Here is a 104,254-nt window from a genome sequence, read left to right as displayed (position 1 = left end):
ACCCCAGATACGTAATTGATAAACTTTAAAAAAAGAGTCCAATTGGACTCTAAAAAGTTTGAGAATCACTGATTTAGAAGCCTAATCTAGGGCTTCTAGGCTAGCGGTTCTCAAACTTTTTCGGCGTGCGGCCCCTTTTGTGTATGCCCACCCTTCCCCCAAAGAAAATGTATAACATAAAACATTGTAAAACGTAACATTATTATTAAACAAAACATATAAAATTATACAACATATTGCTGTTGGATAGTAGCCTTTTGTTTTTGAAGTTTAATTACACAGAATTTTTAATACATTCATGTATTTTATAAAATGGCATAAAACTGGGGCCCCCTGTCACCCTCTCTCGGCCCCTCTGGTGGCTACGTCCCCCAGTTTGGGAAACACTGTTCTACATCGAAAAATGCCAATGAGTTATATAAATTTAAAGTTGCACATCACCTTTTCCCCCAATCCAAAAAAGTACATATTTATTTACAGCGCGATGCCCTAAATTTTGACCTTATTTTTTGTTGTGTGAATATGTTATAAAAGGAAAGGGTCCCCCATTTATGCTTTGGTTCTCAAACCTCCGACCTCCAAATGGTCAGATGGCTATAGTTCCGGCCAAAGGAATGTTTCAGAACACCTTTTTTAGGCTGTGGTATGTATAATGAATATTGCCATGCTGCTAATAGGGCAGAAGTCTTCGATGACGATAGTGAGGGCTAATGGGAGCTGACAGCAGAGAGCTGCCTGATGTCCTCAGTGGCCAAAAACAGTCAGCTCACATTTACACTGATGACAGCTGATTAGAGGAACACCAACCATTGACTGACAGGGAAACTAAGAGGAAGAGAGAAACAGACATAGATGCTGCTTTTATTTTTTTATAAAGATAAAAAGGCCTTAAAGAAATAGGCTAGCTTACCAAAAATAAGTTTTGTCATTATTTAGTCATCTCATGTCATTTCACAACCATATGCCTTTTTACATTAAACACAGAAGGTGATTTTGAAAAAGTTACCCTGGATACTCTTCAATATAAGAGTGAGCTGGGGGTGTCAAACAAAAACACTTCAAGCATCACATATCCAGATAGTAGTCTAGCCCCTTAAAGTTCCAACCGTGGGAGGAACATTGCATTATTTGACAGAAAACTTCGTGACATACAACTCAAAATCAAAAAGCTAAACGTCACATAACTTTGGAATGCTGAGATTCTTGTGATTCGAACGATGTAGACCGTTTTAAGATACAATCAACACAGCAGGTACAATTAGCTTGTGTGATGTGGATGAAACAAATTCTAACTTACTTGGGCTACCATAAACTACTATTAATACAGCTACTGTAAATTGCAGTTACCATAGACTAACCCTAATACATATCCTAACCCTTACAGAATCCTATGCATTCCAGACAGCAGGCGACTCCAGACCAGATCCACGCCAAAGCCAGCAGTTCTGGTGTGGATCTGGCCTGGAGTTGTCTGCTGTCTTGGTTAATAATAATAATAGAAAAAAAGAGTACCATGAAGCATAAAAAAACATTGCTTGCTCAAATAAGGGCATCAAAAAGTCCTTAAAAGCTAAATTTTGTCACTTCTGGGGAAGTTGAATTAAATATGTAGACACACACATACACACTAATCAATGTTTAGAAAGTCTTTATCAGCCACAGTACGTAGGCAGGAAATCACGCATGACACAGATATACACATGCAAACAGCATACACATTGGAATAGATAAACCCATATGGCAAAAAAAAAAAATATATATATATATATATATATATATATATATATATATATATATATATATATATATATATATATATATATATATATATATTTAATTATTCATTTATTATTAGATAATTTTTGAAAAATATTTTGGAATATGTTTACAAAAATATATATTTTTATATTTTAAAAATAATTGCATTTTAAAGCATTAAAAATATATTTTGCCCTCCATGTACAGTATTTCAATTCAAGGAAATATATTCATGTCGCATTGGAAGAAAAACTTAATATTACGAACCTGTAAACATAACAAAAAGGTTTAAAAAGATGAAAATTAAATACATTTCCAACTTCACAAATATACTTTATAAAATTAACTTGTATTTAGCATATATTTAAAATATATTTTGGCAAAGAATAATTTTTTTCCAAATGGGATGTAAAATTAGAAGTGTATTTGCTTGCCCTTGAAATACGTATATAGGTTAAACTAAATATATTTCCAAATTCAAAAATATATTCAATTGAGCATTACTTTCTACAAAATGTATTTAGCATATATGTAAAATATATTTTTGCCCAGAGAATTTTTATTTTTTATTTTTTTGCAGTATGAATAGCGGATGACAGCAGATCTCCAAAGCAGCTACAAAACTAATATAAAATTAGGTATTAAGATGGATGAAACATACCACATCATTATACGTTTCTTTTATAATCGCATATTGTCTCAGTTCATGCTCAGAAAAGCTTTCGGAAAGTATGTAATAATAGTTTACATGAGGTATTTGATTATACAGAAGAGAGAAGTTAATGTGTGTGAATAGGAAGGTTATGCAAGCATGAAGATTCAGATGTGTGAAATGACGCTAATGCACCTCATGCATCAGCTAATGCCAAATTAAAGGTGTAAATTAAAGTTCTAGCTGTAAAATAAAAAGAGCTTCTGCTGTCAGATTGTTTTGCAACACATCATTTGAACTAAAGTCTAAGTAAAGCCTTTGGTGTTCAGATATAAGATGATTATTGATTAAAGAACAAGATCCTCTTTTAGGTCATTCCTGTAAAGCACTTAAAAAAAGTAATATGATTGTGTTAAAACAATTTTAACTTGAGAACACTTTCACACTTTTTTCACTTTCAGAACAAAGATGTTAGAAAGGAAAAGATAAGAAATACTTGACACATTTATAAGAAAATGTGGAAGTTTTTGGTTTTGGAATCACCTGGAAACCAAACTAAAAAGGCAATATGTATCAAAGTGGTGAGATCAACATTTACAGCATTTAAAACTAATTTTTGTAAAAAAGAAAAACTTTTAATATGATTTTCATCTTTTGAAAATTTTATTCAACTGCATAGAAATGTATGAGGGGGAGGTGGGCATTTTTGATTGACATCTATCTGTCTATCTAAACCTGACCTGCACACCTATTTTAATGAGCTCCATACCATATGATGGTTATCACAAATAAAGACCATATGCATGTGTCCACTGATCTGCAGTCCTCTTGAAGTAATTGTGTGCATGTGTTTGTGAGTTTAAATATCTGTGGAAATGCAGTTACTGAAGACAGACAAGCATCTGTCTAAACATTTTACGGACATGTTTTTATACAGTATATCTGCATTAAGCACTATTTGTGAGAATTGTTATATATGTGGGCCTGATCCGTAAAAAATGTGCAGTTGAGTGTGTGTATGTGTGTGTCACCTCATCAGTCAAAAGCTCATCAGTCAACCTCATTATTACCCCATCTGTCTGATTGAAAATTAGCATGTCAATTTTAATATGCTTTCTCGCCCCCAGTAGCGTCTTACCTATATGTTTTATGCTAATGTTGTCATGTGACCGTGTGCTAGCTGTTTTATTAAACATTATTTTAAAATGCAAACTCATTTAAAATCAAAAAGGATCATCGTAACTAAATATTAATAATGCAACGTTGTTAACCTTCACCCTTGTACCGCTGAGAGTAATGAGTATAAGGTCAGATAAGGTTACAATTCTGAAACTTTTTGGCTTGTGTAGCAGAAATGTTGCTCAGGTATGGAGGTTTTAATTGTCTCATGTTTGGAAAAGGTCTTATGGTCAGATATTTGGACTGTTTCATAAAGGACAACGCACATGTGTGCATACTGGTATTTATTTAGTATTCAGAAATATATACTGTATAAGATATGTTTTGATATTTAAAGCAAACAGGATCAAGGCTTTAAGGTGACATATTATGAAAATCTGACTTTTTCCATGTTTAAGTGCTATAATTGGGTCCCAGTGCTTCTATCAACTTAGAAAATGCGCAAAAGATCAACCCAGTAACTTAGTTTTGGTAAATTCTCTGCAAGCATGTGAAAAAATAGCTCATTGAAATCTGGCTCCCCTTGTGATGTCAGAAGGGGATAATACCGCCTCCTAATCTGCACTATCCAACCACAGCACTCCCATTTAGTGCAGAGATCAGTTCATTTGCATTTAAAAGGACTCACTCCAAAAACAGCACATTTTTGCTGTGGCAATTTTAACGTGCTATAATTAATGATCTATATGGATCTATACTTTATATACGTACTCTGGGAACACCAAAGATTTATTTTACATCTTTAAAAAGTATTGGAAAATGTCCCCTTCAATAGTAAATTACATGATTTTTTTAAAACTTTTATAGCCTGCCGTGCATGACAAATTGCAGCTATAATCACTATTTCTTTGACACAGGAGTTTTTCATTTTATAACTCTATAACTGTTGAAATCGAAGCTTGATTTTTGTTACTTAAGTAGGTTAAAGATGTGGAACACATTGCAACCAATCACAAGCATTCCTGAAGGATTATTAAAAGGGCAAGTGTGACATCACTGTAAGATCAGAGCCACATGTTGTGTTTTTTGGTGTTTAATCCGAACCGCAGTGAGATCCACACACACACACACACACACATGCACCAGATGAGAGCTCCACTCATACTGAGAGCTGACATCTGGGAAGGAGAAAACATGTGCAATGAAAACATGCGTTCTGTAAGAAATTCCTGAAACAGATGCGTGAACATTGTCATGTCAGCCATCATGTTAAACAGGACGGCTATCAAACAAGGCTGCTATTCGACTCTACCAACATTTATCATGTTTCTTTCATCTTATAATGTTTTATTCATGCATTTGGCAGATGTTTTTATCCAAAGTGACTTTATTAAAGCACATAATTCTTCTTTATTAATTTGTGTGTTTCTTGCACTGTAAAAAAAGTTAAAACAACTTGGTTTTCCAGGTCAATTCAACTTATTATTTTAAGCTTTGGATTGTGAAAAGTTGACAAAGCTTATAAAATCAAATTGAAACTGTTTACCTTAAAGTTAAAATAACATAAAAATATATGTTGATTTGACAAAAATGGATTGAGCCCATGGCTTTTGCGTTGCTAATGCAATGCTGTACAAAGCTGCAGGTACAGCTTTATCTTAGTTTTATAAATTTTTATATTAATGCTTGTGCTTTAAAGGATTAGTCCATTTTCTTAAAAAAATCCAGATAATTTATTCACCACCATGTCATCCAAAATGTTGATGTCTTTCTTTGTTCAGTCGAGAAGAAATTATGTTTTTTGAGGAAAACATTCCAGGATTTTTCTCATTTTAATGGACTTTAATGGACCCCAACACTTAACAGTTTTAATGCAGTTTAAAATTGCAATTTCAACGCAGCTTCAAAGGACCCTAAACGATCCCAAATGAGGCATAAGGGTCTTATCTAGCAAAACGATAAAAAATATATACTTTTAATACACAACTTCTCTTCTTCCTCCGGCTGTGTGATGAGCCACCACAACCTCACGTAATTGCGTAATGACGCAAAAGGTCACGTGTTACAAATATGAAACGCACATTTGCGGGGAATTTTAAACAATAAACTGACACAAAGACATTAATTAGCATCATTCAACATACAACTACGTCAGAACGGCCCTCTTTCTCCACATGGGGCATAGTTTCGATACATCATTCGTGACCTCTTGACGAGATGACGTATTACAGGACCCGAGGAAGACAAGAAGTTGTGGTTTAAAAGTGCATATTTTTTATTTTTCTTGCCAAAAATGACAGTCGTTTCGCTAGATAAGACCCTTATGCCTTGTTTGGGATCGTTTAGAGTCCTTTGACACTGCAATTTTAAACTGCATTTAAACTGTTAAGTGTTGGGGTCCATTAAAGTCCATTAAAATGAGAAAAAACCTGAAATGTTTTCCTCAAAAAACATAATTTCTTCTCGACTGAACAACAAAGAAAGACATCAACATTTTAGATGACATGGTGGTGAGTAAATTATCTGGATTTTTAAGAAAATGGACTAATCCTTTAAATTAGGTCTTATTTAAATGTGTGTCTCAGCTTTTTTTGTGATTTATGCAATGAACAAACAAGAGGTGCTTGAGTGCCTATTTTTCTTTTGTTCATTAACATTATGTACATATCAACATATTTTTTTATGTTACGTTAGCTAAGAAATTAAGGTAAACAATTTCAACTTGATTTTTTAAGTTATGTCAACTTATCACAAGTCAAAACTTATAAAAAAATAGTAGGTTGAATTGACTAGCATAACCAAGTTGCTTAGACTTTTTTTACAGTGTATGTTTGCATACATGTCACCACTTTAAACATTTAAATTCATTTATTTACCAGATGCTTTTATCCAAATGAAAAACATTTATACAAATGAAAAACTTTATTTTATTACAAATCAGAAAAAGAAAGCAGGATATTTTACGCCCTAACGTGTATAGATCACTGCTTCATATGGGTTGAATAAGTTATAACTATATAATGGCATAATTGGATCAATTGGTCAAAGCTATTTCAGAAGTACACAGAGACACAAAACCACTTTATATCATTGCATTTGTGATATATGAAGCCTTAAATCCACCACATGAAGGCGGATTAAGTGTTGGTAATCCAGAGGGATTTAAACATGATCAGATGTGGCCTGGTAATTCAAGGATCTGTGTGTGAAAGTCAATGTTACTTATGTAAATATCAGATTCCAGCAAGAGTAACATAAATGTCAGCATTTTTGAACTTTAACTACAAATTTTTTTTTAGCTTTTGCTATAATGTCCTGCAACCTGAAATCTGTTTGAGTCGAATAAAATTCGTAGACGTGTTGTAGATAATCTGCTCTTAGGCGTTAGGCGAAGCAGCTTTATAAAATGGACATTTTAAAATAGGTAGGATGTATACACTCGCAAAGACCTCTATCATGCATGCAAACTGCAATAAAATCTCTGATCTGCATTGACCCACATCAACGCTTTCTGATTTTTTACTTGTTATTCTCATTTGACTGATGTAAGGGAATTGGTATTTTTCATAATTCCTAAAAGTACAGGTGCTTCATGATGTTACACAAAATGTTCGATTATCAAAACATTTGAAAGATAAGGTCCCCCTATTTAATAATACAGCACAATTTTATAATTTATAGCAAATTATTTCACGGACCCCTTGACTATGGATTGCGGACAACCAGGTGTCCACTTTGAGAACCTCTGCTTTAAAGAACACTTCACTGAATGGTTCTTTGAGGAACCAATGGTTCTTTTATTGCAATGCTGTGAAGAATACTGTCGGGCCATTTGTTTCCATGCCCTAAAAATGATCCATGCAACCATTTTTTTTAAACCATCACCTACACTCAGAATCCTTCATGCTTTCAACCCATTTCCTCTGGTCACCAAAGCATTAGATTTTGTATATTCAGTACACGGTTCAGAGTTGGAGCATGTCTCCTCAGTTACTCATCCGAATACAGTTTGTCTGTGGTTTTCTGGGCGGCGAGTAGGCGTTTGAGGTGGGATTCGTACAGCCGAGACTGACAGGACGATGGTTACACAACTCTGCAGGCCACGGGATGCGAAGAGAAAGGCTTTTTCTGACAGCGAGCCATTTTGCAAACGAAAACCACTTTTGTTATTCGCGGGACACCTCAGTTTGTAACAGCCGTGATTGGATCCATATGTGACCGCTAAAGGAAAGCTGATGGATTTAGTTATGGGAAAGAGCAACATTTTGCGATGCTCGGTGCAGTGTTACTGTATATACTGTACAAACTGGATTGTAGGCTGTCACAAAACCAGCATGAAAACCATATACAAATTTAATTAAACTACGGCGGCTTTTGACATGAGAAATGAAAATTCTGTCATGCTGTTCCAAACCTGAATCAGTTTGTTTATTTAGTTGAACACAAAAGAAGATTGTTTGTACACAGTTTCCATTCCAAAATATCTTATTTTGTTTTAAACAGACTAAAGAAACTCATACAGGTTTAGTACAACATGAGAGTGAGTAAATGATGACAGAATTTTCATTTTTTACACATTGAACAACACAAGTGCATGACAATCTGTATGTTTTTTATAAGGCGGCTAATTCGTATCGTGTACGTTTTGGTATGATTTGCTTTTGACCCTGTGACTTTGGTTAGGGGCGGGGTTAGGGTATCATCATTGTTGCTTTCTAACAATCATGCACTTTAGTATGGTTCACCTCATACGAAATTATATGAATTAGCCACCTTATAAAATACATTTGGATCAGGTTGGAATAAAAGATGCACCGCGCAAACAAAGGTAAAATAATCCTATAAACTGCACAGATCTGAAGTGTTACTGTGCATTTACACCAGACGCGGAAGAGGCGCGTAAATTGCAGAGTGAACATTTTGTATTTACTTGCTTCATTCGCGCATGAAATTCTAGTCATTCGAGACATTCATTTGTAAATTCGCATCATGGGAGGGGCTTATATAGTTCAAATTATGTAAATTTACCAGATTGTTCGACCTCTCCATTCACTTTCTTCTAATCAAGATCCTTTTAATTCCTGTAAAGGTACGAAGGTGTCTTGTGTAGCAGTGATGATTGTCCTGCATTTTTGTTTTTCTGCTTCCGCTCACTTCCTGTAATCACGTCACTGCTAGCTCCTGATTGGTTAACGCCAGCGCGAATATCCGCTAAAGTTCAGATTATGTGACGCGCCATCTGCGCTGCTCCTTCTGCGCGGAATGCGCCATCTACACGGCGCCATTCGCGCTTAACGTGCCGCATGAATGCCTATTTGCGTCTTTGCATTGACTTAACATATAAATCATTCACGCTTGCCGCCTCTTCCGCGTCTGGTGTGAACACAGCATTAAAGGTTAGGATGCCTCTTCATAAACCTAATACTGTAATAGCTCATTTTTCCATACTTAAAATTGATTGTATAAAGTTTATTGTTAACTATTTTTTACATATGAACTTCATAATGTATCATACAGTAGCATTCACTAAAACTTACAGTACACTGTAAAAAAAATTGTTGCACTTAAAGGTGGTGTGTGTGAATTTTATTCTAAGGTAATAAAAACAATACAGTTTATTATGTAAGGTCTTTATATACCACTGATAATATAGTTATGTATATTATGTTGCATTTCTGTCAAGAGATCCACAATGTTACACAATGCACCTTTAAATGTTTAAGTTTAATTAACTTAAAATTAAATAATTTAGTAAATTTAAGCTTTATTTTTATAATTCATAGCAACTCCTCACTAGTCAAGAAAGTTGAAATTAATTGTAAATGTAAGTTGATTAAATAAAAAAAACAATCCTTGCAACAAGGATTTTTCTTACAGAAAACTATGAACACAGATCTGATATTTTAAATCCACACAGGTACAATTGGGTGCCACTTTCTTAAATATAGCGCAGGACGTATTCAAGAAACATCAGTGACTAACTAGTTAAAATGTAAATTTCGGCTCATACTCCAAATCTGTTTACATGAATATGCAAATGAATGTTCAGTGAACCTCTAGTTTAAAACACTGTTACCAAACTAATTGAAAACAACAGTTAATTCAATTACAATCCAGCAGCCTGTTTGTCACCAGCCCGAGATAAAGGCAGCAGATCCCTTTCTGAGCTTTTGGAGGGGTAAACTAAAAATGCAGAAGTCCTCTGAAGTCCCTCGTCGCTTTGCTGTAGGTATACCTTATGACTTGTAGCTAAACACCACTATCTTTATCCTATTTAAATGCTAATGAACAGCAGGCTGGGATGTTGTAAGCGACGGAGGCTGTGCATATTAAATGTCTTATCTCAAGGCAAAAGGTAGCAGCTAGTGTGCAGTGACTGAGGTGTGAGTGCTTGATCAGTCATTGTATGCACAAGAGATGCACTGACCTGTGTATGTCTATGCAAACATGTGCATATGTGCAAACCTGTCTTGAAGAAAATTAGTCAGACGTAAAACCTACACAAAGAATGTATGTATAATCTTAATCATCACCATACATAACAGTTAAGACAACACAGTGTCAAATTGGTGGCTTTATGATAAGCTTGATTCATGTGTTCCTGTATTCAACTGTATGGGTTTGATCACAGGGAACACAAATATTGATAAAAAAAAAATCCAAAGCTTGAATGCACCAAAACTCACTGCATCTGCCAAATGCATAAATGTTACAAAATATTATTTTGTGGGGAAAACCCTGAAACGAAATGATATGATATTAATCCGAACTCATCATAGTTTATTCCCAACAGTAAATGGAAAGTTGAACATGGACAACTTTCCCATGACCTCAATCTCTCAAGTAACTACAAAGGAATTATGTCATTTCCTCCAATCCCACTTTTCTTTGATATTAAGTGATAAGTGGTTTTCCATTCTCTAATGTCCTACACAGGATCCATCCGTTTCTCCAGACATTTTTACTATTACATAGAGAATACTGTACAGTAAGACCATACCATCCCATCTGATTCTAACGCACATCATAAAAATCCCAAGAAATCTCCCTTGTTTTAAACGAAATTTAATTTGATATAAATTACCAAGCATCTGGTTGCACAATCATGGTATTAAAAGATAATCATAAATTAGATGAATGGTCATACAGTACAGAGCCACAGAAAATAACTTTTATTATTAATAAGTAGAATCTGCACAGCAATAACCAAACATTGCATGCATATTAAGACCACAAGCATATGCTATATAGATCATTATGAACTTGAGTAAATGTATATTTTTTGTAAAATAATGTAATGTGATCTGTTACTAAATCTAATGCGTAACAAACCTTCTTACTGAGTAAATTACAAATAAATCAAGCGTAATCCGTCTACCTGTGCGTATCACCAATGCATCTGCCCAAATGATATGAAATAGATTGATATATACTCACACACATGAACCTGCACTTAGACTGGCTGCTGATGCAGAGATAATGAAATGCTTTACAGAGCTGAGAGTGGTAATTGTCTCGGCTTGGTGTGTGAAAATCAAGGCCATTCTGTGTGTTTGTGTCATTGTTATCCTGGTTCACACCTGTTATCTGTTTCCTTTAGCCGAATGCAACCACACACATCACAGGATCTTAGAGTTCTGTATGCATTTTCTTAGTCCTATCATAAGATAATGTTGTTTGTTACATTTGGTTGTCATTCCCAAAACTTTGGCTTGCAGTGAGTCATTTTGGTTATCAAGACTATAGACTTCTGTCTGTTCCGGGAGTACACAAACACGCAGATTGACTTTGCTATGCTTCGCTAGCAGACAGTCTGGTGTTGAAAGAGAGAAATCTCTGTCTTATCTCCCCATCTTCATCTGTGCCTCTCCAATGGTCTCATCAGAGAGAGAGAGAGAGAGAGAGAGAGAGCGAGAGAGAGAGAGAGAGAGAGAGAGCAAACATTCCTGCATCAAAGAGAAAGTTAGGAGTGATTTATCAGTTATCACAAAAATGTTTAAATAGTTTTAAGTGGAACCCACATTTTATTGTTCTCCTGAGCAATATATGAAAAGCTCAGATGCAAATGCTGCCAAATGCCATGTCTGTCAAAAATGAAATAATGTTATTGACCAAATACACTAAACGTATACATTCATCAAATACTTTTACTTCAAATCAGCTCAATCAACATTAAATAACATCACATTTGCCCTAAATCGTTAGCGATAAACATTGTCTGCTAAGGTATATTTCGCATATTGAAGATGCTATCTGCTTGCACTATTTAATGTGCACTTCCGGTGTACGATACCTCAGAGTTGTCCTAGATGCAACGCGACGTGGTGCTGCGCTTCTCGTCCGGTGTGCGACCCCCTTTAAAGGGTTTTGCAGCAAAGGACAAATTTGTCAAATTCGTTAAATACCACAAACTAAAAATGGCTGGGTTATTTTAAACCCATAATGGGAAAATATTGGACAGAACATGTGCTAGGTTAAAAATGACCCTATACTTGGATAAAAATGACCCAATGTTGTATCAAGTATTGGGGGTAATGCATTACAAGTAACGTGCATTATGTAATAATATTACTTTTAACGAGTAAAGTAACGCATCACCTTTTGAATGTACACATTAATATTTGAGTTACATTTTCAAAAAATTAATGCAAGTTACTTTTTTAGTTTAATTTGTTTGATGTAAAAATGATGTACTGAATTAAACTAAATGTAGTCACATTATGCACCCCATGCATACACGCCTGTGTGGGAACAGTTTGAGTCAGAAACTGGGATGGCAGCTGAGCTCTACATTTTTGTGATGAAATATGCAATTTCTGAATGCAGAACTTTTCAGTCATAAAACACCTGCAAGGCCTGAAAGACATCAAGCCTCAGCCAAGAAAAAGTAACGCAAAAGTAACTTGAAACAAAAAAGTAACGTAAGCATTACTTTTCATGAAAAGTTACTAAGTAACACAATTAGTTACTTTTTTGGGAGTAACTTAATATTGTTATGCATTACTTTTAAAAGTAACTTTCCCCAACACTGGTTGTGTCCACATGGCTTAAAAATTACTCAGACATTTTTAGACTGCAATGAAATGACTAAATTGACATATGTGAAATTAAGGCATTTTAATTACTGACTGTTAACATTTTCTTTGTCATTAAATTGAAATTATTACATCCGTCTTCTCAGTCCAGATCACTTAGATCTAGCGACTCTGATTTATTATATGTTCCTAGAACCAGACCAGTGGCGTGTTTACCCACCACGCAAACCACGCAATTGCGTGGGGTCCCGCGGGCTTTGGGGGCCCCCTACTGGCCACAAGGTGTGCGAAAGTATGTTACGTGCGCGAGTAGGGATGTGCGAGTATGCACGCAGAAAAAAAATTGCACGCATCCTCACGAGGGCACATATATGAGCAAAACTCTACAGGAAAGCACACCTCTGCTTAGCGCGCACAAATGCAGGCACACAAGTGCTGGAATGAGCGCTCGCTCGACTCTCTCTGTGCTCTTGTAACTGCACAACATTCTCTCGATGGTCAAGTTTACTTTAAAGACTTTGGGATTCACACGTGTGATTGGTGGTTTGGTCTGATCAGTGACAACCATCTTTTGTTCCACACTCGTACAGGTATAAACATGATAAAGACACCACGCAGGGGTTTAAATCATGTCAATTAGTTTTTTTTAGTAAGATGTCAGACATCGAAGTTGCAGTATTAGTTACATTGCTTTAAATACATCCTATAAGACATTTGCAAGCAAAAGATATATCTGAGAGGGGCATGAAAATTTTTTAAACCAAGAATTTTTGTCATACCAAACTGTAACAATTTAGTGTTATTTTAAGCAGTGTAAAACAAAATAAACCCTGTTTATATACTTAATTCTATATACTGAATATTATTGTTGTGCAATTCAAATGAAAAACCTTGGGCAATGCTGGGCAATGCTGGAGAATGGGGGGCCCGGTTCTTGGACTTTGCTTAGGGCCCCCAAAATGGTAAACACACCACTGAACCAGACTTAAAAACAGGGGTTATCGCACTTTTGCGGTCATCTGACCAAAGTTATGGAATAGCTTCCAGCCTACACAAGATCCACCCAAACTTTGTGTCAGTTTTCAAATTTTACTTTTTTCCATGGTCTTCAATATCATTTGATTCATATTGATATTAGGCCTCTTTTGTTACAAGCTTTTTTAGATTTTTAATTTATTTATTTTTTATCTTCATTTTAATCTGTTTCTCCAGTTGTTTTTCCTTTTTTACCTTGTAAAGCACTTTGGTCAATTCCCATTGATTTTAAATGTGCTATATAAATAAACTTGTATTATATTATTGTATTGTATAACATAGGCTAAGAGTCTGATAAAATGCCAGTTTATAAGAAAACATGTCAGAGGAACTTAGCTCAGCATATGTTTTAAGTTATATTTAAACTTTTTAACCTCTTGTTGCTTACTGTTTTGTGTATAAAATAATGCTTACATATAATACATCTTTTATGATTTTTGTGTTGATTTTGCAATGAAATACTGAAATACTAAATTACATTCAGAAGGAATTGTTGCTTTTTGGTAGGCTAGTGAAAACAAAAAAAAATAAGATAGCAGCGAAATTGTAAAAGTAATTTTCAGTCAGCAGAGCATTGCAACACAGCCCGTCACTATCCACTGTCCAAATAAATCTTTCACAAACACACATTTTGTCTTTGTAACCTCAAAACTTATCCAATAAAAGAAAACGAATGGGCCGCTCTAATTCACAATTCTTTCAGGGAAGAGTCTTAATTATGGGTTTCTGAATTTGTGGTTTTGATGTTTGTTTGGTAATTCCTCTGTTTATTTGATGAATAGTCCTGACTGTCATTTCTTTGGTCAGGCAAGGCGCTAGCTGTTTGTGCAGACTTGCTTTAATGCTGTGCTGCTTTCCACAAATCATTGCACAAGCTTTCAACTTTTTACTTTGCTGTGTAAAATGCATGGGGTTTGAGAATGCATGGTGACAAAAAATGAACGTAAAAGCCTCACCGCATCTAAACGGATTAGTTTTTTTTTTACCCAAAAAGCCATAACAAATCTCATTTAATTCTTTAAAGGTATTTGCACTATTATTTCATTTTCAACAACAAAATACATTTCATTGTGGGGGAATCTATAGGGTATTTTCCTAGAATAAAAATGAGAGTTACAAAACTAGTGGCTGAAAATGTATTTTATCTTAACACTGGTGCCGTGTCCGCGTATCGCGTGGGCGTGGCCCGCCGTGAGTGAGCGCGCGAGACCAGCTATTCGTTTCCGCGCGATAATCCCGCGCAGTTATTGAAGACAAGCACTGATATAAAAAAACCGTTTTAGTTGTTTTCATTTTTTTTATCCCCGCGTATTTACAATAGGTATGATCGACTTTGTACGGTCCTCTGCATACCGTTAGGCGTATGACATCAAAGTACCTCGAGAGCGATTGGAAAGCTGTGCTCCGCGGTACTTTGATGTCATTTCCTGATACGTCTGCGCAGTGCCTCACGAAGTCGAACCCACCGGCATGCCATAGATAAATGGGAGTTACTTTTAAGGTAAGTCTCCGCCCAGGGGGAGTCACTGCGCTTTATCCACCTGCCAGACTCATTCAGTGACAGACAAGCATCGGACCCGATGAGAGCAACCACGCGTGGACAAAAACACACGGGATACGTTTAAAAACTCCAACGAGCACTTAACTGGCACGGGATCAGAGTCAAAAAGCAGGAGATTACAAGCAACTACTTTGTGGACACTTGCGTGCATTGCCTGGACGCGTTGCTTTTCTTTATGCGTTTGTTGGCGCTGGATTGCAAATGATTTGTTTGGGATACATAGGATAATTTATGACGGACGTGTTATAGGTAAGTTATCCGTTAATTTTATGCAGTTTATTTTGAGATAAATTAACATTTGGCAAATAAGGACATTTATTGAGAGTTTACTCGTCTTTAATCGATCACTTTATCCATCACTGCATAAATCTTGCTTTTCAGAAGATAAGCATATTTTTGCGTATTTTATAGCAGAGTTGTTATTTACAAATATGAAAGAGGGAGTGTGTGTGAGAGAGAGAGAGAACGAATGCATGTACCTATATATTTATATAATGTAGCCTATATCATGAACTTCATTTATCAACAGCAGCTGCAATTCCATTATGGCTCAATTAATACATACATACACATTATATTATATATAATGTACATACGTTTTCGTGTATACATTGCTGGTATGTAAAAAATGGAATGTCAGCTTGAAAGCACGTGTAACAAAAACATTTTAATTTGCACAAACATCTGATCCAAATAAATATGAATAAACAGATATATGAATAACTGTGTTTATGAATAACTGTAAATATCACAGCTGCCTGTCACAGTCGTGGTAAATATATCAGGAACTTTTTCAGCACATTCATATTTGTGCCTCCCTTCATTCCCACGTAGGACTGAATAAATCTCTTGCGGGTCTTTGGATAAAGCAATCATGCAGGGAGCCGGGACTTTGGTGCTGGGGACCCTTCTGGTTTCTGTGTTCTCAGCTGTCTCGGTCCACAGCAATCTTTTGTCTTCACTACCACCCGCCTCTGCTCCACGAGTCTCCCTGTCCTTCAAAGGTAGGGTGCATCTCCTCTGTTTGCTTAATATGTGAGAGAGATGAGATTTAGTGCGGTTCAAATGAACAAACAGAGATATATAAATACCTGGAGATGATATGATGGAGATGGCGTGGGGAGTACGCCTTATTATTTTTGTCCCCCATTGTTCCCGGAAAATCTGATGAATCTTGTGATGTTAACTTGTTGTGCATATTTAATGCACGTCCGTTAGATAATTTTTTTTCCCTAGCATATAGGTGCAATGCTTCTTTAATTGTGTTTGGTTGGCGTTTCTTCAGTTTTGGCTGATAAAGTGCTGAGCAAGCTACTTTCCTTCTTAGGTTACCTGTCTGTTTTACCTTTCTAGTTTCACAGTCTGCTGCCTGAACTAATTTTCCTTTTTATTGGCCGTTATTGTGTTTCTTTAATGGGTTTTTCTAACACTCCTTGAAGTGCAGTGTGCCAAACAGTGAGACCCAAATGCAAGGTTTGCTCATCATTCTGTGACTGTGAGTTTACCCATTCTGAGGGAATTGGTTTTCATGTTGGGTCTGTCGGGGTTTGCGCACGCCTCTTGCTTGGATAAGCAATGCAATTAGTTTTTAGTTCTGAAACAGTATTTCCCTTGGGATTCTCTGAATATTTGTGTTCTTGGTAGTTTCGCATTTTCCGGGACTGTGCATCCCTAATTTCTCCTTTATAGCAAAATGGTTTGAGCTTGGTGGAATAATGCCATGGGCATGGGTTCGATTCCCAAGGATCTATTTTGTTGAAAAAGGCCACTTACTGGGATATTGCTGAATGCAATTAAAAGCTTAATTGTAAACAAACATTAATGTGCCACTGCTTTAATTACATTTCCAGGCTAAAAAAGTCTAAACTGCTGGCTGTACAGCTTAAGTGTACATTTAAAATGCTGATACTGTATATGATTTTGCAATTATTAGTCTGGTTGGTTTCCCAGGACTCCGTGTCCAATGATAATGTGCTCCTGTCAATCACCAAAGACAATGAAACTTTTTTCTGCCAAGATAGACATTGGAGAACATACCTCATGCATGCACAAAACATGAGCTTTGAGCTGTCTGGAGATGATCAAAATACCATAGCGGAACTATTAATGAAAAAATTAAACGTCTGTTTTATGTAAAACATATTGGAAGCACATTAGATGAATTATGGTTAATACATCTGGCTCCTCATTTCTCTGTCCAACAGCTTTTACTTAAAACAGCAGGCATGTTCCTGCCCTGAAACTGAACGTCTTTGGCAAAAAAGTACATTTTGTTAAAGGCTTACATTTAGTTTTCCCACAAACAGCTTCAAGCTTAGCGGGATCCTGTTTTGGTTTTGTACTTGGTCTATGTCATTAGAAAATCATTATGACGGCTAGCCGAAAGCCAAGCTTTGCCCATAATCGTCTGGCTTTATGCCTTGAGGCAAGTCTTTGGGATATACAGGACATCCTGTTATATGTCTCTCTCAGTTACTTAAATATGAGCTACGACTGTTTATGTCATGAGGTCAGAAGGTGTTTGCTGCTGTAAGGGGTTGCATGAATGCTGAAGTGCTCGATAAGATTTATTAGTTGTTTAGAACATGACGGGTCAACTTTGAAAAACTTACAGCAGTTGCCGCAAAATCAAGGTTGCTTTAGCCTCAAGCCTAAATCTGATCGCCTGAGCCACATTTTGAAACCAATGTAGCTCATAATACACCACACCAGTGGTATTGACCAACTATAGGCTCTCTATCGCCATCTCTGTTTGAAGCATCAAATTGCAGGTTACTTTAAATTGCGTGGATTTACAGTACATTAAACATTACTCGTGAAATTGTTATTGTGAGTACTTATTTTATGCGGGCGGAAATTTTGAACACTGATATACTTGCTTAATAACTACATTTAGTTGATTTTAAACCAAATTTACAGCTTTTAATTGTTTATTACTGCAACAAGTTTACCATTGTTTGGTTACTGTAAACAACCAATTTTATTTACACTTAATAATTTGTAAACTTCTTGTAGTCCCAGTGTAATCAATAAAGCTTTCCAAACTGAGGTGGCCACCTGAGACCAAGCGTGCCACACAAGCCCTGAAAAGTGAAGCCAAAACGTCTCGATCGCCCCCAGTGACTGGTCCGAGTATAGGTCATAGACCCCGCCTCCCCCATGTTATTCAATGTGACTTGAGACCAACTAAACAATTTAATTACACTTCAGTTAAGTTTTTTTTAGTTAGTTATGAAATGCTATAAAACACTTGTGTCACGTCATGATTGACAGCTGTGAGATGCGCATTCTGCGAGGACGGGGCCTTGATTTTGCGGCTTTACTTCCTGCTCACTACTAAGCAGGACTGGTCCTGAAATCACTACTGCACAGACTCAATACCCAAGATGTCAGCGCCATATCGGGAAACAGGCGGCTTCACTTTTTACCAATGAAAGAGAGCGAATGGGTGTCGTACATTTTTTTTTACAGTCTATGCCTGAGACACAGTAGAGTATGATGTAGTTTTCTGCGTGGTGTAAATTTTTTTTTTGCTAAAATATTTAAATCGCCCTTTGGTGGCTAGCTGCAGTATACTTCATAAATCCCACCCTCTCCATGTAAACAAATGGACAGTGAGCCAAACTTATAAATCAAATCATACTTCACATACATTATTCCCAACGATGGTTTCTGTTGCATTAGTTATTTCTTATTATATTGATGTACTTTTAAGTGTTCGTTTTTTTCAAATAAGTTTGTGTGACAACTTGATTTGTGTGTTTGTGATTAAATGGAAAAATGGGCGGGGGCTTGATACAGCGGCGTCACCTCACGATCACTACCGCACAGACTCTGGTTCCGAATGACGTCATCGGCCATTGTTGAGATATTTTGACTTAATTTTTTTTTACAATGGAAGTCTATGGAGACCCGTCGTTCATTTTTTTTTACAGTCTATGTTCTCCATAAGTTCTCAGTAAAAACTAATAAATCTTTACTGGTTGGCTCATTTCTACAGTTATTTCTATAGCCATCAGCTATACCACCAGCTCTGCTCCCAATCTTTATGCAAAGATATAATTACTTTAATTTGCGATTATTGTTTCCATAAATATTACAACACTGCACGAGCCTGAAGAAAATATTGAGTTTCCTGCAGCCTTGGTGCCGTGTGTTAAGTAGTGCTGCTTTAGACAATATGTCATTTCATGCTTGGTCTGTGATGATTCGATGTAGCTTAAGGTCCTGTTTAAGAAAAAAAAAGGAAATTAATGCCTTTTAAAAGATCCTCCCTGGGGCAATTCAGGTAAAATGCTACAGTAAGAAACTCATACATTCACACACCCATACGCACATAGCGTGTCTCCTTCTTTCAGATAGATTCTTATTTTCCAGTACAAGCATGTAGGAAGGGCAGGGAATTCTGCCAGACAGAGTCGGTTTCCTTTCCGAGGGAGGACTTGGCTGCCTGTGATTGGTGTCGGTGAGTTAAGAGAGGAGATACTGGTGTCTTCTTGTGCCCTTTCACATTACAGACAGTCCAAGCCAGAAACACATCCCTTGAAGCCAATATAAATCATCTGTGTGAAGCTCAAGGTCTAGTAAACTGTATCAGACATGACATTCATCACTCGCTCATTTTGTATGAAAGATACTTTAAAATGTCCTGAGAAAAAAAGTTCTTTTATCCTTGTCGTACACGGCCGCCTTTTCATTTTAAATCATGCTATAAGGTAGCCCAGAAGACTTTTGGAGTCACATGACAGGCAAAGTTCCTCTCTTTGAGTGCCAGCCCTCACATAATTGATCTGTTTTGGACATGACAATGGATTTATAGGCATGTTTATGCATATCATATCACTGTACTGGTTAGGAAACCAAAAGCTGGTGCATGAAGGAATGCTGTGTGTCTAAAAAAGTGCCACGGGTAGCTATTGTTTGTGCACATTGTTTTAATATAAACTCCATCAGTAGATTCTCCGAAGAATTGCACGCTTGGAAAAATCTTCTCAGACACTTTAAAGCAACAATCTCAAGGTGCATCAAGAGACGTCAAGGTGGAGCGGACAGCAATGCATATTATTATCACAATTATATCAAGCATAGAAAGTGTTATGAAATGCTTCATCCATCCTTGTGGGTTTCATGGTTAAACACGTTTTTTCTTAAACAGCCCATCTGCTGTAGATGATAGTCTGTATGTAGTTTTTTATGGGAGATTGTAAAATCTCATTGACTCTGGTTAGAGAGCTTTCAGATGGCTTTCTTGACTACTACATTTCATGTACTGTAGCAGTAAAAAGTGCATTAGCTTTATTTGAAACGCTTGTTGTTATATGATACTCCAGTTGGCTTCACTGTTGGTCTTGAATGGCACAATCAATTATTTTAAAGGGATTTATGACCCTATCTGTGCAATTTGGGTGAAAGTCTTATAATCTAATGATGAGATTGACGCTCCTAAAATTTTATTTCAATCATTGATTTTACATTGAATTCAGTCTTTTGATAGTAAAGATATCTTTACATTAGATATGATAGTTTTATATAGAAAACGTGTAAATTGCAAAAAAAAGACTTTTCACAAACTGGGTCACATATACCTTGACCAGGACACAATATGTGTGCATGTGTGTGGGTGTCTAAGGTGTAGTCTATTTTTATCTTCAAACAAGCCCTAATAACAGCCTATTTAAGGGTGCCAGGGGCTAAGGTTATGACCCCAAAAAAAACAAGAGCAGGTCCTTTTCAAGGAGGTCCGTCCTCACTGTGTGGGAAAGAGTGAACAGATTCCTTATAAATGCTTGTTACGGTAATCTTCCACACCATTTAAAAGCATTTATCTGTTCTTGCTGTTTATTTCATCATTATTGAGAAACACCTGGATGCAATATATTCCGTGTGGGAAAAAACAGAAGAACTGAGACAAATATATCCAGATAGCCATATAGACTGTATAATACTGAGGTGAGACTATCATTTATTTGGAAATATTTAAAGTATAAAGAATATTATCTTGAAAACGTATCAAGAGTTTACATGCAAAACCCTCTAATTGCATCTATTTAACAAATTTGACCCCTTTTTCCTCAGAACCCTTTAAAAACCTACACTTTCAAAACAAGATACACTTTTTTTGGACAAGACATAGTAAACGGTTGCAAAATCACTTAGGATGCAACAAAAAACGGTGCAAAAGATAAAAGTAAGAATGTAGAAATTGAAACGGATTTTAAAAGAGACTAAAATACAATCAGTTTCGGGTTGCATTCAGGTCCAAGTACTCCCAAGGGACACAAGTTTGAATGTGATTTACAGTTACTTCGCACGCCATCATTCATCCAATTCATCTTCCGTGCACTTAGAGGACTTTGCTAAAACATTGACATGGAGTTTTGCTGAATCTGCCAGCAAACCGGTATTTCTGAATGGCTTGAGGCCAGGATTAAAGGGATAGTTCACCCAAAAATGAAAATTCTGTCATGTTGTTACAAACCTGTATAAATTTCTTTGTTCTGATGAACACGAAGGAAGATATTTTGAGATGTTTGTAACCAAACCATGCGTGGACCCCATTCACTTCCATAGTACGAAAAAAGAATACTGTGGAAGTAAATGGAGTCTACGAACGGTTTGGTGAACTATCCATTTAAGTGGATTCAAAGCGGGAGTATTTGATGAACGTATAATACGTGCCAAGAGCATTTGGTTAATATCATTTAGGGCTGGGCGATATGACCCAAAAAATTATCGAGAAAATGTTTTCCATATCAGTCGATATCGATAATTATCATGATAAATAACAAATCTTTACTCCTGTCAAATTTAAAGGCAAATTTTTGCTCCTGAATGAAAATTGTAAAAAACAGACAGTTAATAATGGTTTTAAACTACTTTTTATTCAGAACATGACAAATACAAATACTAAAATCTTGTTTTAATGCATCTGTATTAAATGTAAATCTATTTGTTATGAAATCAACACATTTCTGACACAAAAGCAGCAGACTACTGTCACTTTAAGACCCAAGACAGACTGCTTTAAGTTTCAATATACTGAGTAACAGCTGTTTATGTTCACTTAAACAAGAAAGAAAACTTAGTTCAGTGATCACGCGTGTGTTATACATATACGAGCTATACACGCTGATAAATGGATGTCAAGAGTGTCACGTTGCTGTGGGAGCGCACATACGCAAACACTGTATTCACTGCAGTGGTGGATCTGCTGCTTTTCCTCAGTTTCCTGAATTTGTGAATGTCCTGTAAATATACTTTTAAAGCTGTGCGGACGCAAGGCGGACGCTGAATGAAAGTAGGCTACAGTATACTGCACCTATTGTGTCTGCTGTGTTTGACGAACCCTGTTGCGCGTCCAACATTACACACAAGAAAATGTTTCCGCGCATTTGGATTCCGTGATTCCGTCCGCGTTATCCGCATCGCGAAAATCATAGGTCTCTACTAATAAATGAATAACTTGCCTCATCTTCCACTCCTTCAAGTCTAACTGACACTGTGATTGTAAACCAAGAGCGCGTGCCGCATCCGGAAGTGCTCGCGCAACATTACGCACAGTGCGTAAACATTATCGATCACTTATCGAACTTCCCTTATCGTTTTATCGGAAAAGTTTATATCGGTAAAATTATCGTTATCAAATTATCGCCCAGCACTAATATCATTATGATTTTATCCCATTTTTGACAGAGGTGGCATTTAGTGGCTTTTGCATCTGAGCTCCTTATATATATACATTTAAACTGAGAATATTTATTTTGAAAGCTATACATCTGAACTTGGATTTTTTTCCAATATAATATTGAGAATATTATCTAAAAAACATCTTCTGAACTAAGAATATTATCTTGAAAACTGCTATTAAAAACATTACTGGGTAAAGCTATTATTATAGTTTCTTTATAAAGCCATTACTTAGTACAGCTGTAGGTGATGTTTGCTGTCTTATGCGTTGTAGTGGCATTGCATTATTTTTCCATACCATTTAATAATTTTCTTTTAGTGCTTTTTTAATGGAAATGTGTTTGGCCTTAAGCGTGATATGTTTTCATATTAATGGAAGAGAGAGAGTGTATAAGTATAGTAGTAACATACAGTAACTTGAATTATTGTGAACTCAATACTTTGCACTTATGAGACAATTAAGTTCATCCTTTATGTTGTCTATACCTGGACTCTAACTGGGTCAATGGTAACACCAGAGAGTTTACTAAGTGCTTCCCTCTAAAACACACACACACACGAATACACACAGATAAAGAATGGAAAATCACGTGTAAGACAGAGACCCTAAGCAATCAATGTTTCTCTGAAAGGTGAACCTTCAACCTGCCAAGATGAGACTGTCTCTCACAATTTCACCTTAGAGACAAACTAACACCTTTACACACCATACAAATCAGTCAGGACAGTTACTTCACAGATGTCTTACCTGTGGTGCTGATGGGCAATTATTTGAAAAAGATTGGGTGTGTGCACCTCTGTATTTCTGGCCCAATCTTCAAGCCTTTGTATCAATTTTCCTTGATTCAACTAAATATTTGTTAGTCTTCTTCATTCAACCACGTTTCTCAAGCCCAGACGAGATCTTGTTTTGTAAGCGAAACCCTAGGGTGGTATCAAAACGGTATTAAAAACCAAAAGAGATCGAGGTCATCTAAAATGCATTATTTTGAGCCGTTCCCATGGGGCTTTCTCTAATGGAGCGCTTGGCAGAGAAATAAACTTAACCTCCTGACCCTACATCAGTTTCAGCTTCATACGAATCACTTAGAAAGGCTGCATGGGAAGTAGACAGGCAAAGTCTTGCTGTTCTTTGTTCTCTGTCCTTTTTAGTTTTTGCCAATGGTGATGTGATCACGTGATGTATTAACTTTATTATGGTATTTTAATTTCAAAATTAATGATATTCTCACTATACTAAAATTTGTGGTTTCATTTGAGAGCAGATTTTTGACTGTGATGCAGCAGATGCTCTCAGCGCGGCTTGTGTCAAAGTGTTGGTGTATCCCAGCATCTCATACTACTGTTCTGGATCTAAACCGTCACATTGAGAGAAGAGCTGAGGTGACAGCAGCAGGGCTAAATATAGAGACCCTGCACTCCGACACCCACCCTTACCTTCTCTTTTCAGTCTTCCTCTTTTCTGTCATTACAAAAAATACCATAGTAATACCATGTTTTTTTTTTTTTTTTTTTGGAAAAGCACCATGCCAATATTGTACTTTTTTGGAATTGGCAGATAGTGATACTACTGTGATCCCATGGTATTGTATTTGAAGTTATGAATATGAAGACAGTGTGATCCATATTCTTGCTTTCTATTCCATCTTTCCATCTATTTTCTTTTGCTACCATCAGTCAATAATTCCAAATATCTTGATTGTCATTCTCTTTTCTTTTCATTCTGTGTGCTCCCGGGGGAGGCGTCTAACATGCCACCCTCCCAAAGGAATGTGCAATCCCTGCCGTGAGGTGAGAAAGAGCGCAGACATTCGTTTTGGGTGAGGTCTGGGTCACAGCTCATCAGATGAGTCACACAGACAAGTGTGTGGGTTGGCGGACGTGTGTGTATGGCAGAAGGATGTTCATTTTAAGAAGCCGCACTGGGTCACACTTCTTATTTATAAAAGATGCCCTGTTGTGCTTGAGATTTTAATGATCAGCTTTATCTGAATGCATCTAACTTGATGTCAGAGATTGTCACATTTTCGGTCCAGGCCATGGGCTTCTGTGGTGTCTGTCAGCTTGTGATTTGCCTTCTCAAGAATGGATTAGAAAGGATAGTTCACCCAAATATGAAAATTCTCTTATAATTTATTCTAGAGTTGAACACAAACCAATCATTTTATATTAAAATGCCATCCTGATGAAGCTCCAAAAAGCACATCCTTCCGTCATTAACTCTTTCCCCGCCATTGAAGAACTTGTCAATTAAGAGAAAACGCTTCCCTGCCAATGAGGAGTATTTCCAGCAATCCATAATACCGCTATCTTGGGCAACCGGAAGTATTGCCCTAGGGCAAACAGCTGTATGTCTGTGTAAGTTTTAAGGATCGTTCTGAATCTGATCTTCATCAAAAATCCTTCAAAAAAATTATATTATTATCTTAGTTTTTTGCTCAAAATTTTGTGTTTTTGAAGAAACCTACCCTTATTTGAGAGAACTAATGAAGGTAGGATGAAACGATTAGTTTTTTTGTTTGTGATTTTGGAAGCAGAGGGTCTATTCTTTTTTTAATTTGATGTTTATATAGTTAAAGAAGAACATTTTCTTGTAGTCATTAAACTTTTGAAAATCATGAAAAATGCTGGCACTGCCTGGCAACTTTAAAAAAAATGCTGGCGGGGAAAGAGTTAATGTAATCCAAATCACTCCATTGGGTTAGTGTATGTCTTTATGTCAAGCAACATGATATGTTTGTGAAGGAAAACAATATTTTGAACGTATTTAATAATCAATATGTTGCATACAGTTTAGTGTGGTAAGTTTAAATATGTTGGCACGCCGTTAACTTGTGGAAAGTTGTTATATGCATGTTTCGTCGCAAGACGAATGTACATCTGGGATGGCTTGAGGGTGAAGTATAGTCCCATTTTTACACATTTGTGAAGGTCCGTGTCCGTACTTGTGACTCAAATTTCTTTATCAGAATAGTGTCAGAAATGTTTGTGCACCAGATTTTTGTAACCACGCATAAGTCGCGCATAAAGGAGATTGTAGTGTGTAGCACAGGAGATGCATTGCATTTTGTCACGATGCGCATGCATCGAACGTGTGTGTACAAGTACGAGTAAAGTAAACAACAGGGTTTCCCGCAGCACTTTTCAGTTCGGGCGGCCCACCTAAGCTGGGATACCCTACCACCTTAACTAGGTCTTACAAAAAAAAAATTCGCTGCACAAAAGGCCATCAAGTGCATCTCAGAGAATAGCGTGGACGCGCTTCACACCGTGAGCGGGCACGTGCCACATGGCTGAAATGATAGAAAGACATGGTCCGTCACTGTCTGGAGGATAACTAGCCTGTTGTTAAAACATTTAATTCATTAATAATCTAGTATGTGTTCATTTTCTGTCATAGTTTCTTCAAAATTTAGTTTTATTTGAGTGTTTTAAATAAAAATATTTTCATCATGACATGTACGCCCCTTTGATTGCCACGCCCCCGGCCCGCCCACCTGCACAACCCTACCACCTTAACTAACACATTTTCTGCGGAAAACCCTGAACGGTGTGTTTGACTGTGCACATATGTTCCCCTACACATAAAAAACAGACTATACTCTGGGCTTAACTATTGCTTTAAAGGGAAACTCCACTTTTTTAAAATATGCTCATTTTCCAGCTCCCCTAGAGCTAAATATTAGATTTTTACCATTTTGGAATCCATTCAGCCAATCTCCGAGTCTCCTGGCGTAATAATCAAGGACTTTGCTGCTGTAACATGGCTGCAGGAGGCGCAATGATATTACGCAGTGCTCGAAAATAGTCCCCTGCTATTGAAAGTAACCAAGGGGACTATTTTTGGGCAGTGCGTAATATATTACTACTCCTGCTGCAGCCATGTTACAGCTGCAAAGTCCTTGATTATTATGCCAGAATGAGAGTATAGTTCCTAGCCATATCTGTCTAGAAAACCTCAACTTTTAATTTTCTGTCGGTCTTAGTACACAATGTAACTACAGAAGAGTCAAGTTTTAAATAGGAAAAATATTAAAACTCTTTGGTTATTTTTTTGTGCGATGCTAATGGTCTAATCAAATTCAATGAATTGTGCTAAGCTATGCTAAAAATGGTACCGCCAGATCCGGAGATCAGCTGAATGGATTCCAAAATGGTAAAAATCAAATGTTTAACTCTAGGGGAGCTGGTAAATTTGCATATTTTCAAAAAAGTGGAGTGTCCCTTTAAGCAATTAGATTAGATTTAGGAGCTTGTGGAGATTTCCTGCTTTTCAGACAATGTCATAAAATGTTTTCAAATGTATTCGAAATTGCCAAGAAAGTCGGTACTTGAAAATACGAAAAGAAGATTTCTATACAAACTCAAATTGTATGCTATGCTATCCACATACACAAGTCTCTGTTTCTTTCTTTAAATAAATACCCACAGCACAGTTTGCTGTTATTGTCAGTAATGTAAAATCATTGTTACGCTCTACAGACATTTCAGCTGTCCTCACTTTTCGTTATCTCCCGTTGTACAACATGTCAAGAACAGCCGTACTAACAGCACTCACAGAACGGTCCTTGCTTGTCTCGCAACACTCATCTGCAGATTGTATGGTTTTAACTGCTTTATCATTACACTTTCTCATCTAACAAATCACAGTTGACTCTTTCCTGACACAATCACTCCCTTCATATTCTATTTTCAATCCATCTCTAGCTCTCATCACTGATACATTGTTAGCGTCAAAGACATCTAAGAGCGTCAAGATTGCAGATGGCTGTCTTGTTTAAAAACAGCCTTAGATCCAAAGGTTATCCGGTTTGGATAAACGCTTTGCACTGTCAGCCGTTTTGATGTGTTTTCTTTCTCGAGTGTAACATGAGGGATTTGGTAAGCTCGTGTGTGGAGAATCAAAACATTTTTCTATTACTGTTGGAGTGCGGCTTTGGGAAAAGGGGAAATCTTTTTCTCACTTTTCACAGTGAGAAAGAGACATGGTTAGTATTCTGCATGAGTGCTAGACAATGATTCCCTGTCTGTAGGCCATGCGTTTGTGTGATGGTTTCTTATGTGCCTGTCCCATGCTGATTGTGTTTTGGACAGAGGGAAATGTGCAAGACAGATTGAAAGTAACCAAGTGTATATATAGGGTCGACTGGGGTTAGTTGTCACACTTTTATTCTCAGGGTAGGTATATTTTTGAAATGTGACTTTTTATTGGCACATACATAAGGAGGACCTCTTGACTATATAAAACAATGACATTTTACACTGGATAAAGATTGTCACATATTGACCTTTGGTGACAACATGCCCCATACATGTGCATGTTATCATACTACTACTCATGTTGGCACAATAAGACCTGCCATTTAAAAAGTTGATGTACAAAATATGAAACTATTTTGGCCAACAACCTTTAAAATGTACTTAAGGCATTTGTCAACATTCCCAATCTGCCATTTATAAAAAGTTTAAAGGCATTTATCTTCTTCAATGTCAGTAAAATGGCATGACATTTTGGTGTCAATCAAGTCTCCTTCTTCTCCTACCTAATTGCTTTGAGTAGGAAGTGAAATATCCCTTTTGACTCGCCCTATTGTGCTCATTCACCACAAACAGAGAAAGAGAAAGACTGTGTGGTCCACCGTGATGCGATTCGGTCAGACATAGCAACATTCAGGTCTGTTGATAATGAGTGAATTCAATAGGCTTGACACCAGCAAGCTTTAGCGAACCCCAGACTTGGACCCTCGTGACCCATTTTGTGCAGTTAGGGGCGTCTGAGGACCAAGCTATAGTTCAGGGCTTGTTATTGAGATGCTTTGACATTGTAAACAGGGACAATGTTAACAGTTGCCGTTTAGGGTATGTTTATGCGATAACATTTTTTTATTTATTTTTTTTACACTCTTCGCATTATTTGACAAATAGTATTGTATGAAGAGGACAGGAAAGTACAGGGTGGAGAGAGGGGAATGGGACCGGCAAAGTACCCCAAGCCGGGACTCGAACTTGGGGCACCCAAAACGCTACATCAGGGCTCCAGACTAACTTTTTTCACTAGTAGCACAGTGGCCCCAACTGAAAATTTTAGGGGTGCAACCAGAAAATGTAGGTGCACACTACTTTCATTGCTACTGTGGTTACACATGCGGATACTGCCTACTAGCGGTCTGCCTGTGTAATTACACGTCGATGTTACGCTGTAGGACTTACACACAACTACTATAATGAGCCCTTTATGCATGATAGGAAAGTAGTTGGCGATGTCTGAACACGTAATACGCATTACGTTGCAGTTTTACAGTTTTCACAAATTTGCAATTTCGCAGTTTGCATGGGCACGATAATGATATGCTACCCTGGACCACAAAACCCATCTTAAGTCGCACGGCTATATTTGTTAAAAAAAGCAAAACATACATTGCTAATACATTAAAAATACAAAAATAAAATAATCGATTTTTCTTTTATGCCAAAAATTGTAGCAAAATTTCGATTAAAATTGACCAGAAACTCGCCTAAACTTCGCTTTAGTTTGGTTTATGTAAAAGCTTTCTTCCTCTATTCAGTCAACAATGTCATTACAGCAGTAAGTAAGTAGAGGGCGCTAAAACAAACCTTTTCATTATTAATATGCTTGGTGAAGACTTTATTTGGACTTTGAACTTTAAATGCGATTTTATCAATACAGTATTTAGACTTTTGCACTCTCAAGTTCTAGATTTTCAATTAGTTGTATATTGGCCAATGGCCATATTTGTCCTATTCTTACAAACCATACATCAATGGAAAGCTTTCAGATTTATAAATCTAACCACGGGTTTTGTGGTCCTGGGTCACACATTGTTTTTAAAATCTTGCAGATTCAAACCTCTGTTTAAAAGTATGCATTTTAAGGCCCCTAAAGTGCTGTTGTTTTATAATTAAATGGACAAAATGAATTAAAAGGTCTCATTTTTTTAGTGAAAATGGTGTTGTGTATACAGCCTCTTAGATGCAAGACACACAGTAATGAAATTTTAAGGGAAGAATTGTCCCTAAAATGAAATTTCTATCCTCATTGCTGTAACCTTATTTTAAATGGTCACCACTCACCAGGTTGGAAAGTTTATGAGTGAATTACAAAGTAATTTTCTGTCTGTTTCTCAAGGTTATTGTATGACTTCAGATGACTATAGTTATATGGATTGTTTATTTAATTTTTTATTTTTTGTTATTTTAGTTGATGATATGTGTGATTTAGACATTGTGTGGCTAAATAAACAATGACCACATTTGTATTTTAGGGTGAACTGAGATTATTGTGATCCACACTGTCAGAGAAAGAACAGAAGGTTGTATTTTATTATTCATCTCATGAAGTATATGTTCATCCACTCGTTTCTTCCCATCAACAAAGACAATGCCTTCCTGTCGTGCATCTGCTGGTTTGGTTGCCATGGTAGCAGTTCTTTGTTACCTGTCGCTGCGTTATGGCAGATTTCACCTGTCATTTTATCGCTGTGCTTTTGTGCATCCAGTTTCAGGAAACCATTCAATTAAGATCTCATCGATCTAATGGAAGTGACTTTATAGTATAGCCATATGAGTGGCAGCAGATATAGCAGTTTCAGTCTGTACTCTTGCTGGACCGCGTAATGACAAGTTATTAGATTCCCTAACACACAAACAAAAACCCACAGAAAGATATTATTCTCCCTCCAGATGTGTTTTGGGTGTGGGAGTTACCGCCTTGAGGTTACTAGACAGGCTTGACCTCAGGAGGGGCGCGAGGTCAAGGGTTCCTCTCCTTTCGTGTTGTTTTAGACTGCCCCCATTTATTACCATCTGTCAGTCAGGCACGGACTCTAATGCCGCGGCAGTACTCAGACAATGACCCGTTTTGACACACCACAGCATCGCGATGGGGTGGAAGCAGAGGGGGAGCTGGCCAATCAGAATGCAGGGATGGAAAGAACAAAATGTGAATTCACAACAGGGGTTACAGGGTGGTAAAAGGAAAAATTTGTCCGTCACCGACTGCCGTGAATTTAAAGGACAGTGAAGGACACAAGGGAACTAAAGCAGGGATAATGTATAAACCAGTAGATGTGAAAGGAAGACAATTGGAAGAGTTAATGCTTATGGTTAAAGTATGTTTGACATCTCAGGGACCTCAATGCTTTATGCATAAAAATAGTAAAAGTAATTTATTTTCCCTATTCCATATTTTTTTGTGCTCCTCTGATCTGAACCCCCAGAAGACTACACAACAAAGTAGTTTTGAAAGGGTACCACCCTTGTGACTACCATGTTATCACTACAGTAAAGCCCTTTTCACACAGAGATTGTGGAAAATACACGAAAAATGCATCTGGGATTTTTGGTTAATTCACGCTGCCAATGATTTTCCGGAATCTGTGCGTGCATTCACACACATACTGTAAAAATCCTGTAAAGACGTGACGTATTTAAAGTTCTGCATTTGGCAGGTTTTTCCACAGCGTCTAAAGTTTGCTCATTATCTCTCGAGAAACCGCACGCGTGCATTTTTTGTTTATAAGATCATAAGGAGAGCGTGATCCTGCTGATCTAAGCTTCAAAGCCAATAGTGAGGAGCTCCCTAATATCTGCTTCAGTCCAGTTTGCCGACACTTCTCGTTGTGAATGTTGCTCTGCGTTTAAATCCCTGTGTCAAAGAAAAGTTTTTGTTGCGATGACACGCGCGTCCTCACTACGGCACCCCCCTTACGGCATTGTTTCTGCCTCTTGTTCAAACAAAATGCTTTCCGTGAATGTTACGGCAATGTTACTAGGTCCTCTTTATGGGAGCGATCCCAAAACATTTACGGGACGCGTTTGTGTTCACAACAAGCCAATTTTAGTGCTGTGTGAATGAGGTTTCAGTATAGCATAAGGGGGCGTGCACACCAAAGTAGGGCTGTAACAATATATCGCGTGTCCCATTAAAAAGACCTGTCTAAAATCGATTCTGAATCGCAAGACTGCGATTTTGTGTTTCATGCGCAGCTTGTGCGTGTACTATGGCGTTTTGGTCAGTAAGAAGTCCTTATCAATCTAAAATCGTTATGAGTCGGAGTCGTTTATAAGGTGCATTTAGAAAAGCAACACTTGTTAAACAAAATCATTCAATTATCATTCTATTATCATGAAAATAGCTGAAACAATCTGAAGAACAGCAATATAAATATTCTTCTAGATAGTGATGGTCGTTTTCGAAGCACTGCTTCATGAGGCTTCGAAACATTTACGAATCTTTTGTTTCGAATCAATGGTTCGGAGCGTATTTCAAACTGTCCCAAGTCACGTGATTTTAGCAAACGAGGCTTCATTATGTCATAACTGTTTTGAAACGTTTGAAAATCTGATGGTTCACCACTAGGGAGAGTTGATCACAAATGACCAGTGTCTAATATGTTTAGGGGAACTCGGGTCAGTTTTATTATGCAAGTTCATCAAAACATTTATTCTTCTGACCAATAACACTACCATTTTGTGTACTTTTTGTTTATAGACAGATTTAATGTTAAAAATGTGCATAATTAAAAGGGTAGTTAGTTTTAATGATTTGTTTGCTCCAAATAAAACTAAAAAAACATAATAAACTTTTAATTATGTCTTTATTAAGTTAAATGATTTTTTTTATACAAAAGAGTGTAAAATGTTTGGACATATCTGCTTTTACACTATTTTGACCAGCAGGGGTAGCCAGCGTGTGTGGTGTTTCGAATTGCTTCGAAAAACTGAATCAATTTTCGAAGCAATTGGTTCAATTGATTCGAAGCTTCGAAAAGCTTAGTTTCTTTCATCACTACTTCTAGACGTTTCCTGGAATAGCATTTGTAATGCTACTTCTTGTGTGGCACAATTGGAGTTTCTGCACGAGAGCGCCCTCTGGCTTTTGGATGTGCCCGGATTTTACCGTAATTCATTCAAATTCTTTTATTGAGAGAACGCGCATTTGCACAATTAATCGTTACAGCCCTACACCAAAGCTTTTACGTCTGCGGCCGGCGCATGTTTTCAATTTATTTATTTACTACTGGAAGCAACTAGCGCTTTTTTCCTAGTTGAAAACCGACATTCAACGTTTTTTCCGCGCTCGGCGCTGAGAGTCAAGAGTTGAAGAGATTCAGCTTTGGGTGAAAAGCTCAGCTCGTCAATGTCAATTCTCACACGGCCGTCCAATCACAGTGGATGAGGGGCGGTACAAGTATCACATCAACCAACCGGCTCACAGCTTAAGTATCACAGCTACCAAAGCTCTCAGCTGAAAAAACAGCTGGCAATCGGTGTCCTCCCAGGTGTTTTCAGCAGCGTTTAAAAGTTTTGGTGTGCACAACCCCCAAGTTATTTGCAGACAAAGCTTCTTTTTGTTATGTATTGGCTTTGGGATAATTTACTTAATGCGAGATTCAAGCCCTTATTTGTACTGTGCTTGTTAAATGTTCATGTAGTTTTCTAAAGTAAATACAAGTTTAAGTGAATTACATTCCTGACAGTTTAATGATAGGGTTGTTGCAGTCATAATCACTGTAAGCAACTGTAATCTACACTTGTTTATTTCAGTGAGTGTGTTTGTGCGTCTCTCAGGTAAGTCACTCCCTCAGATATCTCTGTGGGGGTTTATAAAGAGACTGGATGCAAATGCTATTTACATCGTCTGTATAGTGCGTATGTGCGCGCATGTGTGTGTCTGGAAGTGTGCGAACCTGCTGGTATCTTTTAGTAAAAGTGATAAAGGGAGAGTTTACCCAAAAATGAAAATTCTGTCATAATTTACTCACCCTTATGTTGTTCTAAATTTGTATGAGTTTCTTTATTCTGTTGAAAATGAATGAAGATTTTGATAAATGACGGTAAACACATGGTTGTGGTACCATTGACTTATATAATATTTGTTTTCCCTACTATGGGAGTCAGTTGGTACCGTCAACTGTGTGTTTACCATCATATATTAAAATATCTTCGTGTTCAACAGAAGAAAGAAACTCATACATGAAGTATGAGTAAATGATGACAGTTTTGGGTGAACTATTCCTTTTAAGGATGTCAAAGCTGTAATGTTATTCGCTGTTCTCTATTTTTATTCTTTAAACTGAACGAAGTCATTCCTGAGACTCGCAAAGCCAGACTTCTTACTATCAGTATATCTTTTTTTTTCTGTCAGACTTTCACTTATCTCTACTTTCGTTTCTTTCTTCTGTAGCTTTGCACTTTTTCCCTTTTTTGCATTTTAATCTCTCTCCCTCTTTGCACAAAATCCATAGAGTTAAAATTATCCCAATTTGGGAATTCTCTGTTACCCATGATCTGCTTTGAACTTTTCATACACCTCACCAAATAAGCGCCAATTAAGTGTAACTTGGGATGAAGTCATGTTCCTGTCCCACTTTTGTATGAACATGCAAAAAAATCCAAGTGAAAGTACGACTGACATGTTTATGTTGCTGGAGTGAAGAATTACCAGCTACAATTACGCTGGAAGTTCACGTCTGATAAAGATTCATTGTCCTCGCTATTGCTAAAACAAGATGGGAATACTTTAAAATACTTGCCTTTGGGTCGGATGAAACTGCACGGTATTATTAACCCTTACCTGATCATCGAATCAGAAATCGACTGGAAGTTGCTCAAGCCAAGGGTTCAAATCCAGGAACAAAGCATGCTGTTTGATTCTTAAAAAAGCAATATACATTTTACATACAAATTATACATATTACACGACAAACTCATGTATCGTGATATGTACCGTATTGAAAGATTTTTGCCGTTACACACCCCTACAGACCAGTACAGTAGATTCATTATTAGGAGATTATTATAAAATGAACACATTGAGTACGTTTATATGCACAGAATAAGCGGATAACTATCAAAAATCTGCTTATTATAGAAAAGCGTTTACATGCAAATCAATAAACCGGCTATGCAGACAACTGCGTTTACATGGGACTTGGAGAATTATCAGTTTTCTCGCAGGCAGTGACGTCACCGCCTATAGTACATAGTAGTCGATCAAAAAGCCAACGGCATATCTGTCTTAAGCTGTACAGTTGTATCTCTTCTCAGGTCTTCAGAACCTGTAAATGTAACATGAGCTTCTGTTCTCACAGTTTCTCTGCCAACTGCTTTAGTCCAGTGGGGACTTTTATGCGTTACTTTGCTTACTTCTGCGTGTGACGTTTATCTTTCATACGCGGGGACATGCGCACATGGACAAAACCGTGAGAAAGCGTGTTAAGGTGTTTACATGCCTCGCGAAATCGGCGTAATGAGCAAAAAACTACCTGTGCCGATCGGTTTTTGCTTGCGCCGTTTCCCCGATTTAAAGAAAACTTTTTTACGCGTTTACATGACCCCATGTGTTATCAGTTTATTAAGCATAATCGGCGTAAGACTGTGCATGTAAACGCACTCAATGTTTCAACAGTCAAATAATTCTGTTACGGTTTTTATAATTTAAAGAACAATGTCGTGTAAAGTTGTTATATTACATTCGTTCAACTTTATCACATTAAAGAAAGACAGCAGTTGCATAAACAGTCATATGAGAATCACATCCAAAATGTCTGGAAGAGGAAACTGCAAATCTTTTGGCACAAAGGCAGACAGAAGATTTCATTACTTGTGCCTTAGTGCTTGGACGGGATGTTGAATCTTTTTTCGCAATTTTGAAGCATTTACAGTCTCTTTACTGTGAAGTTAAAAGGTCATAATCATTCCTCTTTCAGACACATTTAGGTTAAAACCCAAAGATTAAGTGTCATCCTTTCATAGCTGAAAAATAAGGCACAGAGGTCACAAATCTTTTCAGCTTTTTACATTAGAGCTCTGCAGCTCGAGTGCTGCGTCCGTCAAGCTGGTCCCACTGGAGACATGAGATTTGCAAAATAGATATGCTAAACCTTTATCCTGGGAAATAAAAGATAGAAAGAAACAGATGTGAAATTGGAGAGAGTGAAAGATGAATATGTGGCTTTTAACACTGTGCACACATCCCACTGTTAAAACCGTCCCACAATTCATCAGTTTGTGAGTCTTCTGTAAGATGAGAACGTATTTACTCGATAACAAGATGGAAATGTAGATGCGGAAAAGGGCGTAATGGGATAAGAGAGAGAGAGAGGGAGAGAGAGAGAGAGCTGGCCAGACGCCAAGAGGAATGTGTTAGGTGTCTGTCTAGAGTCCACCAACATCTGTTTCAGAGATTTTCTAAATGTGATGTCTGCTCTCCCTGCTTGATTTTGTTAAAAAGGAAATTTAAGAAAACGATTTATTGCTCTAATCGCAGCTTATTTGCCGTGAATAATAGCTATACATGCAAACAGTGCATAAGTATTCACACCCCCTTCACTTTACTTAATTTTGTTACGTTGCAGCCTGATACTACAATCATTAAAATTATTTTTTTCTTTTTGATCTATACTAAGTTCCCCATGATGACAAAGTGAAAAAAGAGTTTTAGAAATGTAAAAAATTCAAAAGAAAAACTAAAATATCACATATGTATTTAGACTCTTTTCTGATTTCTGTTACCTGTCTCGGGCATGAGGGTCAGGCGCTCTAGTAAGGAGGCTAAACGGCACAGCATCTGTCGCTAGAGCACCTCTTGAGATTGGGGAGTGAGGTTTACTTGACCCCACAGCTTTAACTCACTTACAGGCCTCCCCCCAAACCTCACTCCCATCCGGGTCACGGCACCACTGTAACCGGTCTTACTTACACCCGCCCCCCAGCAGGACTCAAACCGACGATTGGCCCAGCATGGAAGTCGGGCGCTCTAGAAAGGAGGCTAAAGGCCACGGCCCCTAGTGTCTGTCGCTTGAGATCGTCTTGAGATTGGGGAGTGAAGTTTACTTTACTGCACAGCTTTCACTCACTAACTGGCCTCCGTTACACTCACCCCCATCAGGGTCACGGCACCACCGTGACCAGTCTTACTTACACCCGCCCCCCAGCAGGACTCAAACCGGCGATCAGCCCAGCATGGGAGTCTGGCGCTTTAGCAAGGAGGCTAAAGGCCACGGCCCCTAGTGTCTGTCGCTAGAGATCCTAGATCCTCTTAAGTTAAGTAGAGTTTGCATTCACTAGCTGGCCTCCCTAAAAATACAGCCTTTGCAAATACTGACAATTCTCAAAAAAAGTATTTATTTATTGTCTGTGACTTTATACAAATTCAATGCCAGGTTCTTTACATTAGCATCTTTACAATTAATTTGACCATAATATGCTTCCTAATTGAGTCTTCATGTTCCCATATCGCATTTCCAGAAATTTGATCATTTGATATTTGATAAATACAGCAGATGTTTTTTTACCTCAATGTTGACACGGCCAATGAAAGCATATCTTACTAAATTCAGATCAGTTTATTTCAAAGCCATTTATCACTAGCTTGTTTCATTTGGCTCATGGATTCAATTAGTTACCCGAACAAGAGACAATCTTATTAGATCATTTCATGGCTGGTTTAGAGTTAATTGCCTGTAACATGAATTAAATAATTGGTCTTATTAAAACAAGCATGGTGAACTATTTTTATGGGGACAGACCTAAGAACCGGTACTCTTGCAGATGTCAAACTTCTAATTATTTCCTGTATCTCTAAAGCCTGTTAACTTGCCAATGCACAGGCTTAAATACACTTTGTTCTTTTGCTCTTTTCAAGTTGATCCTCGATCAAGCTAAGAATAGGACTTCTTTAGCCACTCTGAGACACAAGCTTTTCTATTTCTTTCATCTTCGCCTTCTGTTTCTCTTGAATATTGTCAGTGAAGTGCCCGCAGGAAAGTCAGCGTTGGACAGGGTGCGCTTGATGGAACAAAGAATGAGTGAAACTAAATAGTAGTTCATTGCCACCACTCCTCACAAATCACATGATCTTTGCTGTTAGGCTGGCTCAGAGGTTATAGGGTCATTGAACGGGATCGCCCCCTTGTCTGTCAAATGAGAAAGGGGGTTGTAGCAAGAAAGCCAATGCTTGTTTTTAATGGGCGGAGTTACCTTGTCTATCACCATGAACTCCAAAGAAGTTGTAATCCATTGGTTTGACAAACTGTCAATCACTTTATTATAACAGGCGCTATTTAGAGACTGAGAGTGTGCAATGACATTGTGCATTTTAAAATTTTCTAATTCTTAATTGTTTGTTTCTTTCTTGAAAGACTTTTCTTTTAATCATTACTTTTTGCCTTTTACTTTCTTATTTACAATTTTACCTTTTCGGAAATGTGTTCCGTCTGGCTGTCTGTCTCTGTTCTTTTCTCTTGGAATGCTTTCTTAAGTTCCATCCATCCATCCATCTTTTCTTTCGTTCTTTCGTTCTTTCTTTCGTTCGTTCTTTCTTTCTTTCGTTCTTTCTTTCGTTCGTTCGTTCTTTCGTTCGTTCGTTCTTTCTTTCTTTCTTTCTTTCTTTCTTTCTTTCTTTCTTTCTTTCTTTCTTTCTTTCTTTCTTTCTTTCTTTCTTTCTTTCTTTCTTTCTTTCTGTCTGTCTGTCTGTCTGTCTGTCTGTCTGTCTGTCTGTCTGTCTGTCTTTCTTTCTGTCTTTCTGTCTTTCTTTCTGTCTTTCTTTCTGTCTTTCTTTCTGTCTTTCTTTCTTTCTGTCTTTCTGTCTTTCTGTCTTTCTTTCTTTCTTTCTTTCTTTCTTTCTTTCTTTCTGTCTTTCTTTCTTTCTGTCTTTCTTTCTTTCTGTCTTTCTTTCTTTCTTTCTTTCTTTCTTTCTTTCTTTCTTTCTTTCTTTCCTTCTTTCTTTCTTTCCTTCTTTCTTTCTTTCTTTCTTTCTTTCTTTCTTTCTTTCTTTCTTTCTTTCTTTCTTTCTTTCTTTCTTTCTTTCTTTCTTTCTGTCTTTCTGTCTTTCTGTCTTTCTTTCTGTCTTTCTGTCTTTCTGTCTTTCTGTCTTTCTGTCTGTCTGTCTGTCTGTCTGTCTGTCTGTCTGTCTGTCTGTCTGTCTGTCTGTCTGTCTGTCTGTCTGTCTTTCTTTCTTTCTTTCTTTCTTTCAGTCTGTTTGGAAAGATTTTGGAGTTATATCAGCTGCAAGGATAAATTGGGAGAAAAATGATGCTCTGGCAGGGATTAGGACCAAGGTCTTCCAATTCTTCTTAGGGAGGAATTAGATACGAACATGCAAATAAAAAAAATGGATGGAAGAAGTGGATTCACTCACAAGTTTCCTTTAGAGGAAGAGTACTCATAACTAATAATCTTGTTGCATCGATGCTTTGGCATAAACTTTCATGTGTGGAACCACCTGTTGGATTACTAAATTACAAGCAATTTGTATAGATTTCTTTTCTGGAATAAGTTGCATTGGGTTCCTCAAAGTGTGCCTTTTCCTGCCCAAAAAATAAAGGAGGAGAAGGCCTGGTACATCTGCCAAGCAGACTGGCAACGTTCCGTTTAAAGTTTATTCAATGACTTTTGATAGGTCCTTTCAGTTTAGTTTGGAAGAATATTACAAGAATCATCCTGCAAAGAGTGGATTACCTCGGTTTGGATAGTGCTTTGTTTCTTATAGAAGAAACTCTGTTTGAATGGATTATCCTGTTTTTACAAGGGATTTGTTTTTTTTATTTTGGGGACATTTTATTATTGACAGACTTGAGACTTTGGACTCTTTGTTTTTTTTCTGTTGAATGAACCTCTTATAGTAGGAGCTTGTTTGGATATAACAGAAGATGTTTTGGGCCTTGAACAAATGCTGTGTGAATTTTTTTTCAATTGAAGCTTTTAGTTAATGTGGCTAGACCTGGACTTAATAATGTAACAGCAATGGCCATCTTTCTGTGCCAGTGATCAGTCTGTCATACAGATTCAATTTTGGACTTGTGGAGAAAGAGACCTACTTAACCCTTTCCCCAGCAGTGAAAAGTTAACTCGTCAATAAAGAGAAAACGCTTCCTTGCCAATGATGAGTATTTCCGGCAATCGCTCTGAATCTGTTCTCTACCAAAAGTCGTTCACAAATATCTGGAAGGCATTACATTTTTCTGAAAATTGTGAAAAATGTTGGCCCTGGCTGGCAACTTTAAAAAAAAAACGCTGGCGGGGAAAAAGTTTGAAAAGTTAGAGGAATGTAAACTTAGATTGTAGGTGGAAAAGTTATCTACAAATGCTTTGTTAAATTACTAAATAAAACTTCTTTAAATGGGAAGGTGGATGCAGTATGCAGGGGAAAACTTGGGTTGGGTGATAAAGTGAAACCAGTATGGAGGGTCTTAAATAAACCACCTTTGAAGCAATGTTCTGGTGATCTGGAATAGAGGTTTTTACATGGTGTTTTCCAAATCCAAATGTTGTTGATAAGTGTGTTTTCTGTGCGTTAAGATGAGACTATTATTCATTATTTTATGGGGTACATTAGGCTCAACTCTCTTTCTGAGGTATTGAATTAGTTGTTTTTTGGACTTTGGTGAAAAACGGTTTAGTTCATTTCTTTTTTCTTCTTTCTTTCTTTCTTTCTTTCTTTCTTTCTTTCTTTCTTTCTTTCTTTCTTTCTTTCTTTCTTTCTTTCTTTCTTTCTTTCTTTCTTTCTTTCTTTCTTTCTTTCTTTCTTTCTTTCTTTCTTTCTTTCTTTCTTTCTTTCTTTCTTTCTTTCTTTCTTTCTTTTTATCCCATCCATCCACCCACCCATCTATCTACATTTTTTTCTCTTTACATACTAATGCTGATCTTGTCAGTGTCTAGAGGTGATGCCCATTTGCATTGCAATTAAGTCTTACATGTTTGTGCTGCCAAAGGCCACATTCAGTGCCCATGACAAATGGAGTGAAATGCCAGAGCTTGTGCCATTAATAAGGGTATAAATGTAACCACTCTCTGTGTTACGATGCTGTCACTCGAACAGAATTGGAAGCCCGGTGGTCTGATCTCTGTTGACATTTAGCTTTCTTAGAAAATGGGAATATTTTCGGTTTTCTGTAAAGCTTCATGGCATTTTAAAAAGTGGATTGCATGTTGCACAAATTCACTTCTCTGCTTTCAGAGAACTTTAAGATTCTATGATTTGAAATTCCTGCTATTATATTTAAGCAAATACCTCTAATGTTGGTGTCAGATGTTTATAGTTATTAAAGATCTTTCTTCTTTTCTTGTTATGTATTTACATCTTAAATATTGTTGTTCATTTCTCTTGCAGCTGTTTTAAGGTCTTATTAAACAGTCATTTCACAGAAGCTTTCTCACAAGGTCCTAAGTGTCTGTCTTGTAGGTAATATATGCATTTTGATTGACAGCTCCCATAAAAGGGTACTCTTTCCAATTCACATGGTCCCTCTCCCATGAGTCTGAGGTACATGTATGTTAATGTGGTTCACTGTGTGTGCCTGTGAGAAAAAGAGAAGGAGAGAGTGAAACAATGAGAAATTGGAGGGCAAGAAACTGTGTATGTAAACATTCCTGGTTATCTGATATAAATGTGTGAAAGGTTGAACAAGATTTGAGGGTAAGAGTGAAGGGTGAGAATTTAGTTGAAGACAGCATCTTTCTTTCTTTTTTTGAGATAATGTCGTTTTAAAATCAAGACATCTGACTTCATTTCAAAGCTTTCACAATCACTCGAAAAGCACTTGATCAAGGACTACACTGCAATGGCCAAATCAAATCTTCCAGGCTCTCACACTTCACACACACTTCTCATCAGCAGTCGATCAGTGGCCGCTGCTTTTTAATGCTTGTTTCTCGCCTGTCACATGCCATTAAAGAATTTTACTTGGTTACGGGTCACTGTGAGCATTCAGAATGACCTTTCTCTTGTTTCCAAGCAACAGAGGTCAAGTGGATGGGTGCTGCTGACTATCCGGTAGGCTCTCGATTGAAGTTCGGTTTGTGCTAGCGCGTATAACCTTTATGACCTTTGACCCTGATCTACCAAACCAGCATTGCCTTTGTGTGTCACGACTTTTGTATTGTCATGGATATGGATACCAAAACCAGTGCACAATGAGTGAATATTAAATGCACAAAAGGCCCCCGCCTTGTTTAAAGTTTTATTTAAAATAACTTATTATTGAACTTATCATTGATCTATTATATTGAACTAAAACTTAATGTGGGCTTTCAGAAGGTTTGCCTACATGTCTGGTCGAGTGGTTTATAAGGATAAATAATGTCAATTACACTGTAAAAAGTAAAAGTTGGATCAACTTAAAAAAATTGCTTCAGTTGTTAATGCCTAAAATTGTAAAAAGTTTTTTTCAACCTAAAAGGTCTCACTATAAGTTAGAACATTTTTTTAAATGTTTAAATAAATAAAGTAACCTTAAATTTTCACTTAACTCTTTCCACGGCATTGACGGGTTATCTCGTCAATTAAAAGAAAACGCTTTCATGCCAATTACGTTTACCTTACGGTAATCTATATTTCTGCTATTATCCAGAAAAAAAAAAGAAAAAACTGAAGCATCAGCTAATTCAACAACATTTAAAACTCCATGAATGTTTTGATCAACTTTCTGAATCTGATCTCTAACAAAAGAAACCTACCCATATTTGAGAGGCAATTAAAAGAAAACAAATGAAGATACACTCTAAAAATCGCTGGGTTATTTTTGACCCATAATGGGTAAATATTAGACAAAACACGCGGGGTTAAACATTACCATGTGCTGGGTTAAAAAATACCCAATGTTGGGTTGTTGTTTTTATACAACCATGGATTATATTAACCCAACAATTGGGTTAAAACAACCCAGCATTGGGTCAATTTTAACCCAGCACTTAAACATGGAACATGGGTCAAAATTAACCCAGCCATTTTTAGAGTGTAGGATGAAATGTTTTTTCCTCATTTTGTTTGGTTGAAAGCAGAGGGTCTGTACTTTCATTTGATATATTTTATTGTTATACATTTAAAGAAGAAAATTTTCTTCTGAAACTTGTGAAAAGTGCAAAAATGCAGATGGGCAACTTTTTTGTTTGATGGGCAACTTTTTCAAGGCTGCTGGCAGTAAGTTATGTGAAATAATTTAAGTTGAAAAATCTTCAAATTTTAGGTGTTACCAATTGAAGAAATTTTTTAAGTTGATCCAACTTTTACTTTTTACAGTGGATTTGGTTAATATCATTATATCATTTTAGGTGGAAGTGGCATTTAGCGGCATTTGCATCTGAACTCATTGTATGTGTAACCTTTGAGTTATGAATATGCACCCTTTATGTACAAATATGTATTTTTTGGAAGGGTACCACCCCATTTCTGAGAATGTAGGATTCACATGCAATATGCACAAAAAAAATTTATATCCAGATTTTCTGTTGCCTAATTGGTAGAGCATGGCACATGACAATGAGTTCAAGTCAGACTTGAAAAATGTGCTTATAATTAGGGCTGGGCGATAATTCGATAACGATAATTTTACCGATATAAACTTTTTCGATAAAACGATAAGGACAGTTCGATAAGTGATCGATAATGTTTAAGCACTGTGCGTAATGTTGCGCGAGCACTTCCGGATGCGGCACGCGCTCTTGGTTTACAATCACAGTGACAGTCAGACTTGAAGGAGTGGAAGATGAGGCAAGTTATTTATTTATTAGTAGAGACCTATGATTTTCGCGATGCGGATAACGCGGACGGAATCACGGAATCCAAATGCGCGGAAACATTTTCTTGTGTGTAATGTTGGACGCGCAAACAGGGTTCGTCAAACACAGCAGACACAGGTGCGTGCAGTATACTTTACTTTCATTCAGCGTCCGCCTTGCGCACGCACACGTCCGCCCAGCTTTAAAAGTATATTTACAGGACATTCACAAATTCAGGAAACTGAGGAAAAGCAGCAGATCCACCACTGCAGTGAATATAGTGTTTGGGTATGTGCGCTCCCACAGCAACGTGACACTCTTGACATCCATTTATCAGCGTGTATAGCTCGTATATGTATAACACACGCGTGATCACTGAACTAAGTTTTCTTTCTTGTTTAAGTGAACATAAACAGCTGTTACTCAGTATATTGAAACTTAAAGCAGTCTGTCTTGGGTCTTAAAGGGACAGTAGTCTGCTGCTTTTGTGTCAGAAATGTGTTGATTTCATAACAAATAGATTTACATTTAATACAGATGCATTAAAACAAGATTTTAGTTTTTGTATTTGTCATGTTCTGAATAAAAAGTAGTTTAAAACCATTATTAACTGTCTGGTTTTTACAATTTTCATTCAGGAGCAAAAATCTGCCTTTAAATTTGACAGGAGTAAAGATTTGTTATTTATCATGATAATTATCGATATCGACTGATATGGAAAACATTTTCTCGATAATTTTTTGAGTCATATCGCCCAGCCCTACTTATAATAAATATATTATATAATAATATATTTATTATAAGCACAATTATATAATAAAATGTGCTTGCTTTTTAAGGTGTCTAAATGTATGTGAATCAAGGATTATTCATTCAAAAATTTTGTGGAAAGAATGATTTTACCAGATGCATTTAATCGTTTTTTGTGTTGACACTCTCACCTGACCCAGAAAATAAACGGAAGGTAAAAAAAAAATGTAGAGTTAAGGGTGTGAATGAAAAGAAGAAATCTAAAAATCTCTATTATCTCTGTCCTGGTATGTAGACACAGACTCGCTGAATTGGGAATGCGAGCGAGAGGAACCAAAAAGGCGAAAGAAAAATCTGGGCTGATGAAATCTGTTTAATAACTAACATGATGGTGTGACTCGCAGGAGGGGCTGAAAGATCTGGTGTTGAAACTCATTAGGAAGCAACAAAGACGCAAAAACGAGCAAATCTCTGATTCTAATTTGTCATTGGAATGCTTATTGAAAGATCCACCACCGTCAGATTGAATGATAACGTTAAACAGGAAGAGATGCTGTGCTTATCTGTCTGTGTTTGTTGACACCCTCATCCTGGTGATTTTAGATGATAATGTCATAAACACCTCAAGCTCTTCTAACACATCTGTGTGGACTTGGACCTAAACATAGTGATCAGGTTATGTTGCTTGCATAAGAGGAAATTATGTTTTTGGACGGTATTATAAAAATATTCTCTGTTATGACTCAACTTGCCTAACATACAGCAATACGGCATGGCAAATACAGTATACACCGATATTCCTTACCTTCACTCCAAAAAAAAAAATGCTGGGTTATTTTTAACTCTGCGTTGGGTCAAATAGGGACAAACCCAGCCGTTCAGTTATTTATATTTGACCCAACAATGGGTTAAAACGACACAGCATTTTGGGTCAAAACCACCCAGCGTAACTTACATTTTCTCTTTTTGACCTAACACTGGGTTGAAAATAACCCAGTATTTTTTTTATTTTTTTATTGGAGTGTTAGAGAGTTTACTTCACAAAGGTTAAACTTGATTCTTCAAGCATATTAAAAGATATAAATCAAGAATCTAAGGTGTTGTTTTTGGCTCAGTTTAATACACAAAGCGAAATATGAATGATAGCAACAGAATGAGCTGTCACACATAATCAAAATGTAAAATAAATAGACCTAGCACTAGCATAATACGGGCTGTGATCTTGTGCAAACACATTCTGACATCTTTAATAAGCTGGAGCAAGGACTTTTGAGTCATTGCACCAAATGGAGCCACGGCCTGCGAATTATTACCATGCGGCTGCTGTTTGTGAGAAAGGCTAAATAAAAGGTTGAGAAACAATTCACTGTAGGATCACATGGGTCGGGGCAGCAAACTGTGCTGGATTCATCTTTGTGTCTGTGAGCGTGAACTTTGACCCTAACTCTTGCTGAAGCTGTGGGCCAAAGCAAACAGTGGCTCCCATCAGTCCCTAAGGAAATGATCCCGCATCTATCCAATAGCTGTGCTATTTTTGTTCTCCGTTATTCCTGCTACATGTATATTTCTTTATTATTGTATTTACTGCCTTTCTTTATTTGTCCTGCTTATGTGTACAGTACGGGACCCTGTCTTTATAGGCTTAAATCTCATTTGGAGTATCAAAGTTTGATTTCACATGGATTTCATGACCTTATTCAGTCAATATTAAATATATCAAGGTTATATTATTTTTACAAAATGTTCTTTACATTATGTAGGATGAGTTTATGTAGAAAACAGTAAATCGCTTTTCACAGACAGATTCAGATGTATGTAAATGTGTGTGTGAAGTTTGCTCACCCTTATTTGTCCTCAGATTTTTAGTTGAGACATTTTATCTGTGCGATTTGATGAAATCTTTACCTTTAATCGTGCCGTCTTCCCAGAAGACTTGGCTGAGATAAGGAGCGTGCAGTAATCCTCCGTCAGAAATGAGGGCTGTCAAAATCAATGCTTCGGTCTTATACACATGCCAAATGCAACAGGAGAGTTTTCATCTTGTTACACACACAATAGCGCACACACACAGCTCATTGATGGCAGGCCATACAGCTAATGTCTCTTGCTCGCTCTCTCGCTCTCTGGATCTCTCTCTCTCTCCCTGTGGTCTTTATCAAATTCTGTCCACCTTGTCCTTCACCTGTCAATCAAATCCATAGGAGCACCCAAGTGACAGTGCAAGAGATAAGACCTAATCTTCAAGTGATTATTTAGGCTGGACAGGTGAAGGTAAAAATCAATCTGTAAAGCTTTAGTTATATATTTATTTATGACCTGTCGGTGTAGACGAATGATGGAGGTTGTGAAGTAGTAAAACCTTTGCTTCAGTGTCCAAATGTCCTCTAAGTGACTTTGCTGTCCACAGAGACGCAAAAATCACAGAGAAGTTTTAGACTTTGTTTGAACTTTTAAAGGTGACATAGAATGATTGAACGGGGTATTTGTCCTTGTCCTGTGATGTGACATGTAGACAAAAAAAAATTTGTTTGGGTCTGTAATGCCTTAGAAGCTTCCTAAAAACCTCTCTCAGATAGCTCTATTAGGGTGGGGGATTTTAAACAAGTGGTTTTGCACCTATTTGGCTCCCCCTACTGGCTTAACTTGCAATCTCATTACTGATTGGTTGACTTTGCTGCCACTCAAAAAATGTAGCCAATTATTTTAAAGTGGAGGGGCAGGGAGATGCCTGTGATGTCATAATCATCAGTTTTTCAGATTGGGCCGTTTTCTGGCTGACATTTCTAAAAGAGGAATTTCTATGAGACTGAGATGTTTAGCATGTCTAGCACTTTTTGTATGTTCGTGAATGTGGGTAGACTACCATTATTCAACAAAGACAAGGTAAAAATGGTTTTTCATTCTCTGTCCCCTTTAAAGCTGGTAAACGAGTAAAGCTGTTAAACGAGAACAATTACCCAAAAGTCGATATGAATGGATTTAAGATTGGAGCTTTGGTCTTTTGGTTAGTGCGTATTGAGCTGTGATGCTCTTGGAGGTAATGCAGGATTTGAGATTGGTTTGCAACACATCTTTATTTTTATCCCTCAACACCTCCCTATCAATTCATGTAAAAAGGCCAAAGATGATTTCAAAAGACAAATAAAATCAAAGTGACCCTGCCTGTGTAAACCCAGCCAACTTTTTTTGTGATTTACTATTTATGCATAAAATCATCTAACATAACATTTGTGAAAAAATAAAATCTTGATATCTTTAATATTGGCTGATATCAGTTTGAAATCTCATTTTGATGATCATGAGATGATGACTTTAGCCTTATAACTTTAGAAATGGTCTATATGGGGAAAAATATACAGATTTCTAAACTGAATCCATTGCATTGTAGTTTGACAGTAAAATAACTCAGTCAATATAAAAAAAATGCTGCTGTCATGGAAAATACATGTTCACTTCCCACTTCTACTAGACTGCATTATTAGTGTTGGCAAAGATAGACAGAGATGACTGAGGACTTGTTGAAACATGGCGGACGTGCCTTTGTGTTTAATTAGAACCCTGAAATAAAAGAGATGAGGAATTCTAGTTATGTGCCAGGAATGCCCACACAGGTAAATGGGGTTTTATGTTGTCTCCAGCCCCATGCTTTGTATAACTCTCTTTGTATAAGACTTTGGTCGATCTTGTCTTCTGATATATTCACATACTGGTACTTTGCAGAGACGGATGCATCTCTATTACTTGCGCATTCCAGTATGTGGTCTGGTTAGGAGTATTGGTAGTTTTTGTGTGTGTTTCTCAAACAATTCTTCTTGCCAGGATTCAAATAAATGTTTAAATTTGATATGTTTAAGCCAAGTTAAAATTGGATATTGTTTCAAACAATACTGTTATGTACACACATTGGCAATCATTTTTGTTTAAAGGAAAATCTTTGAGAATATTCTTTTCCAACGTTTATGTGTATTACTCGATTCTTTCAAAAAACTAAATTACCAGAATTATTATCATTGCTTTACAAACCACATCCACATGCCTTAATTGTTTTGGTTTAATCAACTCAGATTTACAAGTCATTTCAACTTACTATTATTTATCTTGCCTAGAGATGAGTTGTTATAACTTATAAAATGTAGTTGAAATATGTTAACTTCATTTTATAAGTTGTAGCAACTCATCTCTTGTCAAGATAAGTAATAGATTTACAAGTCATTTTAATTTACTGAGTTGATTGAACTTAAAAAAGGCAGCAAAGACTTTTTTACAGTGTACCCACTTACAAAAGTACGTCAAGGATGTATTTATCCTAATCTATAAGTACACTAAAAAAGCTGGGTTATTTTCAACCCAGCGTTGGGTTCAAAAAGGTATGAACTCAACCTGTTGGGATGAAATTTAACCAAAATGATGCAAAATGCTGCACTGTAAAGTAATAATAAAATGAAAATATATGTTAATTTTACTTTAACTTCAACATGATCTAACGGAAAGTCATGATATATTCACAAAAAAAGGTAATAATTTATTCGTGTCCATGGCACGAAATTCATTTTTTTTGTGCCTTGGACACAAATAACTTTTCAAGTCACTCGCTCCAATTTCTATAAATAGTTTTTTGTGTCCATGGCACGATTTTCTTTTTCGTGTCATTTTATGTATTGTTTTCTCATTTTTTTCTATTTTTAAATCATTGTCTCTTGGGGTTGGGGTTAGATTTGAGGTTTGGGTTAGAATGTACTTTTATGCATTGGTTTCTACATGTTTTTCTTCCACTTTTAAAACTATTCTCGCCTGGAGTTGGGGTTTGGGTTAGGATGTCTAAAAATTGTAACAGAAATAATTCTAACCCCAAACGACAATGGTAAGAAAATAGGAAAAAACAATGAGAAAACAATACATAAAAAGACACCAAAAAAATTTATTGAAATTGCGCAGAGTAACACGAAAAAGACATTTGTGCTCAAGGCACGAAATGGAGCTGAATTTTGTGCCACGGACACAAATAAATTAATAAAAAATTTCTTGACTATAACGCGACTTTCCATGAGATCAGTCTACTTAACTTGGAAAAACAAGTTAAAATTGTTTAACTTAATTTATGTCATGTCAACTTATCACCAGTCAAAACTAAAAAAAAAAGGTTGTATTGACTTAAGTTGAAACAAATGGTTGTATACACATGCTGCATTTTTTTTACAGCGCGAGTTGTTTTAACCAATTGTTGTGTCGAATATAACCATTTTGTGTGTTAATTTAACCCAACAGCTATGTATTTCCCTTTTTGACCCAACGCTGGGTTGAAAATAACCCAGCATTTTTTAGAGTTACATATCTAAATTTATATAGATTCATTAATATTTTTATGATTATAGCACTTTCACACTCTTTTCATTTTGCAGTTGCAAACTTGACATTGTGCTGCTTAGTACTGTATAAGCAGTTGTTCATCTCTTGTCATTGGCTAAATACCAGCCAGCTTTCAAGCTTTGATTTGCTGGTGCTTTTTCAAGTTGGACCAGCACTGTGGAATCTGGCGCTGCTGGATGTAACTTTTGTAGGTCTGTTTGTGGGTTCAGCTGGATTTTCTCAGGGTGAAGCATGGAGAAGAAAGGGTGACCAGCAGGATCTCTGGATCCTTTGTAAATATGTCCCTCAATTCCTTTCAAGCTTGAAAATTCTTGGACTGTCTGTCTGTCTATAGTACAAATCCCTGTCCCAATCCCATTCATTCTCAGAAATAAAGGTACATAAGTTGTCACTGGGGTGGTATCGTTTTAAAAAGTACACGATTGCACATAAATGGTACATATTTGCTCCCTGATAATTGAACTCATGACCTTTATATTTTTTCAGTTGAGCTACAGGAACATTTATTATGACGACCAGATCACTGCTATTCATGTTATCACCACCATTCATAACTTCATAAGAAGATATTTTCTTAATCAAGTCCTTGAGTGCAGATTTGTTTCACAATACAACTGGGGATTGTTACAGTTTGAATTAAATACGAAATTCTGCTTGGCAAACTTTCTTGTATATTTTAATTTGTGTGTAATCCGGACAACTTTGCCAACTTTCTGCAATGCATTACAGTCCCCCCCTTCACTACCCAACGTTCTGCAATTCATTCTCAGGTAGACCTTATCAGTTTTAACCTCGCGGTCTTCAGACAGGAGTCAAGAGTATGTTGTGTTACAGTAACATGAGTAGTGGCATTCCATTCTCCGAAGGCTTCCCTTGACACGCACCATTCCCATGCACGCCGCCTTGCAGGAACGTCCAATGCAGACCTCAATGGTCATTCAAAGACTTCCATGTGAACTCCCTGAACCATAACCTACATAGCACAGACTGTTTATTGAAATATTGTCTTGCAAAGAAGCTTGTGCCATATTTTGGGATATCTGTTTGATTCATTACAGGTAGCATTTTGCTCCAACGTAATTGGTATCGCAGAGCTGAACATTGGCATCAAACTTTATATGGTTTCTTTGGAATTAACACACCGCAATGCATAAAGGTTTCCTATAAACCGCAGACTGAGAAAATGCTCAGTTTCCAACAATGAGTTCGAAGTCTGTTGGGAAAAGAGGAAATAAAGCATGACACTACAGCACTGGTAGCTGTATTTGGTCCAGAGAGCCGAGAAAGCGTAGCGAAATGCACTTTGTAACAATAGGACTGAAACAATATTGATAGCAGAGGACGTAGGAATGAAGCCAGCGCGCTGAACCTCAGGGAAACACTCCACCTTGCTCAATAGAGACTGTCGATGGCTCATGTCCATACAGCTGTCATTGTGTTTAGGAAAAATCGAGACTTCCCAATGTATATGATGGTTGAATTGATTGATCGATTGTTTGCAAATCCTTTGAGTTGTAAAGCTTGCAAAGTTGGAATGTGAGCATGCATGGATGTAAATTCACTATCACTATATTTTATTACCAATAATCAATATCAAGCATGTTACTGGAAATTACCACCATATTTTAATCACAAAAATTATCAGGAAACATCTTGACATCCTGAGGCGACTGCCCATCTGGAATGAGTTTCAGTAGATTGGTGTACCATCTAACACTTTAACAAATCCATATCCTTAAAAGAACTAAAAAAAAATTGTTCTGTTGTTACACCTCTTTCTGTGCCTTTTACTGGTTTCTTATTAAAGTGTGGCATTGCTAATATATGGAGGACCACAAGAGTCATGCAAAATGTAATAAAGAGCTTCAATATTTAATAACAATAAAAATAGCAATTAATAGATTTTAAAATTCATTAATTAATCTATTAATAAATAGACAAAGTTATAGACATGTCTGTTTTCATGGTTCTCCTTATTCTTTTCGCAATTCGATTTGCTTTTCGTTTTAGCCTCTCTATTTAGCTTTTCCGTGACTCTTTGGGTCCTCATTCGAGATCTATAAATCTGCGCATGACGTACAATCAGAGCCAATCAGCGAGCTTGTTACATCCACCCATAGCTAATTTGCATTTCTCATTTGACCATTTGCAAGGACCTAAAGAGTCACGGAAAAGCTAAATAGAGAGGCTAAATCGAAATAGCGAAAAGAATAAGGAGAACCATCGGGAAATGAAAACAAAAATGTAAACCGGATATGCCCTTTTTAAATGCCTAATTTGTAGTTCAATTTATAAATCCAGTTATTTATTTATCTTTTTAAATCGCTTTTTGAAATACAATTTGAAATTCCATTATTTAATTAAGAATTTATAAATGCAATTTAAAATGATGAACTGAGTGTTTTATGTTGTTTTTGTAAATTGTTACATTAATTTGAACTATTTATTAATGGATTAATATTTTATTTCTACGTTATTTTTATAATCTCACTTTTTATTGCCTAATAAAATGTTACATAATGATTTTTTTGTAACTTTCTCTATTTATTTATAGATTAATTAATGAATTTTTAAACAAAGCTATAAATTGCTTTTTTATTGTCCAGGTAGTTATTAAATATTGAAGTTCTTTATTACATTTTGCATGACTCTTGTGTACCTCCATCCTAATATTGATAAATCATTTATGATATATTGCTATATATTTTTTTTTCTTCAAGTTGCATTTCATTAAAGCGTCTGCTAAGTACAACAAAATAATCTCCTTCTTGTTATTCTTTTTCAGAGTTGAAGTCTACTGAAACTGCCCATCATTTTGCTTTCCTGCTCAACTCGACGGACTACAGAATCCTTCGCATGGATGAGGATCATGATCGCATGTATGTGGGCAGCAAAGACTACATTCTATCTCTAGACCTGAATGACATCAACAAAGAGCCCCTCATAGTAAGAGCTTTTGGTTACAATGTTTATTATCGACATGAATGAATAGGGTACAAATATGATCTTCTTTCCTCTTCAACATAAGCACTGCAAAAAATAACTTTCTTAGTATTTTTGTCTTGTTTTCAGTACAAAAATTCTTAAATCAAGATTTCTTATTAAGCAAAATGACCCCAAAAAATAAGTTTAGTTTTTTGACAAAAATATAAAATTTAAGTGAATTTGTGCTTAAAACAAGAAATAAGGTAAGCAAAAATGGGCTCATGCAGAATTGGCAAGCTTATTGGCAAGCAAAAACCTTTGAATAAGGTAAGACATTTTTTCTTGAATTTTTCTTGAATTGTTTAAGAAAAAAATAACTTTAAAAATAATAATAAAAAAAAAACTTATTTCAAAAATTTTTACCCCATTGGCAGATTTATTATGTCATTTTGCTCATCAAGAAAATGCATCTTAATTTAGGATTTCTGGATATTTCTACTTAAAACAAGACAAAAATACTAAGTAAGAAAGTCGTTTTTTTGCAGTGTGTGACCCTGGACCGCAAAACCAGTCATAAGGGTCAATTTTATGAAATATTAATGAATAAATAAGCTTTTCATTGATGTATGTTTGTTAGGAGAATATATGGCCTACTATTTGGCAAATCTTGAATCTAACCCCCCAGTTACATTAGCTACAAGCGACAGAGACAGAGCGACGGGCTACCATTCATTTTCAATGGAAGTGGCCGTTTGCCAGCGACGAGCTCGCCGCTGCGCGAGCAAGGCAGGGCCAAAATAGACAAGCAGGCTATTTTATGCAAATGATGAGCGATGCGACAAAGCGACTGCCAATCGGAGTGAAGGAGCAGCGTGACGTAGGTCTGTGGTTGAGTCTGAGAATATAATTCAAGATGGCGGAAAATGCATATTTATGTATATATCTGATAAGTTTGGCATTTTATCTCATATATTTAGTTACTTTTATCGAAAAATAAATACTTTTAAATCCAAAAACACCGTTCTTGTAACTTAACAATACCTCTAAAGCGACTTTTGATACCGCTTTTAGAAACTAGCCAAGGAACGCCCATCTAGCGAGTGCGTGACGCTCGGTGTTGTTCACTGTTGTAGCTAATGTGACTGTAGGGTAAGGGTGCAAAAATTTAAATATTGAGAAAATAAAGTTGTCTAAATGAAGTCCTAAGCAACACATATTACTAACGATAAATACATTTTTACAGTAAGAGATTTATAAAATATCTTCATGCAACATGATTTGTTACTTAATATACTAATGTTTTTTGGCATTTAAGAAACATTGATAATTTTTGACCCATGCAATGTTTTGCTGGCTATTGCTACAAATATACTCCTTTATTTTTTGTCCAGGGTCACAAATGGTTAATAAGAGAGGTGATAAGCTTCAAAATAAGTTGGATTAAATATTTCAGACATTTGCTGTTTGCAAAAATAGCTCATTTTTATTCCAAGATAATTTTATGTTATGTTTAACTGTAGTTTTCTAAAAGTATTTTAAATGAGAGACAAATATGTGTGGTATTTATTTCTATTTTGTAGGGACATCGCTACCAATTATGAGTAAATCTTGGCAGGAAAAGCACTTGGTCACTGGAGATTTGGCTGACCAACTCTTGTTTATTTATCTCTCTCTCCTCAGATTCACTGGCCCGTCGCTCCTCAGAGAAGAACCGAGTGTGTCCTATCCGGAAAGGACATCAATGTAAGAATACTTAGTTAGGCTTCACCATACATTACAATCAAGTATAGTTTAACAATGTAAATTATAACGATAATCTCTGTTGTGTCATCAGGGCGAGTGCGGTAATTTCATTCGTCTCATCGAACCGTGGAACCGAACTCACCTGTACGTGTGTGGAACGGGAGCCTACAACCCCATCTGTACCTATGTGGACAGAGGGCAGAGGTCACAGGTAAACCATCACTCACAGCTGACCCGTCACCATTTGCGGGTCAAGGTTTCAATCTGTTGGCTACTTTAGTGAAGAGGTATTATGTCATTAAAGTGGAATGTTTCCCCACCCTGGATCCAAGAGTATAATCTGTACCACCTGCATTTCTATAGGCTGTGTTTAGGAGGTAATTGTATTTAAATGTAGTTCTTGTTCCACCTCCCTTTTTTCCCATCACCACCTTCCATCATCAACTATCATGCTGTCTTTAAACAAAATGTTCTTCTCTCGCTCAATCGGTACTGATTTAGAAGCAGAAAAGGTCATTGGTTCGATCCCAGGAAACATACTGATTTTGTTGATTGGATAAAAGCAGTTGCCAGTAGCGGACCCCACTTCAGTTGCTCACTTTAAAGGGGTCCTGCGATTTGCATGTCTGTCTTTGCATTTCATATGCATGTGCTCACAACGGTCCAGCATGTTTTGCATGCATAAAACACAACCTAACTTTAATGTACATGATCAGTTCTTCTCACTTTCATGTATGGATACAGCAAACAGCAGATGTCTTTATAGCATTTCTTAGATAGAGGTTTTTACTGAGGAACGCACCTTGTTTTATAGGCTTTGCTTCAAGATCAGCTGCCTAGCACGGGAGGCCGCACCAGTCGAGCCGCAGACCCTAGCGCATCACCAGAGCCATACGCACCCCAGGTGGGAAATAAAGTTCTGTACAATAGACCAGGAACTCCTTAAAAACTTATTTTACGGGTTGCGCTGGACTAGAAATTCAGTAGCTTCGTGTAGAAAGGTTCAGTAATTGGATTTTCAACAGCTGGTTTTGAGGCGTTGAAAGGAACAGGAAAGGAACTGTTCGCTCTTTCTCAGGTTTGCCTACACTTGTCCGAAGATTGCCGTTGGCGCAGAAATCGAGCAGAACGTATAGAGATTATACCCACACCCTCCATCATGACTTAAAAGTGATAATTCAGCACAAAATTATATTTGCGGTTATTGCATTTATGATGGGCGTGTAAAGTTTTGTAAAGAATCCAAAACAGATATTTTGTTGAGACTTGCTGAATTGCTGATTGCGCTACTCTTACATTAGATATCTTACATCTCATATCTAACAAGATATTGAATAACTATCCTGCTTGGATGTCTACAAAATTCCCCCGCTGTGATTGGCTGTGTATTTTCGCAGGTTTGACTGTAACTGGCATGCAAACGGCATGGAGTCGAGTGGGTTCTTAGCTTAAAGATGTTTTTTTAATACTAGAATGCAATAGCTGTCACTAACACTAGAAGCCATGTGAATTGTTTTAAACTCGCATTAAGAACCTCCTTAATTTTCTTTGGCATCCACCAAGAACATTAGACTTAAAGGAAAACACCAGCTTTTTTCAATATTTTACTATGTTCTTACATCAACTTGGATGAATTAATACATACCTATCTTTTTCAATGCATGCACTTAATATTTGTACAGCGCGCCATGAATGTGTTAGCATTTAGCCTAGCCCCATTCATTCCTTAGGATCCAAGCAGAGATGAATTTAGAAGCCACCAAACACTTCCATGTTTACTTTATTTAAAGACTGTTAAATGAGTAGTTAAACGAGTAAGTATAGTGGCACAAAATAAAACGTGGCGATTTTTTTAAGCAGATAAAAATGAGAACTATATTGTTTGGCGGAAGAGCACTTAATTTGCAGCACTTCTACCTCGGCGCGCAGTAACAACATCACTCCTGACTACTCCCCCTCTTGTTCAAACTTCCGTCAATATTACTGCGCCCGAGGCCGAAGTGCTGCAAACTAAGTGCTCTTCCACCATACAATATAGTTCTAATTTTTTATCCGCTTAAAAAATCGCCACATTTTATTTTGTGCCACCATACTTACTCGTGTAACTACTCATGTAACAGTCTTTAAATAGGAAAAACATGGAAGTGTTTGGTGGCTTATAAATTCATCCCTGTTTGGATCCTAAAGAAAGAATGGGGCTAGGCTAAATGCTAACAGTCACAACGCGCTGTACAAAGATTAAGTGCAAGTATTGAAAAAAGATAGGGATGTATTCATTCGTCTAAGTTGAAGTAAGAACACAGTAAAATATTGAAAAACGGTGGTGTTTTTCATTAAGCAATAATAAAAACCAAACGAGTATGGATTTAGTTTCGTTACCTATACAGTTTTATACCCTCTTACTTCAGTTACATGGCTAGATATTGGTGTTGGCGTTACACAGTATGAAAGGTAAAATTAAGACAAATTAAAAGCTTGTTTTTAAAAAATAGGTACCTGAAGATATTTCAGTTGTACTGTATTACAACCTCAGCATAGTTTTCTCCATATTTCCCAGTAACCCAGTGTGCATTTCAATTCCTGGCTTCACCTCAGTACACTCTTAAATACTGGAAACTTAAAGAGCTGAGAATCAATACCGTTCATCTAATGTATACTTCAGAACGCTCATTAATAAAAACCCTTTGTGTATATGAACGTGTGCGTTCTCGCCATTCCAGGAATACATTTTCCGTCTGGAGCCTGGTAAAGTCGATTCTGGGAAAGGAAAATGCCCCTACGACCCGAAACTAAACAGCGTCTCGGCTCTGATAAGTATGTACTTCTTTTTAAGCATAGTATGATAAGTGTGTATCTTAGTTTTAACAAGAAAATAATGTTGCTTATGTTGTATTCATGCTAAATTGTGGAATTACATACAGTACAATGGAGATTTTTTGTCTTCATCTTTCTTTTGTCTCACAATTAAATGACTTTAATCCATCTCAAGCTTATATTTTAATCTTTCTTTCCCTCGCTCTAATTTTGGCAGATGGCCAGCTGTATGCCGGAGTCTACATCGATTTTATGGGAACGGATTCTGCCATATTTCGCACATTGGGCAAACACACTGCCATGAGGACCGACCAATACAACTCCCGCTGGCTTCATGGTATATAAACGCATAAGAACTGAAGAATTTATTTAGATCATGCTGGAACATCAAGAGGAATCTCTTTGTTTATTGGGAAATTTGCCAGATATGAATATTCAATATTGACCCTTTTAATACAGTAAGGGTTACAAATAGTCCTAAAAAAATACAATATATTTAAAACACTGTAAAAAATAAAATAAAATATTGTAAAAAAAATTTTTTTTAATATTTAAAGTTCTTAACATTAGGAAGAAAACTATTTTTGTTCCTTATTTCAAAATTTTTTAGGGCTGTCAAAAGATTAATTGCGATTAATCACATAAAAAATAAGTTTTTTTGCATAATACATGTGTGTGCACTGTGTGTAATTATTTTGTATATATAAATACACATGCATTTAAGAAACTTTTACATGTATAAATATATTTATTGAGATTTTTTATATATATATATATATATATATATATATATATATATATATATATATATAATGATATAAAAGATATATACATACATAACATTTTTCTTAAATGTATACATGTATGTGTGTATTTATATCTACAAAATAATCACACACAATAAACACACAAATATATTATAAAAATACAAACTTTTATTTTGTATGAGGTTAATCACGATTAATCTTTTGACAGCCCTAATAAATGTATATTTGTGACAAAAATACATTTTTGGGAACGATTTGGTTTTAACTTGACGGTCAAATTGTTATGCTGCCACTATAATTTAGTTTTGTATTAAATACAAAAATGTTAGAAGGCTAATCCAGGACTAGGCCTTATTTATATTAGGTCATTTAAGAAGCTTTTACAAACATACCTTACAAAAAAAAAACACTACTAGTGTGCATCTTGAGACAAAACAATGTCACTGATATATGTTAAAATCAGTCAGGACAAGGTTTTTATAAATTAAAGCAGCTCAAACATGCATTTTATTCTGGGACTAGGATAAGCCCTGTCCAGGAAACCGCCCATTTGACTTTTGAACCCCACTATGTTTTATATATTGATGCTAAAAAATAAAGTATCTTTGGCCCTTAATTTGAACCCAAATTTTCCTCCTCATATTAAATCGGACACTTTTACTCGACTCCCTACTTTAGTTTTATCTTTTCTGTCGCAAGAGTCCACTGTGATAACATCACAGATGCTGTCAGAGACACTCCACATGACTATTGCGTGTTACGAATGAGATGTTAAACTAACAATGAGCGAGTTCGACAAATGGTTCTCATCAGTTGCACTTGCCAAAGCATTTGAAGTGAACGTTATTTAATATGATCCTTTTGCTCTTCTGTGTTCTTTCTTCTGCAATGATTCATCTTTTTCCCTCTTTCTGCTTCTTTTCTTTCCCTCCTGCCTCTTCTCAGATCCAACATTCGTCCATGCCCAGCTCATTCCTGACAGCGCGGAAAAAAATGACGACAAGCTTTATTTCTTCTTCCGTGAGAAAGCATCCGAGATGGGTCAGACTCCCATGGCCCAGTCCAGGATCGGCAGAATTTGTCTGGTGAGAGCGTGAGCAGACGCAGACACAAATAATCCTAGATATTATTATCTCATTCTTCAATTTGGTGTGAGAGTCGTAATCTAATTGCGAAACGATTCTCGATAGATCTTTGTTTGGAGTAGGGGTGCGAGTCTTATTTTCCTTTTTGTCTTTGGCTATTAAAATACTCCTTTGTTTGCACAGCGGTGCAACACAGCCAACTGCATTTACAGTAGTACAGTAATACTTTAGTTTTGCAATATTAATAATAAATTATGTATGCATTTGGATCGATCCAGTATCGCATCAATTTTCCCCCTCACCCCTAATTGCACTTTCTCTTCGGTCATATCTGCACAAAAATGCAACGCAGGGCATAAAACACGCTTGATTGACAGATCCTTAGCTTCATCCTGATCCATCATTGTCCAGTGCCTCCTACATGAGCAGCCGCTTGTTTTTTGGTTATTTTTGCTGTTCTAATGTGAATCAAACAAGCATGTTTGTAATGTGTGGGTAGCTGCTGGCGGCTGGTGGTCACCGGGCATCGCTCTGCCTCATTATTGAAGTTGGCTGCTGTCCATAACAGATGGGGCTGAGCGGTGCTCAAAGCCAATGTTTACAACCCAGTCGCAGCCAGTTAATGCAAACCCACAGAAATAGCGGTAAAGCGGCGTCTTTATTTCACAGATACAGTCTAGGTGTTTGACAGACGTCCGTCAAATCGCTCTTAGCGCTTGTGTGGTGTCTAACAGTGATTTTTTTATGGCTAACGTGACATCACTTCCTCTGCAGAATGATGATGGAGGACACTGCTGTCTGGTGAATAAGTGGAGCACCTTCCTAAAGGCTCGGCTCATCTGCTCCGTGACTGGCTTGGATGGAATTGAAACACATTTCGATGAGCTCCGTAAGTCTGTTTTAGTTAAAGACTTCGGTGGCACTTTATTTTACAGTCCAGATCCACATGTGCATAATGTGTGCTTATTGTGTAACCGTTTAATTTGCTAGGTGCCAGTCCTGAACCTACTGTAACCCTAACCACATTAAGTGCATGGATGTACCAGTATTTTATTGGGTAAATTCACTGTAAATACACTGTGAGTGGACATACTGTAAATAAAGTGCAACCAAGACTTCTTGTTTTATATATTTAGTAAAAAAAACTCATCTATTATCTCATTTATTAAACAGTACACCGTGATATTATACTAAACGAAGGTACTTTAAAGAAACCATGTGTTTTATTTAAACATTTAATAATTTTTTCCATCTAATTCCAACACTTGGGTTGCTTCCATGTATCCTTGATGCCTGGGATGACATCATATAAAAATATAAAAGAAAATCCCAAATAGACTTCTTATATGCAGCAAGATGTATACCAGAGGCACAATTTAATTCTGTATTCGTGCTGAAATAAGAGGCCTCTTATTTCCGGATAGGGCATGATATAGCTCATTTGTCCGAAGGCGCTTGTGTCTGATGGTTCAATGGATATGTCTCTCTGGAGGGTGCAACTTGGAAAAAGTAATTTCCTTCTTTTCCTGTATGTGCAGTGTGTAGCGTTTGTGCGTGAGCACAAAGCGTCACAAGAAATATAGGAAGCAAGACTTAAATAGGGCTTGTGGTCCTAAATAATAAATTAGGTTTTATTGCAAAAGCTAAAGTACGAGAAACTAATACGGTTTCGAAAGAAACAACCTGCTATAAGAGATACAGTATGTGTCGTGGTGCGGTATTGTGCATTTATGTGCAAGTACAGTAGTGACCAAAAGTGGGAAATTTGTACAATATTGCTTTTAATGCCCCCTCGGGTTAAATTAAACCATCAATATATGAGGTGCATGAAAAAGCAAACCATAGCGAAATAGGCAATCTGGGTTTTATTCAAACATGCAAAAAATGCATAGAAATACAAAAGGCTTACAGATAAAAAAGCATACATTGACTACAATGCTGACTGTTATTAAAGGGACACTCCACTTTTTTTGAAAATAGGCTTATTTTCCAGCTCCCCTAGCGTGAAACAATTAGGTTTTACCATTTTGGAATCCATTCAGCCGATCTCCAGATCTGGCGGTACCACTTTTAGCATAGCTTAGCATAATCCATTGAATCTGATTAGACCATTAGCATCGCGCTCAAAAATAACCAAAGAGTTTCAATATTTTTTCTATTTAAAACTTGACTCTTCTGTAGTTACATTGTGTACTGGGAATGACTTCAAATTAAAAGTTGCGATTTTTTTTTTTAAGACGGATATGGCTAGGAACTATACTTTCAATCCAGCGTAATAATCAAGGACTTTGTTGCCGTACCATGTGTGCAGCAGGCACAATAAAATCATGCAGCGCCCGAAAATACTCCCCTTGGTACCTTTCAATACCTGAGGACTATTTTCGGGCACTGCGTAAAATCATTACGCCTGCTGCACACATGGTAGGGCAGCAAAGTCCTTGATTATTACGCCAGAATGAGAGTATAGTTCCTAGCCATATTGGCCTAGACTTAAAATTTTCTGTTGGTCTTAGTAAATGATGTAACTACAGAAGACTCAAGCTTTAAATGGGAAAAATATTGAAACTTTTTGAACACAAGGCTAATGGTCTAATCAGATTCAATGGAATATGCTAAGCGTTGCTAAAAGTGCTACAGCCAGACTGGATTCCAAAACGGTAAAACTCAATTGTTTAACTCTATGGGAGCTGGAAAATGAGCCTATTTTCAAAAAAAAGTGGAGTGTCCCTTTAATATTTTGTGGTAATAAAAAGTCTTTATAAATTTTGCACGTGTTTTGGGTAATTTTTTGCCAAGTCTTCTTCAATTCTTCTCAAAGATGAGCTTCAGTTTATAATCCAAACACACCGATGCAACATTAAAGGAATAGTCCATTTTCTTAAAAGAAAAATCCAGATAATTTACTCACCACCATGTCATCCAAAATGTTGATGTCTTTCTTTGTTCAGTCGAGAAGAAATTATGTTTTTTGAGGAAAACATTGCAGGATTTTTCACATTTTAATATACTTGAATAGAGCCCAACATTTAATACTTAACTCAACACTTAACAGTTTTTTTCAACAGAGTTTCAAAGGACCCTAAACCATCCCAAACGAGGCATAAGGGTCTTATCTAGCAAAACGATTGTCATTTTTATATGCACTTTTAAACCACCACTTCTCGTGTATATCCGGTCGTGATCCGCCAGCCTGGCCCCACGCAATACGTCATGACGTCAAGAGGTCACAGAGGACGAACGCGAAACCCCGCCCCAGTGTTTACAAGTGTGTTGAAAGAGGACCGTTCCTACGTTGTTGTATGTGGAATGATACTAATTAATGTCTTTGTGTCAGTTTATTGTTTACAATGGTCCGCAAATGTGCATTTTATATATGTAACACGTGACCTCCCTACGTCACTACGCATTTACGTTAGGTCACGCTGGACTGGACCTAGACGAAAAGTTGTGGTTTAAAAGAGCATATTTTTTATTTTTTTTGTCAAAAATGACAATCGTTTCGCTAGATAAGACCCTTATGCCTCGTTTGGGATCGTTTAGGGTCCTTTGAAACTCTGTTGAAAAAAACTGTTAAGTGTTAAGTTAAGTATTAAATGTTGGGCTCTATTCAAGTCCATTAAAATGAGAAAAATCCTGCAATGTTTTCCTCAAAAACATAATTTCTTCTCGAATGAACAAAGAAAGACATCAACATTTTGGATGACATGGTGGTGAGTAAATTATCTGGATTTTTCTTTTAAGAAAATTGAATATTCCTTTAATAAAATTTTTTGAATACCTCTTTAATAAAATATTACTAATAGGGAGCAAAGATGTCAATTGTTCAAAGTTGGAGGTCCCTTTTGGCCATTACTGTATATAAAGTAAAGCACAGATTAATGCGTAATTAGCTGTGTTTCCATTACACATTAAATTGCGCATTCCGAATTGAAAATATGGCCAATGGTAACACGTACATTTTGCGAAAAGGTTTTTATGATCGCATGGGGTGTTTTTTAGGCAACTCGGAAAAGGTGTATTTTGCAAAACTGCAAGGGAAACAGTTTATTTGCATTTTCAGGTCACCTGATGCATGTAAGTCACAAAAACCTTCCAGAAACAGCTCAATGCGTGTCTGCTCAGTGGTCTGCTCCCAAGTATAAGAGTATCCATGCCAATAATGTTTGGATCATCTACATCTCTTTTGATATAAAATAATGTACTATTACCTCCAAGAATCACCTATACGTTGTCGCCCCTAAGTATAAGGGGCTTTTCTTGGCATTTATGTTTGGATAATAGTCGTACATCTCCTTCGGTTAAAAATAATGACTAGTGCATGTTATATTAGTAACATCAGTCGACATGATATTTGAAAAATTATTTATCTCTAAAGGAAAACTACGTTTTAGTCGCATATCACCGATTAATGGAAAGCCGTCATTCAATAGTCTTTTGTCGACATTTAGAAAATAACGCAAATCTGCAATGGAAACGCAGCTATTGATGCAAGACACAAATATTTAACAGGCTTACACAAATGGTGTTTGGAGAGTTTGATTGACAGGACAGAATGGGATTGGCTGATAAAGCAGCTGTAACAACCTCTGCCACTCTTCAGAGTCAAATGAATCGAAACGCACGACTGCTATGATTTTATTGCTTTTGCAGCATGCTTAAATCGGGTAAGTGACCGGTCTGTGTGTTCGGTTCATTTCACAGCACATAAAGTGCCCTCAGGACTGTTTTCCCTGCCTCTGCCTCCTTATTCTCTCCGGTTCACCGTTCACCATCACTATGATTCTGTGTTTGAGAAATTAAGTTGTCAGTTGAGTTTTGGACTGGATGTTTGCTCTTTTCCTCAGAGGGGCAGTGAGGTTTTCATGGCTTGGTTTTTTTTTTGTGGCTTGGCCGGAGAGAGATTTCCTCACTGGATCGGGCACGTAGTGCAGGATTTTCCCTCACCGCTTGATTACGTGGTGTTTGAGCTCAATTGTCTGTTTTTGATGGGACATCTGTTTATTCTTTTACCTTTTGCGTTCCTTATTACCTAAAATATATGTGGGAATATAAATGTAAAATAAATTCGCTTTAATGTTACAATGTTTCCATTTAGTAACCCTTCACCAATTCAATTTAACCAGATTCTCCATGTGCCCTTTAAGCAAAGCTACACATTTCAATGGTGAACTGAGTTTTAAAACAACGCACAAGACACCAGATCCTAATAAATGGGCACAACTGATTCTTATGAATTCTTTCGTCATGGTTCACCATTCACCCATGTATCGCTGTCTTCCATCCCAGTTGTGTCCCTCAACTAAAACATTCATTCATTTATAAGATTAACCCATAAAAATCTTTTGGCTCTTTCCAATTCCCTCTATTTGTCCCAATGGCCTTGTCCAGTGTTTCTCGCCTTGGCTAGAGAAAATAACTGGTCCTTTGTGGTTAATTTTGGCTGTATTTTGGAAACCGAAACAAAGACGGAGAGATGGAAAGTGGATGAGATTGTATTCTGCTCTTAATGTGATGTTTTGTGTAATGTCAGCAAACATGAGCATGGGAGAATAACTTGGGGGCTAAAATTGGTGGGGCAACATTTATGGATTTATTTTTTATTCTGTTTACATGGCTGTTTCAGTTTAAGGCTTGTTTGATTTCTGATATCTATCATTCAGTACACTGTAAATAAATTGTCAAATAAACACACATTATTAAGTTACTTTAACTTAACAAATTAAGTTGAAATTGTTTAAGTTATGTCAGGTCAAAACTTGAAATAGTAGATTGAATTGACTTGCCAAGTTCATGCTGTGATTGGAAAATGTGATCTAGGTAATTTTTTAAAGTATCAAGTGTTTTATCTGGTTGCTAAACACAAACAGTACACAACAAGACTATCTGTGGTATCAAGATAACCATTTTAGATTTGCTAATATGTTCCAATGCTTGTGCACTCTTAGCAGTTTCCCAAAAGTATGCACTCGCCCATTACCAGCAATGTACATATTGTACTGCAGCTCATATATCTTCTAAACCAAGAACTTAAGTAAATCAATCTTTCTTTCAGGTGACGTGTACATCCAGAAGACCCAGGACACCAAGAATCCCGTCATCTACGGCGTCTTCTCCGTGTCTGGGTGCGTAAATTCACGACTGTCTCCAAAGCGAGATTCGATCCCCGCATTTCAGACGCCTCTTACTAATCGTGCCGCTTATCAGATTGGCAAGAGAGCCTGAATAGATTTTCTTTCATATTCACACTCCAGTTGCCCGCGGGGCAACACCCCCATTTCTCCGCTTCCAAAGACTGTTTCTACCATACTGAAAAACAAGTGTTTGGCAAGCGTCGCAGGCAGCGCTACGAGTCCTCCAGCAGCACAAAGCAGCTTTTTTGTGAATCTGAGATGTGATATTCTCAAAAGGATTTATCTGCATTATTCCAGAATTATTAGATGCGGTTAGGAGTGTTATTTGTATGCATGGAAATATTAGACAACTGGGCTCAGAGGCAGCTGTCAATGTTTTGATGAAGTTCCCATGCTTATTATACAGTGCAAATACAGTGAATCCCCTCGATTCTTTATTTCATCATCACTGTGTATTTATGTGCGAAAAGAAAGTCAAGGCAACATGAAATGTTGTTTGCAAACCATTGTATATATATGCATATAAATAATGCATTCAGATCTAAAAGCCGCCAAACGCAACCTCTGTCAAAAATGGCGGCCGGTGACTTCTTTTTTCAAAGGCGCGCAATGCGAAGTTCGTCACAACATGTATGTAACCCGTCATGTGTGTGGTTCATAATTTCAAAATGTGTGTTCGGCACGTCGAGAGATCCTGTGTGCATCACATGTCTTGTCAAAACAAGTGTCTGCTGCAGACGCGTCTAAATGATTTATGATAAATGAGACGCTTGCGTTTGCCAGATACTCGCATAATCTCATGCGTAGAGTTTACTGTTAAGGGAGTGTCTTACGTGTATTTCGTGAACGTGAGCGTCTCTTTTATCATAAACGGTTTTGACGCGTGTGCAGCAGGCACTTATTTTGGCAAAACACGTGATGCACATGGTTCACATGAAGCAAAAAACAAATTTTTTGAAAAAACAAGCAACACGCATGAACCGAACACTTATTTTGAATTTGCGCCCCTCAGAAGAGCAGTCACGAGCCGCCACTGATGATCAGCATTACTATTATCATTAAAAAGTTAAATTGTCCGTAATTTCAGGTTTTTGTGCAATGCTGATGATCTGTGCATAATTTGAGAAGGTTTCCAAATGTTTCTTTTGTGCTTTAATCGAAAGTACGGAAATCTGACCACTTGTACAAAATAGTTGACACGGTCAATATAAGCTTAGTTATTTGATTAGGAAAAAGAAAGTTATTCAGATCTTTCTTATTCATCTCATGTAACAAGTCTTTTAAGTTTTAAATTAGATTATGAGTTCCAGATTGTCAGTGTGTTCCCAGGCTTTTGGAGCCCATTGCATCTCTGAATAAAACAGTGAATTTACCAAGAAAAAATGTTGGGCTGGGCTTTATTATAACCATCAGGAATCGTTTGAATCATGAATGGCATTTAATAATGGAATTGATCCTGATGGGAGGAGAGGGATTAAAAAAATTAGAAAAATGTTGACATTGGCACAAATAGAAGGCAATTGGCAAAAAAAGTAAAAAAAAATTAAATGTGACCCTGTCTGTGAAATCCAGGCTAAAGTTTAATTTCAACTATAAATTTCACATTGATTTCAATCTTTGACATGACCGTATGGGTCTCCAACCATTTAAAACAATCTGGAGGGCTACTTTTTAAAAATGTATCTACTCAAAACGTTTTTGTTTTACTTGTTGATTCTATTTTATTTTACTTGTTTATATGTTTTCATTGTTTAAAGTGTTAACATACATTAACGAAGCCAAGCTAATATAAAAATATGCAATAAATATTACAATTGAGAATATAAATAGAATGTGCTTTGGCGGGCACTTCACAGACTCTGTGCGGGAAACCTGGTACCCATGGGCACCATGTTGGAAACCACTGCCTTAGTCAATACTTAAGATATGAATGTTATTAAAGATACAATATGTAGGATAATTTTATATACAAAACAGTAAATCACAAAAAAGACTTGAGTTTTCAAAGACAATTACTTGCGTATTAAACATGTATTAAGAAAATATGGGGCTATTATGTTTGCCCTTAAACTACATGTGCATAATTATGTATGTTAAATATACACCCTCTTTTATCTATAGGTCAGTATTTAAGGGTTCAGCAGTATGTGTGTATTCCATGGCTGATGTTCGCATGGTCTTCAATGGTCCTTTTGCTCATAAAGAAGGGCCAAACTACCAGTGGGTGGCATACCAGGGCAAAATTCCTTACCCCCGGCCAGGAACAGTGAGTAGCATACCTAATTATTAATACCTAACATAAAAATAAAAAAACATAAATGAAAATTCTCATCTTTCTAATAACAGTGTCCAGGAGGAACATTCACACCAAACATGAAGTCTACCAAAGATTACCCAGACGAGGTTATTAACTTCATGCGCACCCATCCGACCATGTTCAATGCAGTTTATCCAGTCCACAAGCGCCCCCTGGTGGTTCGCACCAATGTGGATTATGAATTTACCACCATCACTGTAGACCAAGTGGCTGCAGCAGATGGAAACTATGAAGTCCTTTTCTTAGGAACAGGTGGATTTTCTTAAACAATGCAAATGGTAAATTATTTGAATGATACTTTAAAATGTTAAAAATAAATAATGATTGTTTGCAGATAGAGGAACAGTTCAGAAGGTGATTGTGTTACCCAGAGATGATCTTCAAACTGAAGAGCTGGTTTTGGAGGAGGTGGAGGTCTTCAGAGTAAGACCCTCTTATTTCTTTTTTTTATGTCAGCACATTATGGAGCAGACAGGTCTTATCCTAGTCCCAGACTAAAATGGATCTTTGAGCTGCCTTCATTTAAAAAAACCTTATCTTAACAAATATCAGTGCCATTCTCAATAGTCTCAATATGCACACTAATATTGTTTTTTGTAAGTTTTATTTGTAAAAACGACTTAAATGTCCTAACGTGGCCTAGTCCTGGGTTAATGTAAACCCTGTCTGGGAAACCACCCGTAAATGCTGTATAATGGTAGTGATTATTTTTTATTCATAAACATGTTGTCTTTTATATTACAGGTTCCAACTCCAATAACTACAATGAAAATTTCACCAAAAAGAGTAAGTTAAAAGTTTTCTAGATTATTTCTTTTAGGCATGCAAGACATATTGAAATAATTGAAAGATCACAAATATGCATATCATATCAGTTATGTTTAGTCAAAAAGAATTTAAAATGTGTGCTGGTTATACAATTTTCAAATATATTTTATTATAATTTTTGAAATATAAAGCATTATTATATTGCACATCATATTGTATTGTTTATTAAATTTAATAAAGTGCAGCCCTACTCTAATAGTATGGAGGACCACAAGAGTCATGCAAAATGTAATAAAGAACTTCAATATTTAATAACTACCTGGACAATAAAAATAGCAATTAATAGATTTGTTTAAAAATTCATTAATTAATCTATAAATAAATAGACAAAGTTATAAAAAAAATCATTATGTAAGAGTTTATTAGGCAATAAAAAGTGAGATTATAAAAATAACGTAGAAATGAAATATTAATCCATTAATAAATAGTTCAAATTAATATAACAATTTATAAAAACAACATAAAATACTCAATAAGTTCATCATTTTAAATTGCATTTATAAATTCTTAATTAAATAATGGAATTTCAAAATGTATTTCAAAAAGCGATTTAAAAAGAGAAATAAATTACTGGATTTATAAATTGAATTACAAATACAGGTTTAAATTAGGCATTTAAAAGGGCATTTCCATTTAACTTTTCTGTTTTCATTTCCCGATGGTTCTCCTTATTCTTTTCGCTATATTGTTTTAGCCTCTCTATTTAGCTTTTCCGTGACTCATTGGGTCCTTGCAAATGGTCAAATGAGAAATGCAAATTAGCTATGGCCAGGAGGATGTAACAAGCTCGCTGATTGGCTCTGATTGTACGTCATGCGCAGATTTATAGATCTCAGATGAGGACCCAAAGAGTCACGGAAAAGCTAAATAGAGAGGCTAAAACGAAAAGCAAATCCAATAGCGAAAAGAATAAGGAGAACCAACGGGGAAATGAAAACAGAAAAGTCAAACTGAAATGCCCCTTTAAATGCCTAATTTAAACCTGTATTTGTAATTCAATTTATAAATCCAGTTATTTATTTCTCTTTTTAAATCGCTTTTTGAAATACAATTTGAAATTCCATTATTTAATTAAGAATTTATAAATGCAATTTAAAATGATGAACTTATTGAGTATTTTATGTTGTTTTTATAAATTGTTATATTAATTTGAATTATTTATTAATGGATTAATATTTCATTTCTATGTTATTTTTATAATCTCATTTTTTATTGCCTAATAAAATGTTACATAATGATTTTTTTGTAACTTTGTCTATTTATTTATAGATTAATTAATGAATTTTTAAACAAATCTATTAATTGCTATTTTTATTGTCCAGGTAGTTATTAAAAATTGAAGTTCTTTATTACATTTTGCATGACTCTTGTGGTCCTCCATATAATAGTAACTCGCAAAGATACGGAGGTGCTAGACCATTTAAGGGATGCTTTAAAATGTATACTTCACATGAAATATTATGGGTGTTCCACTTTAAAAACGAAATACAGGAATAGAAACAGGAAATTTTTAAAGTGCCATTCTTTTAAAGAAAATGACCCATGTTTTCTCCCTGTGTGTGTGTGTGTGTAGCAACAACTATATGTGAGTTCAGCGATGGGCGTCACTCATCTTGCCCTGCACAGGTGCGATGTGTATGGAGAAGCCTGTGCTGACTGTTGCTTGGCCAGAGATCCTTATTGTGCCTGGGATGGGAAGTCCTGTTCTCGCTACTCAGCAAACCAAAAAAGGTTAAAGCTCTTTATTGTGTGTATGGTAACGTGACAAGCTTAACAACTGTTACTACACAACTAGTTGTAATTGTAGATTGCATTATATTTAAAGATAGATCAATACATGATGTATGCATCTTACATATAGTCCAAAGTAAATTACAGTGCAATTAAGGTATGCATTTTATCAGTATGGGTGTCCACTGGGATTAAACCTACTGTATGAGCTTTGCACAACACAATGTTAAACAGTTGAGCTACAGGAACACTATATATACATATCAGAATGCACAATATACAAAAGGTACAAAATAGTGTAATATGCGTAATATACACATGTTGCACAAAACTCTTTTGGTAGTATGTGTGTTTGTTTCTAAGTTTACCTATATGTAGCATTACATTTACTGATGACCTGATCATTTTATTCAAAGTTTTTAGAATTAAAAGTCTCAGACTCAAAATAAGTCTGAACCAGTTTCCTGATTTGCTATTGGTGGTTTGCACTCTGTAGGCGGAGCCGGAGGCAAGATGTGAAGTATGGCAATCCTATTAGACAATGCAGAGGCTACAACTCTAATGGTGAGCAACAAAAAAATAACAACAATTACTTGAATTTATGAACATTTTGTATGCTTTTTAGATGTTAACCCCTTAAACTCTGCAGATCCATCGTTGGGTCCAAAAAAATTGAATTAGATTTGTTGTTTTTGCAATGTTATAGTGATCATATATAATTGTTTCTCGGTCTCTTTAATAGAATACATCCAGAAAATACAGGAAATGTGTTTATAGTATTAAAAAAATGTAAACTGATGTGTCAAGTTTTTAGGATATACTCCCCTTACACTTGAGCAATAGCAGGAAACTGCAGGATCCTAAACCTAAATAAACCTAAATAAAATTAAATCCTAATTTCTAATTTTAAAGAGATGAGTCTTTTGATGCTCAAGATATGTTGAGTGCCAAAAGAGGTCGAACTTAACACCGACGATCCTAAAGAAGACATTTAGTCCTGAATTTTTTTTTTTACGTATTTTCTGTTTGTATCTTAATAAAATAGATTGAAAAATAAAGATGTGGATCACAAAGTTTTTTATAAAATAAGACAATCAAATTACTCCAAAGTATTTGAAATTCAGGCATGGCTTATTCTGCAAAAAATGTAATTATACTGCTATTATATTGATATTATTTTGTTTTTATTCCTGTCAGCTAATAAGAATACATTGGAGACGGTGCAGTATGGAGTAGAAGCAAGCACAGCCTTTCTGGAGTGTCAGGCCAGAACTCCCCATGTGTCCATCAAATGGCATTTCCAGAAAGAGAACAGTGATAGGAGAAGAGAGGTATGTGTCACTAAATCTCTCGCTTTTTATGCCCAATTAAAGTTGTATTGTGGGTTTTTAGCAGCTTATATCTGTGAGATTGCAAATTGCAACCTACCTCAATTTCGAAACGCAAAGAGAAGCTACGGTAGCTGCCAAACATGTCGTCGTCTGAGACCATGTATTAATGAAACAGCAGAGTTTGTCTGTTTACTTACATGGCGACTTCCATGTAAGGAGACCTGTGTTCATGTAGATTGTATGTTGTAGTTGTATGTTGAGGTAAAGTTTCACGGGTATATTTGTAGCAATAGCCAACAATTCATTGTATGGGACAAAATTATAGATTTTTTTGCCAATAATATTAAGGATATTAAGTAAAGATCATGTTCCATAAAGATATTTTGAAAATGTCCTGCTGTAAATATATCAGAAATGTATTTATCATTAGTAATATGTTTTGCGTAGGAGTTGGACAACTTTAAAGGTGATTTTCTTAGCATTTAAATTTTTTTGCAAGCTCATATTCAAGATTTTCAAATAGGTGTATTTCGGCCAAATATTGTCCTATTCTAACAAACCATACAGTAGACCAATAGAATAGTTTATTATTCAGCTTTAAGTATTGTATAAATCTCAATCTGCTACTATGTTTAACTCTTAAAACCCTAGCAATGCCTTATCAACCACTCAGAACACTGTTGCACTGCAAAAAGACTTTCTTACTAAGTATTTTTGTCTTTGTTTTCAGTAAAAATATCTAAAAATTCTTAAATTAAGATGTATTTTCTTGATGCGCAAAATGACAAAAAATATAAACTTTAAACAAATTTGTGCTTAAAATAGTTTCAAGCACTAATTTACTTTAAGTTTATATTTTTTGTCTAAAGACTTATTTTTCTAGGTCATTTTGCTCATCGAGAAAATACATTCAAATTTTAAAAAATTAAGTATTTTTGTCTTGTTTTCAGTAAAAATATCTAAGTAAGAAAGTAATTTTTGCAGTGTGGAATCGTGCCATACACTGCAAAAAAAATGATTTTCAAGAAAAACAATTCTTAGTATTTTTTTCTTGTTTTCAGTTTTCACCCAAGAAAATAAGTCTAGTTTTTAGACCAAAAATATTGAAAAAGGGATTTTGTGCAAACACTGCAAAAAATGATTTTCAAGAAAAAAAATCTTAGTATTTTTTTTCTTGTTTTCAGTAAAAATATCTACAAATTCTTCAATTAAAAAGCTTTTTTTCTTGATTAGCAAAATGACCTAAGAAAAAAAGTCTTGTTTTAGACCAAAAAAAATCAAATTTAAGTAAATTAGTGATTAAAACAAGCAAAAAATCTGCCAATGGGGTAAGCAAATTTTTCTTGAATTTTGTATTTAAGAAAAATGTTCAAGATTTTTTTCAAGATTTTGGCAGATTTATTTGTTTGTTTTACCCTGCAAAAAATGAGTTTCAAGAAAAAAATCTTTGTATTTTTGTCTTGTTTACAGTAAAAATATATACATTTAAGTGATTTTGTGCATAAAACAAGCAAAAAAATCTGCCAATGGGGTAAGCAAAAAATCTTGAACATTTTTCTTAAACACTAAATTCAAGAACAATTTGCTTACCCCATTGGCAGATTATTTTGCTTGTTTTATGCACAAAATCACTTAAATTTGATATTTTTTGTATATTTGATATATTCTTAAAACTAGAATTATTTTCTTGGGTCGTTTTGCTCATCAAGAAAAAGCGTCTTAATTTAAGAATTTTTAGATATTTTTAGTGAAAACAAGACAAAAATACTAAGAATTTTTTTTCTTGAAAATCATTTTTTGCATTGTATGCACAAAATTTGATATTTTTGGTCTTAAAACTCGAATTATTTTCTTGGGTCGTTTTGCTCATTAAGAAAAAGCATCTTAATTTAAGAATTTGTAGATACTTTTACTGAAAACAAGACAAAAATACTAAGAATGTTTTTTCTTGAAAATCATTTTTTGCCTTGTATGCACAAAAATTTGATATTTTTGGTCTTAAAACTAGACTTATTTTCTTGGTTCGTTTTGCTCATCAAGAAAAAGCATCTTAATTTAAGAATTTTTAGATATTTTTACTGAAAACAAGACAAAAATACAAAGAATTTTTTTTTCTTGAAAATCATTTTTTGCATTGTATGCACAAAATTTGATATTTTTGGTCTTAAAACTAGAATTATTTTCTTGGGTCGTTTTGCTCATCAAGAAAAAGCATCTTAATTTAAGAATTTTTAGATATTTTTACTGAAAACAAGACAAAAATACAAAGAAATTTTTTTTTCTTGAAAATCATTTTTTGCATTGTATGCACAAAATTTGATATTTTTGGTCTTAAAACTAGAATTATTTTCTTGGGTCGTTTTGCTCATCAAGAAAAAGCATCTTAATTTAAGAATTTTTAGATATTTTTACTGAAAACAAGACAAAAATACAAAGAAATTTTTTTTTCTTGAAAATCATTTTTTGCATTGTATGCACAAAATTTGATATTTTTGGTCTTAAAACTAGAATTATTTTCTTGGGTCGTTTTGCTCATCAAGAAAAAGCATCTTAATTTAAGAATTTTTAGATATTTTTACTGAAAACAAGACAAAAATACTAAGAATTTTTTTCTTGAAAATCCTTTTTTGCCGTGTATGCAAAAAAAAAATGATATTTTTGGTCTAAAAACTAGACTTATTTTCTTTGGTCGTTTTGCTCATTAAGAAAAAGCATATTAATTTAAGAATTTTAGATATTTTTACTGAAAACAAAACATTTTTTCTTCAAAATAATTTTTTGCAGTGTAGCAACTATTACAAATAGTGGTAAGAATGGTGAGCAGTTTAACAAGTTTAACATGTTTTTCGTTTCAGATCCGTTCTGACGGGCGCGTAGTCCGCACAGATCAGGGTCTCCTCCTGCGCTCTCTTCAGCTCTCTGATGGTGGAGTTTACCAGTGCACCGCCACTGAGAAGAACTTCAAACACACACTGGTCAGACTGCAGCTGGTGGTTCTCTCTGCCCGCACCGTCAACAGCATCCAGACTGAAACGACCGCCCCCGCCGCCCCGCCTCTTCAGTCCAGCAGCGCCTGGACACCCAGCGCAGAGCAGTACAAAGATCTGCTGACCATCCTGAGCCAGCCCGAGATGGGTCTCATCAATCAATACTGCCAGGACTATTGGCAGATGGGCGATGACCCCACGGCCCACGCCCACAAGAAAAAAGACATCAAGGAGGTGACGAAAGACCTACGGAAGCCACGAAACAGGAGACACCACCAAGATCAGGACAGCATGGCAGAGACATGAAATGCAAATCGTCCAAAAAGGAAATTTCCCACATACGCAGGAGTTACTTGCCGAAAATATTCAGCGTAAACCATAACCACAATGACTGAGGAGAATAAACAGTATTTATTGTAGGCTGTAAATACTTAGATTCTGTGGATATCTTTGTATGGAAATAGAGCAAAAAACATGTGTATAGACCTTACGTGCAAATATTTTGTTATCATCGTAACTTCCTCTCCGACGTATTTATTACAATGGGTTTTACCATGTCAACACGCCGTGTTTCCATGATATAAGCTTCAATGTATATATCACTAACCGGATAGTTAGTGATCATAATCTCTGGGCATTTGAGGTCCCCGATGGACAGTTTGACTGCACTTGATGTTTTGATACCACACCTATGATGGGACTGCAAGCTCTTGTACATTTGGTGGAGTCACATGAGGACATGCTCCCATTCTGCAGATGTACCGAAACATTTTTACATGCATTTGAATTATCTGTGACCTTGAAAAGGGAAAAAACAAACACTTTAATATCATTCAAAGTTCTTTTAATCTTCTTGATCTTCCATATGTTGCTATGCTAATGTGTGTTAAATATAAGTCGTTTCTGTATGTTCAGATATTTGGTTGGTTATTGATAACAGCTTTCTGTACAGTATGTACACATTGACACATTTTTTTTGTAAACATTTGTAAAATATGTACTATTGCACGCACAAAGTAAAAAAAAGCTACAAATGGGGTTCAAAACCTGGTCATCTCTTTGCAAATGGGATTCGGAGCAACCTGTAATATTAAATAAATACTTTACACTTTATGTGTATCTTCCCAAAAAGAAAACTTTTAGACAAAAACCTGATCTCACGAGAGAATTTGTACTTATTTTATGAGTTGGCAAATTTGTAATTTGTACAAAGTGAATTGTATGAAAACGTATGATAATTAGAAAAAAACAATATTACACTGTAAAAAAAGTCGATTTAAAATATTATTTTAAGTTTTGACTTGTGATAAGTTGCAATTTTTTTTTTTGCAATTTTTACAGTGTACCCCACATCACAGGACAAAGCAAATCGTACAAAACTAATTTAATTGTACGAATTCATCTGAAATAGCCAACTCGTAAAAAACGTACGAATTGCTATTAGATTGTGTTGGGTAGAAAGCACCTCTGTACATTAATAAGTGATTTGGGCCATGCATAAGACATCTATAGTCTAAACGAAACTTTAGGGGGCTCGGTTGAGTTTGCATGAAATGTATTTGTACTGTACAGATATGTAGTCAAATTCTGGATATGTTGCTGTGTCGATGTTTATGGCTGGTCTGTGACATGATCTGAGAGAAAGTCAAAAAGTAAGGATGATTTGTAAAGACAAAGGACTTGAGTGATTGAATGAAGCACAATTAATTGTCTGTTTCGCCTCTGTTGAATCTGTAAACAGAGCGTGTGAAATGATCGTTGTAATTTTTTCTTTTCGTTCGTAAGACATTCATACCTGTGGATTGTCCACTTGTTTTGTCTTTTTTAAGATAATCTAATGTGCGGAAAAAGATCCAGAATTAGATGTTATGAACAGTTAATGTTATAGTAATGTATTTTTTATTTGTTTTCTTTTCCATCATTGTCGTTGACTAATTAAAGTTATATATTTTATAACAAATACAAGATCAGAGCCTCTTTGCAAACATTTTACTTGGTGAATCTTTCTTTTAATGTTCACCCAAACCAGATATTCAGTTTCAATTATTCAGAGAAATTCTGTAAAAAGTATAGATATCGTTCACCTAAAAAAACGAAATCTGTCATTATTTACTCGCATTTATGTTGTTCTAAACATACAAAACTCTTAAAGAGTTTTCTTAACTCGTTCCCCACTAGCGGTTTTAAAAAAAAAGTTGCCAGCATTTTTTGTGATTTATTTATATATATATATATATATATATATAAGATAAGATTTTTGTCCTATCTTCATTTTAGGCTCTTTTTTTACCTCTCAAATATGGGTAGGTTTCTTCAAAAATATAAAATTTTGCGCAAAAAGCTGAGATAATTGTATTTTTGTGAAGGACTTTTGATAGAGATCAGATTCAGAGCGATCCTCAAAACATACATGGAGTTTAAACTGTTTGAGGATTTGCTTCCGGGTTTTATAAGTTGTGTAAGAGTGCCACCTGGTGGATAATAGCAGAAATATAGATTTCCGTAAAAACTAGTTATTGGTAGGGAAGCGTTTTCTCTAAATTGACGAGTTAACTTGTCAATGACGGGGAAAGAGTTAAAAGGGGGAGAGGAAACTCAATATATGCTCCACCCTAACTTCCTGTTTCTTTCACTTTTAAAAATACAAGAATGTACAAAAGTTGTCGCTGTGGCGGTATCTTTTTAAAAAGTACACTTTTGTCCCTAAAAGATGCATATTGGTACCATAGAGCTACATATTAGGACCTTTTTAAAAGGTAGCATCCCAGTGACAACTTTTGTACCTTTTATCTATGATTGTAACCACAGTTGTTGGCACCTATTGACTTCTATATTAGGAAAAACAAATACTATGGAAGTTAGTGGGTGTCAACAACTTTGTGGTCATCATTTATCAAAATATCTATTCTTGCGTTCATCCGAATAAAAAAAGTTTAACACCACATGAGTGTGCGTAAATGATATCAGAATTTTCTTTTTTTTTTGGTGAACTATCCCTTTAAGCGTGAAAGTGAATGGGGACTGAATCAGGCCGTCAATCACTCATACTCTGCTAAACATCATATTTTGTGTCCCATTGAACTTATATACTAGAGATGCACTGATATATCGGCCAATAGTCAGTATCATCGATGAAAGCATTTTTTCAAATATCGGCTATTAGTCTAAAGTTTAGAAACAGCCGATAGTCATGGCTGATATATCCTGTCAATAAAAAAGAAAACACAATGAATATGAGATCTGTGTATAGAAAATGTAAAGAAACATCACTAGTTTAATGTTCAGTATTAATGGTTATTATATGAATGCATAATATTCAGAAAATGTAATAATAATGATAAATACATTGGAATTTAATGGGTACCGTCAACTGCACTGTCAGCTTTGCACCTAAGGATTTCATTTTAGTACCTCAGAGGTACATACTGCGACCAAAGAGAGCTTATTGGTACCTCAAAAATACATATGAGTATTTCAAAGGTACATATTGGTACTAAATGTTTACATATCTGTACCTAATGGTCCATACATTAACCTTCTTAAAGGGTGCAGCCCAACTGACAGCTAGGGTACATATTTCGACTTTTTTCTAACAATGTAGGTCCTTAAGGTACGGTAATCTACCCATAATTGTATTCTGTTTTGTATTCCTGTAAAGGAACCAAACGAAAACTTAGGGTACAGCCCCAGTGACAGAAAAGGTACAGTTTTGTACCTTTATTTCTGACAGTGTGTGTGCTTACCATCATTTATCAAAATATCTTCTTCATCATTTATCACAATACTTCCATAATAGTGTTTTTCCTACTATGGAAGTCAATGGTTATAATCGGCCGTGTGCTTACCATCGTTTCTCAAAATATCTTTATTTTGTGTTCATCAGAAAAAAGAAATTCATACAGGTTCAGAAAAACATGAAGATGAGAAAATGATGACAGAATTTTCATTTTTGGGTGAACTATCCCTTTAATGCAAGTTAATATAACCACCAAACTATCGGTATTGGCATCAGTGTCAGCATATATCAGTAGGCTATCGATAAATTTTTTTTCATATCTGTGAATCTCTATTATTTATGTTTGACAATAAATGGTTGCATTTATTGGTATATTTTGTGAATATTGAAGACAATTGCCCTGAAGAGCGTTGTATGTATAACTATCACCTGTGATGATTGTGCATGGATTCAAATCTGTCCATCCTCAGATTGGGGTCAATGAGCTCGGCGGGGGGAAGACTAAAGCTCTTTAAATGCTGCATAGTGCAGTATACACTACATGGAAAATGTGATCCTGTTGACTAAAGTGTGCAGGTGAGATTAGAATTACTCATAGAGGTCTCGTGTTCAGCATTAAATGAAGCTTTAAAGTGATAGCTCACCCAAAAATGAAAATTCTGTCATAATTGTCATTAGTGTTTTTTTTTTTTTTTTGCTGAACACAAAGTAAAATATTTGTAATTAGCCCAATTGACTTCCATAGTGGGAAATTAAAATGCTATGGAAGTCAATGGTGCTCAGAAACTCAAGTTCACCTTGAAAAAAACTAATGAAGACAAAACCATATGAAATCAATGTATGTCAAGCAGGTATACATTAAGAAAAGTAATTGTTAACATGATAGCAAATAGTAATATTTGTCATATTGTATTATCACACTCATAATATCAACAACAGTCTCAGTGATCTGCCCTTTTGAATGCCTGTGAATACACTTACAAGATTATCACCTTCTGCTGACCACAGCACCTCCTCCTCAAATCTGAGGGTAGATGACCTCTCTCATCCTTGGATGTCTTTTGTCCTTGTTCTTCATTGGCCCCAACAGCCCAGGTGGTCAGAGACTTCCTCAAAATCCCCCTAAGACTTAATTCACTAGGTCATCGAAGCAAAGCGAGAGCCAGTTGATGTGCGAAGCGTATTGCTGAAAGGCACTTGGAGGCCTCTACGCAAGCAAGTGGTCTTCCAGAAGGACTTCTTAGCTCCACACAAGAGTCAGTATGGGGGCCGGCGCGAGCGCCGAGGAGAAGCACTCCAGAGAGCTCGAGAAGAAACTGAAGGAAGATGCCGATAAAGATGCCAGGACTGTCAAACTTCTGCTGCTAGGTAACCAAAGCTGATGGGACTTTGTAGAGACCTGGTGGAGCTGTGGTGATAGATCGAGAGCAAATGATTTAGGTTGGGAAACATTACACTCTATACATTCGGAGATATGTAATGTAATGAATGGCTGTGAAATACCATAGTAAAGACATTGTGACTTTACATGGAGGCCATTAAAAACTTTAAGACGCTTTAAGACATCTCACAGGTCTACATTTGTAGATGTATATGTATTTACATTTTAAGTTGGAAACAACTAAATGTTTCACAATTTAAATCATATCTGAAAAGTATGGAGATGGAGACTAAAACAATTTACTGGATTTTAAAAAAGGCAAAATTAAAGGCTCAATATCTAAACAAATTTTATTTTCAAGCAGTATCCTCAAAAAGTCATTCAATTGTTGGTTCAACTTAAAAAAGTAAATTACCTGGTTGCCGTAAAATTTTGAATTAATTCTACTTCAAACATTCACCGTAAAAACATTAACTCAAAATTAAAATTTTAAGGTTGAACCAACTTTTTTACAGTTATTTGCATGGCAGACAGAAGGTATAAATCTCATGTATGCGTGTAAATGTACATGAAAATAATTTAGTAAAATAATATCAAAATAATCTCTAATGATCATAACTGTACTAAGTGTCTTTGTCCAGCAAGTGATATGGGTCAGGTTTAAGGGACAAAGGGCTTAAAGGGGCTTAAGATAAGTTTAATAAGACTCAAGCCTCTTATTTTAATCCTTCAAAAGATAAACAAATGAGAGGAGACTAAAGTAATGAGGAGAATAATGTGTGACAATTTTTAAAATATTGTATTAAGAAAGTGAAAACGGTTAATCAATTCACTTAGGAAATCAAAGTAATAAAATAAAATGTTGTATGGCTACCGTTTTTAATCGCATATTTAAAGCTGGGCAGTTATGTTGGGGGTTTACAGTATAACGGTTAAATGCAGGCCTTTCTTGTAATTGCCACATTGAAAACTAATGAATGCAAACAGCAATTAAGTCTTATTAGACTTTGGCAGAACAAAGAACTGACCTTTATCCCGTTAGTCAGAAAAGCCAGCTTGCTCATTACTAAACAAATAATGTCTTAGAAATATTTTCAAAAAGTCTCAATAAAAGATAGAATTATATTATTAATATATAATTACATTGTAATTATGAAAGACTTTTCTTTCCAAAGATAAAGCAAAAAAGGCTCACATTACAATCTATTGCAAACTGAGGTAACACTTTATTTTTATTGCAAAGATGACATTGTTTGAGATTTTTTGTTATGGCAACTTGACATTAACCAATACATCATAATTTCTCATGACAAAGGCAACATAACTGACCACTTTTTACCACCGATACAAATTGAATTTGTCATTAAATGGTCATTAAGTGTTAATACTCTGTCATATAGTTTTATAACAGCGTCATGAATATTTTCTTGACCTCAACTACAGTGGTACAAATTGAATTTGTCATTAAAATGTCAACTAGTTTTATAGCAATGTCATGAAATTAGTTCCATTCAATTTTTTTTTATAAAGTTTCCTCCATGTGTTTACCAAATAAAATCAATCATTCAATAATAAAAATAATAATTATTAGAATTGATCAAATACTATTTTTTTGCATTTGGAGACTGATTTACCTCAAATTAAATGAAAACAGTACATTAATGGGTTAAGCCATACAGCGTTTGGTCCATTTTGCTGGAAAAACAGTTCATTACATTAAATGAATTAATTTAATTAATTAAATGTTTTGTTAGTTTTCTCTTTTATGTCAGAAAATTTTAGAACACTCTGTGTGAGGAAGTTTTTTATGTATTGCACATACATAAAGTTATGTATAATCTTATTATGTGTCTGTTGCATTGTTAAGGTATTTAAAATTATATGACATAGTATTAACACTTATTGACATTTAAATGACGTTTGATCATGTAGTTTGATAATTACCGTATTCTGCTATGTCATGTTTATAAGTTATGATGTATTGGTTTATGTCAAGTTGTCATAACAAAGACATCTCAAACAATGTCATCATTGCATTAAAAATGACATAATTGAACATATGACAAATAATGACAGTTGTCATAAAGGTGCATAAAATCTCCTTCATGTTCATGACACATGTCATATTATGATTATGAAGGTGTCACGACTCATGTCAGTCTTATGAACACCCCTTCAAGTAAAGTGTTACCCAAACTGGTTTTAGTTGTGAATTTTTATTACTCTCTGAAATAAAGGTACTTCGGGACGGCCTCCTTTCAAAAAGTAGGCTACTTGTACATAAAGAGGGCATCTAAGTACCTAAAGATACATATTGGTACTTCTAAGATACACAATGGTACATCAAAGGCACATATCTGTAAATAAAATGATACATTTTAGGTACCGCCCCAGTGACACCTTTTGTACTTTTATTTCTGACAGTGTAGATTGAATTTACTGTAAGTTGCTATGGACAAAAGTGTCTTCCAAATGCATAAATGTAAATCCAACCTTACCTGCGTTTCAGGTGCTGGTGAATCTGGAAAGAGCACAATTGTCAAACAGATGAAGTAAGTCCTGAGGAAACAAAAGTATGGCCTTAAAATGAGCTTTAACCTTATTTTGCAGATAAATGCTGATTATTATCTTCTACATCACAGAATTATTCACCAAGATGGTTACTCCCTTGAAGAATCCTTGGAGTTCATTGTTATTATCTACAGCAACACAATGCAGTCCATTTTGGCCATTGTGAGGGCCATGGGCACACTAAATATTTCATATGGAGATGCAGCTGCACAGGTACAGTAACTTGTACATTTTTTCTTTTTCATTATGCGTCACTCACAAAAAGTAAAATTTTGGGTCTTAATCTGCAATTTCCTAAACTTTCCAAACTGGGATTTGCGAACCACCAGGAATTGCAGGGGGTTTGTGAGTTGATAAAAAGTAATTTATTACTTAAAAACACCAAATTACCTGATTACTTTGATTGAAACATAAAAATGTAAATAAGTATTTAAAATAAAACCTTACCAAAGTATATATATTTTTTTAATCTGCATGTCATGGGACTATTACACAACACTAGAATATATCGTAAAACTCATGCAAAATGGACAGACAGATGAAGGTCCAATTAATAATAACCGTGTTAAAATACTACTGATGAAAACTTTAAAACAGATAAAAAAGAAATATTTTTTTGAAGTTAAATATGCAAATGTGCTATTAAACTTGAACTATTCATTTAAAATCTCAGGGGGTACTTTAATTAAATAATTTTTGTCAAGAGGGTTCGGCTGATTAAAAAATGTTTGAGAATCTCTATAAGAACCACGGATGTCAATTATATGAGCCCAGCTGGAATATAGTAATGCCAGTTTAGATCTGCTTATGATGAAGCCGATGGTGTGAGGTGTGGGAATTCCATTAATCGATATCCCACATGAATTCACCCTAACTGTAAAAGTGAAAACCCTTTTTGGGAATTCACACTGGCAGAAACCCCTGGAGACACTTTAAGTACCTGTTTAAGTCAGAAATTCGATTTACATTTCAAAACTTTTTCTTTATGATAGGGTTACTGGATGAATCAATACTTGCTAGAGTTCCTGTACTAAGGGTACATTTCTCAGAGAACTGAAAGGGTGCCTATAGGTTCTTCAAATATGGTTGTTTTTTCAATGTAGTATCCAACCCTTACAAAAATTAAGCATGGTTTTATTACAGTAAAAAAATAACCATGGTTTTGACAACCATGTAGTGGCAGCCGGTGACTTCTCTTCCGAAAGGCGCAAATTTAAAATATGTGTTTGGTGTGTCATGTTTGTGGTTCGTCACATCAAAATATGTGTTCGGTGCATCATGTGAACCTATGTGCATCATGCGTCAGGTCAAAATATGTGCCGCTGCACATGCGTCGAAAGGGTTTATGATAAAAGAGACGCTTACGTTCACAAAATACTCACTTAACAGTATCTGGCAAATGCAAGCATCTCTCTTTGTCTGCAGCAGGCACATTTTTTTACATGACGCTTGATGCACAGAGGTTCACATGATGCAACATACACATATTTTGACATGACGAGCCACACATATGATGGGCTAAATAAAGCAATAAACCCCGAGAAGCAGTGGGTTACCAGTGCATTTTATAACAGCTAAGGGGCGTTGTTAGGCACGACGCGAAGCGGAGTGCCTAAAACCCCCTTAGCTGTTATAAAATGCACTGGTAACCCAACGCTTCAAGGGGTTTATTGCGTTTATAAAACGGTTACTTCATATGCATAACGTTAGCGGGATTTTATAAAATAAAACACAAATAAGTTGTAATTATATTAGTACAAATATTACTCTTCCGCCAAACAAAGTAGTTCCTCAGAATCAAGTGTGACTGAAACAGAGCGCAGTTCCAACCAGCAGAGATGCAGCAAAGACACAATGAAAATATGTTTTAAGACTGTGGTGTTTATTTTATAAATCACCATTTATCTAATTTATACATTAACATTTATATTGTGCTGTTGAAGTGATGATCAAATATGTTTGGAAGCATGCTGAACTCTTTCCCCGTCAGCGTTTTTTTTTTTAAGTTGCCACCCAGTTTTAGTTTAATGCCTTGCAGAAAAATTATCTTCTTAAATAAACATAAAATATCAAATGAAAGAACAGACCATCAGCTTTCAAACAAAAACAAACAAAAAACCTTCATTCATCCTACCTTCATTGTTCTCTTATCACCCCTCAAATTTTTTAGCTAAAAGCGGAGATAATTCCATTTTTGTGAAGAACTTTAGTAAGAGATCAGATTGAGCCATCAAAACTTACACGCTGTGTTTTCAGTGTTGAGTGAATGCGTCAGTGTTTAAGTTGGGTAAGATCGCCACCCAGTGGATAATAGCGGACGTATGAACTTGACTTATAAACTCCTCAGACAACGTTTTCTCTTTATCGACGAGATGACTCAACAATATTTATTGACATTTATCTGGATATCGCCATTAATTGTGCAATTGTAGACTAATTAAAAATATGATTATAGACTGTGGTGTTTATTTTCATAAATCAGTACGCAGCAACAGGGGCGCAGTGATACTAATGTAATATGGTCTGAACCGTGAGGTTACCGGTGTATTTTATCACGGCTTAGAACGCGTTTCAACCAATCAGAATGAAGAACCAGAACTGCCCGTTTTATAATACATGTTTTGATGAGGTTCGCATCGTGCACTCTTTTGTTAAACCGTAGTCAGGGGCGCTGTAAGGGGGGGTAAACAATGACGATTCTCAGGGCCCACGAGTAAGAGGGGGCCCAGAGAAGCCCCCAAAATTGTGGTGCTAAAAAAATATTTAATAGTAAAAATTATTAACTTTAAATTATTCTATTTGCTGGTATCAAAAAGTGATTTTGTGCATAAAACAAGCAAAAAAATCTGCCAATGGGGTAAGCAAAAAATCTTGAAAATTTTTCTTAAACACTACATTCAAGAAAAATTCAAGACAATTTTGCTTACCCCATTGGCAGATTTTTTGCTTGTTTTATGCACAAAATCCCTTAAATGTAATATTTTTGGTCTAAAACTAGACTTATTTTCTTGGGTCGTTTTGCTCATCAAGAAAAAGAATCTTAATTTAAGAATTTTTAGATATTTTTAATGAAAAAAAAAAAGAATTTTTTTCTTGAAAATCATTTTTTGCAATGCATAAGTTTAAATGTTGCGGTTAAAATGACTGCTGGTGGCCGTTCTAGTGTTAAAAGTGCATGATAAGGGAACTCAATTTTCTCCCCATGCTAGGTCAAGAAAACACTGGAAAAAAATACACAGTTTTAGACTCTGCAAAAAATGACTTTCTTACTTAGTATTTTTGTCTTGTTTTCAGTAGAAATATCTAAAAATTCTTAAATTAAGATGCTTTTTCTTGATGAGCAAAATTACCTAAGTAAATGAGTCTAGTTGTAAGACAAATTAATATACAATTGAAGTAAAAATTGTCCTTAAAACAAGCAAACTGATCTGCCAATGGGGTGAGGAAAAATATTGTGAAATAAGATTTCTTTTTTCTTAAACACTTAATTCAAGTAAAATTTTCTCACCCCATTGGTAGTCAAAATACCATAAAAGTGAATGATTTTATGTAAATTAATATAAAAAAGTCTCAGCTGTGTTGGGGGCCCTGTCAAGATTCTTTTCATGGGGCCCAAAATCCTTAGCGGCGCCCCTGACCGTAGTTAAACCATGGTAAGTGTAAGTTAGTGATAGTAATCATCAATCCACCAAAGAAACACGGTTACTACACTTTTACCACAAAAAAATAAATAAATAAGGGAAGGGAGGGAAACCAAAATGTTGCAAATACAACTATTTGTAATAGTAAATATCTTTTCCAGGATGATGCAAGGAAGCTGATGCACTTAGCTGACACCATTGAGGAAGGCACCATGCCCAAAGAGTTAGCTGACATCATTTTAAGGTTGTGGAAGGACTCGGGCATCCAGGCATGCTTTGACAGAGCTTCAGAATACCAGCTCAACGACTCCGCTGGATAGTATGTTCCCTAACTATCAGTTGGTAGAACATCGCTTAATCGCATGATAAACGGAAATTAAGTTAGAGTACCAGTAGAAAGTACTTGATTTGATTCCAACCTTAAGTTATGCCCTAAGGTCTCCATCTTGAAATCTTTTCTAAGCTATCTGAATGACCTGGAAAGGTTGATCAAGCCTGGCTACGTCCCTACTGAGCAGGACGTACTGCGATCAAGAGTCAAGACCACCGGTATCATCGAGACCCAGTTCTCCTTTAAAGACCTCAACTTCAGGTAACTCGGTGATGAGTAACATTTAACCCAGGGTTGGGTCAGTATTGGACAGAACACACTATTGGGTTAAAATGGGTTGTGGCTAGAAGGGATACAGCTAGGGCCAAAATCTCATGAAATCTTACAGGATGAGCCCTGATTTCATCCTAACCCTACCAAAACCTAACCCCAACATTTCTCGGGATTTAGGCTGTAGCAGTATCCTATCTAGCCAAAATCACTGTTTTTCCATCCTGATCCTAACCCCAAACCCAACATCTCGTGAGTATCCCCTCTAGCAAGTACTGTAAAACGATCCAACTTCTGGGTTATTGTTACTCGACCATGTTTGGGATCCACTGCCTTAAATGATAACATAGGGTAGTAATTGTGAAAATGTCAAGAACAATTAAAAGACAAACCTCTCCAAGATGGCATCCTGACACATCCAATAGATACCAGATGCCATAATAAATGAACTTTACGGTCTGCAGGATGTTTGATGTGGGTGGTCAGCGTTCAGAGAGGAAGAAGTGGATCCATTGTTTTGAGGGTGTGACTTGTATCATCTTCATTGCTGCTCTGAGTGCATACGACATGGTGCTGGTGGAAGACGATGAAGTGGTAAGTTGCCATTTGTGGTCCACAAGGACCTGGATTTCTAATGAAGAGTTTAACCCCAGATGTCTTCAATGGGAGTCTAGATCTGAATGTTTGTGTCCTTTCAACTACAGAACCGAATGCATGAGAGTCTCCACCTGTTCAACAGTATCTGTAACCATCGCTACTTCGCCACCACATCCATCGTGCTTTTCCTCAACAAGAAGGATGTTTTCGTGGAGAAAATCAAGAAAGCTCACCTGAGCATGTGCTTCCCGGATTATGATGGTGAATAAAGCACCAGAAAATGTCTCAATTTGGTCTTAACTAATGCGTAAAATGTCATCAGAATAAACAAGACCTGAAATTATCCTGGCTGAGAACAGAAATATCATCTCTTTATTTCTCTTTATCGTATCTGCGGAAATGTTTGATGACACAATAAAACCATGATAACAGTGCAGACTTTCCCTCTCAGGTCCCAACACCTTTGAAGATGCCGGTAACTACATCAAGGTGCAGTTTTTAGATCTGAACCTGAGACGGGACATCAAAGAAATTTACTCCCACATGACCTGCGCCACAGACACAGAGAACGTCAAGTTTGTGTTTGATGCCGTAACGGACATTATCATCAAGGAAAATCTCAAGGACTGCGGTCTCTTTTAAAGAGGTGAGACTATTATTGAGAATTTTAGGGTAATTTTTAAACATTTTTTAAAGTGCAAATGCTGCTATGTTTATTTAGTAAAAATAGCCTTTGCCAATCAGATCGGTTATTTCTATTTACTGTAACAAGACACTGGTATAATATTTCAGCTACACTTTACAATAACTAATGTTAAAAAATACAAACTTAAAGGAAAACACCACCGTTTTTCAATATTTTACTATGTTCTTACCTCAACTTAGACAAATTAATACATACCTCTCTTTTTTCAATGCGTGCACTTACTCTTTGTACAGCGTGTCATGAATGTGTTAGCATTTAGCCTAGCCCCATTCATTCCTTAGGATCCAAACAGGGATGAATTTAGAAGCCACCAAACACTTCCATGTTTTCCCTATTTAAAGACTGTTTGCAGCACTTTGACCTCGGCGCGCAGTAGCATCATCACTCCTGACTACTCTTTAAATCGGGAAAACGTGGCTTCTAAATTCATCGCTGTTTGGATCCTAAGGAATGAATGGGGCCTAGGCTAAATGCTAACACATTCAGGACTCTCTGTACAAAGATTAAAAGTGCATGAATTGAAAAAAAGATAGGTATGTATTAATTAATCTAAGTTGAGGTAAGAACATAGTAAAATTTAAAAAGAAAGGTTGTAAAATGTGTTAATGCACAAATAACTAACATGAACAATTGCATTGGCATTAACTAACATTAACAAAGATTAATAAATGCTGTAAAACTATATTGTTCATAATTCATGTTAGCTAATGCATTTATTATTTTTTAAATGCTGATTAAAATGCTGTTTTTGACAGGAGTGGCTTTTTGATTCTTCAACAACATTCAACAATGACACGCTGTCCCTTGCCCCAAGTAGCCTATTGTCTTCCATGTATACAGGAATTGTCGAACATGCTAACACGGGAACAGAAATGATTATATCTAAGGAAGGAAACCTTGTTGTTGAGACTTGCATTTGATTAAATAGACACCTAACTAAGCCCAATACATATTCTTACACTGTAAAAAAAGTGCAGCATATTTGTCAAATTAACATATATTTTGATGTTACTTTAACTTAAAAAATTAAGTTGAACAAAAAAGTTAAAACTTAAAATAGTACAATGAATTGACTTGCAAAACCAAATTGTTTTAACTGTGTGCTGCATATTTTTACAATTATTAATTTACCTCATTACATTCAAGCAGCATCGCCCACTGTGAGGAACTGAATTTAGTAAAACTGACATGTGTGTCTGGCTCTGATTTTGCTTTTTCACAAGCAATTTATCCTGTAGATTTAAGACTAAGTAAGGAATAATTGACGATGGGCAGTTGAATTAATAAAACATACTTTCAAATTATTCAAAGGACCGAAGTCAATAGGCTTTATGCCCAGCTGCACTACTTCCTGAACTTCAGCCAGATCCTTGTTTCCTGTCTGCCATTATTGGACAAACTGATTAATCCAGGTGTGCCTGACCTCAGTAGTCACAACAACAATAATCAGACACACCTGGATTAATCAGTTTGTCCAATAATGGCAGACAGGAAACAAGGAGCTTGCTGAAGTTCAGGAAGAAGTGCAGCTGGGCATAAAGCCTATTATTCCGCTTATATCACAGACATTTCTCTGATGGTTATTTTAAGGCAATTGACAGGTTAGGTGTGTGTTTTTCGAAAAATAATGCATACCCGTGGAACATTTCTCAACCAATCAGAAGAAAGCATTCAACAGCCCTGTGGTATCGAGCACGATAAGGTTTTGCAAGAGTACAAAATGAATTATAAATTGAAATGTTATAGCAGTTACTCTCCATGCTTTTAAGCTGATTGAGGAAAGTTCCAAGGGTTTGATGTTTGAAAATAATTATTTACAAACTGTCCACAAGGTTGAGTTATATCAGAATGTCAGAAGAGGTGGACGACTTTGATGAAAATACAGCATGCACTTATATGTCTTTGAAACGCTTCGCTCAGAAACACAGCTGGATAGCTGAGAATGATGATGTTTGATTACATTAAATTAAACATCAAACGTCTCCCATTTGAAGGGCACAACTGTATGTAAAACAACCACCATGTACTATATGTGAATCTAAATAAATAAATCTGAATAAAGCTTCTGTCTGTAGAAAGAAATATATCAGTGTATAGTTTTTCTTCTTTCATTGTCCTCACAAAGCAACTTATGATTAGAAATCTTAGGTTTCCTTAATCTATTATATGTTTCCTGATTTTAGGACAATTTTGTACCAGTTAAATTTTAGGGGTACAAAACATTTAACTCTACCTTTAAAGTTTCATAACAGATCCTTAAGGTACAGTAATGTACCCAAAAAATACAACATTTTATTATGTCAAGTACCTGAAAGGTACAAAACATGTAACCCCTCATCAACAAAAAATGTACACAGTCTTAAACCTTTTTCTGACAGTGCAGGGTTTGCATGGGGTATAAATACCATATCTTTAGTAGGCTACAACTACAAAACATATTACTAAAAAACATGATTTGACCATTTTATTTGTCAAATTAACATATTTTTGTGTTAATTTAACTCATAAAACAATTTAATATTATTTAATTTAATTTGTTAAGTTATGTCAACAGGTCAAAACCTAAAATAGTAGGATGAATTGACTTGCAAAACTTTTGTACTTTTTTAGTTCAGTGACATGAATTACACATTACAGTGTATTAAGCCTTAAATGTTTTTGCTATGTTAACTACCCAGACAAAAAATAGAAAATAATTAATATATTATTTTACAATTTGTTTGTGAAAAGTTGCATTCAGGGTTCCCACACCTTAGTTAACTTCCAATTCAAGGACCTTTCAAGGACTTTCCAGGTCCAATACCCTCAAATTCAAGGACTAAAAGGGCACATTTCCAGTGAGAACAAGGTTACATCGTGTCACCTTTTAAGATAAATTGTTAAAGTTCCCTTTCGAGGGAACTCGCGCTGCTTAACTGCAGTGACACTTTGGGGTGTGTCTGAATATGTATATCAAATTTAACCAATGGTGAGGCTTAACTATGAAAGACATGGTGACGCGGGAGCCAGGAAGTATATTGCTATCTGAAATATTGACAAAGATGGCGTTACAGGGACGCAGGAAGTATGGCAAGGGAGACACCGCGTCTCGTTCCCTTCTCAGGCAACAACAGTTACATACGTAACCTGAGACGTTTTCATGTATCAAACACAACTATGCAAAAAGCATTTTTGTATAAATCAACATTAGCATACAGAAGATAAAAGCATTTAAAGCGAACAGTTTAGCACATGTGTTAACAAAAATCTAGAATTTTTATGATATTATCCTACACTACACAGGGAATTATATGGATTTTTTTCCCAGAAAACTTCTTGCATAAAATAGATTCAAGCACTTTCAATGACCTGTATATTTTCAAAAACTTCCCAGGGCCTTGAATTTTTTTTACCCAAATTAACAAATTTTCAAGGATTTCAAGGACCTGTGGGAACCCTGTGCATTTTACCCAGAATGTTTTCTTTAAACCAGAAAAAAATTCAAAGCAATGTTAAACTTTTCAAACAAGATATTCTAACAGTTTTGCGAGTGATTGTTTTAATTTTAATTAGATAAAATGCACACTTTGCACAGTGTCAACTTTTTAAGACCAATGGTTAGATAACAATGAAACGAAGTAGATTTACGCTTTCAATGTAAATCTAATCAACCATACTTCGAATACTTATATCTGATAAAAACAAATCTGCATAAATATACCTAAATACTGAGAATATCCTTTGAATATGTTATAATATGTAAATCAAAGAAACGCATTTATTTAAATCATCTTCTATTGATCACTCATAATCCCTTATTATGGCTTTGTTCAGAACATATTTCCTTCAACAAGGTATAACATTAGAAGAGTAAACATTGTTTAAAAATCAATGCTATATTTGCAAAATCACCTCTGTATAGTGACTGAACAATAATCACATACTAATGACCCTGAGGACTAAACCAAAGTTGTAAAAGGCACATGCTGTTTGTTGTTAAATGTTTGGTCCAAGACGTTGAAGTTTCACTTTTTAAATTCTACATTTTGATTTAATTGAATTGACATTATTGTATGCTTGAGAACTGATGACTATAAGATTGTAGGCTACATAATCAATTTTGAAGAAAAAACATCTGGATAAATGTGAATGCAACCATGCAAATGGAAAATTGCCACCTTGAACAGCAAGGCACAAGATATGACAACTTGAAGACTGGATCATATTGCAGAACAGAAGAAAAGATTGTATTAAATGAGTCCATCTGTTATTTGTTTTCGAGAAAGACGCATTAAGACAAAAAAAGGCTGCATTTGTAGTTTAAAGCTCACGAAAGAGTTTGTTCCTTGAGACGAATTTTAAAACATACATACCATCTCTTGACCCATTATAGCCCTTTATAATACTAAGTTTTCATTACACATGGCACTGTAGAAAACTTGTTGCGAAACAGTGTGTAAACACACTAGATTGCACAATACAAACATGAATCCACCTAGAGGGTCAAAAACAGTATTACAACGGATCAGATCTCAGATCACACTGAATGTTTTCTTGTGTCTTTTCATGAGGAGGACCTTCGCTGGATGGATAAAAACATCCAAACATGGTCCACATCATGTCGTGTCCACAAAAAAAAGAAAAGAATGACTGGTACCGGTGTTCAGTTAATATTCTCACCACTTCCTGTGCAAAAGAAACTTAAGTTTTCAGTTCGCAGACTTGCTGAACCCCACCAGGGGGTTCCTAAAGTGTTGAGGCCTCCAGGGCGCGCACTGACATCAAGACAGCCCCACCATGTGGTCAATCTGCCGCATGTACATGCTCTTTAGCGGAAGACCGAAACGTCGCTCTTCAGAAATCCGTTCACACTATTGAACAAATAAAAATAGAAAACAAAAAGTATTTAACTCTCAGCCAATCACTCTAATGCATTAAAAAAAAAAGGTATGTATTCATTCGTCTAAGTTGAGATAAGAACATAATAAAATATTGAAAAACGGTGGGGTTTTCCTTTAATTAAAAAGTATGTATCAAACAGGTGCTCTTACGTTGCTTGTATTGGCTTTTGGCTCATTTCTGGGCTCTTCACAGGGAACCTGCTCTTCCCAGCTCTTCTGCCTGAATCGCTGATCTATTGGCACTACATGGCCCTCTGTAGTGAAGACGTATTTATAACCAGACTTGTGCAGTGGGTTGTCTTCATCAAAGAGCTGTTGAGGATTGTGAAAATATTAGCATATTATTCTTGATTGTCGCTTTGAAAAAGTACTATAGGTAGCCTATAGACCGTTTCAGCGGTAACAACATAAACAAGCCGCTGTCGCGGTCCGCACGTAACTTCCGGTAAACTCCGCTAATATAAATAACAACAAAGTTCTTTAAACATAGTTTATTTATATAACAAGCAAACAAAACAACACATAGATTACCTAGGAAACCAAAACATTTGTTATTTTCGACGAGGCATTTGTTCAAGAGATCAGTTTAGCAACTAGTCAGACCATTAAAAAAACGAAACCGGAAGTAAGGTTCGGATCCAGACGTGTATCACGTGCGTCCGATGAAACCATCTATAGAAATATACAATGATGAATACAAAATTAAGTGAATACGTATGAGGTTAAATCTTACTAAGCACGTTTGGACACTTTTCATAAGATCTGACTGTGAAACAAATTACTGACCAGGTAAAGGTATTTGCAGGTTTCGCTAAGGAAGAAACTCTCCATGCGATCCTCTTTGGACTTATCCACCACGTGATGGAGCGTAGCATAACCACACCTGAACAGGAGACCAAATTTAGATCTTTGTTTACATTATGATCTGTTTATAATACGAGTAATTCAGTATGCTTAAACCACATACCTGACTTTGGTATTCTTTTCAAGGCTTTCGAGAATGTCCATCCCGACGTGAAGATAAAAAGGGTTCTTGGTAGCCTGCAGCAGAAAAGCGATATTAAAGTATTTCAAGACAATTGGATTTTCCTTAAACCGTAGAATATGTAAGGAACAATTGATGACAGGCTGTTGAATTATTCGAAAAATTAGTGGTGCTGTATTGCCACCTTAGGTGTGCATTATTTTCAAATAGTTCAAAGGACCGGATTCACTTATTCTTATACCATGGTTACCACATACATTGCTCTGGTGGTTATTTTAAGACATTTGACAGGTCAGGTATGCGTTTATCGAAAAATAATGCATACCCGTGGAACATATCTCAACCAATTAGAATAAAAATTCAACAGCCCCATGGTATAAAATGTGATAAATTCACACTAAATAAAACTAAAATAAGTTTGACAACATCATGGGAAGATGCACACGACTGACTATGTCCATGGACCCAATAGTATCTAAAAATTTGGTGATGAGCACAAAGAACTAAAGGAGAATGTAAAAGATTTGTACCTGATAAAGCAGGTACGTTGATTCTACTAGTTCAGGCCTTAAAGGGTAGAAAAGCACATCTGGGGCCTGAAGCTGCCAGTTGTATCGTTCAGGAAGAGCCCCGAAACGCTTCCAGATTGCATAGTAGAAGGCGTGAAGGCAAATGGCGTTTTCAACATCTCCATTCAAAACCTGAGCAAGAGACGAACAAGGTCCCATCAAATTAAAATGGGTGTCAATAAAACTGATCTTAGTAAGTGGCATGATATTGTTGAAACAGCATTCTAATGATGTTTTGAAGGGACATTCCACTTTTTTAAATATACTCATTTTCCAGATCCCCTAGAGTTCAACATTTAATTGGAATCCATTCAGCTGATCTCCGGGTCTGGCGCTGCTGCGCTAATGATATTATGGATGGCTTATGGATAAGAGACCACCTGGGGAAGGCAGGTTGTTGCTGGTAGAGGTGTTAGTGAGACCAGCAGGGGGTGCTCACCCTATGGTCTGTGTGGGTCCTAACACCCCAGTATAGTGACGGGGACACTATACTGTCAAAAAGCACCGTCTTTCGGATGAGACGTTAAACCGAGGTCCTGACTCTCTGTGGTCACTAAAAATCCCAGGATGTCATTCGAAAAAGAGTAGGGGTGTGCCCCGGCATCCTGGCCAAACTTGCCCATTAGCCTAATAATCATCCCCATATCTACTAATTGGCTATTTCACTCGGTCTCCTCTTCACTAAAAAGCTGGTGTATGGTGGGCATTCTGGCACAATATGGCTGCCGTCGCATCATCCAGGTGGATGCTGCACATTGGTGGTGGTTGAGGAGATTCCCCCATTTATATGTAAAGTGCTTTGAGATCAGCTGAATGGATTCCAAAATGCTAAAAATCCCATGTTTAACTCTAGGGGAGCTGGAAAATTAGTATTTAAAAAAAAAATGGGGAATGGCCCTTTAATAAGCTGCAGCCCCCCAGCTTATCAAAATTACCCACCACAAATATATTTTTGCACAGCACGTTTTTTTACTACCTCGCTCTCACATGACAGATCCTGTACACAAACACGTGGCATCAGTTTGCCCTCTCCATTGTGACTCTGAACACTTTTTTAAACTTTGATGGGGAAGGAACCCATATCGTGTGGCATTTATTTGTGCAGAGCCGCACGCTTTGCACGTGGCTCCGCATCCGAAAATGATCAACCTGACCGCATATTAGTTACACATTATTCATCCATCCCCCCGGTGAATGTGCTGCCACAAATAAACTGTAAGTCTGTGGGAAATACTGCTGCCAATGTAGGCATCACTCCTAGTTATAAGTTTTTTGTGTTAACCTAGAAACCAAGGTTATATAAAGACAGTAGAGAGATTCAGACCTGTAGTCCTGGGAAAAACGCCTGCAGGGAGTCAATCCATGTGTTCATGATCTGTCCGTTAAACATGTTCACATTTACATACAGAGGTGGGTCGCCCTCTCCTTCATTGCATGCCTCCCTTCTGTTAAAAGTAAAAAAAACATACACACTTACAATCAAGACGCTAACAAAGCCAAAACAAAAGTTAAGCTACAACTAAGCTATGGCACAGTTCAGCACCCAAAAAGTACCCACATCGGTAAGTTTATTTTAAATGTATTTCCTTGCAATGCACTCATTGGCTGCAAATCATGCGAACATAACCACACATCCCAGAAGACATGGGTTGTCTGCAGGTGTTTAGAAACACAAAACAAGCTAACTTCCTTGGTTTATGAGAGCTTTAACTACAACCGCAATTACATTCACACACACACATTTACAATCACCCTCTTCTCAGGTGGCTCTGAATGCTCTCGTAAGCCGCAGTGAACATCTTGTAGTCTTCATTCTCTCCAAACAAGATGTAAGACTTGAGAAGATACTCATAAAACGAATCCATGCCGGCACCAAGACCACTCTGCTTCCCAACCCACTGGCCAGTTTGAATGTTCACCACATTCCCTATAAGATAAGTAAAACTATCGCTCAGACAAACATAAATCAAGCAAATCTGACAAAACTAAACAATAAAAATGAAAACTTTTATTTTGTTTTAGGAGTACAAACCTCAATTATGGAGGACAAACAGACTTACCCAGCAATCCAGTTTCATTGCTTCTTAAGTCCCACAAGGCTTTAACAGCCCGCCGGGCGACCCATTCAAATGTAGAGTCGCCAACTAGACGGCTCAGTATGCCAAACTCGACAAGCAGCGAGCCCGCTCCTGCAGTACAGGTCTCATTGATGCTGTCAGGTGGGACGCCCTTCTTTAAATTCACCTATAACAAATGAAAGATACACATTAAAATCATTGCAGTTATGTCACAAACAAATCATTCGAAATGAGCCACCATCTCAAGTAATATATGAGGAGGCCTCACCCTGGGGTAGGGGATGCCTGTGCTAGTGTTCTCAAATGCAGGCAGCAGTCGCACAGCCAGGTCATGTGCAAGATGAAGAAGTTCATTGTCATAGTCCTTCAGTTCAATGTCACCAAACGGCTGACGAGGGTCAGTGAGCAGAATGTGGGATGAGATTAAACTGCCAAGGATTCTGTAGAGAAAACAGAGACAATACATTTAAAGTCATGTAAATAATAAAATATGATGGATAGAGTTGATACCCTCTGATATTAAACAAGCAAAACCATGCCCTGGACCACAAAACCCTTCATTATGGAGGACCACAAGAGTCATGCAAAATGTAATAAAGAACTTCAATATTTAATAACTACCTGGACAATAAAAATAGCAATTAATAGATTTGTTTAAAAATGCATTAATTAATCTATAAATAAATAGACAAAGTTACAAAAAAATCATTATGTAACATTTTATTAGGCAATAAAAAGTGAGATTATAAAAATAACGTAGAAATGAAATATTAATCCATTAATAAATACAATATAAAACACTCAATAAGTTCATCATTTTAAATTGCATTTATAAATTCCTAATTAAATAATGGATTTTCAAAATGTATTTCAAAAAGAAATTTAAAAAGAGAAATAAATAACTGGATTTATAAATTGAACTACAAATACAGGTTTAAATTAGGCATTTAAAAGGGCATTTCCGTTTAACATTTCTGTTTTCATTTTCCCGATGGTTCTCCTTATTTTTTTCGCTATTCGATTTGCTTTTCGTTTTAGCCTCTCTATTTAGCTTTTCCGTGACTCTTTGGGTCCTCATCCGAGATCTATAAATCTGCGCATGATGTACAATCAGAGCCAATCAGTGAGCTTGTTACATCCACCTGGCCATAGCTAATTTTCATTTCTCATTTGACCATTTGCAAGGACCCAAAAAGTCACGGAAAAGCTAAATAGAGATTTATAAATCCGGTTATTTATTTCTTTTTTAAATTTCTTTTTGAAATACATTTTGAAATTCCATTATTTAATTAGGAATTTATAAATGCAATTTAAAATGATGAACTTGTTGAGTGTTTTATGTTGTTTTTGTAAATTTTTATATTACTTTGAACTATTTATTAATGGATTAATATTTAATTTCCACGTTATTTTTATAATCTCACTTTTTATTGCCTATTAAATGTTACATAAAGATTTTTTGTAACTTTGTCTATTTATTTATAGATTAAATAATGCATTTTTAAACAAATCTATTAATTGCTATTTTTATTGTCCAGGTAGTTATTAAATATTGAAGTTCTTTATTACATTTTGCGTGACTCTTGTGGTCCTCCATACTTCATAGGGGTCAGATTCTAGGATAGGATATTATTTGGCCAAGATACAGGCATTAGAAAATCTGGAATCCGAGGGTGCAAAAAATCAAATATTGAGAAAATCACATTTAATGGGGACATTTCACCAGACTTTTTTAAGATGTCAAATAAATCTTTGGTGTCCCCAGAGTACGTATGTGAAGTTTTAGCTCAAAATTCCATATAGGTAATTTATTATAGCATGGTAAATTGACACTTTGTAGGTATGGGCAAAAATAAACGTAAAACTGCCAGACAAGCTGCTGTGTGAACGCAAACATGTCCTGTAAATCTTCTGGAATAGTTGCCAGAAAGAGGACCTAGTAAGATACACGGAAAACCCTCTGTGTGAACAAGAAGCCGAAACAATGCCGTAATATGTGTGTCGTAGTGAGGATGCGCGCGTCATCACAACAAAAGTTATGGTTCAGCTCTTTAAAACGAGAGAATTACATGTATATCAATATTCATGACGAGAAATGTCAGCAAACGAGATTGAAGCGGTTATCAGGAAATAATAAATGAGACGCATAAACAATGACGCGCGTTCCGTAGTGAGGACGCGTGTGTCGGGGCATGAAGTCAGTTCAACTCTTTAAAATTAGGGATTTAACGTTACATGGAGATGAACATTCAAGACAAGAAATGTCAGCAAACTGGACTGAAGCAGATATCAGGTAAGTTAGCTACCGTGCTGAAGCAGAGATTATTCAGCAGCATAAAAGAATATCGCTGAGATCATTCACCAGCATAGAACGGCGCGTCACAAAAATGGAGGTTTTTGGGAAGAGAAATAATAAATAATATGCAAACTTCAGACGCTATGTAGAAGATAGGGCAGGACTTTAAACAGATCACGTGTCTTTCCGGGACCTTGCATGCCAGCAAATCATTGGCAGTGTGAAAGAAAAAAATTAAAAAAATCAAACGATCCCAAAAGTCCAGGATGCATTTTCTGTGTATTTTCCGGAATGTCTGGGCGAAAAGGGCTTAAATGGCAGTGCCGTGGTTGGATGGTGCAGATTAAGTGGCGGTATTATTCCCTTCTGACATCACAAGGGGAGACAAATTTTATTGACCTATTTTTTCACATGCTTGCAGAGAATGGTTTACCAAAACTAAGTGGGTTGACCTTTTTCACATTTTCTAGGTTGATACAAGCCCAATTATAGCCCTTAAATATGGAAAAAAACTAATATTCATAATATGTCCCTTTTAAAGTTGTCCAAATTAAGTCCCTAGCAACTGCATCCACTCAAAAATTTTAAAGGAAATTTACAAATATCTTCATGGAACATGATCTTCACTTAAACATGCCGACATTTTTTTTTTAGGACTTCAGTTTATTCAGCTTATTAATTCATTTACTTCCAGTCTTTGTGCTAAGCTAGGCTAGCGGTGGGTGCGTCAGACAGAGTTACGGGACGCACGGAGATGAAAAGGGTATGTGTGGACTTATCTAACTCTGGGGATACAGTGAATAAGCTAAAGTTCCAAAAAGTCAGCGTGTTTCTTTAATATCCTAATGATTTTTGACATAAAAGATATAATAATTTTGACCCATACATTGTATTGTGGGCTATTGCTACAAATATACCCTCGCGACTGGAGTCCAGACTCGCATTTTAAAATCTTCACAGTCGGGGTGTTGACATACTATGAATTGTCATTCTAATTGATTCGAATTAAAGAGAATGAACTGTACCTAATGTTGGCCTCGAAGACTTGTACGGTGGAGTCCTTGTCAAAGGAGACCGTATCAATAACCAGCTTGACTGCTCGGTGGAATTCGGTCACATTTCCAAGAACCTGTTTGGAAAACAATTGGTTAACAAAAGCCCCATAAATGCATTCATTTTTCTGAAATGGACTACTGAATTATGCTATTAATAGAAGTCCTGAGATTAAAAATGTCGACACTTATATTTACTTTTACGCAGATGCTTATATCTGAAGCACACATTTTTTTTATCAGTATGTAGCGTGTTATCCGAGTTCAAACCCATGACCTTATGCGCTGCTAACAAAATGCTCTACCACTGAGCTATACAGGAGTCAATTCAAGTCAAATTTAAATCGGTGTTGTCCATGTCCAACTTTGTGGAGATTAATAAAAGACATTTTCGCACCACGTTAACACAATGGCCAACTTACCAACAGTGTATCAAGAGCATCAATGAGAGTCAGAGAGTAGTTTCCAAGGACATCGTTGATGTTGATATTTGACCTAGCAGAAATACAAAAATGTCCTCAGGTTAGTGATTTGCATGCTGATATTACAGCCAATATCATGTATCATCCCACGGGATACTAAAGCCAAAATCTGTGGTGTTGAGCACTAAAGATCTCTTATCCACAGACCTTGGAAAAAAAACAAATGGTTTCCATGCATGCCAGCTTTTATCATAGGAGTTATGTAAAAACATGATTTGCCACATTCTTTAGTTGTAAACCAGTAATGTCATCCACTTTCACAGAATTTAACCAGTGTGTACCCAATATAAGCCTATGAATAAAGAAAGTCTGGAGGATTATATATTCATATTGACCAAAAATGCACTGTATTGTGAAAAACACAGGTTTTATCTTATGAGGTAACGTTACTGTGTGTGTACATGACAACCAACTTGTGAGGATATTTTACCGGTAAATAAAAATACTTTTTTTTATCTTTTATCGTGCACTTGTTTCTGTAAAAGTCAGGGAATAGAAAACATCAACAGACTGATATAAAATCTATAAAACTGACATGTATGTGTTTAACATACAGGTAAGCAGATAAGTAAAGTCAATAACTTACGGGTTAAGCACGTCAGGCCCTCGACCTTCACAAGCTATAGGGTTGAGTTCATCCTCAGGAAATGCAAACTTCATGTAGTTATCATATCCAAAATAAAACATATCCCTCGCCATCCCCCTCATCTTGACTTTGAGCGCGTCAGGGAACGAGCTGTACTTTTTATCGTACTCATCTCTGGCATCCCGAAGAAAACTAAGATAAAATTTCTTTGGTGAATCGCCGCTTATCTTGGAGCAGGTCTTCGGTTGCGGGTTTCTGTCCTCGTACATGTGTTGCGACCAGGCGGTGGGTTTGGTCGTGGCTTGGTCTGCATTCTGGAGAAGTTCAATTTTATGCAAGCTGAACGTGAATTTTATGGGGAAGTCGAAGCCCCAGCTGGGACCCAGTCCGAATATTAGCCACAGGGCGCAACTCACAACCAACCTCAAAACGAGAAGGCCCACGACTATTGACCTCCATTGCATCTTTGCGTGCCGTCGGCCTTAAAAGTCATAATTCACTTCAACGTTTCGACTTATCGAAGCGCAAAACCCGACAGTTTACCTTCTGTTTTCGCTTGTTGCACACACTTCCTAACCATAAACCAACCCCTCCCTGATCCTCAACGCTGGTTGGCTGACTGGAGTAAACGTCAGGACGGGGAAGACGAATGATTAATGTGTGTCGTCACTCAAACAGGTGACGCCCATGGCAGGCGCAGTTTCTGAGCCAATGAGAAAACCACAAGTGTGATGAGCCTTATAAATTTGCATGCAATAGTGTACATTAGTCTTATCTTTAAAGTTTACTTTAGTAGTGCTACTACTACTAATAATAATAATAAAAAAATATTAAAAATGTATTTAAAAAATGAAAACAAGTTGTTATTATAATTTTAACAGTATCAGATTTTGATACAAGCACAGCAGTGGTTCTCAAACTTTTTTAGTGTGCATGGTGCACCCCTACATGGACCCCAAAGAAAATATGTGACAAAACATTGTCAAATAAAAAATTTGAATTTGAACAAAACAAAACCTATTAAGTTAAAACAATGTAGTGCTGTTGGTTTAATTGCAAAGAATTTATGACAAATTAATTTATTTAAAATAATATCATAGAACCACTGAAGTAGAGTCAAACACTTGACAACTGTTTGTATTAAATGATTTCAAATATCTTTTGCCAGTTTTCATTAATGAATAGATGAATAGATTATAAAACCACAAAAAACTTTAGTTGTGCGTTTCAAAATTATATATAGCAATAGAAATTAATAGGAGAAATAAAGAGGTTCATGGTGCATTACCACTTAGCTGTGTTGAATGTATGCTGTCACAAGAAAACAATAGCCTGGTTTCACAGAAAAGGCTTAGCTAAAGCCAGGACTAGGCCTTAGTTAATAAGATGTATAAGCATCCGTTATAATCATACCTTAGAAAAAGACATTACTGGAGTGTATCTTAATACAAATCAATGGCGCAGGCATTCTGATCTGTCAGTGCAAGTTATTTTCAGTTGAGACAGCTTAAACAGGTGTCTTAGTCTAGGACTAGTCTTAAAGAAAAACACCACCGTTTTTCAATATTTTACTATGTTCTTACCTCAACTTAGACGAATTAATACATACCTATCTTTATTCAATGCATGCACTTAATCTTTGAACAGCGTGTCGTGAATGTGTTAGCATTTAGCCTAGCCCCGTTCATTCCTTAGGATCCAAACATGGTGAATTTAGTAGCCGCCAAACACTTCCATGCTTTCCATATTTAAAGACTGTTACATGAGTAGTTACACGAGTAAGTATGATGGCACAAAATAAAACCTGGCGATTTAAAAAAAAAAACTGTATTGTATGGCGGACATGGGCGTCGGAACCATTATACGTGGGTGGGACAGGACCCACCCACTTTTTAAGACCAATGATAATGGACCCACCCACTTTTTCTGTACTTTAGCGCATTTGTCTGTTCACTTATCAATGCGCAGTTAGTCAAAATCCATTCCACTAAAGCAGGAATCCCCAACCTTTGCTTTTTACACCGCGGACCGTTTCAGCTTTTTAAAAAAAGTCGCGGAGGGAGGTGCTGCTGAGTTGCTGTTCAAACAAAGTGCTGAAAAACCTCCTTTGCGAAATGAATAACGTTTAAAACGGAGGTAAAGGTCAAACATCCATGCATTAGGAAAATTAATAACTGCTTTATTTATAGTATATTTTCTATAGACGTGTAAAACCATATTATGGCGAATTATTTTACTTTCACTGTTTCACGAGTTTGCCTGCCTATTTAGTCTTAATAATTAACGGTAAACGAACTCTTGCTGTTTTTAAAGGCAGCTCGAACATTAGGTCGACTCGAGCCCCAAGTTCAAGAAACAGAAGAAAAAAAACGGAGGAGATGAGGAGGAGAGATATGAATTGCGGAGGCACGGAGACGTTAAGGTTTAGCATATGCTTTTATTGATAATAATTGACACAGCACTAAATGTGGTCCCTTTCAAACCGTTAAAAGTATAGGCTACTCGTTAAAATATTATTACTGCAGTAAAATAGTTTATTTTGATTAAAATTATCCAGCGATCGTGGCACCATAAAGTTTTTTTTTACAGAAGCCTGCAATTACTTTTCATGCGATTATAACGTCTTCACGTATTAACATTATTTGCGAGGTACATTTGCAAATGATTCATAAAGTCATACCTCTGCAGTTGTTTAATCGATTGTGTTTTAGAAGTACATATATGCTCAAACTCTTATGACAGCATGTTCCAGACGGATACCATTAAATATATTGATCTAATTTCCAGAATCTCACATTTATATTTCTCTAAGAGAGAGAAAGAGAGACTGGGTATAACAAATAAAAAGGTATACAAAAATTGTAACAGTTACCTTCATTCGTTTTTCTTACCTTTTATTTCCTCAAAATAAAAAAGAAACATTGTAGCCTACTGTCAGCAGAGTAGAGAAAAAAAATTTCACACAGAAAAATAAATGAAATATGACATCTGTCATTATTTGCAAAATTTTCAAAGGGCTATTACCAGAATTCTGACCGCAATACTGTATTTTATTTAATAAACACAAATGTTCAGGTTAATTAAAAGGAAACATGAAAATTGCATCTATTGCAGTAAATGTATTTTCGGGAGGGGGGGGTGTTGACGTGGGGACCCACCCACTTTTCATTTGCTTCCGACGCCCATGATGGCGGAAGAACATTTCGTTTGCAGCACTTCTACCTCGGGTTCAGTAATATTGACGGTCAAAGTGCTGCAAACTAAGTGCTCTCCGACATAACAAATCGCCAACTTTTAATTGGGCCACAATACTTAGACGTGTAACTACTCATGTAACAGTCTTTAAATAGGGAAAACATGGAAGTGTTTGGTGGCTTATAAATTCATCTGTTTGGATCCTAAGGAATGAATGGGGCTAGGCTAAATGCTAAAACATTCACAAGGCACTGTACAAAGAATAAGTGCACGCATTGAATAAAGATAGGTATGTATTAATTTACCTAAGTTAAGGTAAGAACATAGTAATTTATTGAAAAATGGTGGTGTTTTCCTTTAAGCACCGTCTGTGAAACCGTGGGAATAACACAATAACTACACTGCCCTATAAAGCCAAAGAGCAGTAACTACGCTTTTGGTCAAAATTTAGTTAATGGTTGAAATGGGCATTGTGAGATCTGTTGTGTCTTGTGACAAAGTCTCCTGGTTTAATTTTGTCCCATTTCAGAGTTACATGTTTGACTGACTGGTGTACAAAACTTTTATTTGTGAATTTTTATTTGGGCATTTTTTTTTTGTTTAGCCTTTGTAGGGCAGTACAGTCTTACAGAGTTTATGGATAAAGGTCAAAGGTAATTGCCCCATGGCACTTTGATATAACACACTAAAGGGTTAACTGGCTTTCCAAACTCAACTTATCTCACACATCTTTTAAGTAAGTGAGATCAGTTGGAC

At 36.1% G+C, this 104,254-nt stretch overlaps 3 protein-coding genes across 4 annotated transcripts; 2 read left to right on the top strand and 1 right to left on the bottom strand.

Moving 5' to 3' along the window:
- The first annotated feature begins 15,170 nt into the window (after positions 1-15,170).
- On the top strand, positions 15,171-76,134 carry sema3fa (sema domain, immunoglobulin domain (Ig), short basic domain, secreted, (semaphorin) 3Fa). Of its 2 annotated transcripts, XM_065279832.2 has the most exons (19): positions 15,171-15,409; positions 15,995-16,164; positions 52,269-52,429; positions 54,089-54,151; positions 54,243-54,362; positions 54,966-55,055; positions 56,872-56,965; positions 57,183-57,302; positions 58,678-58,817; positions 59,592-59,706; positions 64,870-64,939; positions 67,070-67,214; positions 67,295-67,517; positions 67,600-67,688; positions 68,010-68,051; positions 69,667-69,824; positions 70,321-70,388; positions 71,022-71,155; positions 74,011-76,134. In XM_065279832.2, exons 2-19 carry the CDS (start codon positions 16,035-16,037, stop codon positions 74,446-74,448), a joined length of 2,400 nt encoding a protein of 799 aa, XP_065135904.1. In that variant the 5' UTR covers positions 15,171-15,409; positions 15,995-16,034; the 3' UTR covers positions 74,449-76,134. The 2 variants fall into 2 exon arrangements, with proteins under 2 accessions (XP_065135904.1, XP_065135905.1); XM_065279833.2 differs by lacking the exon at positions 54,966-55,055.
- A 2,936-nt stretch (positions 76,135-79,070) lies between these two features.
- On the top strand, positions 79,071-88,642 carry gnat1 (guanine nucleotide binding protein (G protein), alpha transducing activity polypeptide 1). Its single transcript, XM_065279419.2, has 9 exons — positions 79,071-79,246; positions 81,769-81,811; positions 81,902-82,043; positions 85,633-85,790; positions 85,935-86,063; positions 86,537-86,666; positions 86,777-86,930; positions 87,121-87,315; positions 88,131-88,642. Exons 1-8 carry the CDS (start codon positions 79,141-79,143, stop codon positions 87,309-87,311), a joined length of 1,053 nt encoding a protein of 350 aa, XP_065135491.1. The 5' UTR covers positions 79,071-79,140; the 3' UTR covers positions 87,312-87,315; positions 88,131-88,642.
- Positions 88,643-91,114: 2,472 nt separating this feature from the next.
- On the bottom strand, positions 91,115-100,903 carry edem1 (ER degradation enhancer, mannosidase alpha-like 1). Its single transcript, XM_065279831.2, has 12 exons — positions 100,304-100,903; positions 99,658-99,730; positions 99,209-99,312; positions 96,156-96,327; positions 95,870-96,053; positions 95,562-95,736; positions 95,134-95,254; positions 93,771-93,941; positions 93,223-93,296; positions 93,042-93,138; positions 92,406-92,567; positions 91,115-92,225 (listed from the first exon to the last, which is right to left on the bottom strand). The coding sequence occupies exons 1-12, from the start codon at positions 100,765-100,767 to the stop codon at positions 92,136-92,138; spliced, it is 1,887 nt and encodes a 628-aa protein (XP_065135903.2). The 5' UTR covers positions 100,768-100,903; the 3' UTR covers positions 91,115-92,135.
- Positions 100,904-104,254: the final 3,351 nt, after the last annotated feature.

Source organism: Paramisgurnus dabryanus, chromosome 7 (assembly GCF_030506205.2).
Source record: "Paramisgurnus dabryanus chromosome 7, PD_genome_1.1, whole genome shotgun sequence".
Classification (NCBI taxonomy): Eukaryota; Metazoa; Chordata; class Actinopteri; order Cypriniformes; family Cobitidae; genus Paramisgurnus; species Paramisgurnus dabryanus.
Note: the sequence above shows the minus strand (reverse complement) of the source record. Positions and strands in the feature narration are given on the sequence as shown.

Excerpts from the sequence above, each read along its gene's own strand:
- sema3fa (XM_065279832.2), top strand. The coding sequence starts at position 16,035 with ATGCAGGGAGCCGGGACTTTGGTGCTGGGGACCCTTCTGGTTTCTGTG. Across the intron at positions 59,707-64,869 it reads AACACATTTCGATGAGCTCC|GTGACGTGTACATCCAGAAG; the intron begins GTAAGTCTGTTT and ends TCTTTCTTTCAG. Across the intron at positions 70,389-71,021 it reads CAGAGGCTACAACTCTAATG|CTAATAAGAATACATTGGAG; the intron begins GTGAGCAACAAA and ends TATTCCTGTCAG.
- edem1 (XM_065279831.2), bottom strand. The coding sequence starts at position 100,767 with ATGCAATGGAGGTCAATAGTCGTGGGCCTTCTCGTTTTGAGGTTGGTT. Across the intron at positions 96,054-96,155 it reads CAGGCATCCCCTACCCCAGG|GTGAATTTAAAGAAGGGCGT; the intron begins GTGAGGCCTCCT and ends CATTTGTTATAG. Across the intron at positions 95,255-95,561 it reads CAGAGCCACCTGAGAAGAGG|AAGGGAGGCATGCAATGAAG; the intron begins GTGATTGTAAAT and ends TACTTTTAACAG.
- gnat1 (XM_065279419.2), top strand. The coding sequence starts at position 79,141 with ATGGGGGCCGGCGCGAGCGCCGAGGAGAAGCACTCCAGAGAGCTCGAG. Across the intron at positions 86,064-86,536 it reads TTTAAAGACCTCAACTTCAG|GATGTTTGATGTGGGTGGTC; the intron begins GTAACTCGGTGA and ends TACGGTCTGCAG. Across the intron at positions 86,931-87,120 it reads GTGCTTCCCGGATTATGATG|GTCCCAACACCTTTGAAGAT; the intron begins GTGAATAAAGCA and ends TTTCCCTCTCAG.